The following is a 144,179-nucleotide window of genomic DNA, read 5'->3' as shown; positions in this document are numbered from 1 at the left end:
TATGTTAAGAAATCAATTTGGATGCACCCAATGGAACCCCTAGATGAAGTGTGTCATATGGAATCTCGCATCGGTCTGTTTGGAGACAATGTTAGTTTCGGTGCAAGATAGGTGCATAGTTTGTGCCTAATGCACCATAGTCTAAGAAACCATTTTTGACGCACCTATTTGTACTTCTAGATGAAGAGGCTCATGTGGAGGCTGGGTTCGGTCTATTTAGAGATAGTGATAATCTTGATGCAAGATAAGTGCACGATTTGCATGGAACAAACCATATGCTCAGAAATCAATTTGGACGCACCAGATGGAACTTCTAGATGACATGTGTCATATGGAATCCCACTTCGGTCCGTTTGGAGACAGTGTTAGTTTCGGTGCAAGATAGGTGCATGGTTTGCACCTAATGCACCATAGGATAAGAAACCATTTTGGATGCACCCGATGGTACTACTAGGTCAAGGTGCTCAAGTGAAATCTCGGTTTGGTCTGTTTGGAGCGATATGCTCAGAAATCAATTAGGACGCACCTGATATAACTCCTTGATGATGTGTATCATATGTAATCTTGCTTCGGTTTGTTTAGAGAGAGTGTTAGTTTTGGTAGAAGATATATGCACGGTTTACGCCAAATGCACCATAGGCTAAGAAACCATTTTAGACGCACCCGATGGTACTCATAGTTGAAGAGGCTCAAGTGGAGGCTCGATTTAGTCTGTTCAGATATAGTGCTAATCTTGATGCAAGATAGTTGCACAGTTTGCATGCAACGTACCATATATTAAGAAATCAATTTGGACGCACTCAATTGAACTCCTAGATGACGTGTATTATATGTAATCTCGCTTCGGTCCATTTGAAGATATTATTATTTTCAGTGCAAGATAGGTGCACAGTTTGCACCTAATGCACCATAGTCTAAGAAACCATTTTGGACGCACTTGTTGGTACTCCTAGGTGAAGGGGCTCAAGTGGATGCTCGGTTTGGTCTGTCTAGAGATAGTGCTAATCTTAATGCAAGATAGGTGCACGGTTTGCATGGAACATACCAAATGCTTGGAAACCAATCTGGACGCACATGATGGAACACCTAGATGACGTGTGTCATACAAAATCTTGCTTTGGTCTGTTTGGAGACAGTGTTAGTTTCAGTGCAAGATAGGTGCAAGGTTTGCACATAATGCTTCATAGGCTAAGAAACAATTTTGGACGCACCCGATGGTACTCCTAGGTAAAAGGCTCAAGTGAAAGCTCGGTGTGGTCTATTTGGAGATAGTGCTAATCTTGATTCAAGATAGATGCACAGTCTGCATGGAACGTACCATATGCTTAGAAATTAATTTGGACACACCGATAGAACTCCTTGATGATGTGTGTCATATGGAATCTTGCTTTGGTGTGCTTAGAGACAGTACTAGTTTCGGTGCAAGAAATGTGCACGGTTTGCGCCTAATGCACCAAAGTCTAAGAAACCATTTTGGAAGCACCTATTGGTACTCCTTGGAGAAGAGGCTCAAGTGGAGGCTGGGTTCGGTCTATTTAGAGATAGTGCTAATCTTGATGCAAGATTAGTGCACGATTTGCATGGACCAAACCATATGCTCAGAAATCAATTTGGACGCACCAGATGGAACTTCTAGATGACATGTGTCATATGGAATCCCACTTCGGTCCGTTTGGAGACAGTGTTAGTTTCGATGCAAGATAGGTGCATGGTTTGCACCTAATGCACCATAGGATAAGAAACCATTTTGGATGCACCCAATGGTACTACTAGGTCAAGGTGCTCAAGTGAAAGCTCGGTTTGGTCTGTTTGGAGATAGTGCTAATCTTGATGCAAGATAGATACACGGTTTGCATGGAACATACGATATGCTCAGAAATTAATTAGGACGCACCTGATATAACTCCTTGATGATGTGTATCATATGTAATCTTGCTTCGGTTTGTTTAGAGAGAGTGTTAGTTTTGGTAGAAGATATATGCACAGTTTACGCCAAATGCACCATAGGCTAAGAAACCATTTTAGACGCACCCGATGGTACTCATAGCTGAAGAGGCTCAAGTGGAGGCACGATTTGGTCTGTTCGGATATAGTGCTAACCTTGATGCATGATAGTTGCACAGTTTGTATGCAACGTACCATATGTTAAGAAATCAATTTGGACGCACCCAATGGAACTTCTAGATGACGTGTGTCATATGCAATCTCGCTTTGGTCTGTTTGGAGACAATGTTAGTTTCGGTGCAAGATAGGTGCATAGTTGTTGACGGTCCTTAGGTATCAAATTTAATTATCAAATAAATAAAGAAAAGGATCCAAATGAAATCAACATCTAGACTTAGGGTTTTATCTGACAGAATTCCACGAGTTTTGGTGTTTGTCTATTTCTGCAGGGGGTTATCAGGAAATACGGAAGAAAGGCCCCACTACAAGAATCCTGTGATTTTTTGACTTTCTATTTATGTCATTACATATGAAAATAATGTCATAACATAAGAGTTGTGACAATTAGTTGACAAAAAACTATATGTCAAAAAATCACTGTCATAAACGGATCATGTGACATCTGTATATTCTTTGTCATAAGGTATGACATTGGTTATTTGTCATAATATCTGAGACCTCGCCATATGGCAAAATGCCACGTAAGATGAAAAGCTGACGTGGCGATGACATGGCATAGAAAAAATAAATGTCATAACATCAATTTTGGCATGTTGAAGCCCATGTAACAGAAATCAGCCCATATATCATATAATATTATCTCCATATCACCAGTCTTACAATTCAGGAATCTGCTGCTCGAACACAACAAGACATCACAATAGTTTCACTCTAATAGTCTTATAATACAAGAAATTGCTGTCTCAAATTTGCATAATAGCAGCGACACAATAGTATAATAGCGACAACAACAGCTCACAACAGCGGCAACACAGCAACGCGCAACACAAAATAGCCTTGCTGCAGTCAACAATCTGAAGAAATGTTGTGAGCTGCATACCAACATTCTAAAGAAATGTTGAATTTGGCAGAACATGAGCTACAGCCTCAAGTGGCGTCTTTGGAGCTTGTCCTTCTTCTATTTGTTGATCAAGATATGCTTCTATGTTAGCCTAGCAACAATAACACCAGAAAAATTAAGATATATGCAAACATGTTTATTTTCTGTTTGGTATAAAGATTTGTCCAAACAATGGAGTTTTTCATCATAGCAAGAAATAAGTTACTCACAATAGCATCCTTTGCTTGCTCATTGAAACCTGACTTGCTGCTGCAGTGAGTGCTTTTGAAAATGTCAATTGCAGTTGGTGTTGCATCCTTAAATTTGGTTTGCTTCTAAAATACAAACAAACACAAAAAAGTAACTAAAAGCATTTGGAGCATATAATTACAAAAGTGACAGGAACAGGACAAGTAGCCATTAACCGGTAAAGATCTGAACTTTCTGAATTTCTGTATTATCCTAACAATATATATTAGAATATTATCATACAAGTAGAGATCTGAACTTTTTGAGTTTATGTATTATCCTAATTAACAAGGTCTGCATTCTGAGAGATCTATACTAAATTTTTTTTACAATGATAAGGTCAAATTCAATAGATGCTTGTGCCAAACTGTTTTCCTCTTAACAATGTACTGATAACAATTTAGGACATATCAGCGAGCTCTCCTGTGACAGGGATTTATTGACGTGAATGACAGGCATCCTACTCACCAACACGATTAATTGCAAACTGCAACACAATTCTAAGCATAGACATCTTATATGCAGTCTGGCTTCTTTTTTTTTGACAAAAACTACATGGTAAAAAAACTATCAAGTTTTGTACTAACTTAACAAAGAAATTTAAATTTATCACCTGAACAACCAAATCAATTACACTAATATATTCACAGTATCAAGAAGAATCCTAAGGCCTTGCGCCTTGAGTATACCAGCTAGCTGCTATTTGATGGCTGTATGCAGCCACTTCAGCACAGGCACGCATGTTGTATGCAGCCACCTGCACAAGCACGCATGCAGTGAACAAGTAATATAATGCTCTGCGAATTGTTCAAGAACTAAATATATGCTCTGGAAGTGCAGCAGCTTAAGGATGAGCAAACTGGAATAGCTAAGGTTGGACACAATCAAATTTTCAGTTTTGCAGTACAGCAGGAAAAATTGCATATGTTAGCTCTGTAGAGAAGAAAACAGATGAGAGGTAACTAATCTAAATCAGGAACATGTAAATTTGACCTCACATTATTTTATATGAGGTACAGGAGAATGTTTCTTATATGATTCCTATGTGGAAATCAGGGAAGATACATGTCTGATATCTGAATCTATGAATAAATTATTATTTCAGTTCAGGAATAAACCATCAGTTCAGTTAACAAAGCAGCCTTATGTTAGCAGTAACAAGTCACTTGTAAAGCAGGAATACTGCACTATTGGATTATATCTCAAATACATTGTGCACCTAAACTAGATACAATGTAATTTTTGAGTGTGGCAACACAGTACAGTTAGTGCTTCACAATGTCTAGTAAATAGATGAAGTAGCATCAAATCCTGTACGGGTCAACTAAGAGCAAAAATGAAGTACACAGGATAATCTTAGAAATTACCATGTTACTTTCTTCTTCCTGAAGCATGTTAGGTTGTATCTCTATTTGTTTTTCTTTTGTCAGCAATAACCTGCACACAATTTAATACTCCAACTAAAGCCTATCAGCAATGTTGCGCGATCTAACATCCAGTAGTGCAGATATTTACCTAAATACTATATGATATTTGAGTAATGCTACTTCATACCACAGGGGCGTGGGCAGTGGCGCCCAAGAGCTGCGGCGTACATCCTGGCTGGGCCGGACCGGGCGACTAGAGGTTAAAAGGACTGGCAGCGCCGCCGGCAGACCAAACGCCGGAAAGGCGAGCAGCCTTAGCCGAGCCAGCTGCTGGCCACGCGGATCCGGCCCCTCCACACGCGGATCCAACCATCTTCGCGTGGATCCGGTCGTCCTTACGCAGATCTGGCCGTCAGCGACGAGAATCCTGAGGTCGATGAAGCGAAAACACCAGAACATGAGAGAGGAGAGGAGGAAGAAGTTGGGGACTTGCGGCACCACCTGTTGAAGACCTGCAGCAGGCGCTGGGAAGGAGGCATGAGCGGGTGGCGGCGGCGGCGGCGGTGAGGACGAGGACCTGCGAGCCCACGAAAACGAGTGAGAAGAAAGGCCGCAAGATTGAGAAAAAATTTTGGGGGAGGAAGTCACGGGATGGGAATGGGAAGGGGGAAAAGTCTGGTGCCGCGTGGCCACGCTCCAATTTCTTTGCTCCATGACGTGTGGGCCTGTGGATGTCCCCGTCGGTGCGATGGGAATCCCAGGCCTTGTTTAGTTCCCAAAATTTTTCAAGATTTCCCATCACATCGAATCTTGTAGGACATGCATGAAGCATTAAATATAGATAAAAAAAGATAACTAATTGCACAGTTTACCTGAAATTTATGACACGAATCTTTTGAGTAATAATTGTTAAATAAAGCCGAAAGAGTATTTTAAATATTTCTAAAAATATTTTTTGACAACCTTGTCAATTTTTTTTTGATATTTATAAATTAGGCCTCATTACATATTGAATATTGTCATATTATGGAATTAGAATAGTTCTATGACATTTATTATGACATCCAGCTTTTTTATGTCACTAGGTCAAAATGTCTATTACAGAATGTCATAATCTGGATGATATAATGACATCACAGTCTATTGTCATACTAAATATGTCAAAAAATCATGCATTTCTTGTCGTGCCCACACGTCGGGATTACGTAAAGATATTAACGTGCTGCGCAATTATCTTACATCTAGAAGACTCCAGAAGCCACAAGACCGAAGCGGAGGCGAAACGGGGCCAGAGACAGGGCGCCCGCCCTGTCCTACTGGGCGCCCGCCCTGCCCCTGAGTCCAATCAGGACTCTGCTTCGCGGGAGATCTCCACCGACCTAAAGGATGAATCTAAACCATACAATCTATGTCGGTTTGATCCAACGGCCCGTATTCACTTGGAGGGACTATAAAACCAGACCCCCTGGCCCCTGGAGGAGAGAGCCTCTCAACCTTAATTCATTGTTCCATCAAGGGAGAAGAAGCCTTTGATCAAGATTAGAGCCACCACATCAATTAGATATCTAGATTAGCATAGATACATAGGATTAGAACTAGAAGGAGTCAATCTTCGATTGGTTTCCGGATCTGTCAGGAGGATTCTTGGTAATTCTCTAATTGTGCTTCTAATTGCTTTCTAATTATCTTTGTTCTTCAATATTATGAATATGACTTTGTTCTATTTCAATATATTGCTTATGACTTTGCTCTACTTGCTTATATTCAAGATTATATTGTTCTTAGTTTATCATAGTTATGTACTTGGCTTAGTTAGATTCGATCTATATACATGCTTAGGATCGTATAGCGTTTATCCATCGGATCCATGGGTAAATGATAGATATTGTGTAGGCGTGGTGCTTATACTGTATTTATCTGCGATTGTACCCAATATGCCAGATCGTGGGGTGGTTCGTGATAGTGACAGCTTCATTGATTCTTATATAGTCCCCCTCTCGTGTATTGGGCTGGCAGAGCAACATTATTACAGGGGAGTGATTGCTATGTTTCTCATATTCCTTGCTAATATCACTATGCATGGGCGTAGTCATGTCTCGCAATGATTGCTAAGTATGCTTGCACTAACTATGATAATGCTAGACTATATAGTTGAGAATAACTTAGGGAATATTCTTGTAGTTCGTTCTAATACCATGCTAATGACTTTCTAGAGTATCTAATTGAGGTGCTTATCATATTTATTATGTGGCTAGATCAGATTAATTATCCTTGTCACTATTATTACTTTATATATCTTTTATGTGACACTTATCCCTGTATGAAGAGTTAGATATAATGTTCTCAATTATACATGCAATGATAGATGCTCAATCTCATATTCTATTCTATAATCAATAGTGATGATTGCTAATCCCTTCCCAGTGGTAAAAATATAAATAACGATACCTGGAATACTTCCCGGTTAAAATGCTGCATCGGTATTAATCTGTGCGCTTGCAGATCCCATTCATTATTTATTTAGAAGAGCAATTGTATATTTCAATACCGCGTCTCTTATATCATGCTGGGGATGACAACTTGGCTTAAGTGGTATGAGGGATAGGTTTGGCATTTTTGGCACCGTTACTAGATTTAGAGAACTTAGTCTACATTTGGTAATGATGTTAAGAATACCCAACAAGCATTTTTGGTGCCGTTGCCGGGGAAGGTTGATTACTAATCAGGAATGGAATAAAAGATTTTGAGTTATCATTCGCATCACTAATATGATTGAGCTTATCTATTCTCTCATACAGTTTTACCCCGATATTTTTCTATTTTATCTTATGCAGAGGAATGTATGAATAGAAGACATCTTCCTAGAAATTTTGTTGACAATCCTGAAGCATTATTCAAGAAGACGAGAGCCAAGCTAAAGAAATCATCAACACTTCAGCAAGAAGCTTCATCCAATCAAGAAGATCACCGGAACTTGTCTTCAGAGTTCGAAGCCATGGCGAACAAATCAATCCGCGAGTTCTCAGCTCCCACTACAGACAACATCCGCACTGGACCTGCTGCAGAGATCGACGGCAACTTTGAGCTCAAGCCTGGACTTATCAACATGGTGCAATCCAACCAGTTCTGTCGGAAGGCACACGAAGATGCTAGTGCTCATTTACAACACTTCCTGGAGATTTGCAACACATTCACCATATCAGGAGTTTCCAAAGATGCTATACTACTTCGCCTCTTCCCATTCTCACTATTAGGAAGAGCGAAGCAGTGGTTCTACGCTACAAAGGAGAAGAATACTACGTGGCACTCTGCTCAACAAACTTCCTGGCAAAGTTCTTTCCCATGGGCAAGACCAATGCTCTCCGTGGGAAGATTACAAGTTTTCAGCAACAAAATGATGAATCTGTTCCAGAAGCATGGGAGCGCTTTCAAGACTACATCCTAGAATGTCCCCATCATGGAATGGAGAGTTGGCTACTAATGCAGACATTTTATCATGGGCTCGGCAACAGTGCCCGAGAAACCATGGATGCCGCAGCTGGAGGAGCATTCTTATCACTTACTATACCACAAGCCACAGCTCTTGTGGAGAAGATGGCGTCCAATCAAAGCTGGAATGAAGAGAGGACCCAGACACGCAAGAGAGGTGGAGGTATGCATCAGCTGAAGGAGGTAGACATACTGTCTGCAAAGCTAGACCTGCTCATGAAGAAGCTCGACAATAGAGCTGGAGATAAGAAGGAAGTTATGCACATCTACGACTCTCACATGACTTGTGAGGAGTGTGGAGACACTGGACACTCAGGCAATCACTGCCCTGAGATCTTGAGGATGTGAACTACATCAACAACAACTACTACTACTACAACAACCGTCCTCAACAAAATCAAGGTTGGAATCAACAGAGGCCTAACTACTCAGGTAATTATCAAGGTAACAATTCTTACAACAGTAATAATAATTTTCCACCTCTCAGAGAGTTAGTGTCTAATCAAGGAAAGCTAATGGATAACCTATCTAAGAAATTGGCATCTAATGATAAAATGCTAGAAAATATAAATAATAGAATGGATAATTTCTCTACTGCCATCAAGAATCAAATTAGCTTTAATAAAATGATTGAATCTTAGTTAAATCAAATAGCTGCTGCTGTTCCTGCTACTAACCCCGGTATACCATCACAACCGGAAGGATTAGAATCTGCAAATCTTGTAGACATGTTTGATGCAGGTAATTGGAGTAACCCCGTCAATGAATTCTCTACTGACCTTCTGCCGGTCAAGAGAGGCGATCCAGGACGCCCCGTCATCCCGATCTCCATCGGCATGGTGGACGTCCCAGAAGCACTCTGCGACTTTGGCTCTAGCGTCAACATTGTACCCAGGGTACTCTATGAAAAATTCTTTACATATCCTTTATTAGAAACAACCATGTGTTTGCAGTTTGTAGATCAGGCGATAAGTTTTCCAAAAGGAATAGTGAAGAACCTTTGTGTTCGAGTTGGTACCTTATATGCCCCAGCAGACTTCGTAGTAGTAGAGACCAGAAATGATGAGAGGGCACCCATCATCTTAGGGAGGCCATTCTTGAACACCACGGGAGCTATCATCTACGCTAGTGCTGCCAAGATCAGTTTCTACGTCAAAGGGAAGAAGGAGACATTTTTCTTCAAGAACAAGACTACACAAATTCCAGATCAATCCAGACATAAATCAAGGAAGAGGACCAACAGGAGGAACAGGAACAAGCAAGTGTGGACCGAGTCAGCTAAGATGGTCACTGTAGTTCATGGAGGCCAAGATCATCAACTTAAGTCACCGTTTTTAACCAAGAAGGACGACCCAGGAATGCCAAGCATCTACTGCTCCATAAATGGATACAACTTCTACAAGACGATTTGCGACACCGGATCGGGCGTCAACATAATGGCCACAGGCACCTATCGGCTCTTGTTCGGAACCATGCCACTAAGACCAACATACATTCAGCTCCAGATGGCAGATCAGACATTTTGAGAAGTTAAAGGAACAGTAACTGATGTCCCAGTCAAAATAGACGATCACTTTGTCTACACAGACTTTCAAGTTGTTGACATGGGAGAAGACGAGTATGATCCACCCATCATCCTTGGAAGACCGTTCCTCAGCACTGTTAAAGCAATTATCTACATTGAAACCGGAGAAGTCCATATGCACTTCCCCTCAGAGAAGGTACGCCGTTATTTTACTGACCCTAACTATATCATTGAAGAATCTAAGCAGGTAAGGAAAAGACGCAACCGCAACCAGAGGAGGCAGATCATCAGGGACGGATGGGCAGACTACGAAGGAGAAGTGATAAGGTCAGACGATGTAGAGTTTAAACAGAATTATCCAGAGGAGATTGAAGCACCGAGTCAGGTATGGAAAATGAAGATAACTATACAAGAAGAGGAGGCGCTGCCGGAAGTACCGACTACGCCACCCAACGAACCTCAGGACGATTAAGAAAATGGAGAGTCCCATTCGGATGACTTAAAAACACCGAACGCCTTGCTAAGAGGTAAACTTGGTAGTTATCCTTTCCCTTTCAATTATTTCAAATAGTTTACTTAGTTAATTATGTTCGTATTATCCTAAAAAGAAAATAAAAATATAAGCCCCATGTGAGTATACGAATGGCATAAAACCCATAAGTATATTCACTGTGGTGGCATAAAATAAAATAAATATTTATTTTCTGCTTTATAAAATAAAAATATAAAAATAGGGAGTAATAATTATTAAGGAGTCTCAAGATGATAAAGGCTAGATATTTATGCTAACACTTAATCAGTTTCACAAGCTTTGTTGTCTATTTGAGCTCCACAGAATTTAAGAATCAAGAAGACTAGCAGACGGAGGACATTCTAATCGCTGTCAGAATGCTGCTGACTTTCAAATACACCTCTGCCACCTGCTAGCTACGTCAAAAGAAATTACGTCAAAATTCAGCTTGGGGGAGAGCACCCCCATTTATCTCGATAAGTATTTCTATCTATCTATCTTTATACTTATATTAAAATACATAAACTATGAAAAAATAAATAAAGATTTTCTACTTATATAAATATTTGTCTTTTGCTTAGTGTGTTTAATAAATAAATAAAGTGGCTATGCTAATCTGTATCTAAATAAAACTTAAGCATGGATATGATGAATAGTTGCTCTGCCTAATTTGCACATTTTAAGTTCTCTCTCAAGTTTAGACATAACTGTTATAATTTAAAGCTTGCTCTAGACCTAAACTTGTGGGATGAAAACTTGATCTAAAGTCTAAGTTGTTAACGGATATGATATGGAAAGGTTGAGCTGCTGTTTATCTGTTCCTAGAGATGCTAGAATTCTGGAGAATTTTATCTTTGAAAATCTTTAAAATGTTGCATGATGAGTTCCTGTATGATGAGAGTTTAAATTCCTACCACAGCCATATATACATGCTTGCTAGACTTTGAGCCACACATTTATTATTTACTGCTTATGAGCATTGAGTGTGGTCAAGCCGTGTAGACCCTTAGGAGCTTGTCATGTGGTTAAATCAAGATTTCACTTGCACGTCCACTCATATATGCTACTTCTACTCCGGAAGTACCATCCACATATATCCATCCATTTCCATCTCCAGAACCACCTAAAAATGTTCTACTCCTAATCCGGGAGAGAATAACCAAAAATATTCCTGTTTTTCCCTTGTGAAATAAATGCTCAAGTTATCTTGTCACTACCACTTGCTATGTTATCTCAAGAGATGAATGCTCTGAAAAAAATAAAAAGAAAATAAAATATAAAAATATATATATATATACGAGGAAATAAAAAGGAGCAAGTGCTCGGAACCTCGAGAGAAAAAAAAAGTGAGACGAGAGGTAAAAATGGACAAGTGTCTGACAGTAGAATTAGGGGTACCAGATACCCACCTGAGAGAAAAGAAAAAGAAGAGCATCTCATTCTCCTCATAAAGTTTCAAAAAGCAAGGAAGGTATGTATCCCCTCAAAGAGCAAAGTAGAATTAGACCACCACCATTGTTCCCACCATTGTTATCACCATCATCACCATACACCATTCATTCGCCACACATGCACATCTTGATTTGGCTTATTGATTTGTTTATTTGGATCCATGGTTTGACTATGCAATAAATGTCTTGTAAGTATGTATAATTTATCTCCCACCTATGAGCTCCAGATATTAAAGCCTTATTAGAGTAGGGTGAGAGAGAAGGCAATGTCACTATGCTTTATACCACAAATACCACATATCTTGAGAGAAGGCATATACCATCACTGCCTTGGTAAGGATCCAAAAATACCACAAAAGAGAGATCTGAGAGAATCATACAAGGAGTCTCTGAGTTTTATTTGAAAAACTGCAAAAACTCCAGAGCTATAGCTGATCAAGAATAAGAGACATGGCACTTGGCTAGACTGTTCTATCTTTTAACCACTCAAGATAGAAGTGATGGTTACAAGTCCCATGGTGAAGGTAAAGTAAGTAAGTTTTAAGTCTTGACAGTTTACTCTAACTCAGAGATGAGATCTTATTTAAAAAGCATGTGTACCGTCAATTTTTAAATATTGCAACAACTTATGATCCATAGCTGAGTCTATCCTTGCTCAGGGACGAGCAAGAGGTAAGCTTGGGGGAGTTTGCTGACGGTCCTTAAGTATCAAATTTAATTATCAAATAAATAAAGAAAAGGATCCAAATGAAATCAACATCTAGACTTAGGGTTTTATCTGACAGAATTCCACGAGTTTTGGTGTTTGTCTATTTCTGCAGGGGGTTATCAGGAAATACGGAAGAAAGGCCGACACGTCGGGATTACGTAAAGATATTAACGTGCTGCGCAATTATCTTACATCTAGAAGACTCCAGAAGCCACAAGACCGAAGCGGAGGCGAAACGGGGCCAGAGACAGGGCGCCCGCCCTGTCCTACTGGGCGCCCGCCCTGCCCCTGAGTCCAATCAGGACTCTGCTTCGCGGGAGATCTCCACCGACCTAAAGGATGAATCTAAACCATACAATCTATGTCGGTTTGATCCAACGGCCCGTATTCACTTGGAGGGACTATAAAACCAGACCCCCTGGCCCCTGGAGGAGAGAGCCTCTCAACCCTAATTCATTGTTCCATCAAGGGAGAAGAAGCCTCTGATCAAGATTATAGCCACCACATCAATTAGATATCTAGATTAGCATAGCTACATAGGATTAGAACTAGAAGGAGTCAATCTTCGATTGGTTTCCGGATCTGTCAGGAGGATTCTTGGTAATTCTCTAATTGTGGTTCTAGCTTTCTAATTATCTTTGTTCTTCAATATTATGAATATGACTTTGTTCTATTTCAATATATTGCTTATGACTTTGCTCTACTTGCTTATATTCAAGATTATATTGTTCTTAGTTTATCATAGTTATGTACTTGGCTTAGTTAGATTCGATCTATATACATGCTTAGGATCGTATAGCGTTTATCCATCGGATCCATGGGTAAATGATAGATATTGTGTAGGCGTGGTGCTTATACCGTATTTATCTGCGATTGTACCCAATATGCCAGATCGTGGGCTGGTTCATGATAGTGACAGCTTCATTGATTCTTATATAGTCCCCCTCTCGTGTATTGGGCTGGCAGAGCAACATTATTACAGGGGAGTGATTGCTATGTTTCTCATATTCCTTGCTAATATCATTATGCATGGGCGTAGTCTTGTCTCGCAATGATTGCTAAGTATGCTTGCACTAACTATGATAATGCTAGACTATATAGTTGAGAATAACTTAGGGAATATTCTTGTAGTTCGTTCTAATACCATGCTAATGACTTTCTAGAGTATCTAATTGAGGTGCTTATCATATTTATTATGTGGCTAGATCAGATTAATTATCCTTGTCACTATTATTACTTCATATATATTTTATGTGACACTTATCCCTGTATGAAGAGTTAGATATAATGTTCTCAATTATACATGCAATGATAGATGCTCAATCTCATATTCTATTATGTAATCAATAGTGATGATTGCGAATCCCTTCCCAGTGGTAAAAATATAAATAACGATACCTGGAATACTTCCCGGTTAAAAGGCTACATCGGTATTAATCTGTGTGCTTGCAGATCCCATTCATTATTTATTTAGAAGAGCAATTGCATATTTCAATACCGCGTCTCTTATATCATGCTGGGGATGACAACTTGGCTTAAGTGGTATGAGGGATAGGTTTGGCATTTTTGGCACCGTTACTAGATTTAGAGAACTTAGTCTACTTTTGGTAATGATGTTAAGAATACCCAACAATAGTTTGTGCCTAATGCACCATAGTCTAAGAAACCATTTTTGACATACCTGTTTGTACTCCTAGATGAAGAGGCTCAAGTGGAAGCTTGGTTCGGTCTGTTTGGAGATAGTGCTAATCTTGATGCAAGATGGGTGCACGGTTTGCATGGAACATACATATGCTTGGAAATCAATTTGGATGCACCAGATGGAACTTCTAGATGACATGTGTAATATGGAATCCCACTTCGGTCCATTTGGAGACAATGTTAGTTTCGGTGCAAGATAGGTGCATGGTTTGCACCTAATGCACCATAGGATAAGAAACCATTTTGGATGCACTTGATGGTACTACTAGGTCAAGGTGCTCAAGTGAAAGCTCGGTTTGGTTTGTTTGGAGATAGTGCTAATCTTGATGCAAGATAGATGCACGGTTTGCATGGAACATACGATATGCTCATAAATCAATTAGGACGCACCTAATATAACTCCTTGATGATGTGTCATATGGAATCTTGCTTCGGTTCGTTTAGAGACAGTGTTAGTTTTGGTAGAAGATACCTATCTTGCACCATAGGCAAGATGTGTGTCATATGGAATCTTGCACCATAGTCTAAGATAGGTGCATAGTTCCAATGTGCACCTATCTTGCACCGAAACTAACACTATCTCCAAACGGACCAAATCGAGATTCCATATGACACACGTCATCTAGGAGTTCCATCGGGTGCGTCGAAATTGATTTCTGAGCATATGGTATGTTCCATGCAAACCATGCACCTATCTTGCATCAAGATTAGCAGTATCTCCAAGCAGACCGAACCCAGCTTGCACTTGAGCCTCTTCATCTAGGAGTACCAACAGGTGCACCCAAAATGGTTTCTTAGGCTATGGTGCATTAGGCACAAACTATGCACCTATCTTGCACCAAAACTAACACTGTCTCCAAACGGACCGAAACGAGATTCTATATGAAACACGTCATCTAGGAGTTCCATCAGGTGCGACCAAATTGATTTTCAAGCATATGGTACGTTCCATGTAAACTGTGCACCTATTTTGCATCAAGAGTAGCACTATCTCCAAATGGACTGAACCGAGCTTTCACTTGAGCCACTTCACCTAGGAGTACCATTGGGTGCGTCCAAAATGGTTTCTTAGCCTGCGGTGCATTAGGCGCAAACCGTGCACCTATCTTGCATCGATACTAACACTTACTCCAAATGGACCAAAGCAAGATTACATATGACACACGTCATCTAGAAGTTCTATCGGATGCGTCCAAATTGATTTCTGAGCATAAGGTATGTTCCATGCAAACTATGTAACTATCTTGCATCAAGATTAGCACTATCTCCAAATAGACCGAACCGAGCTTCCACTTGAGCCTCTTCAGTGGATTGTACCATCGGTTGCGTCCAAAATGGTTTCTTAGAGTATGGTGTATTAGGCACAAACCGTGCACCGATCTTGCACCAAAACTAACACTTTCTCCAAATGGACCAAAGTGAGATATTATATGACACACATCATCTAGGAGTTATATCGGGTGTGTGCAAATTGATTTTCAAGCATATGGTATATTTCATGCACACCGAGCACCTATCTTGGACCGAAACTAACACTATCTCCATGTGGACCAAAGTGAGAATCCATATGACACACGTCATCCAAGAGTTCTATCGGGTGCATCCAAACTGATTTCTAAGCATATGGTACATTCCATGCAAACCGTGCACCTATCTTACATCAAGATTAGCACTATCTCCAAACAGACCAAACCGAGCATTCACTTAAGCCCCTTTACCTAGGTGTATAATCGGGTGCGTCCAAAATCATTTCTTAGCCTATGTGCATTAGGCACAAACTGTGCACCTATCTTGCACCGAAACTAACTCTGTCTCTAAACAGACCGAAGCGAGACTCCATATGACACACGTCATCTAAGAGTTCCATCGGGTGTGTCTAAATTTATTTCCTTGAATATGGTATGTCCTGTGCAAACTGTGCACCTATCTTGCATCAAGATTAGCACAATCTCCAAATAGACTAAACCGAGCTTCCACTTTAGCCTCTCCACCTAGAAGTACCAATAGATGCGTCCAAAATGGTTTCTTAGACTTTGGTGCATAAAGCGCAAACTATGCACCTATGTTGCAGCGAAACTAACACTATCTTCAAACAAACCGAAGTGAGATACCATATGACACACATTATCTAGGAGTTCTATCGGGTGCGTCCAAATTGATTTCTAAGCATATGGTACATTCTATGCAAACCATGCACCTATCTTGCATCAAGACTAGCACTATCTCCAAACAGACCGGACCAAGCTTCCACTTGAGCCTCTTCACCTTTGAGTACCAATAGATTTTCCAAAATGGTTTCTTAGGCTATGGTGCATTAGGCGCAAACTATGCACCTATCATGCGCCAAAACTAACACTGTCTTCAAACGGACCAAAGCGAGATTCCATATGACACACGTCATCTACGAGTTCTATCAGGTGCGTCCAAATTGATTTCTGAGCATATGGTACTTTCCATGCAATCTATACACCTATCTTGCAACAAGATTAGCACTATCTCCAAATAGACCGAACCGAGCTTTCACTTGAGCCTCTTCACCTAGGAGTACCATCGGGTGTGTCCAAAATGGTGTTTAGCCAATGGTGCATTAGGCACAAACCGTGTGCCTATCTTGCACTGAAACTAACACTCTCCAAACAGACCGAACGAGATTCCATATGATACACGTCATATAGGAGTTCCAATGGGAGCGTCCAAACTGATTTCTGAGCATATGGTACGTTTCATGCAAATTGTGCATGTATATTGCATTAAGATTAGCACTGTCTCGAAACAGACCAAACCGAGCTTCTACTTGAGCCTCTTCACCTAGTAGTACCAATAGGTGCGTTCAAAATGGTTTCTTAGACTATGGTGCATTAGGTGCAAACTGTGCACCTATCTTGCACCAAAACTAATATTGTCTCCAAACGGACTGAAGCAAGATTCCATATGACACACATTATCTAGGAGTTCCATTGGGTGTGTCCAAATTGATTTCCGAGCATATGGTACGTTCCATGCAAACCATGCACCTATCTTGTATCAAGATTAGCACTATCTCCAAACAGACCGGACCAAGCTTCCACTTGAGCCTCTTCACCTTTGTGTACCAACAGATTTTCCAAAATTGTTTCTTAGACTATGGTGCATTAGGCGCAAACTGTGCACCTATCTTGCACCAAAACTAACACTATCTTAAAACGGACCAAAGCGAGATTCCATATGAGACACGTCATCTACGAGTTCCATCAGGTGTGTCCAAATTGATTTCTGAGCATATGGTACTTTCCTTGCAAACTGTACACCTATCTTGCATCAATATTAGCACTATCTCCAAATAAACCGAACCGAGCTATCACTTGAGCCTCTTCACCTAGGAGTACCATCGGGTGTGTCCAAAATGGTTTTTAGCCTATTGTGCATTAGGCGCAAACCGTGCACCTATCTTGCACTGAAACTAACACTCTTCGAACAGACCGAATGAAATTCCACAAGATACACGTCATCTAGGAGTTCCAACGGGTGCGTCCAAATTGATTTCTGAGCATATGGTACGTTTCATGCAAACTGTGCACCCATCTTGCATTAAGATTAGCACTGTCTCGAAACAGACCAAACCGTGCTTCCATTTGAGCCTCTTCAACTAACAGTACCAACTGGTGTGTTCAAAATGTTTTCTTAGACTATGGTGCATTAGGTGCAAACTGTGCACCTATCTTGCACTGAAACTAATATTGTCTCCAAATGGACTGAAGCGAGATTCCATATGACACACATCATCTAGGAGTTCCATCGGGTGCATCCAAATTTATTTCCGAGCATATGCGACATTCCATGCAAACCATGCACCTATCTTGCATCAAGGTTTGCACTATCGCCAAACAAACCGAACCGACCTTCCACTTGAGCCTCTTCACCTTGGAGTACCAATAGGTGCATCCAAAATGATTTCTTAGCCTATGGTGCTTTAGGCGCAATCTATGCATCTATTTTGCACCGAAACTAACACTGTCTCCAAACAAACCGAAGCGAGATTCCATATGACACACGTCATCTAGGAGTTCCATTGGGTGCATCCAAATTGATTTCTAAGCATATGGTATGTCCATTGCAAACTATGCACCTATCTTGCATTAAGGTTGGCACTGTCTCGAAACAGACCGAACCGAGCTTCCACTTGAGCCTCTTCACCTAGGAGTACCAATAGGTGCATTCAAAATGGTTTCTTAGCCTATGGTGCATTAGGCGCAAACTGTGCACCTATTCTGCACTGAAACTAATATTGTCTCCAAACGAACTGAAGTGAGAATCCATATGACACACGTCATCTAGGAGTTCCATCAGGTGCATCCAAATTGATTTCCGAGCATATGGGACATTCTATGCAAACCATGCACCTATCTTGCATCAAGATGCACTATCTCCAAACAGACCAAACCGAGCTTTCACTTGAGCCCCTTCACCAAGGAGTACCATCGGGTGCGTCCAAAATCGTTTCTTAAAGTATGGTGCATTAGGCACAAACCGTGCAATATCTTCTTAGAGTATGGTGCATTAGGCACAAACCATACACCATATTGCACCAAAACTAACACTATCTTCAAACAGACCAAAGCGAGATATCAGATGACACACATAATCTAGGAGTTCTATCAGGTGCGTCCAAATTGATTTTCATACATATGGTATGTTCCATGCAAATCGTGCACCTATCTTACATGAAGATTAGCACTATCTCCAAACAGATCGTACCGAGCTTTCACATGAGCCTCTTCACCTAGGAGTACCATCGGGTGCTTCCACAATGGTTTATGAGCCTATGGTGCATTAGGGAGAAACCGTGCACCTATCTTGCACCAGAACTAACACTATCTCCAAATGGACTAAAGTGAGATTCCGTACGACACACGTCATCTAGGAGTTCTATCGGGTGCATCCAAATTGATTTCTGAGCATATGGTACATTCCATGCTAACCGTGCAACTATCTTGCATCAAGATTAGCACTATCTCCAAACAGACAACACCGAGCTTTCACTTGAGCCCCTTTACCTAGCAGTACCATCGGGTGCGTAAAAAATCGTTTCTTAGGGTATGGTGCATTAGGCGCAAACCGTGCACCTATCTTGCACTGAATATAACACTGTCTCCAAACAGACTGAAGCTAGATTCCATGTGACACACATCACATTAGGCGCAAACCGTGCACCTATCTTGCACCGTAACTAACACTGTCTCTAAACAGACCGAAGCAAGATTCCATATGACACACGTCATCTAGGAGTTTCATTGGGTATGTCCAAATTGATTTCTGAGCATATGATATGTTCCACACAAATAGTGCACCTATCTTGCATCAAGATTAGCAATATCTCTAAATAGACCAAACCGAGCTTCCACTTGAGCCTCTTCACCTAGGAGTACCAACAGGTGTGTCCAAAATGGTTGCTTAGACTATGGCGCATTAGGTGCAAACTGTGCACCTATCTTGCACTGAAACTAATATTGTCTCCAAACGAACCGAAGCGAGATTCCATATGACACACTTCATCTAAGAGTTCCATCGGGTGCATCCAATTTGATTTCCAAGCATTTGGGACATTCCAAGCAAACCGTGCACCTATCTTGCATCAAGATTAGCACTATCGCCAAACAGAACGAACCGAGCTTCCACTTGAGCCTCTTCACCTAGCAATACCAATTGGTGCGTCCAAAATGGTTTCTTAGCCTATGGTGCATTAGGCACAAACCATGCAATATCTTGCACCAAAACTAACACTGTCTCCAAATAGACCAAAACGAGATTCTATATGTCACATGTCATCTAGGAGTTCCATCAGGTGTGTCCAAATTGATTTTCGAGCATATGGTACGCTCCATGCAAACCGTGCAACTATCTTGCATCAAGATTAGCACTATCTCTAAATAGACCGAACCGAGCTTCCACTTGAGCCTCTTCAGCTAGGAGTACCATTGGGTGCATCAAAAATGTTTTCTTATAGTATGGTGCATTAGGCACAAACCGTGCACCTATCTTGCACCAAAACTAACAATATCTCTAAATAGATTGTACTAAGCTTTCACTTGAGCCTCTTCACATAGAAGTATCATTGGGTGCTTCCACAACGGTTTTTGAGCCTATGGTGCATTAGACACAAACCGTGCACCTATCTTGCACCAAAACTAACACTATCTCCAAATGGACCGAAGTGAGATTCCATATGACACACGTCATCTTGGAGTTCTATCGGGTGCATCCAAATTGATTTCTGAGCATATGGTACATTCCATGCAAACTGTGCACCTATCTTGCATCAAGATTAGCACTATCTCCAAACAGACCAAACTGAGCTTTCACTTGAGCCCCTTCACCTAGGAGTACCATCGGGAGTGTCCAAAATCATTTCTTAGAGTATGGTGCATTAGTCACAAACCGTGCAATATCTTCTTAGAGTATGGTGCATTAGGCACAAACCGTGCACCTATCTTGCACTAAAACTAACACTATCTGCAAATAGACCAAAGCGAGATATCACATGACACACATCATCTAGGAGTTCTATCGGGTGCGTTCAAATTGATTTTCAAGCATATGGTACGTTCCATACAAATCATGCACCTATCTTACATGAAGATTAGCACTATCTCCAAACAGATCGTAGCAAGCTTTCACTTCAGCCTCTTCACCTAGGAGTACCATCGGGTGCTTCCATAATGGTTTCTTAGCCTATGGTGCATTAGGCGCAAACCATGCACCAATCTTGCACCGAAACGAACACTATCTCCAAACGGACCGAAGTGAGATTCCATATGACACACGTCATCTAGGAGTTCATCGGGTGCATCCAAATTGATTTCTGAGCATATGGTACATTCCGTGCAAACCGTGCACCTATCTTGCATAAAGATTAGCACTATCTTCGAACATACCAAATTAAGCTTTCACTAGAGCCCCTTTACCTATGAGTACCATCAGATGCGTCCAAAATTGTTTCTTAGCCAATGGTGCATTAGGCACAAACCGTGCAGCTATCTTGCACCGAATCTAACACTGTCTCCAAACAGACCGAAGCGAGATTCCATATGACACTCGTCATCTAGGAGTTCCACTGGGTGCATCCAAATTGATTTCCGAGCATATAGTAAGTTCCATGCAAACCGTGCAACTATCTTGCATGAAGATTAGCACTATCTCCAAACAGACCAAACCGAGCTTTTACTTGAGCCCCTTTACCTAGGAGTACCATCGGGTGCATCCAAAATTGTTTCTTAGCCTATGGTCCATTAGGCGCAAATTGCACCAAAACTAACACTTCCTCCAAATGGACCAAAGCGAGATTACATATGACACACATCATCTAGGAGTTCTATCGGGTGTGTCTAAATTGATTTTCAAGCATATGATACGTTCCAAGCAAACCATGCACCTATCTTACATGAAAATTAGCACTATCTCCAAGCAGATCATACCGAGCTTTCACTTGAGCATCTTCACCTAGGAGTACCAACAAGTGCATCCAGAATGGTGTCTTAGCCTATGGTGCATTAGGTGCAAACCGTGCACCTATCTTGCACCGACACTAACATTGTCTCTAATCAAACCGAAGCAAGATTCCATATAACACATGTCATCTAGGAGTTCCATTGGGTGCGTCCAAATTGATATCCGAGCATATGGTATGTTCCATGCAAACTATGCACCTATCTAGCATCAAGATTAGCACTATCTCCAAACAGACCAAACCAAGCTTCCACCATTGGGTGCATCAAAAATAGTTTCTTAGCCTATGGTGTGTTAGGCGCAAACCGTGCACTCCACTAAAACCAACACTGTCCCCAAACAGACCAAAGCGAGATTCCATATGACACACGTCATCTAGGTCTTCCATCTAGTGCGTCCAAATTGATTTTTGAGCATATGGTACGTTCCATGCAAACTGTGCACCTATATTGCATCAAGATTAGCACTATCTCCAAAAAGACCAAACTGAGCTTCCACTTGAGCCTCTTAACCTAGGAGTACCAACAGGTGCGTCCAAAATGGTTTCTTAGACTATGGTGCATTAGGCGCAAACTGTTGAAAGCCCTAGTTTGGTTCTGGATAATTGATGAAACCCTAGTACTAACCTTACTAAGTGTGTGTAGACTTAATGAGGTTGGTACATGCCAAGTGATGGAGCAAGAGATGATCATGGTGATGACCACAAGATGATCAAGTGCTCAACCTGGAAAAGAAGAAAGAGAAAAACAAAACCCTATGGAGATCAAGGCAAAGGTATTGCTTAGGGTTTTGGTTTTGGTGATCAAGACACCATAAAGGGTGTGATCACATTTAGGATAGATAGCCATACTATAAAGAGGGGAATTCTTTGGCTAAGCGGTTATCAAGTGCCACTAGGTGTTATTATTCATGTGCATGCATTTAGAACCTAGTGAGCTAACTTAACTCCTTTGAAGAAAATGTTTGTGAAAATTCTAACACACGTGCACATGTTGGTTTACACATTGTGGTGTTGGCACAATTTGATTTGGCGCTTTTTTTGAGAAAATAACGTGCAATTTTTTATTGCACCAGTGGGAAAACTGGAGAAGTCACAAACACTCACCGGACGCTGGCTCAGAGGCACCGGACGCTGTGTCTGTGCGTCCGATGTGTAGGCAGTGCCTAGCTCAGCTAGGGTTAGGCACCTGATGCCCAGCACCGGACGTAGGTTAGACCCTGTTTGAGCATCCGATGTTTTGATTCCAGTGTTTGTTGACACTAGCTAGCACCACTTAGATACTAGGTTGTCATCCCCAGCATGGTGCCAGAGTGTACAAAGGTATTTATAAATGTAAAGGCTCTCTAGAAAATAATCTATTCTATCTGCAAGCACACAGATAAAACACCTCATTGTAGCATTTCACCAGGATAAGTATTCCAGGTATCGTTATTTATAATTTTGCTCAAGGGATCTAAAGAAGATGAAATTAATTCAAGGGGCAAAATCTATCAAGGCATAGACTAGAGATGAACTTGCAAGAACATGATTACTAATGAGAAACTCGTCACACAGTCACTTACTTTAGCAGGGGGTAAACCATAAAGATAATGATAATGAATTATAAGTTCATGGGTAGATAACACAGCGATTAGAAAATAGACTACTCCTCATATGTAGGTGATGTCGGATTAGCTAGAGAATGGATTCTAAGTTATCTACTAACTACTAAGTCAAAATCTACTCTAGTTATCTACAAGATCATATATAGCATAAAAGACTCTTCATTCATGTATAAGGAACATTGATAAAGTAAATAAGAGCATCGCATGACTTACTCCACAATACCGGTTCTGCCTGTCCTATCAACGGAGGGTGGACTATATAAGAATCAACGAAGCTATCACTATCGCGAACTACCACACGACCCGGCCAATAGGATACATTTGCAGATAAATAACATCTAAGCACCACGCTCACATGTGATCTATCACCTAACTCCCTCGCGTCAAGAGCTAAGCGCTTTGCAAACTTATACATAAACTCATTATCAATTAGAACTATATCAAATATAGAACTAGAACAAACTAAGAACATAATAATTAGCGACATAATGCAATTAGAACAAAGAATTAGAGAAAGATATGAATAATACCAATCTTTATTACCGAAGATCTGAATCCAAAGCGTAGTGCTCTACTTCTCTAATTGCTATCTAATCAAACCTCTAAACTTGAAGGATTAGGGAGTAGCTAATTCTAATCCTCTGTGGGAGAGAAGCCTTAAACCCTAACTTTAATGGCTACCTCTGAATAATGATTTCTTCTCTTCTCCTCCCTCCAGGGGGGGTTGGCCTTGGTTTTATAGTCCCCTCAAGTGAACGTGAGCCATTGGATCAAACCGACATAGATTGTATGGTTTAGATTGATCGTTTAGGTCGGTGGAACGTAGTCCCGAAGCAGAGTCCCGATTGGGTTCCAACCCTGGGCGGGCGCCCAAGGGGAGTGGGCGGCCGCCCTGCCCCCGAGCCCGATCGTGCTCTCGTTCGTTCCCGTGGCTTCTGGACTCTTCTAGATTGAGGAAAATTGCGCGGCACGTAATTATCTCGTTGTAAACATGACATGTGGGCCTTCTCTCCATATTCTCTGATAACCCCCTACAGAAATAGATAAACACCAAAGCTTGTGGAATTCTGTCAGATAAAACCCTAATTCTAGATGTTTGTTTCATATTGATCCTTTTTCATGTTTATTTGATTATTAATTTTAGTACTTAAGGACCATCAACAAACTCCCCCAAGCTTACCCTTTGCTCGTCCCTGAGCAAATAGCTAAACTTAGACGAATCAGAAGGTTCTTCGATGTTTTCTTTCCTGACAGGCACACATGCTATCTCTCCTCCTCTTTGATCTTTGCTTTGGGGGAACATGGGCTATCTCTTTTTCTTTTCTTTTTTTTTAGGTGGGTAGTAGATACCCCTAATTCTACTGTCGGACACTTGTCCATTTTTTTCCGCTCAAGTGGGCATCTTTGTACCCCTAATTCTACTTCGGACACTTGTCCATTTTTACCTCTCGTCTTACTCTCTTTTTTTTCTTTTATCGAGGTTCCGGGCACTTGCCCCTTTTTATTTCCTTGTATATTTTTGCATAACCCATGCCTCTTCTGCATTGAATCTTTTTAGAGAGAGAGAATAACAATATTTGGGACAGTGAGTGATAATATTTTTAGCAATTTTAATGATTGGTGATGAATGCTATGGTAGATGTGTGCAAGTGAATATTTTAATTTAACCACATGAAAAGCTCCTAAGGGTCAACACAGCTCGATCAAACTCAATGCAAATATAGTAAAAGATGTTATAGCAAGTATGGCTGTGGTAGGTAGTTTTGTTATGCTAGGAACCCATCATGTGATTTGTAAGTTTTTAAAATAAATCTCCAGAACTTAGTGTAGTAGGAACAAGATAAACAGCAGCTCAAACTTTGTATTATGCCTTTCGCTTACCTAGACTTCAGTTTTATGCTTCCCAAAGAGAGTAATTTCAGTTTTAGTAATTCCTGGAAGAATTCTAATATAAAAGCTAGGTACTTAAAAGTAAGCAACCAGAGCAACTGTTCATTATTTCCATCATGCATCTTTTTGGTCTTTTTGTTTTTTCTAGAGATTAAACTTAGCAGATAAATAAAGCACACTTATCTACACACTCTTTTTATTTTGTTTTCATGTTTATAAAGTGCAGTAAATTAAAGCGAGAAAATATTTATTGGGTTTTCTAAGTTTTTCCTTTTAAGATAAAATACTAAAATAGAAAAGAATAAATAAGAAGAGCAAATAAAAACTTACTTGATAAATTGGGGAGGAACTCCCTCAAGCTGGATGTTGACGTCGGTCTTACCTGATGTTCCAGAACCGCATCATAGTTGTGATGTTATCGTTCATTGTTGTTGTATCTTGTCTCAGCTCTTCTACTGCAGCAGCATGGTCCTGGTTCCATTTTTGTTGCTCTTCCAGGAGTCTTCCATGTTCTGCTTGCGTGTTCTGGATGTCGAGGAGGGTGTTGTCGGTACGAGTAAAGAAAGCACCGGCCTCTTGATAGTAATCATTCGTGAAAGCGTTGGAGGCATCAGAGTATCGTCCTGCATCAAATTGGGGCGGAGGTCTGGATCCTGAAGCTCCATATGGATCAGTGGAGTACCTGCCCGTATGAAAAGGCGGGTTTGTCCACTGGTGATCTTGGCTCTCCGGCCATGTCTCCTCTGTTGGCTCTTGTGGTTGCGCATGTCGAACCCATGGGTCTCGAAGGACTCGAGGGTTGTAATCGCAATAATGCAGGTGCGCTGCTTCTTCTGGTCCAGGGTCAGCTCCATACCAGGTGCGTTCTCGGTGAGTGGTCACCCTTTCAGATGCCACTCGCTGTGGAGTTCTCTGGTTCACTGGTGTTGCTGCAATCTCAATCAAAAAGTTTTGCACAACGTAGAGGCCAAGGTTCGGGTTAGGTAACCGAATCTTGCCTTTATCATCATATAGCATATGCATTACATTCCCCTCTTTCTTTAACATCCGAGCTTGTCTAAATGTGTCATAGCCATGATAAATTCTTAATTCCTCTATGAAATCCAACGATGAGTTTTCTAGTAAGTGAAGATTAAAGGCTAGACGAGTGATAAGTGAAGTACATCCTACTGGTCCCTGCAGACTAGGTATACTAAGCCAATGAGAAACTAATAGTGTAACAGGTGAAGTAGGTACTTTACTAATAGCAGCATATAAAAGTTGTAAATCTCCCACTCTTACTTTCCTAATATCATCACGATAGAAAAGATTGTACCCAAGCCATTTGTGGAACATCCTAAGAGTGGGGTGTTCCATGTCACCGGTTCGGGCTTGACTATAAAAATTATCTCTAGATATTTCTCTCCAAAACTGATATCTCTCAAAATTGGGTAAATCGGAGTCAATGTTCAGGATGCATCTTGAAGAGAAACCAAGATGGTCGCTCAACTCTCTCCAAGACAACATAATTTCCTGTTTGAACATCCGAAAAACAATTCCCCCCTCATAGTATTGTAAAGTGCAAAGAAATTCGAGGGTGAGAAGATGAGAACCCAGCTCAGTTATATTCCAAAAATTTGTCCAACCTAACATCTGGAAAATTAAGTTAAATTCAGTGTCCATACCTGTTTCTTGTAGTAAGATTGGATCGATAGTAGGGGTGTGAATGAAATCTTTGTTTTTCAACTGCTGATAGACTTCTTTCTCCCTTCGGGACTTCAGTCCAAGGTCTCCTATCTTGAGAAGGATCTTAACTTGCTGACCTGATGAGGATGACGGAGCTTGTGTGGGTGTCGGGTCGACGCTCATCTCTGATGGCTGTGAGGAGTGTCGAACTGAACTCCTTGTACCAATGTTCTTGAGAGCCTTCCCTGCATTCTTCACCTTCTTAAACATCCTGTAAACAAAAGTTGGCAAAAACACAACTAGTGGAAAATGTGAGAGAAAATGTTAGTGGTCAGCTGTCCAGAATGTCAGTAGTCCAGGGGTTAGTTGTTCAAGATAAGTTTTCTATTTTAGCAGAACTTCCTAAACAACTTTTACTTCCGCTTGGACAGCGGGATCACTACTTGCTAGGTGATAAACTCTCTATCAAAAGAACTCCCAACCTTTTCTTCCACTCTCCTCTTTTCTCTCTACTCTCTTCCCTTCACTACAGGAGCTCCTTCTGGAAACTGATACTTGTGTGCTTTTCTGGAAACCTCTAAACTTGAAGGATTAGGGAGTAGCTAATTCTAATCCTCTATGGGAGAGAAGCTCTAAACCCTAACTTTGATGGCTACCTCTGAATAATGATTTCTTCTCTTCTCCTCCCTCCAGGGGGGGTTTGGCCTTGGTTTTATAGTCCCCTCAAGTGAACGTGAGCCATTGGATCAAACCGACATAGATTGTATGGTTTAGATTGATCCTTTAGGTCGGTGGAGCGTAGTCCCGAAGCAGAGTCCCGATTGGGTTCCAACCCTGGGCGGGCGCCCAAGGGGGGTGGGCGGCCGCCCTGCGCCCGAGCCCGATCGTGCTCTCGTTCGTTCCCGTGGCTTCTGGACTCTTCTAGATTGAGGAAAATTGCGCGGCACGTAATTATCTCGTTGTAAACATGACATGTGGGCCTTCTCTCCATATTCTCTGATAACCCCCTGCAGAAATAGATAAACACCAAAGCTCGTGGAATTCTGTCAGATAAAACCCTAATTCTAGATGTTTGTTTCATATTGATCCTTTTTCATGTTTATTTGATTATTAATTTTAGTACTTAAGGACCGTCAACAGTGTTCTGCGCTTTTGCAATGCTCTTTGGGTATGAGACCAGTGAGCACCGGACGGTCCGTGCTCAGCGTCTGGTGACCCCGCGAGTTTGCAGACCTCCCTAAGTTTAAGTCCGGTGAGTACCGGACGCGTCTGGTGCCAACTTGAGCGCGTCCGGTGCTCTGCAGGTGACCGTTAGAGATCAACGCGCGAAAGTGGATAGGGCAACACGTGGCTATTTCTGGAGCACCGGACATAGGGGTTGAGCGTCTGGTGCCCCCTGCAGGTCAGGTGACCCCGTTTTTAGCCCAGTGAAAGAGCCAACGGCTCTTTTTGTTTTGAGGAGCTTATAAATAGTTGTTGGCCGGCTTAGGGCTCACTCTCTTGGCATTCTAGCATACTTGAATTCTTGTGAGCCTAAGCAAACACCTCCCTCTCATATCCTTCATAGATTATTCATCTTTGTGAGATTGGGAGTGATTCCAAGTGCATTTGCTTGAGTGATTGCATCTAGTGGCACTTGGGGATCGATTTGGCTGCGGTTTGCTTGTTACTCTTGGTGGTTGCCGCCAGCTAGACGGCTTGGAGCAGCGGAGGAGCATTGGCACGAGTTGGTGATTGTTCGTGGCCATCTCCTGGTGATTGTGATGGGTCTTGTACCTTCCCTGCGGAGAGCCGAAAGGTAACTTTAGTGGATTGCTCGTGTCATTGAGTTACCTCACTTGTGGATCAGTTCTTGCGGTGTCCTAGTGAGGACAAGGTTCGTGCTACACCTCTTAGCCGCCGAACCACCAAGTGTTGGTCGACACAACAAGGACGTAGCGTGCCAGAAAGCATGCGAACCTCGAGAGAAAATTGTGTGTCTCCATTGTGACTGTTCATTGGATTTCTCCCGGTGATTGGACTTCATATTATTGATTGGTTCATCCTCTCTACGCGGTGGTATAAAGATCAAACCATCTCTCTTACATTCCCACAAACTAGAGTAGCTTACTTACTTGTATAGAAACTTTAGATAGCTCTCTAGTGTAAGTAGTGACATAGCTCTTGTGTGCTTAGTGATTATAGCAACTAGAAGTGTTGGATAGGTGGATGGCAAACAACCCTTTAGAGCTAGAGCAAAAAGCTATGCTTGTTATCTACTAACCTCTTGCTCTAGTGAGTTTGTAGATTTTTAAATTGGCTATTCACCCCCCTCTAGCCAAGGACCTTTCAAGTGGTATCAGAGCCGTGGTCACCGTTTTGTGAAGGCTTAACAACCTCGGTGCTCAAATTATGGCTCAATAGTGTTCGACCATGTTGGGGGCAAACCACAGTTCTTTGATGACACAAGTTCTTTTGACTATTGGAAGAGAAAAATGAAAATGTATCTTGGATCAATCAATGATAGAGTGTGGGAAGTCATGGAAAATGATTTTGTGATCCTTGACCTCGCTAACCCCACCGACAATGAGAGAGCAAACAAGCAATGCAATACAATGGCTCTCAACACAACTATTATGGCATTGATTCAAAGGTATTTGAACAAGTCAAAGATCTTGAGAAGGCAAGTGAAGTGTGGACAAGGCTAGAAGAAACATATGAGGTAACTACAACGGTAAAAAGTGCCAAGTTGTACATGCTCAAGGACAAGCTATCAAACTCAATATGAAGGATGATGAGTCAATTCCGAAAATGTTCTATAGGCTCCAAGTCATCATCAATGACCTCAAGGGCCTTGGTGAGAAAGTGAAGGATGAGGACTTCATTCACAAGTTCTTGATGTGCTTGCCCAAGAGGTTCAAGACATTGAGAACAATCATCTTTAGAGGTGGATTGACAGGTGTATCTCCTAATGAGGTACTTGGAGATGTCATGACCGAAGATCAATATACGATGATGAGGTCATGAAGAAGGATGATGATAAGAAAAAGAAGAGTGTAGCATTCAAAGCTAGCTCTTCATCCAAGAGCAAGAACAAGGAAGAATCAAGTGATGAGGAGTGTTCCAATGATGATAGTGATGATGAAGCACTAGCACTCTTTGTCCGCAAGTTTGGCAAGATGATGAAGAAAAAGGGCTACCATACAAGGAAGAGAAGGGACAACTCCAAGAACAAGGAATATGTGAGGCTATGCTACAAGTGCAAGAGGCCCGATCATATTGTGGCGGATTGTCCTTACAATAGTGACAATGATGAGCATAACAAGAAGAACAAGAAGGAGAAGAAAGAAAAGAAAGAGAAGAAGATGGTCTTCAAGAAGAAGAAGAAGGGTTGATCCTATGTTGTGACATGGGATAGTGATGCCTCTTCGGATGATGACTCAAGCGATGATGACAAATCATCAAAAATGAAGGCACTTGCAAGCATTGCTATCAACAAGCCATCACTCTTCGACACTCCTTCATGCTTCATGGCCAAGGGCCACAAGGTACAATACAATGAAAGTGAAAGTGAACATGAACATGATAGTGATAGTGATGATGAAAATGAATTCACTAATGAACAACTCATGGACATGTTAGAACAAGCCGAATCTCTCATTCAATCTAAAAACAAGAAGTGCAAAGAATTGGCCAAGAAGTTAAAAGCTCTTGAGCAATCCTTTGATAAGCTCAATGCTAATCATGAGAGGCTAGTGAAAGCCCATGAGAAGCTTGGCGAGGCTCACACCAAGCTTGAGAAACTCACTCCTTGTTGTTAGAAGAGAACAGGGAAAAGGTTGTTGTATCATGTGTTGTGGGCACAACATGTGACTTAATTAAAGAATCACCCAACCCACCTATTGTTGTTGCCACTAACTCTTCTTGTAGGTCTTCATCCACCACCACCAACTCTACCTCTACTTCTAGTGTTAGTGTCACTTGTGATACCTCACTAAAGGTTGAGAATGAGACTCTCAAGAGAGGGGTGGATGAGCTCACTCACGCCCTAGGCAAGGCCTATGGTGGTGAGGCCCGCTTGCTAAAGTGCTTGGGTAGTCAAAGGTTTTCTCTCAACAAAGAGAGATTAGGCTATACCCCCAAGAAAGGCAAGGCGACCTTTGAAACTCACAAGCCTAGCTTTGTGAAGAGCAACGGTTGGTACTGCAACAAATGCAAGCAAGTTGGACACCTAGAGCTTAATTGTAATAAAGTGAACAAGAACAAGAAAAATGCTAATGTATCTTACATTCCATTTGATTCTTGTTATGTGCTTACCAAGGGTGAGAAGGGTGTGCATGCTAAGTTTGTTGGTACACCAATTGTGGGTCCAAAAAAGAAGGCCATTTGGGTACCAAAAAGCTTAGTCACTAACCTCCAAGGACCCAAACAAGTGTGGGTACCTAAGAAACATTGATTTGTTTTGTAGGTAAATTATAAAGCCGGAGGAAGGCATTGGGTACTTGATAATGGGTGCACACAACACATGACCGGTGATTCAAGTTCAATTCAATCAATCCAAATGATGACAATGGTGTTGATAGTATCACATTTGGTGACAATGGCAAAGCCAAGGTCAAAGGGCTTGGTAAAATTGCTATATCCAATAACTTGAGCATTTCCAATGTGCTACTAGTAGAGAGCTTGAACTTCAATTTGCTATCCGTAGCTCAACTTTGTGATCTTGGTTTCAAATGCATATTTGGAGTTGATGATGTAGAGATCATAAGTGTAGATGGATCTAACTTGATATTCAAAGGCTTTAGATATGAGAATCTATACTTAGTTGATTTCAATGCTAGTGATGCTAAATTGTCAACATGCTTGCTCACTAAATCTAGCATGGGTTGGTTATGGCATAGAAGGCTTGGTCATGTTGGAATGAAACAATTAAACAAGTTATTCAAGCATGATATTGTTAGAGGCTTGCAAGATGTCACATTTAAGAAAGACAAGCTTTGTAGTGCATGTCAAGCCAGAAAGCAAGTTGGCAACACTCATCCAAAGAAGAGCATCATGAGTACATGGAAGGCATTTGAGTTGTTGCACATGGACTTATTTGGACCAACCACATACACAAGCATTGGTGGAAATAAATATGGATTTGTGATAGTAGATGATTTCACAAGATACACATGGGTATTCTTTCTTAGTGACAAGAGTGATGCTTTTGCAACTTTCAAATCATTTGTCAAGAGAATACATAACGAGTTTGAAACAACCATCAAGAAAGTGAGAAGTGACAATGGAAGTGAATTCAAGAACACAAGAGTTGATGAGCTTTGTGATGAATTTGGCATTAGGCATCAATTCTCGGCCAAGTACAGTCCACAATCAAATGTTCTTGTAGAGAGAAAGAATAGAACCTTGATTGACATTGCAAGATCAATGTTGAGTGAATACAATGTGAGTCATTCTTTTTGGGCCGAAGCAATCAACACGGCTTGCTGCTGTAGCAACCGACTCTATTGTCACCCAATGATGGAGAAGACACCATATGAGCTCTTGAATGGTAGAAAGCCTAACATTGCATACTTTCGGGTTTTTGGATGCAAATGCTACATATTGAAGAAAGGCACTAGATTGAGCAAATTTGAAAAGAAATGTGATGAAGGCTTCTTGCTTGGTTACTCTACTACTAGCAAAGCTTATAGAGTTTGGAATTTGGCTAGTGGTACTCTTGAAGAGGTGCATGATGTTGAGTTTGATGAAACCTATGGCTCTCAAGAGGAAGATGAGAATCTAGATGATGTGAGGGGCACTAAATTGGCCGATGCAATGAAGAACATGGATATTGGTGATTTAAGGCCTAGAGAGGTGATTGATGTTGAAGATGACAAAGATCAAGCGCTTCCTACCTCAAATGTGCAAGCTAGTGGTTCTCATGATCAAAATCAAGCTAGTACAAGTGGTACACAAGTGCAAGATCAACAAGCTAGTACATCATCTCATGATCAACCAAGTGCAAGCAATCAAGTGCAAATACTCCAACCAACAAATATTGCAAGAGATCATCCATTGGATCATATCATTAGTGACATTCAAAGAGGAGTGCAAACTAGATCGAGATTAGCATCATTTTGTGAGCATTTCTCCTTTGTGTCTCACATTGAGCCAAAGAAGATTGATGAAGCATTGGATTGGGTTAATGCTATGCATGAAGAGCTTAACAATTTCTAGAGAAATAAAGTATGGGAATTAGTTGAGAGGCCTAGTGATCATAATGTCATTGGTACTAGATGGGTCTTCCGCAACAAGCAAGATCAAGATGGGATAGTTGTAAGGAACTGTGGGGGTATAAACCCCTACACCCATACGGCTAGACTTGGGCCAGGAGGCTTGGCCCATTACGAGACAAGGTCAAGGTTTGATCCGACAGCTCGGAGTTTCGCGCAAGGAAACAAAACGTGGAGATCAAACAGGATTCTAGTCGGTTAGAATAGGAATTGATATCGAACTATCTATGGCAATTGTAACCGACTAGGATTAGTTTCCAGATCTATAACCCTGCCCTCCGGACTATATAAGGAGAGGCAAGGGACACCCCTAGGACATCATATTCTCTCAACACAAATCAATACAACCAGACGCAGGATGTAGGTATTACGCCAACTCGGCGGCCGAACCTGGATAAAAAGCTTGTCCGTGTCTTGCGCCACCATCGAGTTCGTAGTTTGTGCACCGTCTACCGATAAACTACTACCGTGGGTATACCCCAAGGTAGACTGCCGACCAGCTTTCGTCGACAGTGGCGTGCCAGGTAGGGGGTGTGCGTGCAACTTCTCCGGCGAACGAGATGGTCACAATCCCGGCTTCCGCGACCGTGCCCGAAGGCCTCACGCTCACCGTCGGCCAGATCACGTGGACTACGCGCAGCGGTGGCCTCACGACCACGGTTTCGGAAGAAACTCAGATCCAATCTGAGATCATGTCGTCTCCGACCACTCGGGTGACGGCACCGAGCGCCCGACCACCGTTCCCGCTCTACAAGGGAAAGAAGATCGACTGCTCGGACCTTCTCCAAGTGCTTGATCGCGCCGATTCCAAGCTACTCGAAGCCTCCCAACTAGTAGATGGGATCCTGCGCCAGCCTGATCAAGCCGCCCCAACGGATTTTTTCAAATCCCGCCGGCCAACTCGTGTCGTTACACACGAACGGCTAGGAACGTCTCTGACGATAACCTCAACTCCCTCAGGGCGATCCGTCAAGCTCAGGGCTAACCCGAAGGAAGATTATCTTTGCGGCCTGAACAACTCGGCCTCTTTCTACTCACGGCACATCCAATCCGTTTTCACCAAGGCGGGTTGGCTGCCAAAAAGGAACGGTCAATCTGCTCGTCACTACGTCAACATGGTGACGTTCCGCGAACTACGGGATGGCCAGGCTTCCAGCACCAATTCGAGCACCGGTTCCGTCCCCACCGAAGTTATAAACTCTGAAGACGAGGACTACGACCTGGATTTGCTTTCACATCCTCCGGGTTTCTCTCGTTTCCCGGTATTCCCCCCCGGCGAGGAGACATTGTTTTTAACGTCAGCGCCGACGAGCCGGTCGTTGATGGAGAAACAGACGAGCAAAGGCAGCTCCGCGAGCAGCGTAACGCCGATCGCGCCCGATGACGCGCGGATGAGGAACGACAAATTCCACCACATAATCTCAGCGACGCCTTTGATATGGTCGGGGACCAGCCAGTCTACAAAACGCCAAGCGCCAACGTGGCTGTCGCCATGGCTAACCTAGATCGGCTCACCGATACTCCTGAGTGCCAGGGAGTCCGAACTAGCGTCCGAGCGCACCTGATCGCCGCAATGGGACAGACAACCACTCTGCTCAAAAGAGCCCAGGCCGTCTCTTATACGGAAGCCACCTCCGACCAGACTAATCGTAGCCGGACCTCACCGCCTCCCAGCAGGCATCACCGTAGCCGTTCCCCCGACAACCATCGCAAGGATTCACGGCGTGACGATGGTGGTCGGGATGCTGACGGTCACCACGAGCAGAACCGCAGGCGCGGTCAAGAAGTAAACCAGCACAGGGATCTTCGATATAACATCCCTCCTAAAGACGCCCGTGACCGCATCAACAGACGCACCACGGAAAGAGCAGTCCACGAAAACCTGCGCCGTATCGAGTACGATGCAACGCACGGCGCCCCGGGCCTAAGACAGTTCTCCTCACACCTCTGCCAGGTCGTGTGGCCCCGCAATTTCAAGCTCGAGAAACTCAAAAAATACGACGGCAAGGAAAATCCAGAGAACTGGATCACTCTCTATGAAATCGCCGTCCGATCAGCAGCGGGGGATGAGCACGTCATGGCCAACTACTTCCCAGTAGTCCTCGACCAGGCTGGTCATCAGTGGCTTCTTGGCTTGCCTGAGGACTCCTTCGACTCTTGGGAAGAGCTACGCCAGGCTTTTATCGACAACTTCATCGCCACATGCGAGCAGCCTGGAAACAAGTATGACCTCGAAAGGATAAGGGACAGGAAAAACGAACCTTTACGCGATTACATCCGACGATTCTCGGATATGCGCCTTAAGATCCCGAAGATTTCCCACGACGAGGCCATCTCTGCCTTCATCAAGGGCCTACGTTTCCATGAAGCACTGAGGAACAAACTGTTGCGCAAAAGGCCAACAACGATGGCGGAGCTCCTCGCCACGGCTAAAAATTACGCCGATGCTGACGATGCAGAGAAACTAATCCGGGACGATGCGAGAGGTCCCGACCAGCCTCCCCGGCGAGGTGACGGTCGCGGTCGTTTCGACAACAGGAACCACCGCCGCTCCGACAACCGCGATCACAGAGAAGGCTGGGATCGGCGGCGCGATAATCGCGACGACTTCAGAGGAAAGCGCCCCCGCGACCACGACCACGAAGTGAATACGGTCAAGCGTCCCAACGGGCGGCGAGACTACCAAGAAGACTACAACAAAACGTTGAAGGGACCGTGCCAACTACATCCAAAATCTAATCATACCATGGAGGAGTGCTGCGTCCTCAAAAACATCTATACACTGCGGGCCGCCCAAGATGACTCCGCCAAGAAAAATGGCAAGCGAGACGAGCACGACCACGAAGACGAGGACGAGGACCAAGATAGGGACCCTCGACACCAATACGTCAGCCCCACCGACGTGGTCCACTCCATCTTCGGGGGCAAGGTCTCCATCGAATCTAAGCGAGAAAGAAAACTATTAAAAAGAGCCTGCCTCAACATAGACAGCACGGACGGACTGATCGCAGACCCGAAGTTTCCCCCGTGGTCGCACAGGGAGATCTCCTTCAGCAGGAAGGATCAGTGGGCCGCTATCCCAGAACCAGGACGTTTCCCTCTAATCCTGGACCCTTGCATCAACAGCATTAGATTCGAGCGCATGCTCGTGGACGAAGGAAGCTCCATTGACATCCTCTTCCGCAACAGCCTGCCCGCTCTCAAGATATCTCCTGCACAACTAAAACCCTATGATGCTCAATTCTGGGGAGTTTTGCTAGGTCAGAGTTCAGTGCCCCTCGGACAGATAACATTGCCTGTCCAATTCGGCACACCAGACCAATTTCGGACAAAGTTCGTCAACTTTGTGGTCGCGGACTTCGACGGGACCTACCACGCCATACTGGGCCGACCATCGCTGACAAAGTTCATGGCAGTCCCGCACTACTCATACCTAGTCCTTAAGATGCCTACGGAGAAGGGTGTCCTAACCGTCAGAGGCAATGTCTACACCGCATATACCTGCGAAGAGGAAAGCTTCAAGATCACCGAGGCCATCGACCTCTCAATTCGCATGGCAGAAACAACAACCCAAGCCGCGCAGCTGCCTCCCGACCAGCTCCGATTACCCGAGCAGGAGACTGCCAGGAAGAATTCAAAATCCAAGGAGTATAAGGAAGTACAACTGGTCGACGGCAGCCCTGAGAAGACGGCCCTCATCGAGGCCAATCTGGACCCCAAATAGGAAGACGCGCTCGTCAGGTTTCTAAGGGACAACGTAAGCGTTTTCGCATGGAAACCCGCAGATATGCCCGGCGTCCCACGAAACCTGATCGAGCACTCCTTAAATGTCTCGAAGACCGCAAGACCCATCAAGCAAAAGCTGCGACGGTTCGCTCGTGACAAAAAGGAGGCTATTAGGACAGAAATAACACGGCTTCTATAAGCCGGATTCATAAAAGAAGTGTATCATCCCGATTGGCTCGCCAATCCGGTCCTTGTACGCAAAAAGAATAATGAATGGAGAATGTGCATTGATTACACTGATCTCAATAAACACTGTCCTAAAGATCCTTTTGTTCTCCCTCGCATCGACGAGGTGGTCGACTCAACGGCCGGATGCGAACTCCTCTCTTTCTTAGACTGCTACTCTGGCTATCACCAGATCTCGCTAAAGGAAGACGATCAGATCAAAACATCTTTCATTACTCCTTTCGGCGCATATTGCTACACGACTATGTCATTCGGACTTAAAAATGCCGGAGCCACTTATCAACGGGCCATACAGCTATGCCTCCACGACGAGATTCGTGACGACCTCGTCGAGGCCTATGTAGATGACGTCGTCGTCAAAACGAGGGATGCAAGCACCCTAATCGACAACTTAGACCGAACTTTTAAGGCGCTTAATAGGTACAAGTGGAAGCTTAACCCCAAAAAGTGCATCTTCGGTGTCCCTTCTGGTCTACTGCTCGGCAACGTTGTCAGTCGTGACGGCATACGGCCAAATCCTTCAAAAGTAAAAGCAGTACTCGACATGCGACCACCTAAAAACGTCAAGGATATTCAGAAGCTCACCGGATGTATGGCCGCCCTCAGTCGCTTCATCTCAAGACTAGGAGAAAAAGGCCTCCCTTTCTTCAAACTCTTGAAAGCGTCGGAAAAATTTTCTTGGACAGAGGAAGCCGACGCCGCGTTCGCTCAGCTTAAGACTTTCCTCACTTCACCACCTGTTCTTACAGCGCCTCAGCCCAATGAAGACCTACTCCTTTACATTGCTGCAACCGGCAGGGTTGTTTCCACGGCAATAGTGGTCGAACGAGATGAGCCAGGTCATGTCTACAAGGTCCAGAGACCCGTTTACTTCATAAGTCAAGTCTTAAACGAGTCCAAGGCCAGGTACCCACAAATACAGAAGCTCATATACGCCATTCTAATAACGTCAAGAAAGCTGAAGCACTACTTCGACGGCCATCGAGTCTTGGTAACCACCAGTTTCCCTCTCGGGGACATTCTGCGTAATAAAGACGCCAACGGCAGAAACGTAAAATGGGCGATGGAATTATGCCCATTTTCCCTGGAGTTCCAGAGCCGCACCACAGTCAAGTCTCAGGCCCTGGTCGATTTCATCGCTGAATGGATGGATCTAAACGAGCCTCCCATTCCCGATGTCTCCGACCACTGGTCAATGTTCTTTGACGGATCCTTGAACATCAACGGCACCGGCGCTGGGATACTATTCATGTCGCCTAACAAGGACAAACTGCGTTACGTCCTTAGGATCCTCTTTCCGGCATCAAACAATGTCGCCGAATACGAAGCATGCCTGCACGACATAAGGCTAGCCGTTGAGCTGGGAGTCAAACGCCTCTGCGTCTATGGCGACTCTGGTTTAGTTATCAACCAGCTCAACAAGGAGTGGGACGCAACCCACGAGAAGATGGATCTCTACTGCAAAGAAATTCGCAAATGGGAAACCAACTTCTACGGCATAGAGTACATCCACGTGGTCCGGGATAAGAACCAGGCATCAGATGCGTTGTCGAAGTTAGGGTCATCTCGGGCTCAAATCCCGCGGGGTATTTTCGTCCAGGACATCCATGAGCCAAGTGTGGGCACAGGCCTGGTCGAAAAGCAACTCACCGAGGCACTGCTCATAGACGATGCCACTCCGACAACCAGTGGCCGCGATTGGCGCACCCCGTTCATAAGATATATATCGGACGGGTTAGGCTTTCAGGACAAAACAGAGAATGAATGCCTCATTCGACGATCAAAGAACTACATACTGGTGGACGACAAACTTATGCGAAAAAATGCAAGTTCCGAAGTACTGCTCAAATGCATATCCCAAGATGATGGCATCAAGCTCCTAGAGGACATACACGCCGGATCCTGCGGCAATCACGCTGCATCCAGAACGCTGGTCGGGAAAGCCTTCCGAGCAGGTTTTTATTGGCCAACTGCGGTCAACGACGCAGAAAAACTGGTCCGACACTGCGAGGGATGTCAGTTCTTCGCTAAAAGGACCCACGTACCTGCTCATGAGATTCAAACCATCCCGTCATCCTGGCCCTTCGCCTGCTGGGGGCTCGACATGATCGGGCCATTTAAACCAGCCCCCGGCAACTTCAAGTTCGTTTTCGTCTTAATCTACAAGTTCTCCAAGTGGATTGAATACATGCCACTGGTCAAAGCAACCTCTGAGAAGGCTGTGTAGTTCCTTAATCAAATCATACACAGGTTTGGGATCCCAAACAGTATAATCACCGACCTGGGTACTCAGTTTACTGGCACCACATTTTGGGACTTCTGCGATGACAGGGGCATAGTCATAAAATATGTGTCAGTAGCTCACCCACGGGCCAATGGTCAAGTTGAGCGCGCAAACGGAATGATCATCGACGCCCTAAAGAAAAGGCTGTACACCGAGAACGACAGGGCTCCCGGTCGATGGATGAAAGAGTTACCGGCCGTGGTCTGTGGCCTCCGAACTCAGACCAGTCGGAACACAGGAGTGTCACCCTACTTCATGGTTTACGGCACAGAGGCAGTCCTGTCGTCTGACATAACCTTGGTTCTCCTAGGATTGAAAACTTCGACCAGTCAACAGCCGACAACTCCAGAGAGCTCGAAATCAACTGCATGGAGGAAAAGCATTTGAATTCTTGTCTCCGAACAGCAAAGTATCTCGCGGCAGTCAGGCGATACCACAACAGGAACGTCAAGGACCGTTCCTTCGCAGTCGACGATCTGGTACTTAGGTGGAAAACAAGCCAAGAGGGAATGCACAAGCTATCAACTCCCTGGGAAGGACCCTTCGTGGTCGCCGAAGTCACACGACCCACGTCCTACAGATTGGCATACCCAGACGGAACACGCGTGCCTAACTCTTGGCATATAGACAAATTGCGCCGATTTTATCCATAAGTTCTAATAACCTTCGATTGTAAATATCTTATAGCTGTCAATAATAAAAGTTTCTCTTTTTTGCCTATACTTTGTTACACGCAGAACTCGGAAAGCCTTCTGCAACAGAAGCTCTTAGCGACTACAAAGTCAAATACAGTGGCACGTCACTCAAATAATTGTACAACGCTCAAAATAACAGTCATGACAAAAGCAAACTTTATTACAAACTTTACATACAAAGTTTACAATAAATACCCTGACGGGCAGTCGCTAGACTATTCCTACAGTCTACCCTATTGGCCTACTGCTCGGGCTGATCACCCGCCTGGCCCTGCTGCCCGGACGAAGGGGTCGGGGCCACCGGCGCCTGGCTGGTCGAGACCGCAGGCGTCGACCGCCCATCTCCCGCAATAGACGCGCCCAACAGCTCCCTGGCCGACCTGTCTGAACCCGGCTGGTCGGGGGGAGTGGCCGTTCCGCATAGATTGATGTCGCCGATCACCGTCGACGACAAGTCCAGCAGACCACCCCGAAGCTCGTCCGCCTCCTGCGGGCCGACCTCCTTGGAATACCCTTTCTCCAGCCTGGTCAAGTCGACCAGGGGGTAGTGGGCGCGCACCATGCTAAGGACATGCGCGCCAGCAAACTCCCCGGCGTCCTTCACGAATTGTTGGAGCCAGTCCCACGCCCATTGCGCCTTTTCCACTGGAGTCAATCTCGGCGCGCGGGGCTGGCTCTCCGGGAGCTCGGGACTGATCAAATCCAGAACCGGGGACGCTCCTCTCCAAATCTTGCAGCAGTTGACCTTCCAGGAGTCCCGATCCTTGACCAGATCCTCCAGGTGCTTCTTGGTGTTTACCTTGAGCACTGCAAATCAAGGAAGATGTTAGTCTCGGCGTGTCAAACAGAGCGATAAGAGGCAAACAACGGGAGCGGCGCGTGATACCAGACAACTCCCGGTCCCTCTGGCTTAGCTCCTCCGCTGCTCGGCGACCGGCCTCCAGCGCCCCAAATAGCTCTTGACCGAGCTGCTCCTTCTCCTGTCGGAGGCACGCCACCTCCTCCTCCAAGTCTACGTGAATCACAACCCGGTCAGTAAAGTAAACTACGCAGCTACACAAAGCTGCTCGGAGCACGTGACTGACCTGACCGCTGCCGGTACTGGTCGGCCAAGCGACGAGTGAGCTCGAGACGACGCTCCTCCTGGGCGTTTACCTCGGCCACCTTCTCCCCAACCTCTGACCGCAGCCGGTCTACCTCCGTAGACAAGGCCTTATTCTCGGCCACAATTCCCTCAATCTGGTCGAAGCACCGTTTTCGGTACTTCGCCGTTTTCATCGCGCCCTGTAAGGAAGAACACATGTCGAACACAGGAACACTGCACAAAAGTTATCCCAGCAGAACACCGGACCACCTACCTTAACCTCCTCCACGAGGCGCTTAGCCACGCGCTCCACTCTCGTGGCCTCCTCCGTCTCCGCGAGCTCCTCGTGGCCAATAAAGTGGTCCCCGCGTTGGCGTCACACGTAGACGTGCTGGCGGCCATCACGGGGACGACCCTAGACCTCCTCCACGTCGTTGTCAGAGGCCTCCTGGGGCTCCTCGTTTGCCGCACTACCTCCGGCTGCGGTTGAGGGCATTACTGGTCCCTGGCCTAGGCCAGAGGAGCCCACGGGCGAAGAAGCCCCTGCTCGGGGCGGCGTCAAATCCCTCCCTTCTTCGGCTGGTGGAGTTGGGACTCTGCTCTCCTCCTCTACAACAGTACTCGGGGGAGGGACCCTTGCTGCCTCCTCATCCCTCGGCTGAGTGCTCGTCGCAGCACTTGCCGGGGCAGATTGGTCCTCGGCACCCGCCGCCGCTGCAGGTTGCTCTGTGACCTGTGGCGCGGCGTCTTCAGCGGCGGCAACAGGAGCGGCCGTCCCCTGCTCCGAGGCCTGGTCGGGATTGACGTCCGACGCCGCGCTACATAACAGAGGGATATTTTCAACAACAGTTAAAAAAAAATCGCCAAAATACGTAAGTCGAACACTTACAGGTCCGAGCGACGGTGGGTCGCGGTGAACCTCCTCCTTGCCCGGCCGGTCGGCACCTGTGCCCCCGTCTCCGCAGCGCGAGGCGCAGGAGGGTCGCCGGCCACCCGATCAGCAGTGGTCGGCACGCTGTCCGGACGGCTATGAGGCCTCCGGACCAACGATGGTGTGGCCTCCTCCTCCTCGTCGTCGTCGTCGGTAATCCGAACGAACCGACGACGCTTTGGCGCTCGGCTGCTCTCTGCTGGTAGCGTCGGCGCCGGCGACGGATCCGCCGCCATTGGCCTTTTCCCCACCACTCTTTCCTCGGTGGTCGGGACGGGGCGGGCCTGGTCTTCCTCACTGCTGGTGTAACGAGTACACCGAGCAGCGTCTTCCTCCGGCGGATTTTCTCTCGCAGGATTCTCCATTCCAGGTGCCAGTGATACATACACTGTGCACCGGTCAACATCTCCGATCTGCAAAAGTAACAAAGATAAGTCAGCTGCAGACAACATACGGATGCTAAAGCAAAGTAATCAATAACATACCTTAGGCGCTGGTCGCCCCAACTTGAAGGCTTGCACCGGATCACTGCCACGGATGAAGCCTCCGTCCGCGAAGTTGAACAGCTCGTTCAACAGCTGCTGTACCTCCGCCTTCTCCAAGATCTCAGGTCGCATCCTGGTCGGGTCCACGCTTCCAGCATACTCGTACGCCGAGTGCACCCTCTTCTGGCAGGGCATCACCCGACGGCACACGAAGTTGCCGACCACGCCTAGCCCGTCCAGACGCGACCAGTCGATCAGCTGCATCAGATCTGCCACTTGACCGTCGTACTCTGGGCGATCGGTCCAGCTCACCCTCTTCTCGGGGATGTATCCCACGTCGCAGAACGTGGAGCTGCCCGGTTCCTCTCTGATGTAGAACCACTTCCTGTACCATTCAATCAGAGAAGTGTTCCAGGGGCAGTGCAGATAGCGGTTCTTCATCCCGTCGCGAAGGTTGAGGTATACTACAGCTGCAACCTTAGAGCCTCCAACTGCCCCCTTCTTTCTCAAACAAAAAAGATAGCGAAAGAGATCGAAGTGCGGTTCTATGCCTACATAGGCCTCGCACAAATGGATAAAAGTTGAAATAAGAAGGATTGAGTTCGGGTGCAGATTGCAAATCCCGATCTCATAATACAAAAGAAGACCCTGAAGAAAAGGGTGAACAGGCACCCCAAAACCCCTCTTAACGAAATCTTCGAACACGACGATCTCACTGGCGCGGGGGTCGTGGTAGCTCTCCCCCTCCGGTGCCCTCCAGCCGCCGAGCTCCGGGCTGTGCAGTAGCCCCATATCGACGAGGTCACCGAGGGACTTGGCGGTGCTGCGGGATTTCTTCCATTCTTTGGCCATCAGCTCGGACCTCTTCTTTGAATCGCTCTTCGCCATTGGAGGTGCGGAGGTGGATTCGAGTTTGGAAGGTGTAGATGATTGAAGGAGGCAAGAGTGGAAGGCTTGAAGGCAATGGCAGGGTAAGCAGTACAGGGGGAACTGTCGAGCTCTTATAACCCACAACTTCACCCCTCCCACTTCCCGCATCCTCGGGAAGTGGGCGGGCCATACGGCGGATGCGGCGTTTCGGTTTTCAATGATCATCGACAATTAATGCGGTGGAGTTTTCATACAAATTGATGGTTTCCTTTTCTCAAACCGCACAAAGGGCGGCCGTACAGTTGCCAGGCGCAACTTTTCATGCATCCATCTGACATCCCGTCAGGAGGTCTCGTCACGTCAACTTTTTCTTGAAAAATTTTTTCAAAACAAGGAGACAAATATGGCAGAGAGTCAACAATCCGGGGACTGCACCGACCACCGAGCACTTGATGCTCGGGGACTGGTCGACCAGTCTATTAACTTGGAACTTCAACGACTGCACCGACCACCGAGCGCTTGATGCTCGGGGACTGGTCGACCAGTCTATTAACTCAGAACTTCAAAGACCGCACCGACCACCGAGCACTCGATGCTCGGGGACTGGTCGTCACATTTGTTGAGACTGCTCCGACCACCGAGCGCTTGCTGCTCGGGGACTGATCGCTTAGTTTATTGGTTTGGAAATCAGCAAGCTAAAGAGTTCGCCGACCATTGTACACCCGGGGACTGGTTGACCAGAGCGTCGAACTGCAAACTCCATGGTAAATGAGCATGGGATGCTTGGGGACTGGATAATTTCGGTTTTTTAAGACCTTGCTACAAGGTTCATACTTTGCCTTCCACCAAGCTCGGGGACTACATCGGTACGATGCATCTAGCGATGCATCCCACATACAAAGCAGCTTTGGAGATTCTTCTTTGGACCCTGGCACCATGTGACTACGTCACCTGCTACCAGGCTCGGGGACTAAGTGGGCACACTTCACCTTGCGGTGAATTTGCTTGTTTCGTTGATGGACTGTACTTTTGAAAAAGTAAAGTGGGCACACTTCACCGAAAAAGAAATATTTTTTCTCGAGAGCACCATGCATTCTTCGAACAGTTGGCTTCTTTGATGATGAAGTTAATCGGACGCCTTTAGATTTGTTCAAACTGTTGTCGCAACTATTTGGGCAACTTTCATAATGATTGAAGATATTAAGTTTCATTGGTCAAAGAAGCTCAAGACGGCGTGTTACTTCACAATACATGGTGCTCGGGGACTAGCTGTGGGGGTATAAACCCCTATACCCATACGGCTAGACTTGGGCCAGGAGGCTTGGCCCATTACGAGACAAGCTCAAGGTTTGATCCGACAGCTCGGAGTTTCGCGCAAGGAAACAAGACGTGGAGATCAAACAGGATTCTAGTGGGTTAGAATAGGAATTGATATCGAACTATCTATGGCAATTGTAACCGACTAGGATTAGTTTCCAGATCTGTAACCCTACCCTCCGGACTATATAAGGAGAGGCAAGGGACCCCCCTAGGACATCATATTCTCTCAACACAAATCAATACAACCAGACGCGGACGTAGGTATTACGCCAACTCGGCGGCCGAACCTGGATAAAAAGCTTGTCCGTGTCTTGCGCCACCATCGAGTTCGTAGTTTGCGCACCGTCTACCGATAAACTACTACCGTGGGTATACCCCAAGGTAGACTGCCGACCAGCTTTCGTCGACAGGAACAAAGCAAGATTGGTAGCACAAGGCTATACTCATGTTGAAGGTCTTGACTTTGGTGAAACATATGGCCCGGTTGCTAGATTGGAAGCAATTAGGATCTTGTTGGCCTATGTTGGTGCACATATTCTCAATGGCTATATCAATGAAGAAGTTTATGTTGAGCAACCACCCGGTTTTGAAGATGACAAGATAGTGCTAATCTTGATGCAAGATAGGTGCACAGTTTGCACCTAATGCACCATAGTCTAAGAGACCATTTTGGACGCACTTGTTGGTACTCCTAGGTGAAGGCGCTCAAGTGGATGCTCGGTTCAGTCTGTTTGGAGATAGTGCTAATCTTGATGCAAGATAGGTGCACGGTTTGCATGGAACAACCAAATGCTTGGAAAACAATCTCGACGCACATGATGGAACTCCTAGATGACGTGTGTCATATGAAATCTTGCTTCGGTCTATTTGGAGACAGCGTTAGTTTTGGTGCTAGATAGGTGTAAGGTTTGCACATAATGCAGCATAGGCTAAGAAACCATTTCAGACGCACCCGACGGTACTCCTAGGTAAAAGGCTCAAGTGAAAGCTCGATTTCGTCTATTTGGAGATAGTGCTAATGTTGATGTAAGATAGATGCACGGTCTGCATTGAACGTACCATATGCTTAGAAATTAATTTGGACACACCCAATAGAACTCCTTGATGACATGTGTCATATGGATGCTCGCTTTAGTGTGCTTAGAGACAGTATTAGTTTCGGTGCAAGATATGTGCACAGTTTGTGCCTAATAAACCAAAGTCTAAGAAACCATTTTGGAAGCACCTCTTGGTACTCCTAGGTGAATAGGCTCAAGTGGAGGCTCGGTTTGGGCTATTTAGAGATAGTGCTAATCTTGATGCAAGATAGGTGCCCGATTTGCATGGAACATACCATGTGCTCATAAATCAATTTGGACGCACCAGATGGAACTCCTAGATGACATGTGTCGTATGGAATCTCACTTTGGTCCGTTTAGAGACAGTGTTAGTTTCGGTGCAAGATAGGTAACCGGTTTGCACCTAATGCACCATTTTGGACGCACCCGATGGTACTCCTAGGTCAAGGGGCTCAAATGAAAGCTCGGTTTGGTCTGTTTGGAGATAGTGCTAATCTTGATGCAAGATAGGTGCACGGTTTACATGAAACTTACGATATACTCAGAAATCAATTAGGACGCACCTGCTATAACTAATTGATGATATGCGCACGGTTTACGCCTAATGCACCATAGGCTAAGTAACCATTTTAGACGCACCCGATGGTACTCGTAGTTGAAGAGGCTCAAGTGGATGCTCGATTTGGTGTGTTCGGATATAGTGCCAATCTTGATGCAAGATAGTTGCACAGTTTGCATGCAACGTACCATATGTTAAGAAATCAATTTGGACGGACCCAATGGAACTCCTAGATGACGTGTGTCATATGGAATCTCGCTTCGGTCTATTTGGTGACAATGTTAGTTTCGGTGCAAGATAGGTGCATAGTTTGTGCCTAATGCACCATAGTCTAAGAAACCATTTTTGACACACCTGTTTGTACTCCTAGATGAAGAGGCTCAAGTGGAAGCTCGGTTCGTTCTATTTGGAGATAGTGCTAATCTTGATGCAAGATAGGTGCACGGTTTGCATGGAACATAGCAAATGCTTGGAAATCAATCTGGACGCACATGATGGAACTCCTAGATGACGCGTGTCATACCGAATCTTGCTTCGGTCTGTTTGGAGACAGTGTTAGTTTTGGTGCAAGATAGGTGCACGGTTTGCATGGAACATACCATATGCTTGGAAATCAATTTGGATGCACCCGATGGAACTCCTTGATGACGTGTGTCATATGGAATCTCACTTTTGTCTGTTTAGAAATAGTATTAGTTTTGGTGCAAGATATGTGCAGGGTTTGCGCCTAATGCACCATAGTGTAAGAAACCATTTTGAAAGCACCTGTTGGTACTTGAGTGAAGAGGCTCAAGTGGAAGCTTGGTTTTATCAATTTGGAGATAGTGCAAATCTGATGCAAGATAGGTGCATGATTTGCAAAGAACATACCATATGCTTAGAAATCAATTTGGACGCACAAAATGGAACTCCTAGATGACGTGTGCCATATGGAATCTTGCTTCGGTCTGTTTGTAGACATTGTAAGTTTTAGTGCAAATAGGTGCATAGTTTGCGCCTAATGCACCATAGTCTAAGAAACCATTTTGGACGCACTATTTGGTACTACTGGGTGAAGAGGCTCAAGTGGAAGCTGTTGATGGTTCTTAAGTATCAATTTTAGTTATCAAATAAACAAGAGAAAGGACCAATATGCAACCAACACCTAGAATTAGGGTTTGATCTGACAGAATTCCACGAGTTTTGTTGTTTATCTGTTTCTGCAGGGGTTATCAGGAAATAAGGAAGAAAGGCCCACATGTCGGGATTACATAGAGATATCAACGCACCGCATGATTTTCTACCATCTAGAAGACTCCAGAAGCCACGGGAAGAAGGCAGAGGCCGAAAGGGGCCAGGCCCAGGGCGCCCGCCCCTGCTGGATTCCATTCAGGACTCTCTTCGCACGGGATGTTCCACCGACCTAATGGATCTGAGATAATGTAGTACCACCTCGCCTACCGACCCAAAAACGCATAGAGGAGGAGGACTATATAAGGAGACCCCCCTGGCCCCTGGAGAAGACAAGAAATTATCATAGAGATTGAGGGGTGCCCTCGAAGGAAAACCTCTTCTCTAATTAATATTTCTTTTTAGGCTTAGCAACCAATGTACAGTAGAAATAGATCTTCTAGTTTCTACTAGATTGAGAGAGATAGAGTGGAGGTGTAGATTGGAGGAAGCCCGGCCTGTCGGTGTCTACTCCAAGCTTGTACCTGCGGGATCAAGTTCTCCTAACCCGAAGCTTGCTCCTAGGATTCTTCAGTATTTCGACTTCTAAATTCTAGTAAGTTCTTGTTTTATTGTTCTTCTGGTTTATGAGTTTACTTTAATCTCTTCGTGTAGAGTTTAGAGTAATCATTGCTGGCGTAAACGTGGTGTTTAGGCTGGGGTACTCATAGATATTCCCTGACTAGCTAGACCGTGGTAGTAGTGAGGAACGTGACAATTCCGAGTTACCTTTGCAGACCACATCTCGTTAGCAGGAATGATAGGGTTTATAGGTGCGGGTTGAACATCCTTTGTGGTGTCTAGATTCCGTTAGCCTCCCCAATAGAACAGTAGATCATCCTTACCAAGGTTAAAAGAAGACTACGGTTGCAGTCTTCTCTATTTATCACTCACATCGAGAGACATTCTTTGTTGCCTAAAAGGTTAGTAGTAATAGACCGGTTAGTCAGATGCGCTCTTTCTTCTAGTGGTAAAAAAATAAATACGATACTCTGGATAACCTCCCGGGTGAAGTGCTCACCGATGTCCGTGCGCTTGCGGATCAATTCCTTATTGCATTCCCAAATATCAACAAGCATTTTTGGCGCCGTTGCCGGGGAGAAAGACGGTTGCTGAGATAACCTTGAGTGTTACTACTAGCTTGTATCTATACTTTTATCTTTTCTTATCTTTTATATTCTTTATTTTCTTTACTCTTACCTTATGGAAAACCAAAATTCTAAATCGATCCATGAGTCTGCAATCACTTCAGTAACTGACCTTTTGCCATGGGAATCATCACAGCCTATCCAAACATCCCAGTATAAGTTAAGTTCTAGGTTGATTGCCATGATTCAAAACCTATCTTTTTCGGGAAAGGAAGACGAAAACCCTTACCTTCATATTAGAGATTTTGAGCAAACATGTGATTGTCTTCGTATTGAAGGCATTTCTGATAAAACTTTACGTTGGAAGCTTTTTCCTTTTTCCTTAAGGGGAGAAGCTAGACAATGGTACAGTCAGAAGGTAAGTCAACAACAAGGTGAATGGGGAGTTTTACGAGCCAACTTTTGTCTAGATTTCTATTCCCTTGACCGTATAGCCAACCTTAGACTCGAAGTCCTGTCTTTTAAACAAAAAGATAATGAAACTTTGGGAAAATCCTAGAAACGTTTTTTTGATCTTTTAGAATCTGGTCCAAACCTTAATCTCGAAGACCCTATTCTTTTATTTCACTTTTTTCGAGGTCTTCATAAAAATCACAAACAAATGCTACACACAATGTCTAGAGGTTCTTTCTTTCGCATCCCTACTGATGAAGCTAGAGTGATCCTAGATAGAATCCTAGAAGCTGAGATGGATAATACCCTTCATGATGAAACCTACGAAGCCAAAGTAGACACTCTGCCTAATTCTTCATCTACTTTAGCTATCCCAAGTTCTGAGCCACAAGAGGAAGAAATTCCACCACCGGACTTCATGCTGGATATAGAATCTGATCTTTTTGCCAATTTTGGAAACATTTCAAACTACAATTCTATTGACAAACCCCAAAACGTCCAGTTTAGCATTTATTTGCCAAGTGAATATCAATTGAGAGAGCTTATCTCAGTCATGAGTAGCGAATGGTTGGAGGAATTAGAACTTTCCTCTGATGTGATCTGTTTGGACACACCCTCTATAACTATACGCCGTGCTTATAATTCTGATCGATTTAATGCTCTCTATAATCCTGTTGTGGGGATCAACATCATGTCTGAATCTTTTGCACTTAAACTATTTAAAAATCTTGTCTTAACCCCCACAACAAAGGTCATAAAGGAATCTTCCGGACGATTAGTCCCCAGTCTTTCAACCCCCTGATTGGTCGTTGCCTTTTGAAATTATGTGTGATGCTAGTGATTATGCTGTGGGGGCAGTATTGGGACAAACTAAAAATAAGAAGCATCATGCAATTGCTTATGCCAGTAAAACTTTGACAGGAGCTCAACTTAACTATGCAACCATTGAAAAAGAGCTTCTGGTTGTTGTCTTTGCCATTGATAAATTTAGATCTTATTTAGTTGGAGCTAAAATAATTGTTTACACTGATCATGCTGCACTAAAATATTTGCTCACTAAAAAAGATGCTAAACCTCGCCTGATTAGATGGATCTTATTACTTCAAGAATTTGACTTAGAAATAAAAGATAAAAAAGGAGTAGAAAATTCTGTTGCTGATCACTTGTCTAGAATGTATTTTAAGAGTCCACAGGAAACCCCCATCAATGATTCACTCCGGGACGACATGCTCTACGGGATTAACAGGTCTGACCCCTGGTATGTAGATATTGTTAATTTTATGGTTTCAGGGTATGTACCACCAGGAGCAAACAAGAAGAAGCTTATTCAAGAAAGTCGTTCACATATATGGGATGAGCCATACCTCTTCCGAGTATGCTCTGATGGCTTACTCAGGAGATGTGTGACCGCTGAGGAAGGATGGAAGATCATCGACAGATGTCATTCATCACCATATGGAGGTCACTATGGAGCATTCCGCACACATTCAAAAATCTGGCAGTGTGGATTCTACTGGCCTACAATGTATGAAGACACGAAGCAATATATCAGAAGATGTGGGCCATGTCAAAGGCACGGAAACATAAATATAAGGGATGCAATGCCACTCACCAGCAACCTTCAGATTGAGCTCTTTGATGTCTGGGGAATGGACTACATGGGTCCATTTCCTCCATCAAAGAAGTGTGAGTACATCTTGGTGGCGGTTGACTATGTCTCCAAGTGGGTAGAGGCATTACCTTGCAAGCATGCCGACAACGTCAGTTCAAAGAGGATGTTCGAAGAAATTATATTTCCAAGATTTGGAGTCCCCAGAGTAGTGATAAGTGATGGAGGAGCACACTTCATCGACAAACGCTTCAAGCAATATCTATCAAAACATGGAATCTGTCACAACGTCGCTACCCCCTATCATCCTCAGACACGTGGCCAAGCAGAGACTTCCAACAAACAAATCAAGAATATTCTTCAGAAGACAGTAAATGAAATGGGAACGGCGTGGAAAGGCAAGTTACCCGATGCACTCTGGGCATACCGGACAGCATACAAGACCCCAATTGGAATGTCTCCATACCAATTGGTGTACGGGGAGACTTGCCATCAACCTGTTGAACTAGAGTTCAAAGCACACTGGGCCATAAAGAGATGGAATATGGACCTAGATGTTGCTGGAGATTATAGAAGAATGCAACTATCAGAATTGGAAGAATGGTGAGAGAAGGCATATCACAATTCAAAGATCTACAAAGAATGAGTCAAAAGGTGGCATGACAAGAGAATCAAGAAGAAGGAGTTCACACCCGGAGATAAGGTATTACTTTTTAATTCCAGGGTGAAGCTTTTCGGGCATGGAAAACTCCGGAGCAAATGGGAAGGACCATTTAAGGTAATTAATTCATCATCCCACGGAGCTATCACACTTCAAAATGATGAAGGTACGTTATTCAAGGTAAATGGTCAACGTCTTAAATTATTTTTAGAGCCCAATAAAGAATTAGAAGAAATAGACGTAGTCCATTTTTACCTTCCCATGGAGAATTAGAGCCCGACCTTTTTACTCTGATGTTTTTGGGTCATATATATATATTTCTAAATAATTTCGCATCTAGAAAGGCGCTTGAGAAAGTAGGCCCACAGAGGGGCCAGAGAGAGGGCGGGCGCCCAGATCAGGTGGGCAGGCGCCCAGCTCCTGTTCCCCCTCGGTCCCGATTTTCTCTGTTATGGAAAATGCACTTATGGTAATCCGAATAATCCCTCAGATGGAAAGTTTCGCACGTACATCGACGGGAGCAACCCGAACAACCCATAGAGGCACTTTTTGACCCCTATATAAACAGACCCCTGACCTCAGTTTTCAAACACCAAGCCACCAAGCCTTCTCTCCTTCAATTAGAGCTTGATTAGTTCCTTGCTGCTCCAATGGCCGAGAAGTACCACGATGATTGGGAAGTCGTCCCCTTCAACCTCAACATGGAGCCGGTGGAAGACCCCGATGCCCGTGCTCTCGTCCCGGCCAACACAGAGCGACAACTAGAAGCCATGCCATTACGCCAACGCAGCTCTGCCCAATCTTACCATGCTCAACCAGTTCTCACCGCACCGCCACAACCCCTACTCCTCAAAGGATCATCATCCATGACGAAGACCACCATCAAGGTGCCAACCGGCACAAGGATCCTTCCACCTAGACCCAATGAGAGGGTCGTTGGAGTCAAGACCAACCTGAGCGGCGAGATCAGCAGTATTCGCTACACTACGGAGGAGGAAAGGCCTTACTTTGAAGGGATTAGAGCAGCCAAAGTCTGTTTCATCCCTCCAAAGGCAGCCCCGAAGCATGCTCTCAATGCTTTTGAGACACCTCCCAAGCGTCGCAAGACTATAATGGATATTGATGAGGACGTTCGCAGATTAGACAGAGTTATCATAGACCTCCAGTCCTCGAATAATTCCCTCACTAGGCAGCTCTCTAACCACAACACCGTTGTACTAGGCCTTAGGCAGGATCTTGCCAGTGCCAACAAGAAGATTAGGGAATTAGAGCGCCGCTAAGTTTGTTACTTCTATCATCAGTTTAGTCTTTTGTAATAAATGCCTCAAGATTAATAAAGAATATTATTATTATTATGTCTTGTGTGTCTCTACTTTATTTTTGTGCAAGAAAGCAGAAAACAAGTATGGGGGAGATCCCTCGACATGCCAAACACACTTCGACCACACCACTCCACGATTCAGGTACACACTCTGCACACTTTACTTTACACATACATTTTGGATTATGCAGAATATTGTTTCCGACATGATAAAATAAAAAGATTAAAATATTTCTAATCATGATTAATCTCAATCTGTAATATTTCTGGAAAGCTTGCAACTATTATAAAATCATTTTAAAACCCTGTGTTACTTAAGTCAATATGGGATATGTGATGGTAGAGTATGAGTTTCTTATTCTTGATATCATTATTACTTGGAGAATTTATTTCAAAATCTTCAAAATTCTAGCTACCATCCTCAGTGTTTTATATGCCTAATAAAACTGAAAATATTAATTATGATTATAAAAGCTATCGACTCTGTATTGAGTTTGTTCAAAATGAGTTAGACCCTTGTTGAGAGATTTATCATGCTCCTAAGATCAAGACATTTATTCAGAAAGATTCACTTTTCCGAAGTATTATTGCATTAGAGGCATGGGCTATGCAAAAATAGAGATATTTCGAGGAAATAAAAAGGAGCAAGTGCTCGACAACCTCGCAGAAAAATGGACAAGTGTCCGGCAGTAGAATTAGGGATACCTCGGTATCCAGTTAAAAAAAAGAGAAAGAAAATGATAGCCCATGGTCCCTCTAATAAGCAATATGCCAGCAAGAGTTGACAAAGATTTTAATTTCCAAAGTCTTTGATCTAAGAGTATGACATTCCCCGCCTCGGATCCCGTTTTGATCAGGCAATAAATGCAAAGTAAGTATGCTTGAGAATTTTTTGCAAATTAAAACAGCCTCAGTAAGATATATATAAAAGATAATGAGTGATCTGAGAGAACCTATGAGGATAAAAAGGTATGCTAACTTTCTTTCAAAAATATACAAAAACCTCCAAGTGACAGGATTGAGAAGAAAGGATCTTTACTCTTAACCATAAACTTCCTTGACTATGGTACACAGTGGATTTTTAACACCCTGCAATTATAAAGAGAATGTTTTAAAATGTTTACCCCAGATATTTTTCATAACCATCCTTTTCTCGAGGACGAGTAAAAGCCTAAGTATGGGGGTATTTGTTGACGGTTCTTAAGTATCAATTTTAATTATCAAATAAACAAGAGAAAGGACCAATATGCAACCAACACCTAGAATTAGGGTTTGATCTGACAGAATTCCACGAGTTTTGTTGTTTATCTATTTCTGCAGGGGGTTATCAGGAAATAAGGAAGAAAGGCCCACATGTCAGGATTACATAGAGATATCAACGCACCGCAAGATTTTCTACCATCTAGAAGACTCCAGAAGCCACGGGAGGAAGGCAAAGGCCGAAAGGGGCCAGGCCTAGGGCGCCCGCCCTGGTGACCTGGGCACCCGCCCCCTCCTGGATTCCATTCAGGACTCTCTTCACACGGGATGTTCCACCGACCTAATGGATCAGAGATAATGTAGTACCACCTCGCCTACCGACCCAAAAACGCAGAGGAGGAGGACTATATAAAGAGACCCCCTGGCCCCTGGAGAAGACAAGAAATTATCATAGAGATTGAGGGGTGCCCTCGAAGGAAAACCTCTTCTCTAATTAATATTTATTTTTAGGCTTAGCAACCAATGTAAAGTAGAAATAGATCTTCTAGTTTCTACTAGATTGAGAGAGATAGAGTGGAGGTGTAGATTGGAGGAAGCCCGGCCTGTCGGTGTCTACTCCAAGCTTGTACCTGCGGGATCAAGTTCTCCTAACCCGAAGCTTGCTCCTAGGATTCTTCAGTATTTTGACTTCTAAATTCTAGTAAGTTTTTGTTTTATTGTTCTTCTGGTTTATGAGTTTACTTTAATCTCTTCGCGTAGAGTTTAGAGTAATCATTGCTGGCGTAAACGTGGTGTTTAAGCTGGGGTACTCATAGATATTCTCTGACTAGCTAGACCGTGGTAGTAGTGAGGAACGTGACAATTCTGAGTTACCTTTGCAGACCACATCTCGTTAGCAGGAAGGATTGGGTTTATAGGTGTGGGTTGAACATCCTTTGTGGTGTCTAGATTCCGTTAGCCTCCCTAATAGAACAGTAGATCATCCTTTCCAAGGTTAGAAGAAGACTACGGTTGCAGTCTTCTCTATTTATCACTCACATCGAGAGACATTCTTTGTTGCCTAAAAGGTTAGTAGTAATAGACCGGTTAGTCAGATGCACTCTTTCTCCTAGTGGTAAAAAAATAAATACGATACTCTGGATAACCATCCGGGTGAAGTGCTCACCGATATCCGTGCGCTTGCGGATCAATTCCTTATTGCGTTACCAAATATCAACAGAAGCTTGGTTCGGTCAGTTTGGAGATAGTGCTAATCCTTATGCAAGGTAGGTGCATGGTTTGCATGGAACATACCATATGCTTGGAAATCAATTTGGATGCACCCGATGGAACTCCTTGATGACGTGTGTTATATGTTATCTCGCTTCGGTCCATTTGGAGAGTTTCGATGAAAGATAGGCGCACAATTTGAACCTAATGCACCATAGTCTAAGAAACCATTTTGGACGCACTTGTTGGTACTCCTAGGTGAAGGGGCTCAAGTGGATGCTCGGTTCGGTCTGTTTGGAGATAGTGCTAATCTTGATGCAAGGTAGGTGCACGGTATGCATGGAACATACCAAATGCATGGAAATCAATCAGGACGCACATGATGGAACTCCTAGATGACGTGTGTCATACAAAATCTTACTTTGGTCTGTTTGGAGACAGTGTTAGTTTCGGTGCAAGATAGGTGCTAGGTTTTCACATAATGCATCATAGGCTAAGAAACCATTTTGGACGCACCCGATGGTACTCATAGGTAAAAGGCACAAGTGAAAGCTCGGTTTGGTCTATTTGGAGATAGTGCTAATCTTGATGCAAGATAGATGCACGGTCTACATGGAACGTACCATATGCTTTGAAATTAATTTGGACACACCCGATAGAACTCCTAGATGATGTGTGTCATATGGAATCTCATTTTGGTGTGCTTAGAGACAGTATTAGTTTCGGTGCAAGATATGTGCACGGTTTGCGCCTAATGCACCAAAGTCTAAGAAACCATTTTGGAAGCACCTGTTGGTACTCCTAGGTGAAGAGGCTCAAGTGGAGGCTCGGTTCGATCTGTTTAGAGATAGTGCAAATCTTGATGCAAGATAGGTGCATGATTTGCATTGAACATACCATATGCTCAGAAATCAATTAGGACGCACCTGATATAACTCCTTTATGATGTGTGTCATATGGAATCTTGCTTCAGTTCATTTAGAGAGAGTGTTAGTTTTGGTAGAAGATATGTGCACGGTTTACGAACCATTTTAGATGCACCCGATGGTACTCGTAGTTGAAGAGGCTCAAGCGGAGGCTCGATTTGGTCTGCTCGGATATAGTGCCACTCTTGATGCAAGAGAGTTGCACAGTTTGCATGCAACGTACCATATGTTAAGAAATCAATTTGGACAGACCCAATGGAACTCCTAGATGACGTGTGTCATATGGAATCTCGCTTCGGTCTATTTGGTGACAATGTTAGTTTTGGTGCAAGATAGGTGCATAGTTTGTGCCTAATGCACCATAGTCTAAAAAACCATTTTTGATGCACCTGTTTGTACTCCTAGATGAAGAGGCTCAAGTGGAAGCTCGGTTCGGTCTATTTGGAGATAGTGTAAATCTTGATGCAAGATAAGTGCACGGTTTGCATGGAACATACCATATGCTTGGAAATCAATTTGGATGCACCCGATGGAACTCCTTGATGACGTGTGTCATATGGAATCTCGCTTTGGTCTGTTTAGAAATAGTGTTAGTTTCGGTGCAAGATATGTGCATGGTTTGCGCCTAATGCACCATAGTCTAAGAAACCATTTCGGAAGCACCTGCTGGTACTTCGGTGAAGAGGCTCAAGTGAAAGCTCGGTTTAATCTATTTGGAGATAGTGCTAATCTTGATGCAAGATAGGTGCATTATTTGCAAGGAACATACCATATGCTTAGAAATCAATTTGGATGCACCCAATGGAACTCCTAGATGATGTGTGTCATACGGAATCTTGCTTCGGTCCGTTTGTTGACATTGTCAGTTTTAGTGCAAGATAGGTGCACAGTTTGCGCCTAATGCACCATAGTCTAAGAAACCATTTTGGATGCACTATTTGGTACTCCTAGGTGAAGAGGCTCAAGTGGAAGCTCGGTTCGGTCTGTTTGGAGACAGTGCTAATCCTTATGCACGGTAGGTGCATGGTTTGCATGGAACATACCATATGCTTGGAAATCAATTTGGATGAACCCGATGGAACTCCTTGATGACGTGTGTCACTTGTAATCTCGCGTCGGTCCATTTGGAGACATTGTTAGTTTCGGTGCAAGACAGGTGCACAATTTGCACCTAATGCACCTTAGTCTAAGAAACCATTTTGGACACACTTGTTGGTACTCCAAGGTGAAGGGGCTCAAGTGGATCCTCGGTTCGGTCTGTTTGGAGATAGTGCTAATCTTGATGCAAGATAGATGCACGGTTAGCATGGAACATACGATATGCTTAGAAATCAATTAGGACGCACCTGCTATAACTCCTTGATGATGTGTGTCATATGGAATCTTGCTTCGGATTGTTTACTGACAGTGTTAGTTTTGGTAGAAGATATGTGCACGGTTTACGCCTAATGCACCATAGGCTAAGAAACCATTTTAGACGCACCCGATGGTACTCGTAGTTGAAGAGGCTCAAGTGGAGGCTCGATTTGGTTTATTCGGATATAGTGCCAATCTTGATGCAAGATAGTTGCACAGTTTGCATGCAACGTACCATATGTTAAGAAATCAATTTGGACGGACCCAATGGAACTCCTAGATGACGTGTGTCATATGGAATCTCGCTTCGGTCTATTTGGTGACAATGTTAGTTCCGGTGCAAGATAGGTGCATAGTTTGTGCCTAATGCACCATAGTCTAAGAAACCATTTTTGATGCACCTATTTATACTCCTAGATGAAGAGGCTCAAGTGAAAGCTCGGTTCGGTCTATTTGGAGATAGTGCTAATCTTGATGCAAGATAGGTGCACGGTTTGCATGGAACATACCAAATGCTTGGAAATCAATCTAGACGCACATGATGGAACTCCTAGATGACGTGTGTCATACGGAATGTTGCTTTGGTCTATTTGGAGACAGTGTTAGTTTCAGTGCAAGATAGGTGGACGGTTTGCATGGAACATACCATATGCTTGGAAATAAATTTGGATGCACCCGATGGAACTCCTTGATGATGTGTGTCATATGGAATCTCACTTTGGTCTGTTTAGAAATAGTATTAGTTTTGGTGCAAGATATGTGCAGGGTTTGCGCCTAATGCACCATAGTCTAAGAAACCATTTTGGAAGCACGTATTGGTACTTCGGTGAAGAGGCTCAAGTGGAAGCTCGGTTTGATCTTTTTGGTGATAGTGCTAATCTTGATGCAAGATAGGTGCATGGTTTGCAAGGAACATACCATATGCTTAGAAATCAATTTGGACGCACCCAATGGAACTCCTAGATGACGTGTGTCATATGGAATCTTGCTTCGGTCTATTTGTAGACATTGTAAGTTTTAGTGCAAGATAGGTGCACAGTTTGCGCCTAATGCACCATAGTCTAAGAAACCATTTTAGACGCACTATTTGGTACTCCTGGGTGAAGAGGCTCAAGTGGAAGCTTGGTTCGATCAGTTTGGAGATAGTGCTAATCCTTATGGAAGGTAGGTGCATGGTTTGCATGCAACATACCATATGCTTGGAAATCAATTTCGATGCACCCGATGGAACTCCTTGATGACGTGTGTTATATGATATCTCGCTTCGGTCCATTTGGAGACATTGTTAGTTTCGATGCAAGATAGGTGCATAGTTTGAACCTAATGCACCATAGTCTAAGAAACCATTTTGGATGCACTTGTTGGTACTCCTAGGTGAAGGGACTCAAGTGGATGCTCGGTTCGGTCTGTTTGGAGATAGTGCTAATCTTGATGCAAGGTAGGTACACGGTATGCATGGAACATACCAAATGCTTGGAAATCAATCAGGACGCACATGATGGAACTCCTATATGACGTGTGTCATATGAAATCTTGCTTCGATCTGTTTGGAGACAGTGTTAGTTTTGGTCCACGATAGGTGCAAGGTTTGCACATAATGCAGCATAGGCTAAGAAACCATTTTGGACGCACCCGCTGGTACTCCTAGGTAAATGGCTCAAGTGAAAGCTCGGTTTGGTCTATTTGGAGATAGTGCTAATCTTGATACAAGATAGATGCACGGTCTACATGGAACATACCATATGCTCAGAAATTAATTTGGACACACCCGATAGAACTCCTTCATCACGTGTGTCATATGGAATCTCGCTTTGGTGTGCTTAGAGACAGTATTAGTTTCGGTGCAAGATATGTGCATGGTTTACGCCTAATGCACCAAAGTCTAAGAAACCATTTTTGAAGCACCTGTTGGTACTCCTAGTTGAAGAGGCTCAAGTGGAGGCTCGGTTCGGTCTGTTTAGAGATAGTGTTAATCTTGATGCAAGATAGGTGCACGATTTGCATGGAGCATACCATATGCTCAGAAATCAATTTAGACGCACTACATGGAACTCCTAGATGACATGTGTCATATGGAATCTCACTTCGGTCCGTTTGGATACACTGTTAGTTTCGGTGCAAGATATGTGCACGGTTTGCACCTAATGCACCATAGGATAAGAAACCATTTTGGACGCACCCGATGGTACTCCTAGGTCAAGGTGCTCAAGTGAAAGCTTGGTTTGGTCTGTTTGGAGATAGTGCTAATCTTGATGCAAGACAGATGCACGGTTTGCATGGAACATATGATATGCTCAGAAATCAATTAGGACGCACCTGATATAACTCCTTGATGATGTGTGTCATATGCTATCTTGCTTCGTTTCGTTTAGAGACAGTGTTAGTTTTGGTAGAAGATATGTGCACGGTTTATGCCTAATGCACCATAGGCTAAGAAACCATTTTAGACGTACTCGATGGTACTCATAGTTGAAGTGGCTCAAGTGGAGGCTCGATTTGGTCTGTTCGGATATAGTGCTAATCTTGATGCAAGATAGTTGTACAGTATGCATGGAACGTACCATATATTAAGAAATCAATTTGGACGCACCCAATGGAACTCCTAGATGACGTGTGTCATATGGAATCTCGCTTCGGTCTGTTTGGAGAGAGTGTTAGTTTCGGTGCATGATAGGTGCATAGTTTGTGCCTAATGCACCATAGTCTAAGAAACCATTTTTGACGCACCTATTTGTACTCCTAGATGATGAGGCTCAAGTGGAAGCTCGGTTCGGTCTATTTGGAGATAGTGCTAATCTTGATGCAAGATAGGTGCACAGTTTGCATGGAAAATACCATATGCATGGAAATCAATTTGGATGCACCCGATGGAACTCCTCTTTGGTCTGTTTAGAAATAGTGTTAGTTTCGGTGCAAGATATGTGCATGGTTTGCGCCTAATGCACCATAGTCTAAGAAACCATTTTGGAAGCACCTGTTGGTACTTCGGTGAAGAGGCTCAAGTGGAAGCTTGTTTTGATATGTTTGGAGATAGTGCTAATCTTGATGCGAGATAGGTGCATGATTTGCAAGGAACATACCATATGCTTAGAAATCAATTTGGACGCACCCAATGCAACTCCTAGATGATGTGTGTCATATGGAATCTCGCTTCGGTCTGTTTGGAGAGAGTGTTAGTTTCGGTGCAAGATAGGTGCATAGTTTGTGCCTAATGCACCATAGTCTACGAAACCATTTTTGACGCACCTGTTTGTACTCCTAGATGAAGAGGCTCAAGTGGAAGCTCGGTTCGGTCTTGTTGACACTGTTTTTAGACACGTACCCAGGATCGGTAGAGTGTAGATCGGCAAGAAAAAGGCAATAGTGACTGGTCTGCAGGAGAGTTGCCGATAAGGGTGGTTACCGATGAGGAGACAGCTGAATGTGGCTAAGCCCATGGGTGGTGATGTGTTTATGCCGATGGCCAGTATTAATCGTTGCCGACGGGGAGTCTGGCGATGACGTGGAAGGAAGACTTGGAGGTTGCCAATTGGTCCATGGTGGTGTCCCAGCTTGTCACGGCAAGATAATTTTATGTTTTCCTTAGTTATTTAAATCGTTTGTATACGGATTCTGTTTAAATTTGGAATTCGAATTCTAGTCGTGTCTGGTTGAAGCTCTTTGAGCAGGGTATAAATGTATTCGAGTTAAGCTCGGCGTGTTCTCAAGTTCCGCTTGAATACCTCTTGACCGTGGCATCCGGGCGCATCGCTGTTGTCAGGACCAAAGTATTCGAGTTATCACCTTTGCCGATAGTAAGGTCAAATCGGCTGGCACGCCTTAACGTTTAAATCGGGTATTAGCTGTTTGTGTTTGCAGATCAGCTTTTGCATCAACACATCTTTTGGCACGCCTAGTGGGACAAGATTCAAGATCAAGATTGGCATGTCGACTACTGAGTTTGATCAGGAGAATGTCATCCCTGTGACGGAAGCCAATCTCAAGGATGAGCAGAAGCAAGCTATTGCTAAAGCCATGGAGGATTACAAGCACCAATGCTTAAGGTCTTTCAGCATAAACAGGAGCGGCGAGGTGATCCAGAAGGACGCGCTGCCGATGCCTCGGCAGGTTACTTTTGAAGCCAATCCTGGTAAACGTCAAGACATGGTTGATAGTGCTATTAACCGTGCTTTGATCAACCAAGCTGGTGTGCTGTCCAATACGGTTTTCAATGCTGTGGCTAGAACTTTTAAGGAAGGACGGTTACCACCAAATTTTGTGGGCCCTTCTCATCATCAGCCAGGATCACCGGTGGTCACAGCTCCATCGGCTGCTACAGCCGCTGCGGACATGGAAATTCCTGTTCCTCCAAGCACGTTAGGAGTCACCAATGCGCAATCTACGCCGATGATAACTAATCCACCGAGTTCAGATGAGCAGATTAAGCTTACTACGAATCTATTGGCATCAGCAATGTCAGGACCAGTCCCTCCTCCTAACTGGTGGGGTTTCGGTATGCCCCCGAAATACTTGAAGACACCTGGCACATCTCAGGCAGCTGATATGAGAGGCAAGGCTCCTATGGCATCGGCACCTCCAAATATGCCGATGAATCAGAGTCCCCAGTATACTACAACTACTACTGCAAGACCTTACACTGGGAATTCTCAGGCTCCAACGTTCCATATGCCTAATGCATCGGCAGACTCAATGCTGATGCAACAGAGGTTTATGACTCAGCCAGGGTATGTCAATTCAATGATAATGCCCAATTATCAGTCATCGGTAGGGCCTATGCCGATGAACGCTAATAGTGGATGGATTGGGCAGCAATCCTTTCCGCAAATGCCCCAACAGAGTCATCAGATCTACCCCGGGTTCTAGAATCAGGGATTGCCCAACCAGCCAATGAATCTTGGGCAGCAGGTCGGTGGACAGCAGATCGGCGGACAGCAGATTGGCTGGCAACAGTTTGGCGGTCAACAGGTCGGTGGTCAGCAAGTTGGTGGCCAATTGATCAACCCAATGCTCCATGCAGATCGTGCACCGCACAGACATGTGGAAGCTTACCAGCAGGTGCCGGATCCGCAACCGCCTCATCGGCAAGATGCCAACGCTTATTGGGCCGATAAGATTGCTGAAGTAATGAGAGACCAATTTGGGATAAAACCCAAAGTCAACACTTACTCTTATCGGACACCGTATCCTCCTGCGTATGATTTGATCCCACTTCCAAATCGGTACAAAGTGCCGGATTTTACTAAGTTTTCTGGACAGGATGACACGTCAACCATGGAGCATGTCAACAGGTTCATCATCCAGTGCGGAGAAGCTGCTAACAGGGACGAGTTAAGGGTTTGCTTATTCTCGTCATCATTATCTAGATCGGCTTTCACTTGGTTTATATCATTACCTCCCAACTCAGTGGTTACTTGGGCCGATCTAGAGAAGCAATTCTACAAATACTTCTTTTCTGGTGTCCATGAGAAGAAGATCACTGATTTGGTCAAATTGAGGCAACGCAATGATGAATCGGTTGAAAGTTTTGTGCAGAGGATACGGGAAGTCAAGAACAAATGCTATAGTCTGGTTTTGGATGATCGGCAGTTAGCCGATTTGGCTTTCCAGGGTTTGTTGCTGCATATCAGGGACAAGTATGCATCTCAAGAGTTTGAAAGCTTAAGTCATTTGGTGCAGAGAATTTCTGATCAAGATATCAAACCTTTTGAGCCCAAGAGAGCATGAAACAAAAAGGTATCATTTGTTGATGAGGTAGCAAGCTCAGATTCTGATGAGGAACCAGTCATCGGCTTGGCAGAATGGGTGAAGAATAAGAAGCCGATGTCTTGCCCTTTTGGGCATAAAGAGCCAGAGAAGTTCGCGTTTGATATCACTAAAGCCGATAGGATATTTGACTTTTTACTTCAGGAAGGTCAGATCAAGCTGTCACCTAATCACGTGATCCCATCGGCCGAGGAATTGAAAAGGATGAAATATTGTAAGTGGCACAATGCAACTTCTCATGACACTAATGAGTGTAAAGTTTTTAGACAGCAGCTGCAATCGGCTATAGAATCTGGGAGGATCAAATTTGACAGCTCCAAAACTCAGAAGCCGGTGAAGATTGATCAACACCCTTTCCCAAGAAACATGCTAGATGCTAAGGGAAAGGCCAAGGTCTTAACATCGGAAGCAGCTGGAAGAAGTGCATCGGTGGATCCTCAGCATCAGATCACTACTGCCGATGCAAAAGGGAAAGGCTTGATCCAGGAAGGAACCAACTCAGGAAGGCCTCCCCGATCTGGTATTGTGATAACTCACAGAAGGCCTCGGGAGACTTGGAAGCAACGTGAGGATCGTTATCGGCGCCGGCAGGAAGAATACCATCGGGAAGAAGAAAGACGCCAACAAGAGTGGTATCGGCACAGAGATCACTGGAATTGTCCGTTCTTCATCCGTTGCTGGGAGGAAAATATCAAGCTTCCTACTGTCAAAGATTGTCCCGAGTGCAACGGTTATGATCGGTATGACAGATCCGATCGGCGCTATCACGATGATAATCGGCGATTTGATGGGCCGATTAGGGGGAGAGCGTCTGTTCATAATCGGCTGGGGGGCAGACTCAGTGTGCATGACAGGCTTGGGGATCGTGTTCAATATTTTCCCAGGAACCAGGAAGAACTTGAAGAGATGGCTAATGTGCGGGTTCCCGATGAGTTCATTTTCTGCAGGAACGCCAATACTTATCGGATGGAGTCAAGAGAAAATCATCGCCCATCGGTGAGGCAGCAGCAACTTCCTCCATGGTGTCCAGGGGGGCTGACCAGGACACAGAAGAGAAGACTGCAGCGTGAGAGGCGAGAGGAGTTAAGCAAGGGCGAAAACTCTGGCCAATCTGGGGATCAGCAATCAGATCCTAAGGGGAAAGGGCCATCGGCAGACGTCAACATGGTATTTATGTTGCCGACGGAGTTCCTGGCGCCGTCTAGTGATGATGAGTTGGATTTTTCCGACCAAATAGCTCAGTTGGCTCTAGATCCGATGATAGCTATCTTTGAAAAGCCTGTCGACGATGAAAGGCAACATCTTAAGGCTCTATTTGTCAAAGGAAGAGTGGATGGTCAGCCAATGACCAAGATTTTAATTGATGGTGGAGCTGCTATCAATATCATGCCATATGCAGTGTATCGGAAGCTTGGAAAAGGAGATCAGGATTTGACCAAAACTGATATGATGCTCAAAGACTTTGAGGGTAACGTGTCTCCGGTCAAGGGAGCATATGCGTTGAGTTGACCATCGGCAGCAAAACCTTGCCTACAACCTTCTTCGTGATCAGTGGAAAGGGTGCTTATAACTTACTGTTGGGAAGAGATTGGATTCATGCCAATTGTTGCATCTCGTCTACAATGCACCAATGCTTTGTTCAGCGGGTAGGTGAAGATTGAAATTGTCCCGGGAGATTCTTCCTATGTTATTGCATCGGCAGAGGCAGACACCTACGAGAGAACTAGGTGTATTTCAGGAGAAGTCTGGGAAAAGGATTTTCTCAAGGTTGCTGATTATGAAATTCCACCGATCCAAGCAATCGGTTCTGATGAAGGTTTTTAATGGATAGGTTCGCCGATGATGGAAAGTTAGGCCAGGGATTCACATCGGCCGATGATTTGGTAGAAGTAGATATAGGTAGTGGTGATAAACCTAGACCTACTTTTATTAGTGCTAAATTAAGTCCTGAGTGTAAGCAATAGTTAACTGATTTGTTAAAGGAATATAAAGATTGCTTTGATTGGGATTATACTGAGATGCCTGGTTTAGACCGATCAATTGTTGAACATTGGTTACCTATCAAGTCTGGATTTCGGCCACATCAGCAGCCAGCTCGCCGATGTAATCCTAATATTCTTCCTAACATCAAGGCCGAAATAACTAAACTTATTGAAGCTAAATTTATTCAGCAGTGTCGGTATGCCAAATGGATTTCCAATGTTGTTCCAGTCTACAAGAAAAATGGGAAGCTTCGAGTTTGCATTGATTTTAGGAATCTCAATAAAGCTACGCCGATGGATGGCTACCCAATGCCGGTTGCCGATCTGCTAGTTGATGCTGTAGCTGGGCATCGGATCGTCAGCTTTATGGATGGCAATGCAGGATACAATCAAATATTCATGGCTGAAGAAGATATTCCAAAGACTGCATTCAGGTGTCCTGGTCACGTTGGGTTGTTTGAATGGATAGTCATGACCTTCGGCTTGAAGAATGCCGGTGTTACTTATCAGAGAGCCATGAATTTTATATTTCATGAGTTCATCGGCAAGCTGGTGGAGATTTATATTGACGATGTGGTGGTTAAGTCTGGAGACTTCACAAAGCATCTTGTCGATCTACGAAAGGTGTTGGAATGCACAAGGAAGCATGGTTTGAAAATGAATCCCAATAAGTGTGCATTTGGTGTATCAGCAGGACAGTTTCTTGGTTTCATGGTACATCAAAGGGGGATTGAAATTAGTCGAAGATCTATTGATGCCATCAACAAAATAGTTGCCCCTACCAACAAGACCGAGCTCCAGTCCTTGATCGGCAAGGTAAATTTTATCAGGAGATTTATATCTAATTTGTCTGGTAAAATTCGTGCTTTTAGTCCTCTTCTTAAGTTAAAGGCCGATCAAGAATTTGTTTGGGGGAAAGAGCAACAGTTGGCTCTGGATGAAATCAAGAATTATTTAGTAAATCCTTCGGTTCTGATTCCACCTCAGCATGGGAAGCCCTTCAGATTGTATTTGTCTACCGATGGGATGGTCATCGGTTCGGCATTAATTCAAGAGTTTGAAGGGAAAGAGCATGTGATTTATTACTTAAGCAGGAGGTTGATTGATGCTGAGACCAGGTATTCGGCTATTGAGAAACTGTGCTTATGCTTGTATTTCTCCTGTATTAAGTTGAGCCATTATTTGCTATCGGCCGAATGCGCTGTTATTTGCAAAGATGATGTGGTCTGATATATGCTGTCTATGCCGATTATGAGTGGCAGGATCGGTAAGTGGATTTTGGCACTATCAGAGTTCGACTTGCGTTACGAATCGGCTAAAGCAGTTAAGGGATAGATTATGGCCGATTTTGTAACCCAACATTGCGGTACAGTGGAGATTGCACCTTGGATGCTCTTCTTTGATGGATCCACATGTGACCGGGGCGCAGGAATCGGCATCGTGTTAATTTCCCCTCAGGGATGGAAATACGAGTTCTCCTTGCCGATTGTTGCCACGTCAACAAATAATCAAGCTGAATATCAAGCCCTAATAAAGGGGTTGGAATTGCTACAGGAGGTTCATGCTGATGCTGTTGAAATCTTCGAGGATTCTATGTTAGTTATAAATCAATTGGCTGGAAGTTATGAATGCTGAAGTGAAATTCTCATAACTTATCATGAGAGGAGTATGCAACTGTTAAAAGAATTCAGGGATTTCCGATTAGAGCATGTTCCTCGATTGCATAACGAAGAGGCCAATCGGTTGGCTTAGCATGCCTCGAGATATCAGCCTATGATTAATACAATATCGGCAATCGGTACCGATGATTGGAGAAAAGAAATCATTGATTATTTGAAGGATCCGTCCAAGAAAGTGGAGAGACGAATTCGGTTTCAAGCCACCAAGTATGTGCTCCTCGAAGATGAATTGTATTATCGAACTATTGATGGGATTCTTCTCAGATGCTTGTGTGATGATGAAGCTAAGAGTTTGATGGGAGAAATTCATGAAGGGGTGTGTGGAGCACATCAGTCGGCTTTTAAGATGAAGTGGATGATTAGGAGGAATGGGTATTATTGGCCGACCATACTTGAAGATTGCTTTAAATATTTCAAGGGATGTCAGAAATTTGGCAACATTCAAAGAGCACCCGCATCGGCCATGAATCCTATTATCAAACCTTGGCCGTTCTGGGGATGGGCTATTGACTTAATCGGTCAGATTTATCCACCATCTAGCAAAGGGCATAAGTTTATCTTGGTTGCCACCAATTATTTCACCAAATGGGTTGAAGCTATTCCTTTGAAGAAAGTTACATCGGCCAATATGATTGATTTTATAAAGGAGCATATTATTTACCGATTTGGAATTCCTCAAACAATTACTACCGATCAGGGTACTATGTTCACATCAGGGGAGTTTGATGAATTTGCAATCGGTATGGGGATTAAAGTATTAAACTCTTCTCCTTACTATGCTCAAGCAAATGGGCAGGCCGAAGCGTCTAATAAAGGAATTATCAAGCTTATTAAGCGGAAGGTTACTGAAAACCCTAGGAGGTGGCATATGTTACTAAATAAGGCTCTATTGTCATACCGGATGGCTTGTCATGGATCGACTAAAGTTTCACCATATCAGTTGGTATATGGGCATGATGCAGTGTTGCCTTGGGAGGTCAAGACCGGGTCTAGGCGACTATCTTTTCATGATCAATTGGCTGCCGATGATTATGCTACTTTGATGACAGACGAGTTGGATGATTTAGCAGGGCATCGGCTAAGGGCTTTGATGAGTATAGAAGAGAATAAGAAGAGAGTTGCCAGATGGTATGATAAGAAGGTAAAAGCTAAGGAGTTCGCTGATGGAGATTTAGTATGGAAGCTAATCTTACCGATCGGGACTAAAAGTTCAAAATTTGGGAAATGGTCTCCCAATTGGGAGGGTCCCTATCGGATAAGTCGATCTGCTCCTGGTAATGCCTATATTTTAGAAACTCTCGAAAGGGTCGAGTTTCCCTGAGCATTAAATGGCAAATATCTAAAGAAGTATTACCCAAGCATATGGGTTGATGCATAAGAGTTTAAGTGCCGATAACACTCCTATCGGCTAGACTAAATATCAGGAAGTCTGGAAAGCAGAAAGAAGCAAGTATGTTGCTGATGAAGAATTCACATGTTCAGCAACGCCTGGATCGCCGATATAGCACGCAGGCGGATCTGGTTGGCTGCTTCTATCTCTTTGATGTCTTCATCGGCAGAGCCTTCCACTGGCTTCAATTTCTTCTTCAACTGCAGCGCTTTGCGGCCATGGACATTTCGCTCTTGCTCAAGGAGTTTGATCACCTCAGGCAGCTGGTTTTCCTCTTGTTGAGCCTGGGACAAGGCTTCTTCCACTTGCTGGAGCTCTGCCAACAGGGCTTCTCTTTTTGCTGACAGATCAGAGATCTTGTGCTTCAGCGCATCTCCTGAGGACTTCAAGGTGCCGATGTTCTTGTGCTTCTCATCGGTAAGAAGCTTTTCTTTCATCATCTCCTCAGAAAGCTGAGTCTGAGCAGCTCTGTCGGCAAGACGTTGGGCAGCCCTCTGGTACTACAGCTGACGGCTCTCTAGATGTGCGGCTTGAAAGAGAACTTCTTCAGCATCGGCGGGGATTTGGCCTCTAAGGGTCTTGAACAAAGCTTTGGCCGAATCAGAATCATCGACTAGTTGGGCTGTGTCTTGATGGAGGAGGGCCGACAATTCTTCCAATTTTGCCCTGATCTCTGCCGAAGTAATTCCAACTGCCCGAGAGGAACTTGCTTCTTCACCTTCATCTTCGGAGATGTCGATGGCGAAAGAGAACAAACTGTCGGGGGAGTCTTGCTCCTGAAAAAGAAATAAAACGAGTTATTTTATAGTCAGGTGTTGATAAATAATGTAGATGGGGATTGGATAACTTACTTGTTTTAGGGCAATCTCTCGCCTCTGACTAGAAGATGCCGATGGAACCACAGGTTGATCGGCTGGGGCTGCCGATGGAACTATGTCGGCTGAAAGAATAACAGAAATAATTGTAAGACAGAAGATATGAGTTCATCGGCAATGATTTCATAGGAAGTGTGTTACCTTGGGGAGATGCAGTGCTTGTCTGGATCGAGGAAACTACCGATGATATGATTAATCCTGCTGGATCGGTAGCCTACTTGCCCATATCAGCCGATGTGTCTTCTAGCTGAGGTACTTCTGGCTGGGGTTCTTTTGGGTGGAGTTCTTCCACTTGAGGTGGTTCTTGCGGCTAAGGGGGAGATGGTACTCGCTGTGTCTGTGTTTCTGGAGAAGAAGGAGAAGATTCCACCGAAATTGGAGATACTGGGGGAGGAGGGGGTGTTGCTACTCTCTAGCGCTTTGTTTGTGCTCTGGTACTCTTGGCACCTTTTCTCTTCGACTGACTGGACTGGGGGGCATTGGCACTTGTGCTTCTGGTTTTTGCCGATGCGCCGGTGTGCTGATATAGAAAGGGAAATTTGTGAGTACAAGTGTGACAGATGTAAGAGTGGAATCGATATGAATGAAAAGGAGTTCGAATAATTACCTTGAAGGCCTGTGCTAAGGTAGAGGCAGCTACCGATGGAGATGTCTTTGGGCGTTTGGTGGTGACTTTCTTCAGACGCACAAAGCGATGCATTATGGCAGCCAAAGTGGGAGCGTTGTTGCCGATTGAAGAGATCGGACCTGATGGAAAAAGATCAATCGGCTTGCCACTCCTTCTGACCGATGGGGGGACGTTGTCAACCTGCAATATAATACCAAAGTGAGTTACCGATGGAAATAGAATTGAAAGAATTGAAACATCGGTTTGGAGATACTTACAGTATTATCGGGAACTTCGTACTGGGGATCGATCATGCCACGGTACGTGAGAGCTGATTTGCAGAACAAATGCTCCTTCCATTCCGCCCACCATTGTTTGTACGATTGAGTAATGAAGGCGGCCGGGACCCACTCTGATAAATCTGCATCTGTATCGGCACTAGGTGGCAATTGGGCTACTCGAATCCACTCGAGGAGGTTAGTGATGGCTTCCCTGGGTTTTATCACATCGGCATAACAGAGTGCAATCGGCAGCTGCCCGAAAGCTAATTGACGGGCTAGTGCCGATGGGTTGTAAAACTCATAGGTTTGGTTGGAGGTTTTCCCACTGCCAAAGAAGTTTACTGGTATAGCTCTGGGAGTGACCAATGCCATCATCACTTCATGGTCCTTGATGAGAGCATCGTTGAATGGATGGAAGACCAACGGAAACATGGTGTCTGGATCTTCATAAGGCAACCATGCTCACTGCTCTCTGGTTAGGCCTTCATACAGGGTTTGGAAGAATCGGCTGATTTGGTCTGCATTGCCCCCTGTGTCGGGCAGAACTATGACAGCCTCGCCAAAGTTTAGCGGAGGGCGAGTTGCCGATTCTTCTTCATCCAGTTCATGATCCTCGGATATATCTCTGGGGAAGCGCTGTGCGAAAAGATCAAACTCGAGACGCTTGTGCATGTAGAGGCTAAGCCACAGGTTGATAAACCACCAGGGACCCCCCAAGTTGCCGATGGACTGGCCGAGCAGGAGTTTCCTAGTTACTTGGTGGAGGAGGTGGTAAGCTGCGCCAAGCAGGTATCAGCCGAGGGGAAATCGGCCACCATTGGCTAATCTTTCTACTGCTGCTAGGTAGACGGAAGTTGGTCCTGCCGATCGTCCGCAAAATACAAATTTGTCCAACCACATGTTTAGGAAGCTGGTTTGTTCCTTTATGATAACAGGGCCTGTTCGTTTGTATTTTTGGATGTACCCTGACCAACCGCCGATGGCGCGAGTTTCTACCTTAGCACTGGGTTTGGTATTGAAAAAGTGAGTGCTATCGGCAGAAGATACATCTAAACCAGTGAGCATGACCACATCGGCAAGTGTTGGGGAAGCAGGGCCATGGCCAAACATCAAAGCATTGAGTGTGTCTGACTAGAAATACGATGCAGCTATCAGCAGTGACTCATTCCTATGCATATCAGCAATAGACAACCTGATGCATTGGTCCAGTTTTCTCTCACCCCACTGGACCTCATTTGAGTGGCTGACTCTCAAAAACCAATCCTTCCATCCCACGGTAGGGCTGGGCTAGGAACGGAAGGTGTCCTTCCTCAGATATAGAGAAAAGTTCTTGGCTCTAAAGGGGATTCTGTTTGTCTCTGCGTTAATAAGATTGGTGGGATCTGGATTCCCTAATGGACCAAGACATTGAAGGTGTGGCTGATCGGTAGGGATGACAATTTTATTGGACAGATCCTAATGGTTTTGAAGGTAAAAAGAAGAACGAAGAAAGAAAAAGGAAAACGTTCAGTAAAATAAATTGCGGATGAACAGGGATGCGGTGAAGGTACAAGAGGTAGGATGATGAACTGACCTCGGGAACAGCGAAGTTGATGGCCATCTCCTTGCGAAAAGGATGATCGAAGACTTTGAGGCTGGTGAAGAAAGGGCTTCGTTGGAGATCTTGGAGCTCTTGAACAGCGCCTCCGCCGGGAAAGTGGAGTTGGAGTTGTAGAATGATGTGATGGGGAATGAGTACCCGAGAAGGCACTATTTATAGGACGAAACGGGCAAGGGCAAATCTGACTTATCTCTTCGCCGTATCCGTGAAATCCGAGGGTACTCAGGTAGATATGGTAACGGTTCGCACGGTAATCAAGGGATAGTGCAGGTGATTTGACAGGAAGCGGTCATCATCCAGAGATATTTCACTGTGCGGGATCTCCCGGTCGGTCCATCGGCAGCGCCTTGTAACGGTAATATTGCCGATGGGTGAATAAAGTGGAGATAGCCGTTTGGCAGGATAAGATACTTTACTGAACAGGACGTCGTGGTCAGTCCATCGGCAAGTCTCTGTAACGGTAATATTGCCGATGGGCGACTAAAGTAGAGATGTCCGTTTGGGAGGTTGACGATTTCGAGGAATCTGCGGAGGAATCGAACCAAGGTTGTTCAGATTAAGGTTGTCGGTTACCAAAGTGGGAGAATTAATTGCGGAAAGGCATCATTACTGCAGAGAATTTTGGAGCATTAATGATTTCATACTCCGAAATTGGGGGGCATGTGTTGACACCATTTTTAGACACGTACCCAGGATCGGTAGAGTGTAGATCAGCAAGAAAAAGAAAATAGTGACTGGTCTGCAGGAGAGTTGCCGATAAGGGTGGTTGCCGATGAGGAGACAGCTGAATGTGGCTAAGCCCATGGGTGGTGATGAGTTTATGCCGATGGCCAGTATTAATCGTTGCCGATGGGGAATCTGCCGATGACGTGGAAGGAAGACTTGGAGGTTGCCAATTGGTCCATGGTGGTGTCCCAGCTTGTCACGGCAAGATAATTTTATGTTTTCCTTAGTTATTTAAATCGTTTTGTATACAGATTCTGTTTAAATTTGGAATTCGAATTCTAGTCATGTCTGGTTGTAGCTCTTTGAGCAGGGTATAGATGTAGACCCTAGGGCCTTGTAATCGGGACATCTATCAATCAATCAAACACAAGTTTTTACTCATACTCTAGTACCTACTTTTTCGACGACTTCGTCATACTTTTTCCTTTTCATTACGAGTTCTTAGGAATTCATCGACTTAAGCTCGGCGTGTTCTCAAGTTCTGCGTGAATACCTCTTGGCCGTGGCATCCGGGCGCATCGCTGTTGTCAGGACCAAAGTATTCGAGTTATCACCTTTGCCGATAGTAAGGTCAAATCGGCTGGCACGCCTTAACGTTTAAATCGGGTATTAGCCCTTTGTGTTTGCAGATCAGCTTTTGCATCAACAGGTCTTTTTGGAGATAGTGCTAATCTTGATGCAAGATAGGTGCATGGTTTGCATGAACATACCATATGCTTGGAAATCAATTTGGATGCACCCGATGGAACTCCTCGATGACGTGTGTCATATGGAATCTCGCTTTGGTCTATTTAGAAGCAGTGTTCGTATCGGTGCAAGATATGTGCATGGTTTGCGCCTAATGCACCATAGTCTAAGAAACCATTTTGGAAGCTCCTGTTGGTACTTCGGTGAAGAGGCTCAAGTGGAAGCTTGGTTTGATATGTTTGGAGATAGTGCTAATCTTGATGCAAGATAGGTGCATGATTTGCAAGGAACATATCATATGCTTAGAAATCAATTTGGACGCACCCAATGTAACTCCTAGATGACATGTGTCATATGGAATATTGCTTCGGTCCGTTTGTAGACATTGTAAGTTTTAGTGCAAGATAGGTGCACAGGTTGCTCGTATTGCACCATAGTCTAAGAAACCATTTTGGACGCACTATTTGGTACACCTGGGTGAAGAGGCTCAAGTGGAAGATTGGTTTGGTCAGTTTGGAGATAGTGCTAATCCTTATGCAAGGTAGGTGCATGGTTTGCATGGAACATACCATATGCTTGGAAATCAATTTCGATGCACCCGATGGAACTCCTTGATGACGTGTGTCATATGGAATCTCGCTTCGGTCCATTTGGAGACATTGTTAGTTTCGGTGCAAGATAGGTGCACAGTTTGCACCTAATGCACCATAGTCTAAGAAACCATTTTGGACGCACTTGTTGGTACTGCTAGGTGAAGGGGCTCAAGTGGTTGCTCGGTTCGGTCTGTTTGGGGGTAGTGCTAATCTTGATGCAAGATAGGTGCATGGTTTGCATGGAACATACCAATTGCTTGGAAAACAATCTAGAAGCACATGATGGAACTCCTAGATGACGTGTGTCATATGGAATCTCTCTTTGGTCTATTTAGAAACAATGTTAGTTTCGGTGCAAGATAGGTGCATGGTTTGCGCCTAATGTACCATAGTCTAAGAAACCATTTTGGAAGCACCTGTTGGTACTTCAGTGAAGAGGCTCAGTGGAAGCTCGGTTTGATTTGTTTGGAGATAGTGCAAATCTTGATGCAAGATAGGTGCATGATTTGCATGGAACATAACATATGCTTAGAAATCAATTTGGACGCACCCAATGGAACTCTTAGATGACGTGTGTCATATGGAATCTTGCTTCGGTTCGTTTGTAGACATTGTAAGTTTTAATGCAAGATAGGTGCACAGGTTGCGCCTAATGCACCATAGTCTAAGAAACTATTTTGGACGCACTATTTGGTACTCCTGGGTGAAGAGGCTCAAGTGGAAGCTTGGTTTGATCAGTTTGGAGATAGAGCTAATCCTTATGCAAGGTAGGTGCATGGTTTGCATGGAACATACCATATGCTTGGAAATCAATTTCGATGCACCCGATGGAACTCCTTGATGACGTGTGTCATATGGAATCTCGCTTCGGTCCATTTGGAGACATTGTTAGTTTCGGTGCAAGATTGGTGCACAGTTTGTATCTAATGCACCGTAGTCTAAGAAACCATTTTGGACGCACTTGTTGATACTCCTAGGTGAAGGGGCTCAAGTGGTTGCTCGGTTCGGTCTGTTTGGAGATAGTGCTAATCTTGATGCAAGATAGGTGCACGGTTTGCATGGAACATACCATATGCTTGGAAAACAATCTAGAAGCACATGATGGAACTCCTAGATAACGTGTGTCATATGAAATCTTGCATCGATCTGTTTGGAGACAGTGTTAGTTTTGGTGCAGGATAGGTGCAAGGTATGCACACAATGCAGCATAGGCTAAGAAACCATTTTGGACGCACCCGATGGTACTCCTAGGTAAAAGGCTCAAGTGAAAGCTCGGTTTGGTCTATTTGGAGATAGTGCTAATCTTGATGCAAGATAGATGCACGGTTTCATGGAACGTATCATATGCTCAGAAATTAATTTGGACACACCCGACAGAACTCCTTCATGACGTGTGTCATATGGAATCTCGCTTTGGTGTGCTTAGAGACAGTATTAGTTTCGGTGCAAGATATGTGCATGGTTTGCACCTAATGCACCAAAGTCTAAGAAACCATTTTTGAAGCACCTGTTGGTACTCCTAGGTGAAGAGGCTCAAGTGGAGGCTCGGTTCGGTGTGTTTAGAGATAGTGTTAATCTTGATGCAAGATAGGTGCACGATTTGCATGGAGCATACAATATGCTCAGAAATCAATTTGGACGCACCAGATGGAACTCCTAGATGACATGTGTCATATGCAATCTCACTTCGGTCTGTTTAGATACACTGTTAGTTTCGGTGCAAGATAGGTGCACGGTTTGCACCTAATGCACCATAGGATAAGAAACCATTTTGGACGCACCACATGGTACTCCTAGGTCAAGGTGCTCAAGTGAAAGCTTGGTTTTGTCTGTTTGGAGATAGTGCTAATCTTGATGCAAGATAGATGCACGGCTTGCATGGAACATATGATATGCTCAGAAATCAATTAGGACGCACCTGATATAACTCCTTGATGATGTGTGTCATATGCTATCTTGCTTCGTTTCGTTTAGAGACAGTGCTAGTTTTGGTAGAAGATATGTGCACGGTTTACACCTAGTGCACCATAGGCTAAGAAACCATTTTAGACGCACTCGATGGTACTCATAGTTGAGGTGGCTCAAGTGGAGGCTCGATTTGGTCTGTTCGGATATAGTGCTAATCTTGATGCAAGATAGTTGTACAGTTTGCATTGAACGTACCATATGTTAAGAAATCAATTTGGACGCACCCAATGGAACTCCTAGATGACGTGTGTCATATGGAATCTCGCTTCGGTCTGTTTGGAGAGAGTGTTAGTTTCGGTGCAAGATAGGTGCATAGTTTGTGCCTAATGCACCATAGTCTAAGAAACCATTTTTGACGCACCTGTTTGTACTCCTAGATGAAGAGGCTCAAGTGGAAGCTCGGTTCGGTCTGTTTGGAGATAGTGCTAATCTTGATGCAAGATAGGTGCACAGTTTGCATGGAACATACCATATGCTTGGAAATCAATTTGGATGCACCCGATGGAACTCCTTGATGACGTGTGTCATATGGAATCTCACTTTGGTCTATTTAGAAATAGTGTTAGTTTTGGTGTAAGATATGTGCATGGTTTGCGCCTAATGCACCATAGTCTAAGAAACCATTTTGGAAGCACCTGTTGGTACTTAGGTGAAGAGGCTCAAGTGGAAGCTCGGTTTGATATGTTTAGAGATAGTGCTAATCTTGATGCAAGATAGGTGCATGATTTGCGAGGAACATACCATATGCTTAGAAATCGATTTGGACGCACCCAATGGAACTCCTAGATGACGTGTGTCATATGGAATCTCGCTTCGGTCTGTTTGGAGAGAGTGTTAGTTTCGGTGCAAGATAGGTGCATAGTTTGTGCCTAATGCACCATAGTCTAAGAAACCATTTTTGACGCACCTGTTTGTACTCCTAGATGAAGAGGCTCAAGTGGAAGCTCGGTTCGGTCTGTTTGGAGATTGTGCTAATCTTGATGCAAGATAGGTGCACAGTTTGCATGGAACATACCATATGCTAGGAAATCAATTTGGATGCACCCGATGGAACTCCTTGATGACGTGTGTCATATGGAATCTCACTTTGGTCTGTTTAGAAATAGTGTTAGTTTCGGTGTAAGATATGTGCATGGTTTGCACCTAATGCACCATAGTCTAAGAAACCATTTTGGAAGTACCTATTGGTACTTAGGTGAAGAGGCTCAGGTGGAAGCTCGGTTTGATATGTTTAGAGATAGTGCTAATCTTGATGCAAGATAGGTGCATGATTTGCAAGGAACATACCATATGCTTAGAAATCAATTTGGACGCACCCAATGGAACTCCTAGATGACGTGCGTCATATGGAATCTCGCTTCAGTCTGTTTGGAGAGAGTGTTAGTTTCGGTGCAAGATAGGTGCATAGTTTGTGCCTAATGCACCATAGTCTAAGAAACCATTTTTGACGCACCTATTTGTACTCCTAGATGAAGAGGCTCAAGTGGAAGCTCGGTTCGGTCTTTTTGGAGATAGTGCTAATCTTGATGCAAGATAGGTGCATGGTTTGCATGAACATACCATATGCTTGGAAATCAATTTGGATGCACCCGATGGAACTCCTCGATGACGTGTGTCATATGGAATCTCGCTTTGGTCTATTTAGAAGCAGTGTTAGTATCGGTGCAAGATGTGTGCATGGTTTGCGCCTAATGCACCATAGTCTAAGAAACCATTTTGGAAGCACCTGTTGGTACTTCGGTGAAGAGGCTCAAGTGGAAGCTCGGTTTGATATGTTTGGAGATAGTGCTAATCTTGATGCAAGATAGGTGCATGATTTGCAAGGAACATATCATATGCTTAGAAATCAATTTGGACGCACCCAATGGAACTCCTAGATGACATGTGTCATATGGAATCTTGCTTCGGTCTGTTTGTAGACATTGTAAGTTTTAGTGCAAGATAGGTGCACAGGTTGCGCCTATTGCACCATAGTCTAAGAAACCATTTTGGACGCAATATTTGGTACACCTGGGTGAAGAGGCTCGAGTGGAAGCTTGGTTTGGTCAGTTTGGAGATAGTGCTAATCCTTATGCAAGGTAGGTGCATGGTTTGCATGGAACATACCATATGCTTGGAAATCAATTTCGATGCACCCGATGGAACTCCTTGATGACGTGTGTCATATGGAATCTCGCTTCGGTCCATTTGGAGACATTGTTAGTTTCGGTGCAAGATAGGTGCACAGTTTGCACCTAATGCACCATAGTCTAAGAAACCATGTTGGACGCACTTGTTGGTACTCCTAGGTGAAGGGGCTCAAGTGGTTGCTCGGTTCGTTCTGTTTGGGGATAGTGCTAATCTTAATGCAAGATAGGTGCATGGTTTGCATGGAACATACCAAATGCTTGGAAAACAATCTAGAAGCACATGATGGAACTCCTAGATGACGTTTGTCATATGAAATCTTGCTTCGGTCTGTTTTGATACAGTGTTAGTTTTGGTGCAGGATTGGTGCAAGGTTTGCACATAATGCAACATAGGCTAAGAAACCATTTTGGACGCACCCGATGGTACTCCTAGGTAAAAGGCTCAAGTAAAAGCTCGGTTTGGTCTATTTGGAGATAGTACTAATCTTGATGCAAGATAGATGCACGGTCTACATGGAACATACCATATGTTCAGAAATTAATTTGGACACACCCGATAGAACTCCATGACGTGTGTCATATGGAATCTCGCTTTGGTGTGCTTAGAGACAGTATTAGTTTCGGTGCAAGATATGTGCATGGTTTGCGCCCAATGCACCAAAGTCTAAGAAACCATTTTTGAAGCACCTGTTGGTACTCCTATGTGAAGAGGCTCAAGTGGAGGCTCGGTTTGGTCTATTTACAGATAGTGTTAATCTTGATGCAAGATAGGTGCACGATTTGGATGGAACATACCATATGCTCAGAAATCAATTTAGACGCACCAGATGGAACTCCTAGATGACATGTGCCATATGGAATCTCACTTCGGTCCGTTTAGATACACTGTTAGTTTCGGTGCAAGATAGGTGCACGGTTTGCACCTAATGCACCATAGGATAAGAAACCATTTTGGATGCACCCGATGGTACTCCTAGGTCAAGGTGCTCAAGTGAAAGCTTGGTTTTGTCTGTTTGGAGATAGTGCTAATCTTGATGCAAGATAGATGCACGGTTCGCATGGAACATATGATATGCTCAGAAATCAATTAGGACGCACCTGATATAACTCCTTGATGATGTGTGTCATATGCTATTTTGCTTCGTTTCGTTTAGAGACAGTGTTAGTTTTGGTAGAAGATATGTGCACGGTTTACGCCTAATGCACCATAGGCTAAGAAACCATTTTAGACGCACCCGATGGTACTCATAGTTGAAGTGGCTCAAGTGGAGGCTCGATTTGGTCTGTTCGGATATAGTGCTAATCTTGATGCAAGATAGTTGTACAGTTTGCATGGAACGTACCATATGTTAAGAAATCAATTTGGACGCACCCAATGGAACTCCTTGATGACGTGTGTCATATGGAATCTCGTTTCGGTCTGTTTGGAGAGAGTGTTAATTTCGGTGCAAGATAGGTGCATAGTTTGTGCCTAATGCACCATAGTCTAAGAAACCATTTTTGACGCACCTATTTGTACTCCTAGATGAAGAGGCTCAAGTGGAAGCTCGGTTCGGTCTATTTGGAGATAGTGCTAATCTTGATGCAAGATAGGTGCACAGTTTGCATGGAACATACCATATGCTTGGAAATCAATTTGGATGCACCCGATGGAACTCCTTGATGACGTGTGTCATATGGAATCTCACTTTGGTCTGTTTAGAAAAAGTGTTAGTTTCGGTGCAAGATATGTGTATGGTTTGCGCCTAATGCACCATAGTCTAAGAAACCATTTTGGAAGCACCTGTTGGTACTTCGGTGAAGAGGCTCAAGTGGAAGCTCGGTTTGATATGTTTGGAGATAGTGGTAATCTTGATGCAAGATAGGTGCATGATTTGCATGGAACATACCATAGGCTTGGAAATCAATTTGGATGCACCCGATGGAACTCCTTGATGACGTGTGTCATATAGAATCTCACTTTGGTCTGTTTAGAAATAGTGTTAGTTTCGGTGTAAGATATGTGCATGGTTTGCGCCTAATGCACCATAGTCTAAGAAACCATTTTGGAAGCACCTGTTGGTACTTAGGTGAAGAGGCTCAAGTGGAAGCTCGGTTTGATATGTTTAGAGATAGTGCTAATCTTGATGCAAGATAGGTGCATGATTTGCGAGGAACATACCATATGCTTAGAAATCAATTTGGACGCACCCAATGGAACTCATAGATGACGTGTGTCATATGGAATCTCGCTTCGGTCTGTTTGGAGAGAGTGTTAGTTTCGGTACAAGATAGGTGCATAGTTTGTGCCTAATGCACCATAGTATAAGAAACCATTTTTGACGCACCTGTTTGTACTCCTAGATGAAGATGCTCAAGTGGAAGCTCGGTTCGGTCTGTTTGGAGATAGTGCTAATCTTGATGCAAGATAGGTGCACAGTTTGCTTGGAACATACCATATGCTTGGAAATCAATTTGGATGCACCCGATGGAACTCCTTGATGACGTGTGTCATATGGAATCTCACTTTGGTCTGTTTAGAAATAGTGTTAGTTTCGGTGTAAGATATGTGCATGGTTTGCGCCTAATGCACCATAGTCTAAGAAACCATTTTGGAAGCACCTATTGGTACTTAGGTGAAGAGGCTCAAGTGGAAGCTCGGTTTGATATGTTTAGAGATAGTGCTAATCTTGATGCAAGATAGGTGCATGATTTGCAAGGAACATACCATATGCTTAGAAATCAATTTGGACGCACCTAATGGAACTCCTAGATGACGTGTGTCATATGGACTCTCGCTTCAGTCTGTTTGGAGAGAGTGTTAGTTTCAATGCAAGATAGGTGCATAGTTTGTGCCTAATGCACCATAGTCTAAGAAACCATTTTTGACGCACCTATTTGTACTCCTAGATGAAGAGGCTCAAGTGGAAGCTCGGTTCGTTCTGTTTGGTGATAGTGCTAATCTTGATGCAAGATAGGTGCACAGTTTGCATGGAACATACCATATGCATGGAAATCAATTTGGATGCACCCGATGGAACTCCTTGATGATGTGTGTCATATGGAATCTCACTTTAGTCTGTTTAGAAATAGTGTTAGTTTCGGTGCAAGATATGTGCATGGTTTGCGCATAATGCACCATAGTCTAATAAACCATTTTGGAAGCACCTATTTGTACTTCGGTGAAGAGGATCAAGTGGAAGCTCGGTTTGATCTATTTGGAGATAGTGCTAATCTTGATGCAAGATAGGTGCATGATTTGCAAGGAACATGCCATATGCTTAGAAATCAATTTGGACGCACCCAATGCAACTCCTAGATGACGTGTGTCATATGGAATCTCGGTTTGGTCTGTTTGGAGAGAGTGTTAGTTTCGGTGCAAGATAGGTGCATAGTTTGTGCCTAATGCACCATAGTCTAAGAAACCATTTTTGACGCACCTGTTTGTACTCCTTGATGAAGAGGCTCAAGTGGAAGCTCGGTTCGGTCTTTTTGGAGATAGTGCTAATCTTGATGCAAGATAGGTGCATGGTTTGCATGAACATACCATATGCTTGGAAATCAATTTGGATGCACCCGATGGAACTCCTTGATGACGTGTGTCATATGGAATCTCGCTTTGGTCTATTTAGAAGCAGTGTTAGTATCGGTGCAAGATATGTGCATGGTTTGCTCCTAATGCACCATAGTCTAAGAAACCATTTTGGAAGCACCTGTTGGTACTTCGGTGAAGAGGCTCAAGTGGAAGCTCGGTTTGATATGTTTGGAGATAGTGCTAATCTTGATGCAAGATAGGTGCATGATTTGCAAGGAACATATCATACGCTTAGAAATCAATTTGGACGCACCCAATGGAACTCCTAGATGACATGTGTCATATGGAATCTTGCTTCGGTCCGTTTGTAGACATTGTAAGTTTTAGTGCAAGATAGGTGCACAGGTTGCGCCTATTGCACCATAGTCTAAGAAACCATTTTGTACGCAATATTTGGTACACCTAGGTGAAGAGGCTCGAGTGGAAGCTTGGTTTGGTCAGTTTGGAGATAGTGCTAATCCTTATGCAAGGTAGGTGCATGGTTTGCTTGGAACATACCATATGCTTGGAAATCAATTTCGATGCACCCGATGGAACTCCTTGATGATGTGTGTCCTATGGAATCTCGCTTCGGTCCATTTGGAGACATTGTTAGTTTCGGTGCAAGATAGGTGCACAGTTTGCACCTAATGCACCATAGTCTAAGAAACCATGTTGGACGCACTTGTTGGTACTCCTAGGTGAAGGGGCTCAAGTGGTTGCTCGGTTCGTTTTGTTTGGGCATAGTGCTAATCTTAATGCAAGATAGGTGCATAGTTTGCATGGAAAATACCAAATGCTTGGAAAACAATCTAGAAGCACATGATGGAACTCCTAGATGATGTGTGTCATATGAAATCTTGCTTCGGTCTGTTTTGAGACAGTGTTAGTTTTGGTGCAGGATTGGTGCAAGGTTTGCACATAATGCAACATAGGCTAAGAAACCATTTTGGACGCACCCGATGGTACTCCAAGGTAAAAGGCTCAAGTGAAAGCTTGGTTTGGTCTGTTTGGAGATAGTGCTAATCTTGATGCAAGATAGATGCACGGTCTACATGGAACATACCATATGCTCAGAAATTAATTTGGACACACCCGATAGAACTCCATGACGTGTGTCATATGGAATCTCGCTTTGGTGTGCTTAGAGACAGTATTAGTTTCGGTGCAAGATATGTGCATGGTTTGCGCAAAATGCACCTAAGTCTAAGAAACCATTTTTGAAGCACCTGTTGGTACTCCTATGTGAAGAGGCTCAAGTGGAGGCTCGGTTTGGTCTATTTAGAGATAGTGTTAATCTTGATGCAAGGTAGGTGCACGATTTGGATGGAACATACCATATGCTCAGAAATCAATTTAGACGCACCAGATGGAACTCCTAGATGACATGTGCCTTATGGAATCTCACTTCGGTCTGTTTAGATACACTGTTAGTTTCGGTGCAAGATAGGTGCACGGATTGCACCTAATGCACCATAGGATAAGAAACCATTTTGGACGCACCCGATGGAACTCCTAGGTCAAGGTTCTCAAGTGAAAGCTTGGTTTTGTCTGTTTGGAGATAGTGCTAATCTTGATGCAAGATAGATGCACGGTTCGCATGGAACATATGATATGCTCAGAAATCAATTAGGACGCACCTGATATAACTCCTTGATGATGTGTGTCATATGCTATCTTGCTTCGTTTCGTTTTGAGACAGTGTTAGTTTTGGTAGAAGATATGTGCACGGTTTACGCCTAATAAACCATAGGCTAAGAAACCATTTTAGACGCACCCGATGGTACTCATAGTTGAAGTGGCTCAAGTGGAGGCTCGATTTGGTCTGTTCGGATATAGTGCTAATCTTGATGTAAGATAGTTGTACAGTTTGCATGGAACGTACCATATGTTAAGAAATCAATTTGGACACACCTAATGGAACTCCTAGATGACGTGTGTCATATGGAATCTCGTTTCGATCTGTTTGGAGAGAGTGTTAATTTTGGTGCAAGATAGGTGCATAGTTTGTGCCTAATGCACAGTAGTCTAAGAAACCATTTTTGACGCACCTATTTGTACTCCTAGATGAAGAGGCTCAAGTGGAAGCTCGGTTCGGTCTATTTGGAGATAGTGCTAATCTTGATGCAAGATAGGTGCACAGTTTGCATGGAACATACCATATGCTTGGAAATCAATTTGGATGCACCCGATGGAACTCCTTGATGACGTGTGTCATATGGAATCTCACTTTGGTCTGTTTAGAAAAAGTGTTAGTTTCGGTGCAAGATATGTGCATGGTTTGCGCCTAATGCACCATAGTCTAAGAAACCATTTTGGAAGCACCTGTTCGTACTTCGGTGAAGAGGCTCAAGTGGAAGCTCGGTTTGATATGTTTGGAGATAGTGCTAATCTTGATGCAAGATAGGTGCATGATTTGCAAGGAACATACATATGCTTAGAAATCAATTTGGACGCACCCAATGGAACTCCTAGATGACGTGTGTCTAATGGAATCTCGCTTCGGTCTGTTTGGAGAGAGTGTTAGTTTCGGTGCAAGATAGGCGCATAGTTTGTGCCTATTCACCATAATCTAAGAAACCATTTTTGACGCACCTGTTTGTACTCCTAGATGAAGAGGCTCAAGTGGAAGCTCGGTTCGGTCTTTTTGAAGATAGTGCTAATCTTGATGCAAGATAGGTGTATGGTTTGCATGAACATACCATATGCTTGGAAAATCAATTTGGATGCACCCGATGGAACTCCTCGATGACGTGTGTCATAGGGAATCTCGCTTTGGTCTATTTAGAAGCAGTGTTATATCGGTGCAAGATATGTGCATGGTTTGCGCCTAATGCACCATAGTCTAAGAAACCATTTTGGAAGCACCTGTTGGTACTTCGGTGAAGAGTTTCAAGTGGAAGCTCGGTTTGATATGTTTGGAGATAGTGCTAATCTTGATGCAAGATAGGTGCATGATTTGCAAGGAACATATCATATGCTTAGAAATCAATTTGGACGCACCCAATGGAACTCCTAGATGACATGTGTCATATGGAATCTTGCTTCGGTCCGTTTGTAGACATTGTTGAAAGGTCCTTGTTTGGTTTTGGTAATTGAGTGACAACTTAGGTGGACTAATAGTGTTTATGTGAGATACACAGGAGATTAGTCCACAGGTGATTATATGATGATGGAGGAGCTCATTGCACATGAGATATGACATGGAGTCATGTGACCAAGGTGGAGAAGATCAAGATGAGGCTTGGCTTGATGGACCGGTTGCAAGAGTGAAGGGCAAGTCGGAGGCTTTGAAGCGAGGGACCGCGTGTGACGGTGAAGCTTGAGCAAGACTTGGCGCCGATGGACCGAGGCAACGGTGAAGAGCAAGTAAGGTCAAGATTGATGAACCAATACAGTCACGTGATGATATGAAGTGGATCATATCATTTGGTGATTGGTTGGTGCATGTGTTGCATCAACATTGGAGGAGATGAAATGGAAAGCGCAAGGCAAAGGTATAACCTAGGGCATTTCCATTTCACCGGTCATAGGTGTGTAGAGAAGTTTATGACCAGATTTAGGATAGATGGCCATACAATCAAGAGAGGCAAACTTGTTTGCATATCGGTCATCTAGTGCCACTTGAGCGATCTAACTTTGCATACGTGTTAGGATCGAGTGGCGTGGCAAGTTGAGAGGCTAACTCCCTTGGAAAAATGTTTGTGAAAATGCTAACACACGTGCACAAGTGTGGAGACACTTTGGTGTTGGCACATGGAAGCAAGGGTAGAAGTTGAGAAACTTTTCGCGCAGGCTTTCAGGCCGGACGCGTCCGGTATGCGGTCGGACGCGTCCGAGTTGAGGCACCGGACGCGGAAACAGTTTTCGCGTAGAGTCCGGTGTGCTCCGTCCGGTGAGGTCGCTTTCTCGGTGAAACTCTCTGAGTTTGCATCCGGTGCACACCGGACGCGTCCGGTGTGAACTAGGACGCGTCCGAGTTAGCGTCCGGTGCAAACTCCTCTTGCAGAGCTCTCTGGTTGTGAGTCCGGTGCACACCAGACCGTCCGGTGTGTGCGTCCGGTGTGGCGACCGGTGTTGGTTCAAGTTTTGCGATGCTCTCTGAGTTTGCGTGCGGTGCGTCCGGTATGACACCGGACGCGTCCGGTATGACACCGGACGCGTCCGGTATTTCAAAAGCTAGAATCCTGTGCCCTGTCAGTGTCAGAGACAACGGCTAGTTTTCTAACGGTCAAGAGCACCGGACGCTGGTTTGGTCAATACCGGACGCGTCCGGTGTGAACTAGGACGTGTCCGGTGTGGTCGACTTTTGCGCAGTGAAGGGTAACGGCTAGTTTAGCCCTTGGGGCTATAAATAGAAGTGGTGGCCGGCTTTGGCTGGTCCTGAGCACCCTTGGGACTTAGTGTCCATGCTTGGGGAGTGCTAGTAAAGCCTCTAACTTACTTGTGCTTGCAAGAGTGCGAATCAATAGCGAGTTAGTGATTCTAGTGCGTTGCATTGAGAGATTGCATCGAGTGGCACTAGGTGTTCGTGTTGCAAGCCGGTGGTGCTTGTTACTCTTGGAGGTTGCCACCTCCTAGATGGCTTGGTGGCTTGTGACTCCGTCGAAGCACGCAAGGAGATTGTGCGGTGCTCCGGAGAAGAGATTGTGAGGGGTACGGTGCTCACCCCGCGGGGATCGCGAAGAGCAACTCTATTGGATCGTGTGTGTCATTGAGCTACCTCACTTGTGGGCAGGTTCTTGCGGTGTCCTAGTGGGACGAGGTTCGTGTAACACCTCTTAGCCGCCGAACCACCAAGTGTTGGTCGACAGAACGGGGATGTAGCTTGGTGGCAACCAAGTGAACCTCGGGAGAAAATCTTCGTGTCAACATTGTTCTTCCCATTGGTTTGCAAATCCCTAACACAAGCTTGTTCTTACATTCATATACTTGTGCTTGTGTAGTTGCTCTTGTAATTAGTTAGCTTGTGTAGCTTGCTAGTTACCTTCTTGCTTGTGTGGCTAGAAGTAGTTCCCCTTGCGTGACTAATTTGGTTTGTGTAACCTTGTTAGTCACATTGCTTAGTTTGTGTAGCTAAGTAATTTACGCTCTCTAATTTGGCATTGGTTGCTTTGTTTTTGAGCTTGCTAGTGAGCTTAGGCTTTGTGCGCTTTGCCTCACTAGCTTGTGTAGGAGCTCCCCCGGTTTGTAAAGTACTAGTTGCATAGGTTTGTGTGACCTTGCTCCTAGAATTGTTTAGGTGAGCTCTTGCTAAGGTAGCACCTTGCTTGTTTGTTTAGGATCTTTTCAAGGTGCTAGAGAACTTAGATAGAGGGGTGTAGTCTTGGCTAGACCGATAGTTTTAATTCCGCATTTGTTTCGGTTAGCCAGCGTAATAATTTTTAGAAAGGACTATTCACCCCCCTCTAGTCCGCCATCTCGACCCTTCAAGTGGTATCAAAGCTAGGTCTCTCATTTGTGGTCTTCACCGACCCAAGAGGATGGCGGCTTATGGGCTAGATGTTGAGTGTCCACACATTTTTGATGGCACAAACTTTGCACTGTGGAGAAATTGGATGCAATGCAATTTTAAGTTTATTTCTCCTCAAATGTGGTGGATCGTAGATGTGGGCTTTTCTTGTGCAATTGATAAAAAGGTTGCAACTCAAGCGCAAAAGAAATGCCTACATCTTGATTGCCAAGCTACTAACATCTTCTACTCATCTATGAAAGATAATATATTTGGTGAGATCATGGATATGAAGTCTGCCCATGAGATTTGGGTATTTCTCAATGAGAAATATGGGGCAATATCCAAAGAAGATGATGTGCCAAAGGTGGACACAAATGAGGATGTTGAGCATGACCACAACATGGTGGTTGTGGAGGATTGCTCCACCTCATGGCCAAGTGAAGAAGATGATGATCATTCTACAAGATCACTTGACAAGGACGATGATGATGCCACAAGTGATGCAAATGATGATGCTACTCTATGCACACTTGATGATGAAGATGATGGCTATGAAAGTGATGCTTCCACAAGCTCATCTACTACATCACCACATTGCTTCATGTCACATGGTGACACTAAGGTATCTATTGGTGATGTGATTGTTGATTGTGATGATCCAAATTTTAAGCTTGTATGTAGACTCACCAAAGCTTTAAGAAATGTGGCTAAAACAAGTAAATTGAAAATTGAAAACTCATTTCTAAAGACCACATGTGAACAACAAAAGCATCTACTTTATGTTACTACTTGTTCACATGAGGAGCTAAAATTGGTTCATGAGGAACTTTGTGTTACTCATGATAACTTGGTAAAAGATCATGCTTTTCTCACTAAGAAGATTTCTAATGAAGAAATTAAAACTAGTGAGAGCTCATCATTTGGGTCAAATGATCAATCATATGATATTACTAACCCTTATGATGTAGGCAAGAAGCATGTATCCACCTCTTGTGATGATTTATTATCTATGCCATGTTCTTCACAATTAGATGTTTGTTCTACTTCCATGTCTTGTGAGACTAAACTTTTGAAGGAGAACGATAAGCTCAAAAATGAACTGAAGAATTTGAGCAACAAGCTAGAGAGGTGCTACTACTCAAAAGTCACCTTTGAGCACATATTGAAGACTCAAAGAAACTATGGTGACAAATGTGGCCTTGGCTTCAAGAAGAAGATGACAAAGGGCGAAAGAAAGCAAGAAAACAGGATGAAGAAGCTACTTCAAAAGAAGCTTTCTCACACCATGTGCTATCGGTGCCATGAAGCGGGACACCTTGCAAATGGTTGCCCAAACATTGAGAAGCTCAAGAAGATGAAGGAAGAAGAGAGGCTAAAACATGTCAAGTGCTTCAAGTGCCGCACTTGGGGTCATCTCACCTCAATGTGCCCACATCAAGCAAAGCCTCAACCAAAGCCACAAGTTGAGCAAGAGAATACACCCCAAGCTCAAGTCAAGATCTACCATGAAGATGGTGGTGACATGGGTGTGATGAAGAAGAAGACAAGAAGGGGAGGTAGACAATCAAGATCATCAAAAGACCTCTCCCACATCAAATGCTTTGAGTGCAAGAATGATGGACACTTTGCCTCGAAGTGTCCCTCCAAGATTGAGAAGAAGGCTCAAGCAACTCTCAAGAGGCAAGGCAATGAGAAGCAACATATGAGCAAGGAAGAAAAGGCTCAATCAAAGAGAAGTTGCTACTTGTGCTGGGAAAGGGGACACATGGCTTATTCATGTCCCCTAGGTAATAATTCTAAGCCTATTTCAATGGATGATAATACTATGCTTAGAAAGGATGGTAATGGTACCTCTATGGTTGCTATTGCAAAACATCCCGCTACTCATACTAAGGCTATGTTTAAGTATGTTGCACCTAACTTGAGAGGACCCAAACTAGTTTGGGTACCATCAAAGAGTGGATGATTGTTTGTAGGTACCATCGGCATTGGAGGCTTGATTCAATTGATCTTATATTATTCATCATATGATTGAGTCAAGTATTGAAGCTTAGTGCTTATCCTATCCCAATGCCAAGTCAAATAAGTGAAGTCCAAATGTGCTACAACATACAAGTGTCACATTCAAGTTGTGGTAATTTACTGGATTATTTGATGGCTTGCAAATACATGAGTTGAAGCTTGCAAATTAGATGATCATGAGCTAACCAAGGTATATCTTTGTTGATCACATTCATTTGGGTGCATATGAGTTGATCGAACTGGATATATATGCAATGTTGCTTGCTATAAGATGATTGAATGGATTAAATGGTTAGTAATCAAGTTTGGATTGATTTGAGTTGGATAAGATCATAAGATGATACTTAGTAAGTGGATTGATTGGATATATGTCTTATGAAAGTATTCAATCAAGTTGATTTCAAGTTTGATTCAATTTGAAGAAGTATAGCTCAATTGCTTGAAATCTGTCCAATACTGAAAATCTGAGCCAGCTGAGATCAAGTCTGAGTTTGAGTGATCAAATCTATTTGGAATGGCTTGAAATTTGGTATTCATGTTGTACAATTATCATAGAAGATGCTGTAGAAATTTCATGAGAATTGGATAAGGGATACTTCGGTTTTGGAGTGGATCTTATCAGCTATAGTGCAGCAGTTTTCCGCATGTAGCAGTGGTGGAAGAATTGAAATCTGGTAGCAATCTAGAAGTAAAATGAAGATCAAACTTTTACAGCTGCTAGATGACTTAGTAAATCACATCTCCACCAAATTTCTTGGCATTTGGATCTGTACATTGTGAGATATGGATATTTCCTTAAAGGGTACAAAATCTGCCAGAAAAGTGACAATTATTGGATTGATCTAGAGTCACTTCAATTGAAAGGTCCTCAAGTTGGAAATATGATTATAAGTGTTTGAGGCACCTAAAGTTTGGTTTTGAATTGATCTAGAAGCATGACAAGTAATGAGTACAAGGTCATTTGATTATGAAATGTACTTGGTGTGCACATTTTAGTACTCAAATTGAAGATCAAGATCAAACTCAAGATGAAGATGAAGTTTAAGTTCTAGTGACTATTGGAAATCATTTAGTAGAAAGAAAAGGACTTAAACATGTAGATAGAAAAGGAATTAAAGAAGGATTCATGGTTACTCATTATATTAAGTCCATCACTTGAATCAATCAATCAAAGTAATTCAAGTAAGTATCAAGAATGGTTCTTTGGAGAGAGGTCACTTCTCCCTATGTGAGGGGCGTGCCGCCCGAGGAGTGGGTAAACCAAGTGTGGTGCTTGGAAGGCTAACATGGAAGTGGTGATCTAAAGGACATTTGAGATGCTTAGTTGAAGCAATCAAAAGGATTGATCAAGAAAGCAAGCAACAACCCAAAAGAGAACTAGTCATGCTATTTCAAGTGATATTCTTAGTAGTTCTTTCATGCAAGCAATGGTCAAAAGAAGAAGCAAGTCAACCACAACAAGATAGTGCACTTGATCATAAAGTGGTTCTCAATTCATATGGGTGAAGATTTGATCTATCAATTGGTATTTATAATTGGTCTTCACCAAACTTATAAATTGGACTTCACATTGCTATTTGGAGCTAAATTGGAATCTTATTGACTATCCTCAACTCCAAGATAGCAAAGGTATCATTGTAATGTGCATGATCATTTCATCCTTTACTAGTATGCGGTTAGTGCATATAGTACATGCTTCATAGGATCATGCATAACAAATGAAAAGTTTTAAATTCATAACCTACCACTATTGCTTGAATGATTATTTGATCTAGTGGTATGTATATGAGTTTATTCATGAGCTAGTGAACCCAAGTACTTGATCTATTTTGGATTGTTAGCAAGTGACAAGTACAACATTGGCAAGATAACCCTTAATGTGAGGTGTGAAAAAGCTTGTCATTGGTTCAAACCGGACTTGGAAGCTTAGTCAAATCAACATAGTTCAAGTCTACAATTAGAAGCTCATGATGATTAGAGTACAAGAACAAGACAACAATGCAAATGGATATCTAAACACAAATGTTTCCTCAATTGGTATCCTACAATTGGTACTCATGATAGCAAATGTTCAAGAAAGCAAACAAGTGGTTCCATACTAGAAGATCTTCAATTGGAAGAAGATTTCCATATGGTATCGGACAAGATCTTTCAAGTATCACACTTATACATATGGTATCTATCCTACAAGAAGGTGGTTCCACAAGTGATCCTCAACTTTAAGTGATCATCATGCGAAGCAAGTTCCCTCACCAACAAGATTGACAAGTGAATGACCCATGCTATGACATAGGGGGAGTGCCCCACCAAATGGTCTCAAAGTCAAAGATCCTATGTGGTATCTCAAGAGCAATTAAGTAAATGTCATTCCAACACATATGGTGATGTCCATCAAAAATGCAAAATTCAAGCCTCAACCATCTATCCCAATGCAATCCTTTGTCACAATGTGATTCACTCTTTCTCAATTGGTATCAAGATTTAATTGGTATCACATACCTTTTATGGAAATTGATGACAAAGCGGGAGAAGTTGGAACAAAGATATAATCATGGGATAAGTTGGACAACAAAAGATATATTTCAAGGGGGAGAGATCAAAGATGGACATGGACAAGGGAGCAACATTAAAAGAAAAGATGAACGATCAAAATTCTTGGACAAAAGAGAAGCACACAAGTAGGGGGAGCAATCTCATGAACCTTGTTTGTTTGCATTTGATATGTGCATACTCATGTGCTTGCTTGCATTGCATAAGTTTTAAATTCAATATGCATGCTTGTGTGGTGTATGCTAGTTATAGAACTTGATTGATGATATGATAACTAGCATGCATAGGTTGATATGATAACTAGCATGCATAGGTTGGTAGCTAGACTTGTGTTCTTCAAGTAAAGACTAGACCCTTGCTTTTAATGTTGATCTCACGGGGTTTCTAGTGTTTTTGTTGTCTAGCTACTCATGGTGCTAAGGATGGTGTACATTGAATGCTTCAAATGCTATCGAACTTGGTATCGAGCTACAAAGGTTTATCCTATACACCTTAGCACTTAGCAGGGTTTTATTGTGCTTATCCAAATCTTGACATAGAGCTTAAATGTTGGATAAGTAGCTTAAAATCCAAATCAAGTTGGCAATTTACACTTGTGTGAAGTGCTAGCTTGAAAAAGCTTAATTTCCATATCTTTGCAGAGTTGTCATCAATTACCAAAAAGGGGGAGATTGAAAGGTCCTTGTTTGGTTTTGGTAATTGAGTGACAACTTAGGTGGACTAATAGTGTTTATGTGAGATACACAGGAGATTAGTCCACAGGTGATTATATGATGATGGAGGAGCTCATTGCACATGAGACATGACATGGAGTCATGTGACCAAGGTGGAGAAGATCAAGATGAGGCTTGGATTGATGGACCGGATGCAAGAGTGAAGGGCAAGTCGGAGGCTTTGAAGCGAGGGACCGCGTGTGACGGTGAAGCTTGAGCAAGACTTGGCGCCGATGGACCGAGGCAACGGTGAAGAGCAAGTAAGGTCAAGATCGATGAACCAATATGGTCACGTGATGATATGAAGTGGATCATATCATTTGGTGATTGGTTGGTGCATGTGTTGCATCAACATTGGAGGAGATGAATTGGAAAGCGCAAGGCAAAGGTATAACCTAGGGCATTTCCATTTCACCAGTCATAGGTGTGTAGAGAAGTTTATGACCGGATTTAGGATAGATGGCCGTACTATCAAGAGGGGCAAACTTGTTTGCATATCGGTCATCTAGTGCCACTTGAGCGATCTAACTTTGCATACGTGTTAGGATCGAGTGGCGTGGCAAGTTGAGAGGCTAACTCCCTTGGAAAAATGTTTGTGAAAATGCTAACACACGTGCACAAGTGTGGAGACACTTTGGTGTTGGCACATGGAAGCAAGGGTAGAAGTTGAGAAACTTTTCGCGCAGGCTTTCAGGCCGGACGCGTCCGGTATGAGGTCGGACGCGTCCAAGTTGAGGCACCGGACACGGAAACAGTTTTCACGTAGAGTCCGGTGTGCTCCGTCCGGTGAGGTCGCTTTCTCGGTGAAACTCTCTGAGTTTGCGTCCGGTGCACACCGGACGCGTCCGATGTGAACTAGGACGCGTCCGAGTTAGCGTCCGATGCAAACTCCTCTTGCAGAGCTCTCTGGGTGTGAGTCCGGTGCACACCGGACCGTCCGGTGTGTGCGTCCGGTGTGGCGACTGGTGTTGGTTCAAGTTTTGCGACGCTCTCTGAGTTTGTGTCCGGTGCATACCGGACGCGTTCGGTGTGACACCGGACGCGTCCGGTATTTCAAAAGCTAGAGTCTGGTGCCCTGTCAGTGTCAGAGGCAACGGCTAGTTTTCTAACGGTCAAGAGCACCGGACGCTGGTCTGGTCAATACCGGACGCGTCCGGTGTGAACTAGGACGCGTCCGGTGTGGTCGACTTTTGCGCAGTGAAGGGTAACGGCTAGTTTAGCCCTTGAGGCTATAAATAGAAGTGGTGGTCGGCCTTGGCTGGTGCTGAGCACCCTTGGGACTTAGTGTCCATGCTTGGGGAGTGCTAGTAAAGCCTCTAACTTACTTGTGCTTGCAAGAGTGCGAATCAATAGCGAGTGAGTGATTCTAGTGTGTTGCATTGAGAGATTGCATCGAGTGGCACTAGGTGTTCGTGTTGCAAGCCGGTGGTGCTTGTTACTCTTGGAGGTTGCCACCTCCTAGACGGCTTGGTGGCTTGTGACTCCATCGAAGCACGCAAGAAGATTGTGCGGTGCTCCGGAGAAGAGATTGTGAGGGGTACGGTGCTCACCCCGCGGGGATCGCGAAGAGCAACTCTATTGGATCGTGTGTGTCATTGAGCTACCTCACTTGTGGGTAGGTCCTTGCGGTGTCCTAGTGGGACGAGGTTCGTGTAACACCTCTTAGCCGCCGAACCACCAAGTGTTGGTCGACACAACGGGGACGTAGCTTGGTGGCAGCCAAGTGAACCTCAGGAGAAAATCTTCGTGTCAACATTGTTCTTCCCATTGGTTTGCAAATCCCTAACACAAGCTTGTTCTTACAATCATATACTTGTGCTTGTGTAGTTGCTCTTGTAATTAGTTAGCTTGTGTAGCTTGCTAGTTACCTTCTTGCTTGTGTGGCTTGAAGTAGTTCCCATTGCGTGACTAATTTGGTTTGTGTAATCTTGTTAGTCACATTGCTTAGTTTGTGTAGCTAAGTAATTTGCGCTCTCTAATTTGGCATTGGTTGCCTTGTTTTTGAGCTTGCTAGTGAGCTTAGGCTTTGTGCGCTTTGCCTCACTAGCTTGTGTAGGAGCTCCCCCGGTTTGTAAAGTACTAGTTGCATAGGTTTGTGTGACCTTGCTCCTAGAATTGTTTAGGTGAGCTCTGGCTAAGGTAGCACCTTGCTTTTTTGTTTAGGATCTTTTCAAGGTGCTAGAGAACTTAGATAGAGGGGTGTAGTCTTGGCTAGACCGATAGTTTTAATTCCGCATTTGTTTCGGTTAGCCGGCGTAATAATTTTTAGACAGGACTATTCACCCCCCTCTAGTCCGCCATCTCGGCCCTTCAATTGTAAGATTTAGTGCAAGATAGGTGCACAGGTTGCGCCTATTGTACCATAGTCTAAGAAACTATTTTGGACGCAATATTTAGTACACCTGGGTGAAGAGGCTCAAGTGGAAGCTTGGTTTGGTCAGTTTGGAGATAGTGCTAATCCTTATGCAAGGTAGGTGCATGGTTTGCATGGAACATACCATATGCTTGGAAATCAATTTCGACGCACCCGATGGAACTCCTTGATGACGTGTGTCATATGGAATCTTGCTTCAGTCCATTTGGAGACATTGTTAGTTTCGGTGCAAGATAGGTGCACAGTTTGCACCTAATGCACCATAGTCTAAAAAACCATTTTGGACGCACTTGTTGGTACTCCTAGGTGAAGGGGCTCAAGTGGTTGCTCGGTTCGGTCTGTTTGGAGATAGTGCTAATCTTAATGCAAGATAGGTGCATGGTTTGCATGGAACATACCAAATTCTTGGAAAACAATCTGGAAGCACATGATGGCACTCCTAGATGACGTGTGTCATATGAAATCTTGCTTCGGTCTGTTTGGAGACAGTGTTAGTTTTGGTGCTGGATAGGTGCAAGGTTTGCACATAATGCAGCATAGGCTAAGAAACCATTTTGGACGCACCCGATGGTACTCCTAGGTAAAAGGCTCAAGTGAAAGCTCGGTTTGGTCTATTTGGAGATAGTGCTAATCTTGATGCAAGATAGATGCACGGTCTACATGGAACATACCATATGCTCAGAACTTAATTTGGACACACCCGATAGAACTCCATGACGTGTGTCATTTGGAATCTCGCTTTCGTGTGCTTAGACACAGTATTAGTTTCGGTGCAAGATATGTGCATGGTTTGCGCCTAATGCACCAAAGTCAAAGAAACCATTTTTGAAGCACCTGTTGGTACTCCTATGTGAAGAGGCTCAAGTGGAGGCTCGGTTCGGTCTATTTAGAGATAGTGTTAATCTTGATGCAAGATAGGTGCGCGATTTGGATGGAACATACTATATACTTATAAATCAATTTGGACGCACCAGATAGAACTCCTAGATGACATGTGTCATATGGAATCTCACTTCGGTCCATTTAGATACACTGTTAGTTTCGGTGCAAGATAGGTGCACGGTTTGCACCTAATGCACCATAGGATAAGAAACCATTTTGGACGCATCCGATGGTACTCCTAGGTCAAGGTGCTCAAGTGAAAGCTTGGTTTTGTCTGTTTGGAGATAGTGCTAATCTTGATGCAAGATAGATGCACGGTTCGCATGGAACATATGATATCCTCAGAAATCAGTTAGGACGCACCTGATATAACTCCTTGATGATGTGTGTCATATGCTATCTTGCTTCGTTTCGTTTAGAGACAGTGTTAGTTTTGGTAGAAGATATGTGCACGGTTTACGCCTAATGCACCATAGGCTAAGAAACCCTTTTAGACGCACCCGATGGTACTCATAGTTGAAGTGGCTCAAGTGGAGGCTCGATTTGGTCTGTTCGGATATAGTGCTAATCTTGATGCAAGATAGTTGTACAGTTTGCATGGAACGTACCATATGTTAAGAAATCAATTTGGACGCACCCAATGGAACTCCTAGATGACGTGTGTCATATGGAATCTCGCTTCGGTCTATTTGGAGAGAGTGTTAATTTCGGTGCAAGATAGGTGCATAGTTTGTGCCTAATGCACCATAGTCTAAGCAACCATTATTGACGCACCTATTTATACTCCTAGATGAAGAGGCTCAAGTGGAAGCTCGGTTCGGTCTATTTGGAGATAGTGCTAATCTTGATGCAAGATAGGTGCATAGTTTGCATGGAACATACCATATGCTTGGAAATCAATTTGGATGCACCCGATGGAACTCCTTGATGACGTGTGTCATATGGAATCTCACTTTGGTCTGTTTAGAAATAGTGTTAGTTTCGGTGGAAGAAATGTGCATGGTTTGCGCCTAATGCACCATGGTCTAAGAAACCATTTTGGAAGCACCTGTTGGTACTTCGGTGAAGAGGCTCAAGTGGAAGCTCGGTTTGATTTGTTTGGAGATAGTGCTAATCTTGATGAAAGATAGGTGCATGATTTGCAAGGAACATACCATATGCTTAGAAATCAATTTGGACGCACCCAATGGAACTCCTATGTGACGTGTGTCACATGGAATCTCGCTTCGGTCTGTTTGGAGAGAGCGTTAGTTTTGGTGCAAGATAGGTGCATAGTTTGTGCCTATTCACCATAATCTAAGAAACCATTTTTGACGCACCTATTTGTACTCCTACATGAAGAGGCTCAAGTGGAAGCTCGGTTCGGTCTTTTTGGAGATAGTGCTAATCTTGATGCAAGATAGGTGCATGGTTTGCATGAACATACCATATGCATGGAAATCAATTTGGATGCACCCGATGGAACTCCTCAATGACGTGTGTCATATGGAATCTCGCTTTGGTCTATTTAGAAGCAGTGTTAGTATCGGTGCAAGATATGTGCATGGTTTGCGCCTAATCCACCATAGTCTAAGAAACCATTTTGGAAGCACCTGTTGGTACTTCGGTGAAGAGGCTCAAGTGGAAGCTCGGTTTGATATGTTTGGAGATAGTGCTAATCTTGATGCAAGATAGGTGCATGATTTGCAAGGAACATATCATAAGCTTAGAAATCAATTTGGACGCACCCAATGGAACTCCTAGATGACATGTGTCATATGGAATCTTGCTTCAGTCCATTTGTCGACATTGTAAGTTTTAGTGCAAGTAGGTGCACAGGTTGCGCCTATTGCACCATAGCCTAAGAAACCATTTTGGACGCACTATTTGGTACACCTGGGTGAAGAGGCTCAAGTGGAAGCTTGGTTTGGTCAGTTTGGAGATAGTGCTAATCCTTATGCAAGGTAGGTGCATGGTTTGCATGGAACATACCATATGCTTGGAAATCAATTTCGATGCACCCGATGGAACTCCTTGATGACGTGTGTCATATGGAATCTCGCTTCGGTTTATTTGGAGACATTGTTAGTTTCATTGCAAGATAGGTGCACAGTTTGCACCTAATGCACCATAGTCTAAGAAACCATTTTGGACGCACTTTTTGGTACTCCTAGGTGAAGGGGCTGAAGTGGTGGCTCGGTTCGGTCTGTTTGGAGATAGTGCTAATCTTGATGCAAGATAGGTGCACGGTTTGCATGGAACATACCAAATGCTTGGAAAACAAACTGGAAGCACATGATGGAACTCCTAGATGACGTGTGTCATACGAAATCTTGCTTCGGTCTATTTGGAGATAGTGTTAGTTTCGGTGCAGGATAGGTGCAAGGTTTGCACATAATGCAGCATAGGCTAAGAAACCATTTTGGAGGCACCCGATGGTACTCCTAGGTAAAAGGCTCAAGTGAAAGCTCGGTTTGGTCTATTTGGAGATAGTGCTTATCTTGATGCAAGACAAATGCACGGTCTGCATGGAACGTACCATATGCTTAGAAATTAATATGGACACAACCGATAGAACTCCGTGATGACGTGTGTCATATGGAATCTCACTTTGGTGTGCTTAGAGACAGTATCAGTTTCGGTGCAATATATGTGCACGGTTTGCGGCTAATGCACCAAAGTCTAAGTAACCATTTTGGAAGCACCTGTTAGTACTCCTAGGTCTAGAGGCTCAAGTGGAGGCTTGGTTCAGTCTGTTTAGAGATAGTGCTAATCTTGATGCAAGATAGGTGCATGATTTGCATGGAACATACCATATGCTCAGAAATCAATTTGGACGCACTAGATGGAACTCCTAGATGACATGTGTCATATGGAATCTCACTTCGGTCTGTTTAAAGACATTGTTGGTTTCGGTGCAAGATAGGTGCATGGTTTGCACCTAATGCACCATAGGATAAGAAACCATTTTGGACACACCCGGTGGTACTCCTAGGTCAAGGGGCTCAAGTGAAAGCTCGGTTTGGTCTCTTTGGAGATAGTGCTAATCTTGATGCACGATAGATGCACGGTTTGCATGGAACATACGATATGCTTAGAAATCAATTAGGACGCACCTGATAACTCCTTGATGATGTGTGTCATATGGAATCTTGCTTCGGTTCGTTTAGAGACAGTGTTAGTTTTGGTAGAAGATATGTGCATGGTTTACGCTTAATGCACCATAGGCTATGAAACCATTTTAGACGCACCCGATGGTACTCGTAGTTGAAGAGGCTCAAGTGGAGGCTCGATTTGGTCTGTTCGGATATAGTGCTAATCTTGATGCAAGATAGTTGCACAGCTTGCAAGCAACGTACCATCTGTTAAGAAATCAATTTGGATGCACCCAATGGAACTCCTAGATGACGTGTGTCATATGGAATATCGCTTCGGTCTGTTTGGAGACAATGTTAGTTTTGTTGCAAGATAGGTGCATAGTTTGTGCCTAATGCACCATAGTCTAAGAAACTATTTTTGACGCACCTGTTTGTACTCCTAGATGAAGAGGCTCAAGTGAAAGCTCGGTTGGGTCTTTTTGGAGATAGTGCTAATCTTAATGCAAGATAGGTGCATGGTTTGCATGGACATACCATATGCTTGGAAATCAATTTGGATGCACCCGATGGAACTCCTCGATGACGTGTGTCATATGGAATCTCGCTTTGGTCTATTTAGAAGAAGTGTTAGTATCGGTGCAAGATATGTGCATGGTTTGTGCCTAATGCACCAAAGTCTAAGAAACCATTTTGGAAGCACCTGTCGGTACTTCGTGAAGAGGCTCAATTGGAAGCTCGGTTTGATATGTTTGGAGATAGTGCTAATCTTGATGCGAGATAGGTGCATGATTTGCAAGGAACATACCATATGCTTAGAAATCAATTTGGACGCGCCCAATGGAACTCCTAGATGACGTGTGTCATACGAAATCTTGCTTCGGTCTGTTTGGAGACAGTGTTAGTTTCAGTGCAGGATAGCTGCAAGGTTTGCACATAATGCAACATAGGCTAAGAAACCAGTTTGGACGCACCCGATGGTACTCCTAGGTAAAAGGCTCAAGTGAAATCTCGGTTTGGTCTATTTACACATAGTGCTAATCTTGATGCAAGATAGATGCACGGTCTGCATGGAACGTACCATATGCTTACAAATTAATTTTGAAAGACTCGATAGAACTCCTTGATGATGTGTGTCACATAGAATCTCACTTTGGTGTGCTTAGAGACAGTATTAGTTTCGGTGCAAGATATGTGCACGGTTTGCGGCTAATGCACCAAAGTCTAAGAAACCATTTTGGAAGCACCTGTTATTACTCCTAGGTGAAGAGGCTCAAGTGGACGCTTGGTTTGGTCTGTTTAGAGATAGTGCTAATCTTGATGCAAGATAGGTGCACGATTTGCATGGAACATACCATATGCTCAGAAATCAATTTGGACACACTAGATGGAATCTCCTAGATGACATGTGTCATATGGAATCTCACTTCGGTCCGTTTAGAGACAGTGTTAGTTTCGGTGCAAGATAGGTGCACGGTTTGCACCTAATGCACCATAGGATAAGAAACCATTTTGGACGCACACGAAGGTACTCCTAGGTCAAGGGGCTCAAGTGAAAGCTCGGTTTCGTCTGTTTGGAGATAGTGCTAATCTTGATGCAAGATAGATGCACGATTTGCATGGAACATACGATATGCTCAGAAATCAATTAGTACGCACCTGATAACTCCTTGATGATGTGTGTCATGTGGAATCTTGCTTCGGTTCGTTTAGGGACAGTGTCAGTTTTGGTAGAAGATATGTGAAAGGTATACGCCTAATGCACCACAGGGTAAGAAACCATTTTAGACTCATCTGATGGTACTCGTAGTTGAAGAGGCTCAAGTGGAGGCTCGATTTGGTCTGTTCGGATATAGTGCTAATTTTGATGCAAGATAGTTGCACAGTTTGCATGCAACGTACCATCTGTTAAGAAATCAATTTGGACGCACCCAATGGAACTCCTAGATGACGTGTGTCATATGGAATCTCACTTCGGTATGTTTGGAGACAATGTTAGTTTCGGTGCAAGATAGGTGCATAGTTTGTGCCTAATGCATCATAGACTAAGAAACCATTTTTGACGCACCTGTTTGTACTCATAGATGAAGAGGCTCAAGTGGAAGCTCGGTTCGGTCCGTTTGGAGATAGTGCTAATCTTGATGCAAGATAGGTGCACGGTTTGCATGGAACATACCATATGCTTGGAAATCAATTTGGATGCACCCGATGGAACTTCTCGATGACGTGTGTCATATGGAATCTTGCTTTGGTCTATTTAGAAGCAGTGTTAGTTTTGGTGCAAGATATGTGCATGGTTTGCGCCTAATGCACCATAGTATAAGAAACCATTTTGGAAGCACATGTTGGTACTTCGGTGAAGAGGCTCAAGTGGAAGCTCGGTTTGATCTGTTTGGAGATAGTGCTAATCTTGATGCAAGATAGGTGCATGATTTGCAAGGAACATACCATATGCTTAGGGGATCTTAAGAATATCGTTAAGCATTTCACCAGGATAAGTATTCCAGGTATCGTTATTTATAATTTTGCTTAGGGGATCTTAAGAAGATGGAATTAAATCAAGGGGCAAAATCTATCAAGGCATAGACTAGAGATAAACTTGCAAGAACATGATTACTAATGAGAAACTAGTCACACAGTCACATACTTTAGCAGGGGGTAAACCATAAGGATAATGATAATAAAGTATAAGTTCATGGGTAGATAGCACAGCGATTAGAAAATAGACTACTCCTCATATATGTAGGTGATGTCGGATTAGCTAGAGAATGGATTCTAAGTCATCTACTAACTACTAAGTCATAATCTACTCTAGTTATCTACAAGATCATATATAGCATAAAAGACTCTTCATTCATGTATAAGGAACATTGATAAAGTAAATCAGAGCATCGCATGACTTACTTCCACAATACCGGTTCTGCCTGTCCTATCAACAGAGGGTGGACTATATAAGAATCAACGAAGCTGTCACTATCGCGAACTACCACACGACTCGGCCAATAGGATACATTTGCAGATAAATAACATCTAAGCACCACGCTCACATGTGATCTATCACCTAACTCCCTCGCGTCAAGAGCTAAGCGCTTTGCAAACTTATACATAAACTCATTATCAATTAGAACTATATCAAATATAGAACTAGAGCAAACTAAGAATATAATAATTAAAGACATAATGCAATTAGAACAATAGAATTAGAGAAAGATATGAATAATACCAATCTTTATTACCGAAGATCCGAATCCAGAGCGTAGTGCTCTACTTCTCTAATTGCTATCTAATCAACCTCTAAACTTGAAGGATTAGGGAGTAGCTAATTCTAATTCTCTGTGGGAGAGAGATCTAAACCCTAACTTTGATGGCTACCTCTGAATAATGATTTCTCCTCTCCTCCTCCAGGGGCCAGGGGGTCTGGTTTTATAGTCCCCTCAAGTGAACGTGAGCCATTGGATCAAACCGACATAGATTGTATGGTTTAGATTGATCCTTTAGGTCGGTGGAGTCTTGCCCCGAAGCAGAGTCCTGTTTGGCTTCCTGGCCAGGGCGGGCGCCCAAGGGGGGTGGGCGGCCGCCCAGCTCCCGAGCCCGATTCGTGTCCCGTTCGTTCCCGTGGCTTCTGGATCCTTCTAGATTGAGGAAAATTGCGCGACACGTAATTATCTCGTTGTAAACATGACATGTGGGCCTTCTCTCCATATTTTCTGATAAACCCCTGCAGAAATAGATAAACACCAAAGCTCGTGGAATTCTGTCAGATAAAACCCCTATTCTAGATGTTTGTTTCATATTGATCCTTTTTCATGTTTATTTGATTATTAATTTTAGTACTTAAGGACCGTCAACAAACTCCCCCAAGCTTACCCTTTGCTCGTCCCTGAGCAAATAGCTAAACTCAGACGGATCAGGAGTTGCTTCGATGTTTTCTTTCCTGACAGGCACACATGCTTTTACATAAAAAATTCTTCCAAATTAGAGTGAAGTGTTATGGAGTTTAGTACCTGCACTTAAGTCTTAAGTAATCGAAAGACAAAATAGTTAAGTCAAGCACTATCCCTCCTGTCTATACTTCACCTTTGTTCTAGAGTTTTCATAAGTTTTCAAAATAAAACTCAGAGTTCCCAGCAATGATTCTGTCAAGTCTCTCTATATGTGGTATTTGTGGATCCTTACCATGATATCACTTGCCTATAGCTAATAGAATATTTAAGTGGAGCTCATAGGAGTGAAAAACAGCTCATACATATGTTGTCTAATCGAGCCATGGATCCAAAGGAACTCAGCATATAATTAAATCAAGATGTGCATGTGTGATGGAGTAAATGATAGTGATGGTGAAAATGCATAAGTGACAATGAAACTTAGTTCCCATTGCTCCTCATATTGCTATCTCTCCTCTTCTTTGATCTTTGCTTTGGGAGAACATGGGCTATCTTTTTCTTTTCTTTCTTTTCTTTTTTTTCAGGTGGGTAGTAGATACCCCTAATTCTACTGTCGGACACTTGTCCATTTTTTCCGCTCAAGTGGGCATCTTTGTACCCCTAATTCTACTTCGGACACTTGTCCATTTTTACCTCTCGTCTCACTCTTTTTCTTTCTTTTTCGAGGTTCCCGGGCACTTGCCCCTTTTTATTTCCTCGTATATATTTTTGCATAACCCATGCCTCTTCTGCATTGAATCTTTTTAGAGAGAGAGAATAACAATATTCGGGACAGTGAGTGATAATATTTTTAGCAATTTTAATGATTGGTGATGAATGCTGTGGTAGATGTGTGCAAGTGAATATCTTAATTTAACCACATGAAAAGCTCCTAAGGGTCAACACAGCTCGATCAAACTCAATGTAAATATAGTAAAAGATGTTATAGCAAGTATGGCTGTGGTAGGTAGTTTGTTATGCTAGGAACTCATCATGTGATTTGTAAGTTTTCAAAAATAAATCTCCAGAACTTAGTGTAGTAGGAACAAGATAAACAGTAGCTCAACTTTATATCATGCCTTTCTCTTACCTGGACTTTAGTTTTATGCTTTCCAAAGATAGTAATTTTAGTTTTAGTAATTCCCAGAAGAATTCTAATATAAAAGCTAGGTACTTGTAAGTAAGCAAACAGAGCAACTATTCATCATTTCCATCATGCATCTTTTTGGTCTTTTTATTTTTTTAGAGATTAAACTTACCAGAAAAATAAAGCACACTTATCTACACACTCTTTTTATTTTGTTTTCATGTTTATTAAGTGCAGTAGATTAAAGCAAGAAAATATTTATTTGGTTTTCTAAGCTTTCCTTTTAAGATAAATAAAATACTAAGACAGAATAGAATAAATAAGAAGAGCAAATAAAAACTTACTTGATAAATTAGGGAGGAACTCCCGCAAGCTGGATGTTGACGTCGGTCTTACCTGATGTTCTAGAACCGCATCATGGTTGTGATGTTGTCGTTCATTGTTGTTGTATCTTGTCTTAGCTCTTGTACTGCAGCGGCATGGTCCTGGTTCCATTTTTGTTGCTCTTCCAGGAGTCTTCCATATTCTGCTTGCGTGTTCTGGATGTCGAGGAGGGTGTTGTCTGTACGAGTGAAGAAAGCACCGGCCTCTTGATAATAGTCATTCGTGAAGGCGTAGGAGGCGTCGGAGTATCGTCCTGCATCAAATTGTGGTGGAGGTCTAGATCCTGAAGCTCCATATGGATCAGTGGAGTACCTGCCCGTATGAAAAGGCGGGTTTGTCCACTGGTGATCTTGGCTCTCCGGCCATGTCTCCTTTGTTGGCTCTTGTGGTTGCGCATGCCGAGCCCATGGGTCTCGAAGGACTCGTGGATTGTAATCGCAATAATGCAGGTACGCTGCTTCTTCTGGTCCAGGGTCAGCTCCATACCAAGTGCGTTCTCGGTGAGTGGTTATCCTTTCAGATGCCACTCGCTGTGGAGTTCTCTGGTTCACTGGTGTTGCTGCAATCTCAATCAAAAAGTTTTGCACAGCGTAGAGGCCAAGGTTCGGGTTAGGTAACCGAATCTTGCCTTTATCATCATACAGCATATACATTATATTCCCCTCTTTCTTTAACATCCGAGCTTGTCTAAATGTGTCATAGCCATGATAAATTCTTAATTCTTCTATGAAGTCCAATGATGAGTTTTCTAGTAAGTGAAGATTAGTGGCTAGACGAGTGATAAGTGAAGTACATCCTACTGGTCCCTGAAGACTAGGTATACTAAGCCAATGTGAAACTAATAGTGTAACAGGTGAAGTGGGTACTTTACTAATAGCAGCATATAAAAGTTGTAAATCTCCTACTCTTACTTTCCTAATATCGTCACGATAGAAAAGATTGTACCCAAGCCATTTGTGGAGCATCCTTAGAGTGGGGTGTTCCATGTCACTGGTTCGGGCTTGACTGTAAAAATTATCTCTAGATATTTCTCTCCAAAACTGGTGTCTCTCAAAATTGGGTAAATCGGAGTCAATGTTCAGGATGCATCTTGAAGAGAAACCAAGATGGTCGGTCAGCTCCCTCCAAGATAACATAATTTCCTGTTTGAACATCCAAAAAACAATTCCCCCCTCATAGTATTGTAAGGTGCAAAGAAATTCGAGGGTGAGAAGACGAGAACCCAGCTCAGTTATATTCCAAAAATTTGTCCAACCCATCATCTGAAAAATTAAATCAAATTCAGTGTCCATACCTGTTTCTTGTAGTAGGATTGGATCGATAGTAGGAGTGTGAATGAAATCTTTTTTCTTCAATTGCTGATAGACTTCCTTCTCTCTTCGGGTCTTTAGTCCTAGGTCTCCTATCTTGAGAAGGACCTTAACTTGCTGACCTGATGAAGATGACGGAGCTTGTGTGGGTGTCGGGTCGACGCTCATCTCTGATGGTTGTGAGGAGTGTCGGGATGAACTCCTTGTACCAATGTTCTTGATAGCCTTCCCTGCATTCTTCACCTTCTTAAACATCCTGCAAACAAAAGTTGGCAAAAACACAACTGGTGGAAAATGTGAGATAAAATGTTAGTGGTCAGCTGTCCGGAGTATCAGTAGTCCAGGGATTAATCGTTCAAGACAAGTTTCTATTTTGGTAGAGCCTCCCTTAAACAATTTTTACTTCCGCTTAGACAACGAGATCACTACTTGCTAGGTGACAATTACTCTCTCAAAAGAACTCCAACTTTCTCTTCCACTCTCCTCTTTCTCTCTACGCTCTTCTCTTCACTACAAAAGCTCCTTCTCGGGAAACTGAGATTTGTGTGGTTTTCTGAAGTGTCTGTGTGAAGAGAAGGGAGCTGAAGGTGGCCTTTTATAGGCTGAGCAGGGGACAGGGCAGGCGCCCAAGGTAGGTGGGCGGGCGCCCACCCCTGGTGTCATCCTGGGTGTGCTTCCTCCACTTGCTTCCTTGCTTTGATCTCACGCAAAATAATGTTGTGTTGGTAGTGGTTGGACGGTGGAAAGATGTCAGGTGAGTGGAAACATATTGGTGGATGAAATTATGTGATGGGATGTATGTGAGGTGAAGTGTATGACATGTGGGACCCAAGGTGTGTGGGTCACGCTTCTAGAAGATTAATATAATTAAATATAATGCAGGAAAATCTATGAGAATTGAAACTTAATGAAAATGATAATGGAAAATATTTTTGTGCCTCCACAATAATTAATAAATATGGGTTGTTACACACCACAAATATTATTTATATGGGGCTTTTTGATTATTATATTAATGCTATGAATATATATGACTAATGCAAGAATTAATTATGCAAGAATTTAAATATGAGAAAATTAATAATGCGGATAAATACCGATTTACCTCCCGGTGAGGGTTTGGGATTTTTAGGTCCCCCAAGCTGGACCTCCAAAGCGTTTAATCTTCTGAGTTACCTTCCTCCGGAGATGGTGTCTCCAGTGGTTCTTCATGAACTTCCTTCACTGTAGAGTCTCTCTCTGGTCTGGGTTTGAATGTGAAGCGTTCTTCTTGTCCGTTTATGTTAAACTTGATTTCTCCCTTCCCGACATCAATGTGGGCATTGGCAGTGCTCAGAAATGGCCTTCCAAGGATGATGGACACTTTTGAGTCAGGACTCATGTCCAGTACTACGAAGTCTACTGGCACCAGGAAATCTCTGATCTTGACCGGAATGTTCTCGGTGATGCCCAGCGGGTGTCGAACCGATTGATCCGCTAGTTGCAAGCACATTGATGTTGGTTCTAAAGTTGCATGTTCAAGCTTTTTGTAGACTGATGCTGGCATCACACTGACACTTGCTCCGAGATCACAAAGTGCATTATTGAAGTGTTGGTTTCCGATCGAGCAATTAATAGTGGGGCATCCTGGATCTTCCTTCTTCTTTGGTGGTTTGTTGAGGATGGCCGCACTACATTCTTCTGTCAGCTTGATAACCTCAGTGGTGGGCAGTGGTCTCTTCTTGTTAAGAATATCTCTGATGTACTTTGCGTATGTAGGTACCTGTATGGCATCGAGCAGAGGTATGTTGACATATAATTTCTGAATGACCTCTACAAACTTACCAAACTGCTCATCCGACTGCAGTCCTCTGTTTCTTCTGGGAAATGGCAAATAGTAGGTGTCGTAAAAATCTTTCCTCATTTCTCCAGTTCTTGGTGGTTGTAGCAGATCTTCTGCTCCAACTGGGCTTTCTTCTTCTATCACTGCTGGTTGCACTGGTGCTGATGTTCTTTGTTTCTCTTTTGGGTATGGTGGATCTCTGGTAGCTTTAACCTCCTCTAGTAGTTATATTCTTTACCTGCTCAAGGTTAGTAGCAACAGGCAGTGCAGCAGCTATCTTTATTAATTTAAGCTCTACCCTTTTATTAAGAGAGTTTTGCTCATCAAAGGCAGTTAGTAGAAAATCCATTTTATTGTGTATATCTTTTAGAGATGATTCATTTGTATCTAGCCTTTGTTTAACTTCATCATTAATTTTGGTTTGTTGAGCAATTATCTCTTTTAATGAAAGTTGCTTGACAGTATTACCTGAATTCATACCTTTGCTATTGGGTTGACTCGAAGTTGGTTGATATTTGTATGCTGTCTCAATGGCCCTTTGATCTTCTTTGAACTGGGCCCTCTGGTCAATCCAATGGAGCAAATTTTCCATCTTAGTTGATAATGCTTTTACTTCTTCTGGTATTTCTTCAGTTTGATGACATTGTTGAGCTTTATCTTGGAACCAGCTTTGGTTTTCTGCTATCTTATCCAAAAGTATCTCTGCTTTTCCAGTTGTAAGCTCCAAGAATGATCCTTTAGCAGATGCATCTAGGCACTCACGAGCCTTCTGGGTTAATCCATGGTAGAAGGTCTGCATAAGTAACCATGTGGCCATTCCATGGTGAGGACAATCTGATATGTATCCTTGAAAACGCTCCCATGCTTCTGAAATGGCTTCTGTCTTCTGCTGTTGGAAACTGACAATATTTCCTCTTAATGCAGTTGTTTTGCCTATAGGGAAAAACTTTGATAGAAAGGCATCTGACAAGTTCGTCCAGTTGTTGATGTTATCTTGATGAGTGTAGAACCACTTCCTCGCTTTTCCTTCTAGTGAGAATGGAAAAAGGCGAAGCAGTATGACGTCTTTGTCAACTCCGTTGATGTGGATTGTGCTTCCAATCTCTAAGAAATTCTGTAAGTGTGCACTGGCATCTTCATGTGCCTTTCCACTGAATTGTGTAGCTTGTACCAAATTGATGAGGCTTGACTTGAGCTCAAACTCAGGTATTCCTTATTCTACTGCAAATCTTGGACCGGTTGGAATGTTGTCAAGACTTGGAGCAGAGAATTCTTGCAAGGTCTTTTGTGCCATAGCTTCAGCAATTGGTAGCTAGTTTCTTCTTCTCTTGATTGCTTTGGTTCTGATGATGAAGAGTTGAATGTACCCAAAGTCAATCCTGTTATACCCTGTATAAAAATATAAACATAGAAAAACAACAGGGTGAACCTGCCAAAGCAGCGGTGCCTTGCTATGATTTCTCACTTAGTAGCTGTTTTATGCAATTATTTCTCTATAGTCTAGTCTAAAATTTTATATGAATAACCTTGACTGATTTTCTGGCTTTCCTTAATATTACCCTTTTGTTCCCTTTTATGACTTATTCCTGAGACTCGTATAATTCCTATAAGTTCCATAAGTTCTATAAGTCCTATAGATACCCGGCAACGGCGCCAGAAATGCTTGTTGACACTAGCTAACACCACTTAGATACTAGGTTGTCATCCCTAGCATGGCGCCAGAGTGTACAAAGGTATTTATAAATGTAAAGGCTCTCTAGAAAATAATCTATTCTATCCGCAAGCGCACAGATGAAACACCTCATTGTAGCATTTCACCAGGATAAGTATTCCAGGTATCGTTATTTATAATTTTGCTTAGGGGATCTTAAGAAGATGGAATTAAATCAAGGGGCAAAATCTATCAAGGCATAGACTAGAGATAAACTTGCAAGAACATGATTACTAATGAGAAACTCGTCACACAGTCACATACTTTAGCAGGGGGTAAACCATAAAGATAATGATAATAAAGTATAAGTTCATGGGTAGATAGCACAGCGATTAGAAAATAGACTACTCCTCATATATGTAGGTGATGTCGGATTAGCTAGAGAATGGATTCTAAGTCATCTACTAACTACTAAGTCATAATCTACTCTAGTTATCTACAAGATCATATATAGCATAAAAGACTCTTCATTCATGTATAAGGAACATTGATAAAGTAAATCAGAGCATCGCATGACTTACTCCACAATACCGGTTCTGCCTATCCTATCAACGGAGGGTGGACTATATAAGAATCAACGAAGCTGTCACTATCGCGAACTACCACACGACTCGGCCAATAGGATACATTTGCAGATAAATAACATCTAAGCACCACGCTCACATGTGATCTATCACCTAACTCCCTCGCGTCAAGAGCTAAGCGCTTTTCAAACTTATACATAAACTCATTATCAATTAGAACTATATCAAATATAGAACTAGAGCAAACTAAGAACATAATAATTAAAGACATAATGCAATTAGAACAATAGAATTAGAGAAAGATATGAATAATACCAATCTTTATTACCGAAGATCCGAATCCAGAGCGTAGTGCTCTACTTCTCTAATTGCTATCTAATCAACCTCTAAACTTGAAGGATTAGGGAGTAGCTAATTCTAATTCTCTGTGGGAGAGAGATCTAAACCCTAACTTTGATGGCTACCTCTGAATAATGATTTCTCCTCTCCTCCTCCAAGGGCCAGGGGGTCTGGTTTTATAGTCCCCTCAAGTGAACGTGAGCCATTGGATCAAACCGACATAGATTGTATGGTTTAGATTGATCCTTTAGGTCGGTGGAGTCTTGCCCCGAAGCAGAGTCCTGTTTGGCTTCCTGGCCAGGGCGGGCGCCCAAGGGGGGTGGGCGGCCGCCCAGCTCCCGAGCCCGATTCGCGTCCCGTTCGTTCCCGTGGCTTCTGGATCCTTCTAGATTGAGGAAAATTGCGCGACACGTAATTATCTCGTTGTAAACATGACATGTGGGCCCTCTCTCCATATTTTCTGATAAACCCCTGCAGAAATAGATAAACACCAAAGCTCGTGGAATTCTGTCAGATAAAACCCCTATTATAGATGTTTGTTTCATATTGATCCTTTTTCATGTTTATTTGATTATTAATTTTAGTACTTAAGGACCATCAACAGTAGATTTCACCCGGAAGTATTCCAGAGTATCGATTTTCCACAGAGAACGTGAGTGTACTAATTAAGATCCAAGATCGCCCAAGGATAACTACATAATTATTTTTGGTGGGAAGAGAGGAAGTTTCCTGAGAGTTCTCTAGTTGATCTAAGAATCTAGAATTACTTCAAGATTATTTATATCGGGACATCAGAGCACTAACCACAGAAAGAGATGAGAAGGGGGCTGGGAAGGTCTGACTACGATCCTGCAAACACCGATCCGAACGTGGTGGAATACGTCAACCGTTAGGGCTGTCACTACCGTAAGGCTACCACAACAATCCGCAGGATTGGGTGCAATTTCAGGTAATTGCAAGACTAAACACCACGTCTAATCTATTAATTACTACTCTAATGTTTCAAAGATTAGGGCACTTGATGCAAGGGGGAATCCAATAAATAACTTGAGTGTAAATAAAAGTAATTAGAGAACTCAGGAGTTATGAGTTGAAGAACCTGGAGAACGATGAAGAACGAACCAGTTGCTGCAAAAGTACAATGTTGAGGAAGATCCGACAGATCCGGCTCCTCCTCCTCCGCTCTCCTCTTCTCTCTCCCTATTTTCTAAATTACAACTAGAACTAACTAGAACTAGAGGAACTAGAACTAGAACTAGATGAACTAGAACTAGATCTAGATGAACTAGAGGTAGAACTAGAAGAACTAGAGGGATCCTCTCTACTTGGATGAAGAATTGAAACCCTAACTTTGATTCTATAGAAGAGGTATGATCTCGAGGGGCCAGGGGGTCTGGTTTTATAGTCCCTTCAAGTGAATCTGGGCCGTCGGATCAAACCGACATTGATCGCACGGTTTTTCTTAATCCTTTAGGTCGGTGGAGCATAATCCGCGAAACGTGTCCTGATTGGGCACTGTAGCTGGGCGGGCGCCCAGGAGAGTTGGGCGGGCGCCCTGCCTCCGAGCCCGATTTCCTTCCCGTTCGTTTCCGTGGCTTCTGGAGTCTTCTAGATGATAGAAAATTGCGCGACACGTTAATATCTCTATGTAAACCCGACGTGTGGGCCTTTCTTCCATATTTCCTGATAACCCCTGCAGAAATACACAAACACCAAAACTCGTGGAATTCTGTCAGATAAAACCCTAAGTCTAGGTGTTGGTTGCATTTGGATCCTTTTCCATGATTAATTGATGGTTAATTGTGAGCATTAAGGACCGTCAACAAGCTCCCCCAAGCTTAACCTTTGCTCGTCCCTGAGCAAAGATGAACTCAAGAGTTTCTGCAGTGGTTTCATGCCTTAATGGTACACATGCGTTCAAACAAGATCTCATCTCTGGTTAGAGTAAACTGTTAAGACTTAAAACTTACTCATTTTACCTTCAACCATGGGGCTTGCAACCGTCACTTGTGTCTTGAGCAGTTAAAAGATAGAACGGTCTAGTCAAGCGCCATGTCTCTTGTTCTTCGATTAACTATAGCTCTGGAGTTTTTGCAGATTTTCAAATAAAACTCAGAGATTCCTTGTATGACTCTCTCTAGTCTCTATTTTGTGGTATTTCTGGATCTTTACCAAGGCAGTGATGGTATATGCCTTCTCTCAAAGTATGTGGTATTTGTGGTATAAGATATAGTGGCATTGCCTTTTCTCTCACCCTACTCTAATAAGGTTTTGATATCTGGAGCTCATAGGTGGGAGACAGCTAATACATACTTACAAGACATTTATTGCATAGTCAAACCATGGATCCAGAAGAACAAGTCAATAAGTCAAATCAAGATGTGCATGTGTGGCGAATGAATGATGCATGGTAATGTTGGTGATAACAATGGTGAAAGTCTAATTCTACTTATGCTCTTTTGAGGGGATACATACCTTTCTTGCTCTTTTGAAACTTTTTGAGGAGAATGAGATGCTCTATATTTTCTTTTTCTTTTCTCTCAGGTGGGTATCTTGTAGCCCTAATTCTACTGTCGGACACTTGTCTATTTTTACCTCTCGTCTCACTTTTTCTTTTCTTCGAGGTTCCGGACACTTGCCCCTTTTTATTTCCTCGTATTCTTTTTTTCTTTCTTTTTTTTAGAGCACTCATCTCCTGAAATAATATAGCAAGTGGTAGTAACCAAGATAACTTGAGCATTTATTTCACAGGGAAAAACATAAATAGGAGAATATTTTTGGCTATTCTCTCCCGAATTAGGAGTAGAATATTTTTGGGTGGTTCTGGAGATGGAAATGGATGGATATATGTGGATGGTACTTCTGGAGTAGAAGTAGCATGTGTGAGTGAACGTGCAGGTGAATCTTGATTTAACCACATGACAAGCTCCTAAGGGTCTACACAGCTTGACCACACTCAATGCTCATAAGCAGTAAAAAGTAAATGTGTGGTTCATAGTCTAACAAGCATGTATATATGGCTGTGGTAGGAATTTAAACTCTCATCATAGAGGAACTCATCATGCAACATTTTAAAGATTTTCAAAGATAAAATTCTCTAGAATTCTAGCATCTCTAGGAACAGATAAACAGCAGCTCAACCTTCCCATATCATATCCGTTAACGACTTAGACTTCAGATCAAGTACTCTCCCCACAAGTTCAGGTTTAGAGCAAATCTTAATTAATACCAGTCATGCCTAAACTAGAGAGAGATTTCAATTTTGAGAACTAGCCATGGCAGAGCAACTATTCATCATTTCCATGTGAGAGCTTATCATGAGGGTTCATAGCAAACTTTATTTATTTATTTATTTAGCAAACTAAGCAAAGATATATATAAGCACAAAATCTTTATTTGGGTTTTTATGATTATGCATCTTTTTAATATTAGAGTAAAGTATAAACGTGAGTAGAATACTTAGCTGGATAAATGGGGGTGCTCTCCCCCAAGCTGGATTTTGACGTAATTCCTTTTGATGTAGCTAGCAAGTGGTGGAGGTGTATTTGAATGTCGGCAGCACCCTGATGACGATTAGGATGTCCTCCGTCTGCTAGTCTTCTTTGATCCTTGAATTCTGTGGAGCTCAAATAGACAACAAAGCTTTATGGAACTAGTTAAGTGTTAGCATAAATATCTAGCCTTTATCATGTTGAGCCTCCTCAATAAATGTTACTCATTAGTAGGATCATAATTTTATTTTTATAATTTTATTTTTATAGGACAGGAATATATATTTATTTTTACGCCACCAAAATGTACTTATGGGTTTTATGCCATGAGCATACTCACATGGGGCTTACTATTTTTAACATTTTTATTTTCTTTTCAAGATGATATGAACCTGATTAACTAAGCAAACTATTTTAAAATAATTGAAAGGAAAAAGATAACTACCAAGTTTACCTCTTGGCAACGCGTTCTGTGTTTTTAAGTCCTCCGAACGAGACTTCCGTTTTCTCAGTCGTCTTGGGATTCGCTGGATGGCGTAGTCGGTGGTTCCGGCAGCGCCTGCTCTTTATGTATAACTATCTTCTCTCTACACACCTGACTCGGTGCTACGGTCTCCTCAGGACAGTTCTGTTCAAGTTGTATGTCTTCAGACCTTACTACTTTTCCTTTGTAGTCTGCCCATCCGTCCTTGATGATTTGCCTTCTCTGGTTGCGGTTACGTTGTCTTCTTCTTGTCCTAACCTGCTTAGAATCTTCAACTATATATTTAGGGTCAGTGAAATAGCGGCGTACCTTCTCTGAGGGGAAGTGCATGTGGACTTCTCCGGTTCCAATGTAGATGATTGCTTTAACGGTGCTGAGGAACGGTCTTCCAAGGATGATGGGTGGATCGTACTTGTCTTCTCCCATATCAATAACCTAAAAATCTTTCGGAATGTCTGAATGTATGTTGGTTGTAGGGACATGGTTCCATGCAGGAGCTGATAAGTGACTGCGGCCATTATGTTGACGTTAGATCCGGTGTCGTAGAGTGTCTTCTGAAAAGAATATCCGTTGATTGTGCACTCGATGCTTGGAACACCAGGGTCGTCCTTCTTGATCAAGAAAGGTGACTTGAGTTGACGATCTTGACCTCCTTGAGCTGCAGTGACCATCTTAGCTGACTCGGTACACATTTGCTTGTTCCTGTTCCTCCTGTTGGTCCTCTTCCTTGGTTCATGTCAGGATTGCTCTGGGATTTGTGTAGTCTTGTTCTTGAAGGAAAACGTCTGCTTCTTCCCCTTGATGTAGAAACTGATCTTGGCAGCACTAGCGTAGATGATAGCTCCCGAGGTGTTCAGGAATGGCCTCCCTAGGATGATGGGTGCCCTCTCATCAGTATCAGTCTCTATCACCACGAAGTCTGCTGGAGCGTATAAGGTACCAACTCAGACGTAGAGGTTCTTCAATATTCCCTTTGGGAAACTTAGTGTCTGATCTTCAAGCTGCAAACACATGGTTGTTTCTAGGAAAGGATGTGTAAAGAATTTTTCATAGAGTACCCTGGGCATAATGTTGATGCTGGAGCCAAAGTCGTAGAGTGCTTCTGGGAAGTCCACCATGCCGATGGAGATCGGGATGACAGGGCGTCCTGGATTGTCTCTCTTGACCGGTAGAAGGTTAGTAATTACTACCACAACGGGGTTACTCTAGTAGTTACGTCCTCAAGCATCTCAGGGCACTGATTGCCTGAGTGTCCAGTCTCTCCAGTGTGTGTACTCGTTGATCTAGGTTCTTCACTTGGTGGAGTCTGGGAGTTGTAAAACTCCTTCATAGTTTGCTTGAAGTGTACCTGCTCATACAGACAAGACAGAGATCAAGTGCATAGGCCCTGTTGGTGGAAAACACCAACAGAACCAAAAGTGTATTTGTTCTCTCTAACCTTAAGCATAGTGAGAAAGACAAAGTTGATGGATAATAAGATCATGAGTGTAGTATTTAAACATTTGTCAGATTAGATTGCTCAACCTTATGGAAAGATAATCTATCTATATATATGTTTTGTTTATATCTTCCAAAGATTGAGTGTGCAACATTCTAGCTAATATGATTAGGAGTGTAGGATCACAAAGGTGGAAGGACTAAACATGTTGAATCGATTGGGTTGGTTAATCTAGAGTTGTAAATCATACATGTTTGTCTCTTTTATCCATGTGAATGCCAGAACCAAGGAGAAGCTTATAAAAGAGATAGTCAAGTACCTTAAGTTGTTACCTTACTTGAAGAGTGATGGTACAGTATCACCTTGTGGAAGCTTTCCTTTCTTAGCGGTTTTGCATCGTGTTTGTGGCACCCTCCATGGATCATCTCTTGTGAGCTATGCTTTCCTTGTGTAAATTGTTAAACTTTCATGCGTCTCTCTCTTTGTCTCCAATGTGAGTTTATCTCAGGACTTCCCAGATCGATATTGAAAGTTTTCCTGCAGGGGTTAGTCCAACAAAATATCCAATATCTACTATAGCATACTATCGGCTCAAAGATCAACCTAGACACCATGTCTAATTTGATTTAGGAGGACATTTTAACCTAAGCATCATGCTTAATTTAAAAACCCTTGGAAGTAAGATCATCAGCCCTAAACTAAGCACCATGCTTAATTAAGAGATAAATGAAACTACTCCAAACCTAGACATATACTAAAGCAAATAAAGGTAGCATGAGAGCATTTGTAGAGATCTACTCAAGTGGAGATAAAGTAGTGTGATTAGTATTTAACAAATTGAGCATGTCTCAAAGGTAGGGACAACCAACATAGCAACATGGCAAATGATGTTTTTATGTAAAGTACTCCCCAAGCTTGAATTTTGCAAAATTCAAGTTTGGATGAGTTTAATTCAATGTTGTATGATGATTGGTTGTACATACCTTGTGCTTGTCATTCATCCGATCTTCTTGCTCCAATCCTAGAAAGGTTAGTGACAAGAATACCCGAAGGAATTTTTTTTACAATTATCCTTATATGCTCAATACACAAGGTAGTGTTGCTAATAATTAAAAGCTTATGTTACGATCTGATCAGTGCTTGTTTTAGGACACTAAGCTTGTCCTTGGGAAACCATCAATTTATGTCGGCGAAGTGGTTTCCCCTCCAAGGCTGACCTATATCAAGATCAACTCAACGAGATCTGCAATATTTAATATAGACATATGCATCGACAACTGCCCTTTTAAAGTTTTTATAAATAGAAAGGAAGAGGGGGTTGGAGATCTCGAATGTGGTGATGTTGGAGAGACCAATGGATTGTGAAGATGTTGCATATGAGCATGGAGTAAATGAAGTGGCTCTGAAATAAATTCCATGCTCATTAATGCTTAGAGTGAAATCCATGTGGTATGGTGAAAGTGGTAAGGTGAGTGTGGTAAAAAAGGAAAAGAAAAAGGATAACGGATGACTTGGTTCGAAACTAGCACAGCTACCGTTCCCCGGCAACGGCGCTAGAAAGCTTGTTGGGTATTTTAAACGCAAACAGAAAAATCTGCAAGCGCACGGATACCGATGTAGCTTTCACCCGGGAGTATTCCAGAGTATCGATTTTCCACAGAGAACGTGAGTGTACTAATTAAGATCCAAGATCGCCCAAGGATAACTATATAAATATTTTTGGTGGGAAGAGAGGAAGTTTCCTGAGAGTTCTCTAGTTGATCTAAGAATCAAGAATTACTTCAAGATTATTTATATCGGGACATCAGAGCACTAACCACAGAAAGAGATGAGAAGGGGGCTAGGAAGGTCTGACTACGGTCCATCAAACACCGATCCGAACGTGGTGAAATACGTCGACCGTTAGGGCTGTCACTACCCTAAGGCTACAACAACAATCCGCAGGATTGGGTGCAATTCCAGGTAATTGCAAGACTAAACACCACGTCTAATCTATTAATTACTACTCTAATGTTTCAAAGATTAGAGCACTTGATGCAAGCGGGAATCCAATAAATAACTTGAATGTAAATAAAAGTAATTAGAGAACTCAGGAGTTATGAGTTGAAGAACCTGGAGAACGATGAAGAACGAACCAGTTGCTGCAAAAGTACAATGTTGAGGAAGATCCGACAGATCCGGCTCCTCCTCCTCCGCTCTCCTCTTCTCTCTCCCTATTTTCTAAATTACAACTAGAACTAACTAGAACTAGAACTAGAGGAACTAGAACTAGAACTAGATGAACTAGAACTAGATCTAGATGAACTAGAGGTAGAACTAGAAGAACTAGAGGGATCCTCTCTACTTGGATGAAGAATTGAAACCCTAACTTTGATTCTGTGGAAGAGGTATGATCTCGAGGGGCCAGGGGGTCTGGTTTTATAGTCCCTTCAAGTGAATCTGGGCTGTCGGATCAAACCGACATTGATCGCACGGTTTTCCTTAATCCTTTAGGTCGGTGGAGCATAATCCGCGAAACGTGTCCTGATTGGGCACTGTAGCTGGGCGGGCGCCCAGGAGAGTTGGGCGGGCGCCCTGCCTCCGAGCCTGATTTCCTTCCCGTTCGTTCCCGTGGCTTCTGGAGTCTTCTAGATGATAAAAAATTGCGCGACACGTTAATATCTCTATGTAAAACCGACGTGTGGGCCTTTCTTCCATATTTCCTGATAACCCCCTGCAGAAATACACAAACACGAAAACTCGTGGAATTCTGTCAGATAAAACCCTAAGTCTAGGTGTTGGTTGCATTTGGATCCTTTTCCATGATTAATTGATGGTTAATTGTGAGCATTAAGGACCGTCAACAGAGACAGTGTTAGTTTTGTTGCAAGATAGGTGCACGGTTTGCACCTAATGCACCATAGGATAAGAAACCATTTTGGACGCACCCAATGGTACTCCTAGGTCAAGGAGCTCAAGTGAAAGCTCGGTTTGGTCTGTTTGGAGATAGTGCTAATCTTGATGCAAGATAGTTGCACGGTTTGCATGGAACATACGATATGCTCAGAAATCAATTTGGACGCACCTGATAACTCCTTGATGATGTGTGTCATATGGAATCTTGCTTCGGTTCGTTTAGAGACAGTGTTAGTTTTGGTAGAAGATATGTGCACGGTTTACGCCTAATGCACCATAGGCTAAGAAATCATTTTAGACGCACCCGATGGTACTCGTAGTTGAAGAGGGTCAAGTGGAGGCTCGATTTAATCTGTTCGGATATAGTGCTAATCTTGATGCAAGATAGTTGCACAGTTTGCATGCAACGTAGCATTTGTTAAGAAATCAATTTGGACGCACCCAATGGAACTCCTAGATGACGTGTGTCATATGGAATCTCGCTTCGGTCTGTTTGGAGACAATGTTAGTTTCGATGCAAGATAGGTGCATAGTTTGTGCCTAATGCACCATAGTCTAAGAAACCATTTTTAACGCACCTGTTTGTACTCCTAGATGAAGAGGCTCAAGTGGAAGCTCGGTTCGGTCTTTTTGGAGATAGTGCTAATCTTGATGCAAGATAGGTGCATGGTTTGCATGGACATACCATATGCTTGAAAATCAATTTGGATGCACCCGATGGAACACCTCGGTGACGCGTGTCATATGGAATGTCGCTTTGGTCTATATAGAAGCAGTGTTAGTATCGGTGCAAGATATGTGCATGGTTTGCGCCTAATGCACCATAGTATAAGAAACCATTTTGGAAGCACCTGTTGGTACTTCGGTGAAGAGGCTCAAGTGGAAGCTCTGTTTGATCTGTTTGGAGATAGTGCTAATCTTGATGCAAGATAGGTGCATGATTTGCAAGGAACATACCATATGCTTAGAAATCAATTTGGACGCACCCATTAGAACTCCTAGATGACGTGTGTCATATGGAATTTTGCTTCGGTCCATTTGTAGACATCGTAAGTTTTAGTGCAAGATAGGTGCACAGTTTGCGCCTAATGCACCAAAGTCTAAGAAACCATTTTGGACGTACTATTTGGTACTCCTGGGTGAACTGGCTCAAGTGGAAGCTTGGTTCGGTCAGTTTGGAGATAGTGTTAATCCTTATGCAAGGTAGGTGGATGGTTTGCATGGTACATACCATATGCTTGGAAATCAATTTGGATGCACCTGATGGAACTCCTTGATGACGTGTGTCATATAGAATCTCGCTTTGGTGCATTTGGAGACATTGTTAGTTTCGGGGCAAGATAGGTGCACAGTTTGCACCTAATGCACTATAGTCTAAGAAACCATTTTGGACGCACTTGTTGGTACTCCTAGGTGAATAGGCTCAAGTGGATGCTCGGTTCAGTCTGTTTGGAGATAGTGCTAATCTTGATGCAAGATAGGTGCACGGTTTGCATGGAACATACCAAATGCTTGGAAATCAATCTGGACGCACATGATGGAACTCCTAGATGACGTGTGTCATACAAAATCTTGCTTTGGTCTGTTTGGAGACAGTGTTAGTTTGGGTGCAAGATAGGTGCAAGGTTTGCACATAATGCAGCATAGGCTAAGAAACCATTTTGGACGCAGCCGATGGTACTTCTAGGTAAAAGGCTCAAGTGAAAGCTCGATTTGGTCTATGTGGAGATAGTGCTAATCTTGATGCAAGATAGATGCACGTTCTGCATGGAACGTACCACATGCTTAGAAATTAATTTGGAGACACCCGATAGAACTCCTTGATGACGTGTGTCATATGGAATCTTGCTTTGGTGTGCTTAGAGATAGTATTAGTTTCGGTGTAAGATATGTGCACGGTTTGCGCCTAATGCACCAAAGTCTAAGAAACCATTTTGGAAGCACCTGTTGGTACTCCTAGGTGAAGAGGCTCAAGTGGAGGCTCGGTTCGGTCTGTTTAGAGATAGTTCTAGTCTTGATGCAAGATAGGTGCACGATTTGCATGGAACATACCATATGCTTGGAAATCAATTTGGATGCACCCGATGGAACTCCTTGATGACGTGTGTCATTTGGAATCTCGCTTCGGTCCATTTGGAGACATTGTTAGTTTCGGTGCAAGATAGGTGCACAGTTTGCACCTAATGCACCATAGTCTAAGAAACCAATTTGGACGCACTTGTTGGTACTCCTAGGTGAAGGGGCTCAAGTGGATGCTTGGTTCGGTCTGTTTGGAGATAGTGCTAATCTTGATGCAAGATAGATGCACGGTTTGCATGGAACATACAATATGCTCAGAAATCAATTAGGATGCACCTGATATAACTCCTTGATGATTTGTGTCATATGGAATCTTGCTTCGGTTCGTTTAGAGACAGTGTTAGTTTTGGTAGAAGATATGTGCACGGTTTACGCCTAATGCACCATAGGCTAAGAAACCATTTTAGACGCTCTCGATGATGGTACTCGTAGTTTGTCGACGAAAGCTGGTCGGCAGTCTACCTTGGGGTATACCCACGGTAGTAGTTTATCGGTACACGGTGCGCAAGCTACGAACTCGATGGTGACACAAGACACGGACAAGCTTTTTATCCAGGTTCGGCCGCCGTGTGGGCGTAATACCTACGTCCTGCGGCTTGTTGTATTGATTTGTGTTGAGAGAATCGTGTGTCCTAGGGGGGTCCCTTGCCTCTCCTTATATAGTCTAGAGGGCAGGGTTACAGATCTGGAAACTAATCCTAGTCGGTTACAATTGCCATAGATAGTACGATATCAATTCCTATTTTAACCGACTAGAATTCTACTTGATCTCCACGTCTTGTTTCCATGCCCGAGACCCCAATCAGTTGGATCAAGTCTCGAATTTGTCTCGTAATGGGCCAAGCCTCCTGGCCCAAGTCTAGCCGTGAGGGTATAGGGGTTTATACCCCCACAGCTAGTCCCCGAGCACCATGTATTGTGATATAACACGCCGTCTTGAGCTTCTTCGATCAGTGAGGCTTGACGTCTTCAATAAGCAGGAAAATCGCCCAAACAGTCACAACGATATTTTAACCAACTCAAAAGACAGTTGAACGACATTGACATCGAAGAAGCAGGTTGTTCGAAGAATGCATGGTGCTCTAAATTAAAAAAGATTTCTTTCCTGGTGAAGTGTGCCCACTTTACTTTTAGAAAAAAGTACAGTCTTTCAAAAAACAAGCATATTCACCGCAAGGTGAAGTGTGCCCACTTAGTCCCCGAGCCTGGTAGTAGGTGACGTAGGCACGTGGTGCCAGGGTCAAAAGAAAAACCTTCGAAATAGTTCAGAAACTGAGATGCATCGCCAGATGCATCGTACCGATGTAGTCCCCGAGCTTGCTGGAAGGCGAAGTATGATCCTTGTAGCAAGGTCTAAAAAATTAGAATTATCCAGTCCCCGAGCATACAATGCCCATTTGCCATCGTGTGGACTTATCAACCAGTCCCCGAGCATATAACACTTGGTGGTCGATACAGTCCCTAGTTCTTCAAACTGGCAGACTGGTCGACCAGTCCCCTAGTATACAACGCTCAGTGGTCAGTGCAGTCCCGAGATCTCCAAACTGGCGGACTGGTTGACTAGTCCCCGAGCACACAATGCTCGGTGGTCGGTGCAGTCCCCAGATCTCTGAACTGGTAGACTGGTCGACCAGTCCCCGAGCACACAGTGCTCGGTGGTCGGTGCAGTCCCCAGGAACGTTGAGCTTCCACCAATTTTTATCTGTTATTTTGAAAAAAAGCATCTTACCACATTAATGTGTGATGTGACGAGACATCCTGGCGCGTTGTCAGATGGCTGCGTGAAAAGGTGCGCCTGGTAACTGTGCAGCCGCTCTTTGCGTGGTTCAAGAAAAGGAAACCATCAATTATACAAAAAGGCCGCCGTATTAACTGCTGGTAATTGTTGAAAACCGAAATGCCGCGTCCGCCGCTTGGCCCGCCCACTTCCTAAGAATGCGGGAAGTGGGAGGGGTGGAGTTGTTGCTTATAAAAGCTTGACATTGCCCCCGTATTCTTTACCCTGCCATTGCCTTCGATTTTTCCATTCTTGCCATTCTTGCCTTCTGCAATCACCATCAGTCCTCCCAACTCGCAGCCGTTCCCGCAGCATCAATGGCGAAGAGTGACTCCAAGAAGAGGGCCGAGCTGATGGCTAAGGAATGGAAGAAGTCCCGGAGCAGCGTGAGGTCCCTCAACGACCTCGTCGGCATGGGGCTGCTGCACTGCCAAGAGCTCGGCGGCTGGAGGGCGCCGGAGGGGGAGAGCTACCCCGACCCCCGTGCTGGTGAGATCATGGTTTTCGAAGATTTTTTCAAGAGGGGCTTTGGGGTTCCTGTTCATCCTTTTCTCTAGGGGCTTCTCCTTTACTATGAGATCGGGATCTGCAATCTACACCCGAGCTCCATTCTTCTTATTTCTACTTTCATCCATCTGTGCGAGGCCTATGTTGGGATAGAGCCGCACTTCGATCTTTTCCGCTACCTTTTCTGTTTGAGGAAGAAGGGAGCAGTTGGAGGCTCCAAGATTGTAGGTGGAGTATACCTCAATCTGCGTGACGGGATGAAGAACTGGTATCTCAACTGCCCGTGGAATACTTCTCTCACCGAATGGTACAAGAAGTGGTTCTACGTCAGGGAAGAGCCGGGCAGCTCCACGTTCTGCGACGTGGGCTACATTCCAAAGAAGAGGGTTAGTTCGACAGACCGCCCGCAGTTCGCTGGTCAAGTAGAAGACGTGATGAAGCTGATCGACTGGTCCCGTTTAGACGGGCCAGGAGTGGTTGGCAACTTCATCTGTCGTCGGGTGATGCCCTGCCAGAAGAGGGTTCACTCGGCGTACGAATACGCTGGGAGCCAGGACCCGACCAGGATGAGTCCTGAAATTTTAGAGAAGGTGGAAGTGCAACAGCTATTGAACGAGCTGTTCAACTTTGCAGATGATAGCTTCGTCCGGAGTGGTGATCGGATGCAGGCCTTCAAGCTGGGACGACCAACTCCTAAGGTAATGTTGCGAACTGATTTTGCTTTCTGAGTACTTGTTCTCCTAGTTGTTGATTTGTCTTTTATTTTTGCTGCAGATTGGAGACGTTGACCAGTGCACAGTGTACGTATCACTGGCACCTGGCATGGAGAATCCTGCGGGGGTAGACCCGCCAGAAGATGATGCTGCTCGGTGTACTCGATACACCAGCAGCGAGGAGGAGCAGAACCATCCCCCCCGACCACCGAAGACAGAGTGGTGGGGAAAAGGCCACTAGCAGCAGACCCCTCCCCTGCGGAAACACTGCCGGCAGAGAGCAGCCAGGCGCCAAAGCACCGTCGGCTCGTCCGGATCACCGACGACGACGACGAGGAGGAAGAGGCCGCGCCTTCTTTTGGTCGTAGGCCGCGCAGTCGTCCGGACGTTGTGCCGGCCACCACTGGTCGGGTGACCAACGACCGCCTGCACCGCACATCGAGCCGACGTGCGTCGTAGAGATGGGGGCACAGGTACCGACTGGTAGGACCAGGAGGAGGTTCACCGCGACACACAGGCGCTCTGACCTGTAAGTTTTTAATCTTACTTTCGTATTGCGATATTTTGCGTTTTGTTGCTGTTGTTGACATTGTTTAATGTCGTCTTGTTGTTAGCACGGCATCGGACCGACCCTGGCCACATTGCTGGCCAGAGGGCGACCGAGCCTGTTGCTGCCATTGGGGACGCCGCGCCGCAGACCATAGAGTAGCCCGCGGCGACAACCGCGGCGGAGAGCGCCGAGGAGCATCCGGCCCCGACAAGGGCCGCGGCGAGCACCTCGACAAGGGACGAGGAGGCTACAAGGACGCCTCCCCCGAGTAACATTGTGGAGGAGGAAAACAGAGCCCCGACTCCTCCACCAGCCGAAGAAAGGGGAGTCCCGAGCCCGCCACGAGCAGGGGCCTCTTCGCCCGTAGGCTCCCCTGGCCTGGACCAGGGTCCAATGATGCCTGCGGCCACAGCCTGTGGCAGTGCGGCGAACGAGGAGACCCGGACGGCCTCCGACGATGACGTGGAGGAGATCCAAGGTCGTCCCCGTGATGGCCGCTAGCACGTCTACGTGTGGCGCCAACGCGGGGACCACTTCATCGGACATGAGGAGCTCGTGGAGACGGAGGAGGCCGCGAGGGTGGAGCGCGCGGCAAAGCGTCTTGTGGACGAGGTTAAGGTAAGTGGTCCTTTGCGCTGCTCGATGCTTATGTGCGATGTTCCTGGGTTCAGCATGTATTCTTCTTGCAGGGCGCAATGAAAACGGCGAAGTACCGGAAAAGGTGCTTCGACCAAATTGAGGGCATTGTGGCCGAGAACAAGGCCCTGTCCGCGGAGGTGGATCGGCTTCAGTCGGAAGCCGGGGAGAAGACGGCCGAGATGAGTGCTCAGGAAGAGCGCCTTCTCGACCTCAATCGGCGGTTGGCCGACCAGGATCGACAAAGGAGAGGTTAGTCGCGTACTCCGAGCAGCTGTATGTAGCCATGTAGTCGGTTTTGTTGACCAGGGATTGTTCCTGCAGACTTGGAGGAGGAGGTTGCACGCCTCCGGCAAGAGAAGGAGCAGCTTGGCCAGGAGCTTGCCGGGGCGCTGGAGACCGGGCGCCGAGCTGGCGAGGAGCTAAGCAACAGGAGTCGGGAGTTGTCTGGTAATAACCGTGCTACTCCTTTTTTGTTTGATTGCTCAACGTGTCTTTTCTTATTTGCGAACTGACCGCCTGCTTGATTTGTAGTGCTCAAGGTGAACACCAAGAAGCATTTAGACGAGCTGATCAAGGACCGGGACTCCTGGAAGACCAATTGCATCAAGCTTTGGAAAGGAGTGGCCCTGGTTCTTGACTTGATCAGCCCCAAGCTCCCTGAAGACCAGCCTCGTGTGACGAAGCTGACGCCAGTCGAGAAGGCGCAACGGGCGTGGGACTGGCTCCCGCAGTTCGTCAAGGACGCCAGGGAATTCGCCGGCGCGCACGTCATCAGCATGGTGCGCGCCCACTATCCTCTCGTTGACCTGTCCTGACTGGAGAGGGGGTACCCCAAGGAGGTTGGCCCACAGGAGGCAGACGACCTTCGTGTTGGCCTGCTTGACTTGTCGTCGACGGTGATCGGCGACATCAACCTCTGCGGGACGGCCACGCCCCCAACCAGCCGAGGTCAGATAGATCAGCCAGAGAGTTGTCGGGAGCGTCCATTGCCGGTGATGGGCGGTCGATGCTTGCGGTCTCGACCAGCCAGGCGCCGGTGGCCCCGAACCCTCCGACTGGGCAGCAAGGCCAAGCGGGTGATCAGCCCGAGCAGTAGGCCTGTAGGGTAGTCTGTAGGAGTAGACTAGGAGCCGCCCAGCGGGGTGTTTATTGTAAACTCTGTATGTAAAGTTTGTAATAAAGTTTGATTTTGCCATGACCATGATTTTGAGCGCTGTAATGTTATCTGAGTGATGTATCACTGTGTTTGATTAATAATCGTTAAGGATCTTCATCAAGAGGAAGATTGTTGTGTTCCTCGAAAGCTCTGCGTGTAAAAAATATATAGCGAAAAAGAGAACTTTTATTATTTCTAATTATAAGAAACTTACAAGCAGAAGGTGCTGGAATTTATGGATAGAAACGACGCAGTTTGTCTATGTGCCAAGAATTAGGCAGGCGTGTTCCGTCTGGATACGCCAGTCTGTAGAATGTAGGGCGTGTGACTTCGGCGACCACAAAGGGTCCTTCCTAAGGTGTGGATAACTTGTGCGTTCCTTCCTGGCTTGTTTTCCACTTGAGTACCAGATCACCGACCACGAAGGAACGGTCTTTGACGTTCCTGTTGTGGTACCGCCTGATAGCTTCGAGATACTTTGCTGTTCGAAGACATGAAATTAGACGCTTTTCCTCCATGCAGTTGATTTCGAGCTCCCTGGTGTTGTCAGCCGTTGACTGGTCAAAGTTTTCAACTCTTGGAGATCCGAATGTTACATCAGATGGGAGCACTGCCTCGGAACCATAAACCATGAAGTAGGGTGACTCGCCTGTATTGCGACTAGCCTGTGTTCGGAGACCCCAGACCATGGCCGGTAACTCTTTCATCCATCGACCAGGTGCTCTGTCGTTCTCGGTGTACAACCTTTTCTTCAGGGCATCAATAATCAATCCGTTCGTGCGCTCTACTTGACTGTTTGCCCATGGGTGAGCTACTGACACGTACTTTATGACTATGCCCCTGTCATCGCAGAAGTCCCAGAACGTAGTGCCAGTGAACTGAGTGCCCAGGTCGGTGATTATACTGTTGGGGATCCCGAATCTGTGTATGATTTGATTGAGGAACTCCACAGCTTTCTCGGAGGTTGCTTTGACCAGTGGCATGTATTCGATCCACTTTGAGAATTTGTCGATTAGGACGAAGACGAACTTGAAGTTGCCGGGAGCCGGTTTAAATGGCCCGATCATGTCGAGGCCCCAGCAAGCGAAAGGCCAGAATGACGGAATAGTTTGAATCTCGTGAGTAGGTACGTGGGTCCTCTTGGCAAAGAACTGGCATCCTTCACAATGTCGGACCAGTTTCTCGGCGTCGGCGACCGCGGTTGGCCAGTAAAAGCCTGCTCGGAAAGCCTTCCCGACCAGTGTTCTGGAGGCCGCGTGGTTGCCGTAGGATCCGGCGTGTATGTCATCCAAGACCTTGATGCCGTCATCTTGGGATATGCATTTGAGCAGCACTTCAGAACTTGCGTTCTTTCGCATAAGTTTGCCATCCACCAGTATGTAATTCTTGGATCGTCGAATGAGGCGCTCGTTCTCCGTTTTATCCTGAAAACCCGACCCGTCCGATATATACCTGATGAAAGGGGTGCGCCAGTCACGGCTGCTGGTTGTCAGAGTAGTGTTGTCTATGAGCATTGCCTCATTAGGTTGCTTTTCGACCAGGTCTGTGCCCACACTTGGCGCGTGGATGTCCTGAACGAGAACGCCTTGCGGGATCTGGGCCCGAGACGACCCTAACTTTGACAGCGCATCCGCTGCCTGGTTCCTATCCTGGACCACGTGGATGTACTCTATGCCGTAGAAGTTGGATTCCCATTTGCGGATTTCTTTGCAGTAGAGGTCCATCTTCTCGTGGGGTGTGTCCCATTCCTTGTTGAGCTGGTTGATAACTAAGGCGGAGTCGCCGTGGACGTAGAGGCGTTTGACTCCCAGTTTGACGGCTAGTCGTATGCCGTGTAGGCATGCTTCGTACTCAGCGATGTTGTTTGACGCTGGAAAGAGGATTCTAAGGACGTAGCGTAGTTTGTCCTTGTTGGGCGACACGAAGAGAATCCCGGCGCCGGCACCGTTGATGTTTAAGGACCCGTCGAAGAACATTGACCAGTGGTCGTAGATGTCAGAGATGGAAGGTTCGTTGAGGTCCGTCCACTCTGCGATGAAATCGACCAGGGCCTGAGACTTGACGGTAGTGCGGCTCTGGAAGTCTAGGGAGAATGGGCATAATTCCATTGCCCATTTTACAATTCTGCCGTTGGCGTCCTTGTTGCGCAGGATGTCCCCTAGAGGGAAGCTGGTGGTTACCGAGACCCAGTGGCCGTCGAAGTAGTGCTTAAGCTTCCTGGACGTTTTTAGGATGGCGTATATGAGCTTCTGTATCTGTGGGTACCTGGTCTTGGACTCGTTTAAGACTTCGCTTATGAAATAAACGGATCTCTGGACCTTGTAGACATGGCCTGGCTCGTCTCGCTCGACTACTATTGTCGTGGAGACAACCCTATCTGTTGCTGCAACGTAAAGGAGTAGGTCTTCATTGGGCTGAGGGGCTGTGAGAACAGGTGGTGAGGTGAGGAAGGTTTTGAGCTGGGTGAACGCAGCGTTAGCTTCCTCTATCCAGGAGAATTTTTTCGACGCCTTCAAGAGTTTGAAGAAGGGGAGGCCTTTTTCTCCCAGTCTAAAGATGAAGCGACTGAGAGCAACCATACATCCGGTAAGCTTCTGAATATCCTTGACATTCTTAGGTGGTCGCATGTCGAGCACTGCTTTTACTTTTGAGGATTCGGCCGTATGCCGTCGCGGCTGACGACGTTGCCGAGCAGTAGACTGGAGGGGACCCCAAAGATGCACTTTTTGGGGTTAAGCTTCCACTTATATTTGTTTAGTTCCTTAAAAGTTCGGTCTAGATTGGCGACTAGAGTGCTCGCATCCTTTGTTTTGACTACGACGTCATCTACATAAGCCTCGACGAGGTCATCGCAAATCTTGTCGTGGAGGCACTGCTGGATGGCCCGTTGATAGGTGGCTCCTGCGTTTTTGAGTCCAAAGGACTTGGTCGTGTAGCAATATGCGCTGAAAGGAGTGATGAAAGATCTGGTGACGAGATTCGCGATGACCTCATCTTCCTTTAGTGAGATCTGGTGATAACCATCGTCGCCGACTTTAATCTGGTCATCTTCCTTTAGCGAGATCTGGTGATAACTAGAGTAGCAGTCTAGAAAGGAGAGGAGTTCGCATCCAGCCGTTGAGTCGACCACCTCGTCGATGCGAGGGAGACCGAAAGGATCTTTAGGACAGTGTTTATTGAGATCAGTGTAATCAACGCACATTCTCCATTCATTATTCTTTTTGCGTACAAGAACCGGATTGGCGAGCCAATCGGGATGATACACTTCTTTATTAAATCCGGCTGCTAGAAGCCATGTTATTTCTACCCTAATAGCCTCCTTTTTGTCACGAGCGAACCGTCGCAGCTTTTGCTTGATGGGTCTTGCGGTCTTCGAGACGTTTAAGGAGTGCTCGATCAGGTTTCGTGGGACACCGGGCATGTCTGCTGGTTTCCATGCGAAAACGCTCACGTTGTCCCTTAGAAACCTGACGAGCGCGTCTTCCTATTTAGGGTCCAGGTTGGCCCCGATGAGGGCCGTCTTCTCGGGGCTACCATCGACCAGCTGTACTTTCTTGTGTTCTTTGGACTTTGAATTCTTCCTTGCAGTCTCCTGCTCGGGTACTCGGAGCTGGTCGGGGTGGATCTGTGCAGCTTGGGCTGTTGTTTCTGCCATGCGGATTGAAAGATCAATTGCTTTGGTGATCTTGAAGCTTTCCTCCTCGCAAGTGTATGCGGTGTAGACATTGCCCCTGACAGTTAGAACGCCCTTCTCTGTAGGCATTTTAAGGACCAAGTATGAGTAGTGTGGAACTGCCATGAACTTTGTCAGCGATGGTCGGCCCAGTATTGCATGGTAAGTTCCGTCAAAGTCGGCGACCACAAAGTTGACGAACTCTGTTCGAAAGTGGTCAGACATTCCGAACTGGACAGGCAGTGTTATCTGTCCAAGGGGTACTGAGCTTTGACCTGGCAAAACTCCCTAGAATTGAGCGTCGTAGGGCTTTAGCTGTGCCGTAGTTATCTTGAGAGCAGGCAAGCTATTGCGAAAGAGGATGTCAATGGAACTTCCCCCGTCGACGAGCACACACTCGAATCTGATGCTCTTGATGCAAGGGTCTAGGATTAGAGGGAAACGTCCTGGCTCCGGGATGGCGGCCCACTGATCCTTCCTGCTGAAGGAGATCTCCCTGTGCGACCAGGGAAGAAATTTTGGATCGGCGATCAGACCATCGGTGCTGTCTATGTTGAGGCAGGCTCTCTTTAGGAGCTTTCTTTCTCGCTTGGACTCGATGGAAACCTTGCCCCCGAAGATGGAGTGGACCACGTCGGTGGGACTGACATACTGGTGTCGTGGGTCCCTATCCTGGTCCTCGTCCTCGTCTTTGTGGTCGCGCCCGTCCTGTTTCCCGTTTTTCTTGGCAGGGTCATCTTGAGCAGCCCGCCGCGTGTAGATGCTTTTGAGGATGCGACATTCCTCCATGGTGTGGTTGGACTTTGGATGCAGTTGGCATGGTCCCTTTAACATCTTGTTGTAGTCTTCTTGGTAGTCTCGCCGCCCGTTGGGACGCTTGACCGTGTTCACCTCGTGGTCGTGGTCGCGAGAGCGCTTGCCTCTAAAGTCATCACGATTGCCACGCCGCCTGTCCCAACCTTCTCTGTGGTCACGGTTGTCGGGGCGACGATGGTTCCTGTTGTTGAAACGACCACGACTGTCGTCTCGTCGAGGAAGCTGGTCGGGGCCTCTTGCATCGTCCCGGATGAGCTTTTCTGCATCGTCGGCGTCGGTGTAATTTTTAGCCGTGGCAAGGAGCTCGGCCATCGTCGTTGGCCTTTTGAGCAGTGTCGGTGTTTTCCCCACCGGGGGTCACACCAACGAGTAAATTTGTATGCGTGCTCCCTTTCCCAGATGGTGATGCAAGAAGACACAGAGATTTATCCTGGTTCGGGCAAGAGAAAGCCCTACGTCCAGCGGGGGAGAGAGAGTTTGTATTATCTTGCACCTAAGTGCTTGTACAGGGGTGTATACAAGCGTGGTATGAAGTGTGGAGCTCTGCTACGTATGAGCGTGGTCTTGTGTCCCGTCCGTTCTATTTCTGAGTCCCTCCTTTTATAGTTCCAAGGAGAGACCCAGGGTACATGTATAGGTGTCAGAATAGGAGCCGATAGCAGCATGGAGCGCTGACCTACTCGAGGCTTCCGTACCTGGCATGGCCTCGAGCCGTCCCGTTGTGATAGCCCGGTGATGATTACGCATGCCCCTGCATCCTGCTCTGCGCGCCATATTGTGTTGATTCAATGGTGGCACGCTCGTACGGTATGGCGGCAGACCCGGCGGGGCGGTTATGGCGTTATCGGTCGACGCCCCCTACGTCCTAGGAGGGAACCTTGTTCGGTCGAGGGTCGGACGCCATGTATCGTAACGATATCCGGAGCGCTGACCTTGTATGTCTCGAGGGGGTCCCGATTAGACGTCCCATCCTCGTTTCCCGCGCCCTGTCAGGCCCTGGGTCGTTCGGCGGGAAGGCTGCTGTCACAGAACCGACCAAATTATAAGAGTTCAAGTGCAGAAACGATCGTCAAACAATCAAGTTTCTAAACTTGAGCCCATATAATCCCGGTAGTCAATCGAAATCACGAAGGACTTCAAAGCAACTCGCAACAAACCAAGATCGTAATAGTTCAGCATAAACACAACGAATGTTACATAGTCATTCATTGCCGACGAAGCGGCACCACATCGGAGTCATTAAGTTATTACAACCCAAGTTTGAAGTAGCGGAAGCAAAATAGTTACACACACTCGTTCAAAGTTCAGTTCACAAGTTTTGTTACTGCCATAGTCTATACCATCCTTCCAAAAGCATCATAGACGAGAAGAGTAGAGAACCGTGCCCAACGGTTAGTCCTCATCCCCAGCGGGATGGAGACAGGTCTTGCAGAAACCGTCATAGAAGATATCATCTGCAACAGGTGGGAATAAACCCTGAGTACGAGGATGTACTCAGCTAGACTTACCCGTCTAGTAAAACACAACAGACACCAAGGATCATGCAAGGCTAAATTTTAAGTGGAGCTGGTTGACTCACCTTTTGCCAAAAACTTAACTAAGTCATTTTAAGAGCATCATATTTATTTATCATCAGCCTACCTCTAGATTAGCACCTGTACTACAACACATCACTTGATTATTACAAACAATATTAACCATACCAAAATTCGTCATATGTTCTTCTTGCTATCATCATTATCATGAACCAAGTTCATTAGTGAATGCTACGTTTGCCGCTGCTCTGTCAAGTTCTCACTAACCGGGAGAGACGGCGATTCGAATCGAATTCCTATCCAGCTGGAGGATTATTCCTAGCACTCACCCAGGCATCCCCTGCCGGAGAGCCAAAGGGTCACCTTTGGTACGACTCAGGAATCGCGGCTCCGATCAGCGCCGCACTCCCAGGGCTACCACTCTGCCAGGGAGGTCAGGAATTTTAACTCACCTGCCTTTGGACTTACGCCAATGGTCCCCCGCACACCGCACTTCCTCCGGTAGTGCGCACTTTATACTTGCCGGTCTTCCGGCCTGAGTCATACTACTCGGCTTCGCGGTCGGAACGAGTTATCCGGCCAACTAAGTGTCAGGCATGCGTTCAACATGACAAGAGGACGTACAACGATCGGTCCTTAGCTGCCACAGACGGAGTTACTACACACTTGCAAAACTCCGCCCGGCTTAAGTCAATTTCACCAGGTTCCATCCACGATAGCACATATAGACCAACGTGACCCGACACAACCCTATATCGCGCGGATGACAGAATATCACCCGACTTCTACCGATTAAAGCATAGCTAAGCTGCTACTCGAACCTAACTCTACAACCAGGGAGGGTTAGTTATCTGGACAAGGATAGAGTAAAATGCAGCAACAGTTTCATCACAACTCCTATACGTAATGCATCAATAGATATAACGTATTAAGTAAACTTTTCGGAAATAAGGGGAGACTTAGAATGCTCCGGGGCTTGCCTTTCACAAACGATGCCGGCTCGTGATTCGGGCACTCAACTTCTTCTTCGGGCTCCTCGAGTCCGGCTTGCTGGACCTCCACCTCCTGGCTGCCCTCCTGACCTTCGGGATTCGCTTGGAGCTCGAAGGAAACTGCCACGTCCGGTGCACCTATTGCATGCTCGATGAATGAGAAGGTGCACATGCTACAGATGAATGCTTAATAACACAAGCAACTCACTGGACACTCATTTACGGAGCAAGAGTTACACTAACTCACATGAATAAACAAGTTAACATAACCCAAAACCTATCATGGCACTAAAGCAGCAAACGACACAAAACAAGTATGCTCAGTAAATAAATCATAATTATAGATGGACAGGTCCAACAAACATGAGTAAGGACATTCTGGAAAGCTTATGAAATTGTCTACAATTAATCTTTAATCATGACAGCAAGATTCATACATGAAACTGGTCATTTAAACAAAGTTCCAGGTTCTGTCCCAGAAAAACAGAGAACACCTATTTCTGGAACCCAGCTTGGAACATCTATAACTTTTAAACTACTTGGCCAAATGACTTCAAATTTAAACCACAGCTGGCTCTATAAGTTTAGAACAACTTTGATTTAGACAAGTTTCACAGAAAGTCAAGTTATTATTAAGCAAAGTTAAATTGCTCACTTGCTGTCCAGAACAGCATTTAACCCTATAGTTAATTATTTAATGACATGATCAAAACACAAACCATGCCAACCATATGACTCATGAGCACAAACATATTACAAGGTCACCAGATCATCAGTTGAAAACCCCAAAACAATTACTTAACAAGGCATTTATTAATTAACTTTAGATAAGGCATATTTACAAGATATTAGTTAAAGTGCTCAGAAAAATCTACAAAAATTACAGAGGCACAAGTATAACATCAGATCACCACCATAAAATTTTTAGGACCAATACACATGCCAAATTAAAGATATGCATTTAACATGTATCAAGGCATTTATTTCATAAATTCATAGACATGACTTATATAGTGTCAAACAACAGATTTCAGATTATTTATATCTTAGGAATACCATAAACAAGTTTACCACCAAAATAGAGCACCAGCATAAGCACCAATTATTTTATGTGATTTAATTAAAGAAACAAGCCATATTTCAAACACAAATTACATATCACAACAACAGTGCTCCAAAAATCATGAAATAATTATCAGAGCACCCTAATGCCATGCAGAGACCACCATAAAATTTTCAAAGCAAACTAAGCGGTATAACAAGAGATATGCATTTATCCAAAAATAACAAGATTAAATCCTTAATAAATAATTTCTCAGAAAACATGATTCATTTTATATTTTTATTAAATACTAGCCATCTCAAGAAACACCACACAATTTGTTTCACAATTTTTGGATCTCAGAAACAGGAGATATGATTTTTGCAAGAAAGCCAAAAATCAGGATTTTGAATAAAAGAAAAGGAGGGAAAGAGAGAGTCGCTGACAGTGGGTCCCATCTGTCAGGCTCTTCTTCCTCACGGCCGAGGCGATCTTCGCCGGCGATTTCTCCGCGACGGCGAGGTCTCCGGCCAAACCCAGGGCATCAACGTGATCCCCGAACCCTAACGACTCGATTGACCCCACTTTTGCCACGGCGGAGCCACCGGAAGGGGCTCACCGTCGGCAATGGCGGCTCGGCGGAGGTGCCCGGCGTTACGCCGGAGCCCTCAGGCCGGTAGAGCGCGACCTAAGGCCTTCTACAGCACCAACGGACTACGGCGAAGCTTCCTAGGTACGCGGCTTGGCCTGGATCCCCGTGGAAAGCGCTGGCCACGAGAGCACCCAACTCCGGCGGAAGCACGGCGGCGCTGCGCACCGTGTCCGGCGACGGAGAACTCGGTAGAGCATCCACCAGGTGGCGCAAAAGCTCGCTAAGGACCTAAGCTACCTCTAGGACCTAACCAAAGATGATGAAAAGCCTCACAGCGCTCGGCATTGAGTTCGCCGGAGAAGAAGGTCACGGCGGACCGATTTGGGGGAAGAAGGGAATGTCGGCTCACCGGTGGGTTTCTCGGCGAGTTAGAGGGTGGAGCTTGGAGAGCGGCTCACGGCGGAGCTTTGGGTGGAGTTTGGTGGACGGAGACGCAGAGAGGAGCGCACACGAGCTCGCCGGAGTGAGCTCGCGGCGGAGAGCTCGCTGCGGACGAGGTTCAGGCGAAAGAGGGCGAGGCAGAGCGAAGTGGACGCGTCCACTCGCTCGGGGCGTCGCAGTGGAGGTCATGCACGCGACGGAAGCTGACAAGCGGGGCCAAACGCGGCGTACAGGCGACAAATGGCGACGGAGCTCTGCCGGCGGTCGGCCACGTCGACGAGGTCAGGCCCGATTCAGAAGAAAGGGTACTCGTCTGATAGAGCCACTTCACCGGCGATTATCTCCCAAACCAGAGCGAATTAGGCGATGGCGTAGTTGACAAACTTGGAGTACTAGGCGAGATCTACAACTTTGTCAACTAGAGCAAAGGCCAGATCGGCCTGGATTGAAAGATATAGAGTTTCCAAAACCGATCGAGCAAACTGCAAAGCACCCAGGACTTAGAAAATTTTCTAAGTGTTGAAAACAGCCCCAAATCTGCCTTGTGGGCCACTTTTGAGCTATTTGTGATCATTTTCATGAGATGGCCATAAAACAACTTTTGTTCCTTATACAATTTGCTACAACTTTGCTGTAGGAAGTTCTGACATGCAAACATTTTATGAAACACTTTTTAAAGGCCTAAGCAAAAGAGGGTCCTAGGGCCTATTTTCATAAGTATGACTTAGAAGCATATTTTGGAAAAGTGACCAACATGAACATTGTTCCCAAGATCAAGTTAAACATAGATAAACTAATTACCAAGACATTGAGCACAAACACAAGCATTGTTCACTCAAACATAAGCATAGGAAGCCTATTTAATCAATTTAAACCACATCTTTGCAAAGAATGACATGTCTCAAGATAGATGATGATCATGGATGCTTTGAATAAATGATGATGCTCATGCCGTGCACATGCTTGATGCAACCATAACACTGGGGTGTTACAGCTGCAAAAAGATCGATGGGACGGATGCATGTTCCCTATCACGCCCCCCGTGACCTGTGTGTTAGGTGGGGAAGCCTCAGGCGCATTTAATGACCCGGCTCGCGTGCGCGCATCAGGCGGCGGACAGTGTCTTTGCGCTCGGCGCCGCCCGACTCGCTCGAGCCCGCTTTCGTATTCGACGGTAATTGGCGCTCGACCCCCGATCGATTCGCTCGACGCTATTTCCGTCTTCGAGGCCAAAGCCGTCGATTGCTGCGCATACGCGCGGCTAGGGCGTCGAGTTGAGGGCTTCGACGTATGGATAATCTTGTTAGGCGCGTCAGTGAGGGTACCCCTTACTGACACCCTCGACAGTAGCCCCCGAGTCTCCATTCGAGCGCTGGCGCTCGAGTGGAGGCTTTGTTTCTGTGATCGAGCTTCCGTGGGGGCGCGCGAGCGACCCCGCGGGGGTAGCCCCCGAGCCCTTGAAGGAGTTTTTGACTCCTTCGAGTGTTATATTGCCTAGCTTGCAGAAACGCTATCGACACCTGTGGTGGTAGGTTCTGATCGGCTCGTTTTGCGTGGAGGTTTCGACGTACTCTCGATAGAGCGAGTGTCTTCTACCCCAGGTTGAGTTCCTAGCGGGTAGTCCAAGTGAGAACCTGTGCCCCTTTCGAGGGATCAGCTGTAGCCCGGAGGCGTTCTCATAAAGCTGGGTCGACGTGGTCGGGGATACCGGTCTCATTCGATAGAGTCCAGCGGCTCGATGCCTCCCGCCGGGGGGATTCCTCTCGACTATTTCGACCCTACCTTGGACATCGCCAGCGAGCTTTCGAGGCAGGCCTCGATCTTCGATCGCTCGCTGGAGATCCCTGACTCTGGTGCTCGAGATCGGCTGTCGAACCCTTTCGGCGGGCCAGCCATCGACCTCTCGAGACTCTTGCGGGTACGCCCCTTGGCTTACGAGGGAAGGGAGTGGCCGTGACGGTTCGCCTTTCTGCCCGTTGGGCGCGCCTTTTTAGGCGGGTGACGTTTCGACACCGTATCGGCGCGGAACTCGGAGCGCCCGGCCTATGAAGGGGGAGAGACTGTTAGGTAGCGCATTTATGGGGGGGACGTTACCTCATTTCTCGGATCTGTCCGTTGGCGAATCTCGGCTTATAAATACGCCACGGCACCACCGCCGTTCTTTCCTCCGCTTCCCATCTTCTTTCTCGCCTTAGCCTTCTTGCCGCCCTAGCTTTCTCGCTGTCTCACGCGCACACGATACCTCGAGCAGCAGCGGGTTCGCTGTCCCTCCGGTCGTGATGCCTGTAAGACTCGTCGCCGCCGACGACTGGCGCCCGTCGTTGATGACGGAGCGCCGGTTGTTAGAGCTCGAGAAAGAGGGACTGCTGCGTCGCCGTACCTCGTTATCATCGCCAGAGTGGATCGCGCCGCCGGCGAGCCACAGGGAGCCCCAGCCACCAGAGGGCTATGTGGTATCGTTTGCCAAGTTCCACCGCCACGGCCTGGGCGCGCCCCCTAGCCGCTTCATGCGGGCCCTCTGCTTCCACTACGGGGTGGAGCTCCAGCACTTCTCCCCGAACGCCATCACCGTCGCGGCGGTCTTCGCCGCCGTGTGCGAGGGCTACTTGGGGATGATGCCGCACTGGGAGCTGTGGCTCCATCTCTACAGGGGCGAGCTTTTCCATGCCCCCACAGGGACCACGGGCGTAAGGAAGCCCGTGCGGGCGGGATGCCTCAACCTTGTGCAGAAGACGGGGAAGACGGACAGGCCGCGGGAGTACATCCCGGTGGGGTTATCGACCAACCACGCCGGCTGGGACTCCCAGTGGTTTTATCTGCGGAACGACGACAACCTCCAGCCTTCCTACTCGGGCCGCCTGATCATGGAGCGTCCAGCGGACTGGTCATATGGCGTTGTTCAAGTTCATCAATCCCGGCTCGACCCCCACCTCGACGCCATGAAGAAACTGCGTTCGGAGGGCTTGACTGCCGCCCTCGTCCTCTCGGCCGTCCATCACCGGAGAGTTCTCCCTTTGATGTCTCGGCCATTGAGGATGGATGAGATGGGCCCTGGCGTCTCATCTCGGGACCTCGAGGCGTGCCAGATGTCTAACGAGGCTCCGGCGGATGACGAAGTCGCGGCCCGAGTCAGGGCTGCAATTGCCGGTGATTTTCAGCCATAGCATGTCAATGGCTTCCCCATGAGGCCAGATGCTGGCTCGATCGATCTGGTATGTTTTCTCCATGCGCGCAGCCTCGGTTCTGGGTTTCTTTTCTTCCCCTTTCTTTTTCTTTTCTAAAACTGCTTTTATTTCGACAGGGACGGATTGACGTCCGATCCTCGAGGCCTCCGGTAAAGGAGGACGAGGTCGATCGCGACAGACGGCGCCAATCCGCCGAAAAGTTAAAGTCTGCCAGGGATTCTGCCAAGAAGGGGGAGAAGAAGAAGAACCTCGACCGTCAAGCGTTAGACGCGCGTCGAGCCAAATCCAGGCAGAGGGGGGAGCCTGAAGAAGAATCCCCCGATGATGATGATGACGACGGCGACGACAGCGACGATTCCGAGGGGATGGCGTCGCGTCTGGACCGAATCCTCGAGGGTCCACCTCGAGGCGATGTCGACGCCCCCCGGGTGGAGGCTCCAAAGGAGGGTCCGAGCGGATCTCACCGCCCTCGCGCTGACACCCCTCCTGCGCCCGTGGCTGGTCAAGTCGCTCCGCGCCCTCCCCCGGCGCCCAGGGAGAGCGGCCATGCTAGGCCCCAGGCGACGGGGCCGCTTACCCGTGGCCGCGCCGCGGCCTCCGAGAAAGGAGGGACCGGCCGCAGGAGTGCCAGTCCCGACGCCCGCCAGGCGGGGACCGACGCGCCTAGCCCAGCGCCTGCCCTCGAGAGGCCTGGAGCTCTAACACGGTGTAGCTCGAGGCCCACCGGTCGAGGTGGCGGGAGGCGAGCTGTTCTTCCTGTGGGGTGAGCCTTTTTGGTGTTGCGGTTTTTGTCTTCCTGCTCGTCTGCCTTTCCTCACATGCCGATCTTTTCTCAGGTTAAAGCGGACCCTCGAGCAGGCCCAGCCGTCTATGGCGAAGAGGCTCAAAGTGGGAGCCGCCTCCAAGGAACCAGGTTCGTAGTTTATTTCTGGGCCTTGTGATGTTCTTGTGTCGGTTACTATAAAGTCTGACCCTTACGTTTTGCTTTGTAGGCTCCTCCGACTCCCAACCTCCAGCCGGCGTCGAGAGGGCTTCGACTCGTCCCGTGCCTACTCCGTCGCCGCTGACTCGTGGTGAGGCGCCCCAGACGCAAGCGTCAGAGGGAGCCCCCGAGCCCCCTCGATTGGGGGTCGAGGGGGAACCCATCACCATTAGCGACACATCTGATGGTAACGAAGCGTCTGGGGGTGCCCGCCCTATGGAGGAGGAAACGTCGACCTCCCACGCCATGGGACGGACTCCCTGGCCTGCCGGCCTCCGCACCCTCGAGGAGCAGAAGAAGGAGGAGGAGGAGGAAAGGCGGGAGCGTGAGGCGACGCGGCCATCATTGGAGCAGCAGCAACAACAACAGCAACCCCAGCCGGGGGAGCAGCAACAGCAGCAGGAGCAGCCACAACAGCAGCAGGGGGGTCAAGAGGAGGGGCTGCTCGAGCCCCCACCCCAAGGTCCGGCCCAGCCAGTCCCGCCGGAACCGCAAGGGCCCGGCGAGCAGGAAGAGGATCTGCCGGTGTACGGCCCTCCGACCCCGGCGTGGCTCCTCCCGGGGGCACCTGCCGCGATCCGAGCAGAGCCGGGGCGAGCGGACGGAGTGGTGGCGCTCGCCTGCATGATGCGCACCCCCACCGACCTCGAGTCCGAGATCAAGAGGACGATCTACGGCATGGACGGGATCGCCCCAGGGTTCCTCCAGGAGCGTCGGGCATGGGAGGACCGCTTTCCCTCCGAGGAGGATGAGATCGGGACGTCAGGGACCAAAGACGGGACCTGGAAGACGGTGGATGACGACGGGCGGTTCCCATGCCTCGTCGACCTGTTCTTGCACCGTGGGGGTTCTCTCGAGACCGTCGAGGACCTCATCCGTGGCGTAAAGGCACGGGCCGACCGGGAGATGGAGCACTGGTGCCCCGATCGGATCCGCATCCGGGCCTCCCACGACCCGTCCGAGCCTAACATCTTTCTGGACGATCGGAAGGAGGCAGAGAAGTGGGAGCACGTCGAGGAGCTCCGCCTTTGGATGAAGCATGTGGTGGGGCTCCTCTCAGACGTTATCAACAACTGGCTCGGCCCGGCTTATTTCGTAAGTGCTTTTCGATCTTCAACCCTCGTGGAGCCTTTTGGTTTTGCGCTCTAACCGTTCGATCCTTGGTTCGCAGGATATGAAAGAGACCTCCTGCATCAAGTCTAGTTTCATACACGCCACGAGAGGCGGCTGGGAGCAGCTTCCCCTCCTCAAGGATCAACTCCTCGAGTCGCAGGAAAAGCTCCTTAAAGCTTATAAGGATCTCATAGCACTCGAGGAGGAGAAGAAGGCGAGGGAGGCTGCCTTGGCCGAGGCCCGAGAGGCCTCAAAGATTGTCGACGGGGAGAATGAGAGCAGTCTTTCTGCCTCGAGGGGGCAGCTGTTGGTGGAACGACACCTCCTTTTCATTCTGAGGCAGTTCGTCGCGCTTTTCGGTGGCGGCTCCTCGACGTCGAGAAGCTGAGCTTTCGGCTTGTTGAACTGCCGCCACTTGGAGCAGGGTCTGTACCTCGTCTCGAATGCGTCGAGCTTGGGAGTTCGATGGCTCTGGCATGTTGCGCAGCAACATCGTTGCTGCCACTACGTTTTGGCCTGCTCGAGGGAAGCGGCCGACGGGCTGCTCTGGCTCTGCGTCTCTGACGATTTGTCGATGCACCTCTCGAGCGCGTCTGCGAACGCTTCCGCCCGGCAAGTAGGGCAGGTCTTGCTCAAGGATTTGCTCGAGCAGGACGAGGCGCTCGCGGTCTTCGTCGAGCTTCATCTTGAGCTCCCACAGTTGCGCAAGCTGCGCAGTTCTGTCTTCCTGTGGAGGGCGATCGACCTGTCCGTCATTCCCAGGCATCCTGAGGTCCTCTCGTGCCGCGGGGGCTCGACCGCCCGCAGCAGCATCCCGTGTCTCATCGGTAGTTTCTACCGCCCCGTCGATGTGATAGCATTCCCTTGTAGGATCATAGCTTTCAGTCTCGGAGTCGGAGTCTGGTTCGGTGGCGTAGAAACGTCCACGTCCTCCCTCCAGCAATCGCTGCCGGAGGGAAGTGATCGTGTATCGTCCAGGGCCTAGACGACGGAGGCCTCGTACCCGGGAAAGATCCGGTAGCTCGGACGCCGGCCGCTGCGCTTCAGAGCCACGTGGGAGGGCCATTGGTCATTCCACGTATGTCTGGGCGTTTGGGCATATTGCCCTAGCGAGCGATGCCACGGCGTTGTCCAGTCCGAATGGTGGTGCCCTTCTTGGAGTGAACAACCCGTGTGGAAGTAGCCTAGCAGCGGTCGGGGGGAGCGCGCGAGACGCGTTCCCTCCCGTCGTTGCGCGGTGCGGAGTCGTCGTGTCCGTGGTTCCGGCACATGGTGTTGCCGGCTCGTGATCCGCCTCCTGCCTCGCACGAGTTGCCGGTCGTGATGAGGTAGAGGGGCGGCGGTGGTGCTGTCCGCGCCTCTTCTTGGGCGGGGAGGCGTGGTGACGAGGGCGTCTTGGGGCCCTCGACCGAGCTGGTGCAACGCGGGCTCCTCCCGGTCCCTTGACTGAAAGCAAGATCATGTCGTAGCCGGAGCCCGTGGACATGAACTCGAGACTCCCAAACCAAATCACCGTGGAGCGTGGGATCGGCGAGGCAATAGCTGCCATCTGGAATGGAGTGGGAATCCGATGAAAAAACACGCAGGACCCCTACCTGGCGCGCCAACTGTCGGTGTTTTCCCCACTGGGGGTCACACCAACAAGTAAATTTGTATGCGTGCTCCCTTTCCCAGATGGTGATGCAAGAAGACACAGAGATTTATCCTGGTTCGGGCAAGAGAAAGCCCTACGTCCAGCGGGGGAGAGATAGTTTGTATTATCTTGCACCTAAGTGCTTGTACAGGGGTGTATACAAGCGTGGTATGAAGTGTGGAGCTCTGCTACGTATGAGCGTGGTCTTGTGTCCCGTCCGTTCTATTTCTGAGTCCCTCCTTTTATAGTTCCAAGGAGAGACCCAGGGTACATGTATAGGTGTCAGAATAGGAGCCGATAGCAGCATGGAGCGCTGACCTACTCGAGGCTTCCGTACCTGGCATGGCCTCGAGCCGTCCCGTCGTGATAGCCCGGTGATGATTACGCGTGCCCCTGCATCCTGCTCTGCGCGCCGTATTGTGTTGATTCAATGGTGGCACGCTCGTACGGTATGGCGGCAGACCCGGCCGGGCGGTTATGGCGTTATCGGTCGACGCCCCCTACGTCCTAGGAGGGAACCTTGTTCGGTCGAGGGTCGGACGCCATGTATCGTAACGATATCCGGAGCGCTGACCTTGTATGTCTCGAGGGGGTCCCGATTAGACGTCCCATCCTCGTTTCCCGCGCCCTGTCAGGCCCTGGGTCGTTCGGCGGGAAGGCTGCAAAAAGATCGATGGGACGGATGCATGTTCCCTATCACGCCCCCCGTGACCTGCGTGTTAGGTGGGGAAGCCTCAGGCGCATTTAATGCCCCGGCTCGCGTGCGCGCATCAGGCGGCGGACAGTGTGTTTGCGCTCGGCGCCGCCCGACTCGCTCGAGCCCGCTTCCGTATTCGATGGTAGTTGGCGCTCGACCCCCGATCGATTCGCTCGACGCTCTTTCCGTCTTCGAGGCCAAAGCCGTCGATTGCTGCGCATACGCGCGGCCAGGGCGTCGAGTTGAGGGCTTCGACGTACGGATAATCTTGTTAGGCGCGTCAGTGAGGGTACCCCTTACTGACACCCTCGACAAGCAGTAGCTTGTTCCTCAGTGCTTTGTGGAAAGCAGATATGGCCTCGTCGTGGGAAATTTTCGGGATCTTAAGACGCATATCCGAGAATCGTCGGATGTAATCGCGCAGAGGCTCATTTTTCCTGTCCCTTATCCTCTCGAGGTCGTACTTATTCCCAGGCTGCTCGCAGGTAGCGATGAAATTGTCGATAAACGCTTGGCGCAGTTCTTCCTAGGAATCGAAAGAGTCTTTAGGCAGGCCCAGGAGCCATTGATGACCAGCCTGGTCGAGGACGACTGGGAAGTAGTTGGCCATGACGTGCTCATCTCCTGCTGCTGAACGGACTGCAATCTCATAGAGAGTGATCTAGTTTTCTGGGTTTTCCTTGCCGCCGTATTTTTTGAGTTTCTTGAGCTTAAAATTATGGGGCCACACGACCTGGCAAAGGTGTGAGGAAAACTGTCTCAGGCCCGGGGGACCGTGCGTGGTGTCGTACTCAATGCGATGCAGGTTTTCATGCACCGCTCTCTCCGTGGCGCGCCTGTTGATGCGGTCCCGGGCATCCTTGGGAGGGATGTTGTATCGAAGATCCCTGTCCTGGTTTACTTCCTGACCACGCCCATGAGTCTGCTCGCGGTAGCCGCGGCGTCCCGACCACCGTTGTCACGCTGTGAACCCTTTCGACGATTGTTGGGGGAACGGCTACAGTGGTGCTCACTAGGTTGTGGTGAGGTCCGACTGCGATGAGTCTGGTCGGAGGAGACTGTTGACGGTCCTTAATGCTCACATTTAACCATCAACTAATCATGGAAAAGGATCCAAATGCAACCAACACCTAGAATTAGGGTTTTATCTGACAGAATTCCACGAGTTTTGGTGTTTGTCTATTTTTGCTGGGGGTTATCAGGAAATACGGAAGAAAGGCCCACACGTCGGGTTTACATAGAGATATTAACGTGCCGCACAATTATCTACCTTCTAGAAGAGTCCAGAAGCCACGGGAGCAAACGGGAAACGTAACGGAGCCGGGCACTGGGCGCCCGCCCTCCCTTACTGGGCGCCCGCCCTCCCCCCTGGACCAATCAGGGTGAAGTTCGGGGATCATGCTCCACCGACCTAATACTTCAAGGAAAACCACACGATCAATGCCGGTTTAATCCGACGGCCCAGATTCACTTGAAGGGACTATAAAACCAGACCCCCCTAGCCCCTGGAGATCATACCTCTTCTACAGAATCAAAGCTAGGGTTTCAATTCTTCATCCAAGTAGAGAGGATCCCTCTAGTTCTTCTAGTTCTACCTCTAGTTCATCTAGATCTAGTTCTAGTTCATCTAGTTCTAGTTCTAGTTCTAGTTCTTCTAGTTCTAGTTCTAGTTAGTTGTAGTTGTAATCTAGAAAATAGGGAGAGAGAAGAGGAGAGCGGAGGAGGAGGAGCTGGATCTGTCGGATCTTCCTCAACATTGTACTTTTGCAGCAACTGGTTCGTTCTTCATCGTTCTCCAGGTTCTTCAATTCATAATCCTGAGTTCTTTAATTACTTTTATTTACATTCAAGTTATTTATTGGATTCCCGCTTGCATCAAGTGCTCTAATCTTTGCAACATTAGATTAGTAATTAATAGATTAGACGTGGTGTTTAGTCTTGCAATTACCTGGAATTGCACCCAATCCTGCGGATTGTTGTGGTAGCCTTAGGGTAGTCACAGCCCTAACGGTCGACGTATTCCACCACGTTCGGATCGGTGTTTGTAGGACCGTAGTCAGACCTTCCTAGCCCCCTTCTCATCTCTTTCTGTGGTTAGTGCTCTGATGTCCCGATATAGATAATCTTGAAGTAATTCTTGATTCTTAGATCAACTAGAGAACTCTCAGGAAACTTCCTCTCTTCCCACCAAAAAATAATTATATAGTTATCCTTGGGCGATCTTGGATCTTAATTAGTACACTCACGTTCCCTGTGGAAAATCGATACTCTGGAATACTCCCGGGTGAAAGCTACATCGGTATCCGTGCACTTGCGGATTTTTCTGTTTGCGTTTAAAATACCCAACAAGCTTTCTGGCGCCGTTGCCGGGGAACGGTAGCTGTGCTAGTTTCGAACCAAGTCGTCCGTGTATCCTTTTTCTTTTCCCTTTTACCACACTCACCTTACCATTTTCACCACACCACATGGATTTCACTCCTATCTATAAATTCTTTGCTCCAAAGGGCGAGTTATTAGAGCCACCACCATCATCACATCCAATTCTTACAGATGG

General features: G+C 45.1%; 1 protein-coding gene across 1 annotated transcript; it reads right to left on the bottom strand.

Moving 5' to 3' along the window:
- LOC110436430 (angiomotin-like) lies at positions 41,353–123,404 on the bottom strand. Its single transcript, XM_021463529.1, has 2 exons — positions 123,211–123,404; positions 41,353–41,755 (listed from the first exon to the last, which is right to left on the bottom strand). The coding sequence occupies exons 1-2, from the start codon at positions 123,402–123,404 to the stop codon at positions 41,353–41,355; spliced, it is 597 nt and encodes a 198-aa protein (XP_021319204.1).

The sequence above is a fragment of the Sorghum bicolor genome, chromosome 6 (assembly GCF_000003195.3).
Source record: "Sorghum bicolor cultivar BTx623 chromosome 6, Sorghum_bicolor_NCBIv3, whole genome shotgun sequence".
In the NCBI taxonomy this organism is placed as follows: Eukaryota; Viridiplantae; Streptophyta; class Magnoliopsida; order Poales; family Poaceae; genus Sorghum; species Sorghum bicolor.
Note: the sequence above shows the minus strand (reverse complement) of the source record. Positions and strands in the feature narration are given on the sequence as shown.

What these genes read in the sequence shown, in the direction of transcription:
- LOC110436430 (XM_021463529.1), bottom strand. Translation starts at nt 123,404, where the DNA reads ATGTTACTCGGGGGAGGCGTCCTTGTAGCCTCCTCGTCCCTTGTCGAG. An exon ending in TGGCCAGCAATGTGGCCAGG is followed by an intron (nt 41,756 to 123,210) that starts GTCGGTCCGATG and finishes TCTGTTATGTAG; the next exon opens with CGCGGCGTCGGACGTCAATC.